The 144,179-nt window shown below is 38.9% G+C and overlaps 1 protein-coding gene across 2 annotated transcripts; it reads left to right on the forward strand.

The window, feature by feature from the left end:
* The first annotated feature begins 7,946 nt into the window (after window positions 1-7,946).
* LOC118811805 (A disintegrin and metalloproteinase with thrombospondin motifs 20) lies at window positions 7,947-101,337 on the forward strand. 2 transcript variants are annotated; one of them, XM_036576299.1, is made up of 38 exons: window positions 7,947-8,082; window positions 9,030-9,388; window positions 17,765-17,927; window positions 31,199-31,452; window positions 32,367-32,450; window positions 32,713-32,837; window positions 33,703-33,743; window positions 37,269-37,374; window positions 41,596-41,742; window positions 45,104-45,245; window positions 46,012-46,116; window positions 58,284-58,429; window positions 58,643-58,824; window positions 59,650-59,786; window positions 59,892-60,009; window positions 63,809-63,904; window positions 65,111-65,277; window positions 65,445-65,574; window positions 65,702-65,828; window positions 66,323-66,533; window positions 67,482-67,646; window positions 67,991-68,155; window positions 70,436-70,555; window positions 70,673-70,780; window positions 73,154-73,318; window positions 73,407-73,670; window positions 74,219-74,380; window positions 76,066-76,242; window positions 89,995-90,162; window positions 92,904-93,077; window positions 94,732-94,902; window positions 95,128-95,337; window positions 95,544-95,673; window positions 96,693-96,882; window positions 97,083-97,216; window positions 99,303-99,394; window positions 99,537-99,641; window positions 99,797-101,337. In XM_036576299.1, the coding sequence occupies exons 1-38, from the start codon at window positions 7,992-7,994 to the stop codon at window positions 99,884-99,886; spliced, it is 5,721 nt and encodes a 1,906-aa protein (XP_036432192.1). In that variant the 5' UTR covers window positions 7,947-7,991; the 3' UTR covers window positions 99,887-101,337. The 2 variants fall into 2 exon arrangements, with proteins under 2 accessions (XP_036432192.1, XP_036432191.1); XM_036576298.1 differs by lacking the exons at window positions 7,947-8,082; window positions 9,030-9,388; window positions 17,765-17,927 and having other exon boundaries at window positions 31,359-31,445.
* The last annotated feature ends 42,842 nt before the right edge of the window (window positions 101,338-144,179 follow it).

A 144,179-nucleotide genomic window follows, 5' to 3' on the forward strand; every position in this document is an offset into this window, starting at 1 on the left:
AGTAAGTCATGGACACCACAGGTATACTCTACACCACCACCTATATGTGCTGAGTCCATTTCACTCATTTTGTTTCAGTTTAGTTCTGCTTCAGTGGCGTTGCAGGCTGGGAGCGCTAGACTGGAGGCTGTCAATCATGTGTGCTCATCAGAATATAAGGACTACACCCAGACAGTTCTCAGATAAGATTTTAAGCTGTGTTTCATTATATTTGTACGTTATTTTATTCAAACTTCGTTGGATTTTTAACATAACACGCAACTTACATACAAACCTTTTCTTGTAAATTTTACACCGTGTTTCTTGGGACTCACCAATACACTGAGTGAGGCTACAGAAGTGGAGTGTGAAATTTCGAAAGGAGTGTTTTGACAGTGTCACTAAAGCTGTCACCAGGTCTTAAGCCTGACAATGCTCCACTCAGAGAGCAGGAAGAAAGCTGACAGCATACTGAAGCCTTGGAATTTGCAGCTTTAAAAGAGGGATAGTGCAGAGCTGGGCTGGAAGCTGAGAGGGCCTTAATCTGGCAAGAAAGAACACATAGGTCTCAGGTGGCCTGGATGCATGGTCTCTTGATCACGCACCATGAGAGGTAGAGCATCTGAGAAGAAGAGGAGAGAGAGGGGAGCATAGGAGGAGATGCGAGAAGAATTAGGCCTTAAAGGAAATGGTCAGTCAACAAAGCTAATGTTGTTAGCAGTGGCATAACTAGGATCTTATGGGCCCTAGTGCAAAAAATGAAAGCCCCCCCCATATGAAAATACCTTTCAGTTAATAAACAAATGACAATGCAATTTTCTTGTTTACTTGCTTTTGTTATGTTTCAAACAAGTTAATGTCCTCAACACAAACAACTTCACCCTCTAGCAAAAAACTGAATCCTTCTGTAAGACATGGGTGTCAGTATTTTTATGAGGGGTCCAAAAAAAATTTTAGGATCAGTCCCTCTGGTGCCATAGGCCCCAAGTAGTGATGGCACTGGTTCATCATACTAACTGGTGGCTGCTAGTTTCTATTCACTATTATGCACTTTAGCAAGTTTTGCCATTCGCTATTCCTTTAAACTCTTGTGTTACTAGCTTATAGTTTTCTCCACTCACGGGACCAACATGATTAATAAACAGCTGTACCATGTTTCAAGTCTAAAACTAATTCCATTAAGGGAATGTAATGAATTAGAGAAAGCAATCCAATCTGGGACCTGATTGTGGAAGTGTACAGTGAGTGATTGATTTTGATGCTTTCTCTGCACTAAGATAATTTAGTGAGACTGCCTCTTAGTGTGCACTCAGCGTTTGCAGTTGTCGTACTTGATCTAGGCCATCAGCATTTCTACTTTAACCTACTATAGGCACTTGAACTTGAGGAATGGCTGGCTTAGCAAGATAAGCAATTAATCAACTTCTGCTGTCATTATAACACAGAGTGTTAATGCTAATCTTAGGCCCATAGCCTTTTTCAGTTATGCTTATGCTTTTTCTCACTGCTTGAAGAAGACCAACTGAGGGGATATTCCTCGTAGAACTTTTATAACTGGAATATTTTCAATGATGTAACATTGTTTTTTGCTCTCACACAGGCTAGCTTTTTCCTCAAACGTTCATGAGATCAGGAGAAACTGTGGGGGAATGTCTACAGAGTGTCCAGTTATCTTTTGTTTATGTTGTACTTCATTAATATGATCAATACAAATTAATAATTTTCTTATACAATGATATGACACATCTCTATAGGAGTTATCAACCATACTCATAGTTATTTTTGCAATAGCTCAAAAATACTAAATCTTAAATGTTTCAGTGGTAGGTAGGGTAAATGCATCAAAACAAAACACCACCTAAATCTGTTTCAAACCGATCCCCTCACTCGCTCATGTTTGGCCATACTGTCCAGTTTGCTGTATTTGCAACATTCAAAGGGAGGGTCCATCGCATTGTGCCCACAGATCTATATATCTCGACTTGTAGATCACTCTAACTGCTGCAGGTCCAAACCCAGTGACCCCTGCTGGGAAGACAGAGGAATCATTTGAACACTGAGGGACGGGCAGCTCAAGCTGTGGGATGGAGAGAGGGTCAGTGTGGTGTGCAGTAAATCCCAGCACTGTCAGTTGAAAGGCTTGCACTGCAGTCCTACTATCATGCTTTTCAGTATGAACGACTGACCACCTCCTTATGGAGGCCCTCTGATGTGAGCGTGGGCATATGGCTACCACTGCTGCTCATGCTCTACGTGTGATACACACTGCTCCAGCTAGGAGAAAAGGAACACTAATTCAATTATGTTTGTCTTCAGGTGGGCGTTAACCTGACCTATGAGTATCTTCATTCTTCTTTATTGTCCACTTTGTCAGTTAGTAACTGTTTATTTTCTTAATTCCAGTGGCTTGAAATGTTATCAGATATGGGTGTTAAAAAAGTTAAAAGTTAAAAATCACAGTTACTGGCAGCAATAACAAACCATGTTGTATTTTTATATGAATTATTTCTCACTCATAGTTCGTTAAAAGAGGTGGTGAAAGTAGGAAAAATTCAATCAATACCACATTTATGTTTGTAAGTGGAAGAGAAGGCATTCTAAGTCAAAGTACAGCACTTTATCCCTGCTCGTGCGAGTCAGTATTTCCTCAGTGGTCAGATATGGCTTTGTCCAGGAAGTTCTGACATGAGAGGGAATGGTGTTTTGAAGTGCTCTGATAGTGTGTCATGATTTGGAGGAGAGACGAAACAGAGACATGAGACAGTGTGAGTCTCTTCTGTAATACAGAATTAAGCCAAGCTGTGGCAACATGAGTTATTATCACTTTAAATCAAACCATACGCTTTCCAAAACACACACAATACACACTTACAGGGAAAGAGGGAGAGCCGATTCTGCAAGACAAATTACTGCTAATTTAAAATTACCGCTAGAATCAAAAACTGCTAAATTTTTAAATAATTAATTCTCAATGTGTAACTAATGTGTGTAATTCACCAAATAAATGCACAGATTGTTGCTGTAATTTGAGTTTAAACCACATGCCATGATATGTAGAACTATTATGTGGAGTCAATAATGAATGCTACATACAAGATTTTCCTGCAGTACAGTATTAGCAAAAAAATACAGCTCCAAAAATGTTCTATGTTTCATAACTATTTAAGAACTCTTTTATATTTTAAAAACAAGCTGTTTGAAGAACCATAAACAACAGGTTTTCCATTTCAAAGGTGAATAAAACTGTGTATCTCCTTTATATTGTGTCAAAATCTTGTTACATATATATCTGCACTCACTAAGCACTTTATTAGGAACATTATACTAATATTACAGAAGGGCCTCCCTTTGCTCTCCAAACAGCTTCAATACTTTGTGGCATGGATTCCACAAGATGTTGGAAACACTTTTCCGAGATTCTGGTCCCTGTTGATATGAATGCATGCATCATGCAATTCCTGCAAATTTTTTAGGTTAACTTTCATGCTGCGAATCTCCTGTTCTACCACATCCCAAAGGTATTCTATTGGATTCAGATCAGGTGACTGGGAAGGCCACGGAAGAACACTGAACTCATTGTCATGATCATGAAACCAGTTTGAGACAACTTTTGCTTCATGACATGGTGCATTATCATGCTGGAAGTAGCCATTAGAAGATGGTAAATTGTGGCCATAAAGGGATGTACATGGTCAGCAACAATGCTCAAATCGTCTGTGGCATTCAAGTGATGATTGACTGGTATTAACAGGTCCAAAGAAAACACTTCCCACACCATTATACCACCTCCACCAGCCTGAACTGTGGACACAAGGCAGGGTCCATGAACTCCTGTAGCTGGCTGCAAATTCTGACCTTACCATCTGTGTGCTTCAGCAGAAACCGAGATTCATCTGACTAGGCTACATTTGTCCTGTCTTCAGCTGTCCAGTTTTAACAAGCCTTTGCCCACTGCAGCCTCAGCTTTCTGTTCCTGACAGAAGTGGAACCCGACGTGGTCTTCTGCTGTTCTGCTGTTGTTCAAGGTTTGAAGTGTGCATTCTGAGATGGCCACCACCACAATTGTACAGAGTGGTTATCTGAGTTACTGTAGCCTTTCTGTCTGCTCGAACTAGTCTGGCCATTCACCACTGACATCTCTCAGGAACAAGGCATTTCCATCCACAGAAATGCCACTCACTGGATGCTTTTTCTTTGTTGTACCATTCTGTGTAAAATTCAGAGACTGTTATGCGTGAAAACCTCAGCTGAGCAGCAGTTATAGAAATACTCAAATCAGCCCGTCTGGCACTAACAATCATGCCATGGTCAAAGTCACTGAGATAACGTTCTTTCCTCATTCTGATGGCTGATGTGAACATTACCTGAAGCTGTTGACCCTGTATCTGCATGATTTTACACACTGCATTACTGCCACATGATTGGACAGATGATTGGATGAGTAAGTAGGATATGTTGGTGTACAAATTATAATGTATACATACAATGCACTTTAAAAGACCTGTAGAGTCATAAAGGCAAACGTGGAGAAGTGAAGTGCTAGAAGTGTGCTCTACTCAGAGTCAGTGTATATTCAGATTCAGATCAGGGCTGTGCAGTGTGTCATGGCTACTGTCTACTTTGACTAAAGTTTGCTAATATCGCTCTATGAAATAAAGCATTAAATAATGTAAAATGTTAAAAAAAGCTGGCATTGCACTGACATAAATGAGAGTGAATGATGTCAGGGCAAACCAGCTAGGCATGGTCCCCCATTATGGTCTTGTTTATGGTCTTGTTCTTATTAACGTAAAGTTTTAATAAATATTTCCTTTTTCAAAGCAATACTTGACTGTTTTTTGGTACTAAATCATGCTTTTTAATTGTAAATACAATGTATGTGATAAACATGTTTCTATTATTCTATTATTAGGCCAGAGTGGTGAATGCAAAAGCTTTACATCTGACCACCCCTGATTATGGGGCCATTTAAGTGTAGTGAACTGTTAAAACCAGCTATAGAAGATAGTCATATTTGGTTCATAATGAACTGTAGAATGAACATTTTCATTTGGGGCTTCATTTCCATCTCCAGTATTGTCATCAGAAAACCTAATTGATATATTTGACCTAAGTAAGTAACTCTTAACTCTAACACCTAAAAGCAGCTCTACAAAATTCTTAAGTGTCCCACTGGAACACTGACCACTTCACTTTCTCCTTGTTTCCCAGAGTCTTGCTGAGGTTCAACTCAAAGTCAAAGGTCAAGAGAGGAGAGGCTGTAGAGTGTTCCATCATATGACAACAAGCAGCTCCACATGTGGAAGTCATAGAGTCTGAACAGCACTGGACAATGACATGTAGAATCTGGTTAACTAAGCTTCTGGCACCTTGCTTTGTAGTGAAAAATTAAGAATGGCATTTAAATAGTCCTCCAATGTCACTAAGCAACAGACTGCAATAAAGCTAAAAGACAAACAGAAATTGAAGATTAATACTGTGTTTTTGTAGCCATTAGGCACTAGAAAGTTCCCTGCAAAGGTTGTGGGAAGGTCTGCGTTATGCTGGTCTGCCTCTGCGTGTATTTTTGATGATCCTTTCAGAAGTTGTCATAAACATTTCCAGACACATATACCAACTTGTAGGAGGAAACCACGACGCTGTTCTCCTCATTAAGAGGAACATCTGGCTGGGATAAAAATCCCCAAGAGCATCTCTGAACATTCTCTTAATGAAACACTCCACACGCTTGGATGAAATTGAATTTACAGCCTCTGTAGGCATCTTACTCATTTATGAAGTCAAAGGGGGGTACTGAATGAGTTTAACATGCTAAATATCTCATCTAACAGTGGCCCGAGGGAACCCAACCTGTAGCAAATAGCTACTTTACAAGAGGTATTGCAATAAAGAACTAGAAAGATACACGTATGTGTATCGTAAACCTGCACACAACCCCTGGCAGTCCTATGCAAAATCTCTCAAAACTCAGCCTCATAGCTTCCTCATACACCTCACAGACTCTTTGTCACAATTTACAGTTTTACCAGTAATGAAATCCAGTTTGGATCATTTTTTCTGCATAGTGAAGTGACCTAGCGGCCTACTGAGTCTGTAAGCATTACTACAAGTTATTCTTTTAGGTATTTATATTCCTTTCATCTCTACTGCATTGTCTGTTAAGAAGAGTTAGCCAGTGGCTATCACATATAGTAACCGTGGCTCTACTTCCACCATGTTTAACTGATAAGGGAGGGAGCTTTGGATTGTTTGAAGTTTTTTTTTTCTTTCACCACCCTTTTACCATCCCTCATCCCTTACCTTTGTATTATTTACTGTGCTGTCTTTTATGTCTGTTATGGAGCTGAAATGTTAATGTGGAGTATTCTGCTGGTAGTTAAAGTCACTAAAGATTGTCCCTGTTGTTCCTCACAGCTTTTGGTGCTTTTGGTATTTTACTGCAGTCTTTTAGACAAAAGAAGTAATTTATAAAATGTTTCAATACTCCAGTTAGCTGATTTTCCTATGCATGGCTCTGTGCTGTGGTTCTGAGTGAATTCAGCTTTTTTTTTAATCAGAATTGCTTAGAATTGTTTACATTGAACTGAGGTGTCACAACAATACTGTCTTTCAGTTTACTTCCCTTCGGCAATAAGTGTGTTGATGACATGCATTACATTCATTCAGAGATGACCAGTGTGGTATTCAGGTGGTCCCATGTTGGCTGGCTGCTAACTCACTAGCCATAGAGGCACTGATGCTAGCTTCAATGGCAGCAAAATGTTTGGTTTAACAATTCTTCTTTTGGAAATGCTCTTTTCTAGTTTGGTAACACGCTCTTCCACACATCATCAGCTGAGATCGTCCACAACTCCTCTTTGGTCTTCTGATGAGAAATGAGTAACAATTCATTCATTCAATTCAGTCTTTCCACCAAACTCTTGGGAAATTGGGCAAGTTTTGCAATTATGCTATGGGATATTTAAAAGTTTTTCAGAGGTATCTCGGGCCTAGTTACAGTTGCTAGGCTATGAAGGACCAACTGGGTGAACCAGTTTTCTACAGCACCACCTTGAGTCAGACCAATGTTGCAGCTCTAGTCAGTAAAGAATACCAAAGACAGAAACTTGCTGACTGTGAGTGAAGCAGCTAATAATGACATTTTCCTGAATTTGAATTTTCTCTAACAGACAACATAACGTCATCATTTTCAGGTACCTTTTAGATTTTGAGACATTTAGACCCCACAGGACCCCCTGTATTTCGCACTTTGGAGATGACGTACACTTTTGAACAACATAAACTGAACGCATCAACCACATCCAGAGGAAGTCACGTTTTAACCGTTTGCTCCACATCCACCTTTGCAACCTCGGTCGAGCCTGCTCAAAAGCTTGACTCTTATGGGAACAGGTGAACGAATTCCTCCTGAGAAACAAGTTAACTAAGTCAGCAAAACGACTCAAAAGGGTGTTATCCTAGTTTCAGGGCAAGGACGATCGTGTGAACGGAGCGCAGAATAAAGCCCAGCAGGCCGAGGTCAGGCTCTTCGTGCTGCTGTGGGACTCCAGCGGAGGTGTGTTCTGAGTCCGGAGCTAAAGCAGCGCTGATCTGAGTGCTGGCGCACTGAGCAGCAGTAGCTGTGCTCCGGTCTCGCTATTGGTCCCGCTGCTCAGGGGCGTTCCTGCAGCTCGAGTCGGTGAGTGAGTGCTCTGAGTTTAAGGGGAAGGGGGGCGGGGGGGCGTCCTATGGATATCGAAGGGAAAAAAAGTCGAGCTGGCAGCGCCGACCCCTCTGCCTAGACGTAGCTTGCATAGGCACCGACTAGCAATGTGTCGGCAGTTAGCAGTAGACTACTAGGGCTCCGCTGGATGTGTGTATGTGTGTGCGGGTGTGAATGCGATGAGGCGGGCGCGCTTGGCGACTTCAGCCGTGCAGAAAGACTCCGCGAGCTGCTGCCGGTGCTCCTGAAAGGGCCGGGAGGAGAAGGAGGAGGAGGTGGAGGGGGGCACAACCGGAGCCGCGAGGACATCATGCGCTTCGCCGTGTGGCTGCTGGGCTTCGTGTGTCACCTCCCGGCGCTCGGCCGAAGCTCACTGCCCTACAGACTGCACCCAAAACAAGGTAGGAGGAGTGTGAAGCTCAGATTGGCTGAAGCAGTGCTGCTGTGCTTTTAGTTTGGGTTTGGGGGGTCCCGATCCCAACAACGTGTTGGTTGCGGTTGGAGAGGAGTAAAAGTATCCCACAGGAGAGAGCATGCACTGTGAAACACAAATCACACAAAAATACGGTTAGAAGTCTGTCAGCAAAGTGTGTAGGCCTACGAATGTGAACTCATATAGGTTATATTTTTACGCGTATGTGTGTACTGAAGCGCAGTGACTGACCATTTGATTCATTCTAAACTTTGCCCTTAGAACACACGTTGGGGGGAAAAGTCTGCAGTTGGGCTCGTATTTGTACACAGAAGTAAATGTGTCAAGTGGTTCACATGAGTAAAACTAGTAATTCTTACCAGCTGTATTAATAACATAAATCATATCCACACTCTTAAAAAAGACTGTTCTTCAATGGTTCCTCTGTAAAAGGAATGGATATATATAAAACCATGAAGACTCACAGAATCAGTTGCATGCTTAAAGGGTCCATTGCATCATGAAATGGTTCTTCAGATTGACGGAGAATGTATTGTATACATATATAAGAACCACAAAGGGTTCTTCCATTGTTACAAGCTTGAAGAACAGAAGAACCCATTTTGGTGCTACATAGAACCCTTTCAGAAAGGTTCTATATAGAACCATAAAGGCTAAAACCCATTTCCATCAATCTGAAGAACCATTTCATGATGCAAAGAACCCCTTTGAGCATGCAGATGGTTCTTAGAGTGTTCATGGTTTTATACAGAACCATTCCCTTTGCTAAAGAACCCTTGAAGAACCATCTTTTATGGTGTTGATTGGACACTGCAGTTCACAGATTATAGGATGAGCGCTCACTTCATCTGTGGTGTGTTTAAAAGCCCAGAGTAAGTCGCTGCTCTGCGCCTGGTGTCTGTGTGTTTCCCACAGAGAGCTTCATCCAGCAGCTCTCGGTCTATGAGATCGTGACCCCTGTGCGGGTCAATGACTTCGGCGAGTCTTTCCCGCGGCAGCTGCACTTCAGGAGGCGGCGGAGCGCGGACGTGGCCGTGGCGGCGCCCTCCTCACGCGCCCACTACCGCCTCGAAGCGTTCGGCCAGCGCTTCCTGTTGAACCTGAGCGCGGACGCAGCCTTCATCGCGCCCTCGTACACCGTGACGCACTTGGGGGCGCGCGGGCGGCGTGAGGCGGCTGACGGGCACGAGCAGGAGCTGCGCCACTGCTTCTTCACCGGCCACGTGAACGGCAAACGCGAGCACCGAGCGGTCTTCAGCCTTTGCACGGGACTGGTGAGTAAAGCGGCCACAGCTCACACACCGGAGAACTGTGTGTGTGTGTGTAATTTTTGGGGGTGGGAGGTCACCAGGATACACGACCTGTGTCCTGTGAGTCTCAACAGGAGAGTGGCAGTGTTCTCACAGCACATTCCCCAGGGTATGATTAACATACAGTGTAGAATGAGTATCAACAGTGTACAATCAAATGGAGAATCAACATCTGCTGTGCTGCATGAACGTATACTGAACTGCAGGGGTAGTAAACTCTGGTGGTTGTCCTGCTCAAACACACCTGATTCAACTCATCAGTTACCTGCCAAGTTTAGGAGGTGTTACGGCAGGTAAATAATTTAGAACGGCAGTAGTCACGTAAGACCAGCTGGACTTGAATGAACACTCTAAGACTATATTCAACACTAGGGATTTTACTGTTTAGGTTTCATACAGATGGTGTGTACATCAGCTGCACTGAGCCACACTGAACTCTTCCAGTAGGTTTCAGTGATAATTTGTCTTGGCTGAGTTCTGTGGTCCTTTGCATGAGGACGAAAGGATATAGGGGTATGATCGAGTAGATACTCAGGTATGAGTAGAGGGAATCAAGTTAGTCATTCCAAGGGTGCCAGTTGGTGATAATGTGAGCCTTCCTGGAAGAATGATATCCTACATAACTCTGAAGTAACAGCTGATAGCATGTGGCCTATTAGAAATGCATACTCTCTTTTCTTGGACACATTCTGCAACACGGAAAAGGCATGTTTCTTGCTTTTCCGTTTGGACCTCATGCATATTATGCAGTTATTTATTTTAAGAATTATTAGTTGGTCACTACTATGAAACTACACTACACTACAATGAAAGTTCTGTAGTTATGAGTATGAAGAACTCAACCCTAAAGACACAAGGTTTAGGGGTTAATCACTGTCTTTATTTTGAGTTTGTATGGGTAAGACACAAGGTAGATACCACTGTATTTAGGGATGACATCCTATAAACTTGTGCATACAAGGATAGGGCTTTTTTCATCGACCTCTTGTTTGTGATACTGGGCTCATGATTCAGTATTCCCATGATATTTTAAAATTTGAATAAAGGAAGAATGATGACTGAATCCATATTGTTGCAAAGCTTACTAATGCGGCTAGAATTGCGAGACAGGAAAAGTGTGGTGTTGACTGGTACTAGTTTGGGGTTTAGACAATGTAACTGTGTAAGATGCAAAAATAAACAGAATGCCTGTTCTCCATGATGCATTGTCTCATCTCCATGTTTCACATTGTCCCAGTTTTGCATCAACATGGGTATGCTGGAACAGTGAAAGCACTAAAATTTGCAGGGAACGGGGGCTCTGGGACCAGGAGTGAAAAACATTTATAGCACAACCATAGTATGCAGTTGTGTTTTTTCTTCTATTTTTATCCTTTTCTTTAAACATTTTGACTAGTCTTATGCCACCAAATTATCTGCATTTAAAACATTGCTGAAGCTAGTCACTTGCTTTCAATTAACTGGCCACTAGCCATCAGCTCTTCGATGATTTGCCTCATGACCTATTGGTATGTGTCCATTTGTTTATTAAATATCTTAGCAAGGTGATCACTCATGCAGGTAAATGGGAGAGGCATTAACTCCTATTGCTGGGGGATGCAAAGTTATAAATGTGTCGTTTCTCAGTACTGCATTAGGGCCCTAGTGACAGCAGGCATTTAGCTCTGATGAACTCATGAGGAAATCAACAGGCCATACATCATTCTGTTTTCTTAGAGGACACTGACACGACCATTATAAACAGTCTCTCATTTAAGCATTCCTATTCTGTTTGAGCATCATGTTGTATTGTGTATTAACATTTTTAACTTTATTGCTTATTTTTGGGAACTAATTTCTTTCTTGACAGTCTTTTTTTACAATGTCTTTATTGGCTTTTTTAGGAATATAATAGAAGGATTTAGAATAATGATTATAAAGACAGATTATCACATAGCAAAAAGAGCTCTGTGTTATTAGGTTAGATTTCCCCATTTGAAGCCCGTTAAGACAACATTTTTGATAATGTAGGCTCTAAATAAAATTGCAGTTCTGGAGATTTAAAAATTGAACGCCTTCAAATTGCATAATTTGAGTTCCAGTTACTCTGTGCATTGTGTTATAATGAATGACCTAATAGAAATGCTCCTATGGTTTTTCCTTCTCCTGTAAAGTTACGTTTTTGAGGATATGAGGTTTTATTCTGACAGCGATCATATTTTCCTAATTCAGAAATGAAATACATATTTTAATCAGATTATTCATTGTGTTACTGGTTGGGCAGTGAGTCCACTGAAACAGAAGCCACCTCCTTTGCTGTAAAAACCAAAGACATAAATCTGACATGAGCCTTCATTGGGTCACTGGCTCAGATATTACATGCCCACTGTTGTGTACAGTGCAAAGAGCTGCACTGTTGGCACTATTTGAAATATGAGGTTTACACATTTGTATCAAACAGCCTGAATTAGCAACTGAGGTTCCCCTAGGTCTGCAGTCTATGTAGTATTCGCCTTTACTATATTAGCTTAGATTGTTTGTGGGAAGCAGTGATAGTACAAAGTACTTTGGAGAGGCTGCATTCAAACATGTCATTTCAGCACTCATTCCTGAACAGCAGCTGGCTTTGCACTTGTGAACACTGCTACTGATACCTGAGGAGTGAAACTGAACACTTTGCTGGACTCACTTAATTTTGGATTTGCACCTAATCAATTGTAAAGATATTTTGGAGGTTTAGCTCAATTTTGGATGTTTTATATCTTTTTAGTTTTTGTCCTTTTGACACTTTTTATTTGTTTTGTTCAGTAATAGTATGAGTCAGTGTAGCAGCTCAACTGCTCAACTCTAACATGTCTACACACATTGAGATCCTCGGGCACGCTGGGCCTATACATCAGCTCAGAAATCGTCCTGTCCTCTCTGGTAATGAAATCTGGTGATAGCAGCAGAGTCTGTGCCTCATTCAAGCCGTAGCTGACAGTCCTTGTCTGCACCTTGACTTAATAACCCCAGAGTACAAGATGATTTCTGATGGCCTCGTGTACAGATGCATACAGCCATTCAGCCAGGGAATACACTGGAACCAGAGCCTCTTCCTCGCCATTCACTCACAGTTTTTACACCATCTAAAGCCCTCTCTGAACCTGCTGAACCTGGTGTAGCCACTGATGAGTGTAGCATCCACATATCATAAGGCACTACTATCAGGTTAGTTTAACAGAAGACATCTGTCCGTAGACAACACACTTTCTCGTGTGGATGCTGACGTAAAAAAAAACAAAAAAAAACAAATCAGGCATAATTTACAATGGGGATGTTGGGGTCCTCACTTCAAGGAGTGGTAAAGACAAAATGAGGCACTTAAACAAAGCATAGTTTGTTAACAGTCACATAGAAATTGCACAGACCTGGCTAAAATGGCATCAAATGGCACTAGGAAAATGCGGAAGAATGAGCGTGTCCAGTTGGTCCACCTTAAGATTAAACTGATACGTTGATGATAGTAGGTTTGCCCATCACACTAAGCTGCAGCTTAGATGTATTTCCTCAGTAGGGTTTGTACAGCTTTATTTTTTAATGCTGGTTAAGGTGAGTTCATGGCGCTGAATCGTTGTTAATGGTGGGCGTCAGTAGAGCCACTACGCTCTGCTGCAGCTCGCGCTCATGACCTCGTTTTAAAATTCAAAATTTAACGGAAACTCAACGGAACCCAATCCAACAGCCATCTTAGCTAGCTAGCATTATCCCATACCGAGGCAGGTTAAAACAGACAGTACTGTCTGCTTTTTTTTTTTTTTTGGACGTTCGAGACGGAGTGGTGATGCCGAGAAAAGTCACATGTAGTAAGAGCCGGTTAGCTAACTAACTATCTGGTAAAGTTAATCTGTTTCACTTGATTTTAACTAACATTAGCACTGCGTTAGCCAATCTAGTGTTAGCGTAAGCTTGTGTCCGGTGTTAAATAGTTTGTAAACCAGCGAGCATGCAGCTTGCTGTCTGTGCTAGGATAGGGTTAGCTTCGGATTCACAAAACCACTGGAATCAGCGCCCCTTCACGAGGGATGTCTGTCCTTTTCTACTGAATCACAGCCACAAAAAGGCGAATTTAAAATATGAGGCGGGAAATCATATAAACATCAGAATAATTTTGCTAATCTTGCTACGTCCCCATTGGAAATATAAAGCTAAAGTCACTTGACTCGCTCTTGGCCTTTGGACCTTTTGCTGACAGTCTTCAAAGTAGAATTGATGGATAGACAGAATCGATTAGAAGCGATGGGAGACATCTGTCACTTTAGATACTATCAGCTATAAAATATTTCTAGCTTTTATTATTTTACCATATATAACTTATTATTTTGTTTTTCCCTGAACTTAAAAACGTTTTTAGCAAAATTAGTCTTTCTACTGTTTTCCTGCATATATTTGTGATCATTAATTATCGTTAATATAACGAATGTACGTTTGCTTTTTTTTCTTTCTGGGTTCGTAGTTTCTGTTTTTTTTCCCTTATTTGCTATCAAATTGCTTGGCAGTCATGGTACAGTGAAAAAATGATTTTAAAAACCATAATATTAATCTTCATATGGCCTATCTTATTATTTTACTCGTTAAAGTGTCACTAGTATGCTAATGTGATTACTGTATAAGTGGAACTTGAGGTGTAAAGAAACTTTGACATTATATTTATATGTGTATGTTTATGTTGGGGAGCCTGCTGTAGGACAGAAGGTAGAGGAGAGTGGGAGAGTTATTTCTTTTTTTTTTTTAATAACCAATTTATTTTATTTAATTTCCAGCTTTTGTATCATAAAATCTTGTATTTTGGATGCTAGTGATATTGTATATATGACATTGTCATTATCAATTATGCAGATGCATTACGATGTTCGTCTCATATACATGTCTTTGTATGTTGTGCAGGCGCCTGTCACGATAGCTAGGTCTGTGTGTAGTTCATGATAGTCTGCCTGTAATCTAACATTTGACTAATTAACATTTGTCTTTTACACTGCCTTTTTGTCCCTTGTGTTCCATTCTGGAGGCAGCTGTGTAACTAGTCACTGCCTTCAGAGGCACCTCTCTTGTTGGACAGCATTTTAACCGAAAAGGAACCTTAGTAGGCATCGCATTTGGGACAGTGCTTCAGAGCCATCATATGTGTCATAAGTTTCACTGCACTGTTCATGTTTCATCTGTTTACTCACAGTTGCTTGTTAGCTTACACTTACCTCCGACTGTAAAGATGGATTGCCTCAGTATAAACGGAAGGCTTCCGAATCTGCAGCAGCTATTTTCCTTGCATTGACACTGTTGTGGACATTTGTATAAGATGAACAGGCTGCTTTAAAGAGTCGTATCTGTCGTGATATACTCGACTCGGCGCCCCGAATACAGATAATCGTGATTACTAGTTTGTGAATTATTTCAATTTATTCACTATTCTCATCTACCTTAATGAACCTGCTTTATTTTTAACACACAAAGGAAAAAAACTACATATAATTTTGGACAAAATGCACTTAGAAGAAAGGATCACACCATCTGTTACGCTGACTAATATGCATTTTATTTTACGCATTCTCATCAGATTTATGAGCTCCTAGTCTGACATTTAGCTGTCAACATTTACCTAACGCTGATGTGACTGGGATAATCACAGCAATACAAGACAAGAAGAGCAGGCAAAAATAAGCATTTGTGGTATTTATTTTAAAAACATTTTATTTCTGAACTTCTACATTGTCCAGTAAGTAAAAGTATTTTTTATTGTTCAGGAAGAACTTCAGTCTGCAGTGCTGTTTCTACAGTGTTTTCCCCAGTGTAGGCTGGTTAAGTGAGCTGTTTTCAGTCGTTAAGCGCAGTTTTCTCCCCGTACCAGCTTCTGTTCCTCAGCTCCTCAGCCAGTGCCTCTCCGCTGCTGTAACGTCAGTCCCTGAGGGCAGAAGAAAATCTCTGAATATAAAATCAAACTGATAAATTATTTACGTATAAAAAGCGCTAGTAAACAGTGAACAGCCAGTTTACACAGCTAGTCCGCTAGCTAAGCTACCTAACGTTAGCTTTACCTAATGAGGTACAAACGCAGCCTGTCGGGTTGCGTTAAACAAGCAAACAGCCAAAAATATACCACAGGAAATTCTAGAGATCTACAAACACAAATGTGTTAAATACTTTACACAAAAACAACAATCAATCAAAAAAGTAAAGACAGAAATCAAGAAATAACTTACATTTATAAACTCCTCGACCGCTTTGTCCTCCGTGTTTATCAGTGTTTACCATGTTGCCTTATGCTGCCTTCCGAATGGGACAGGCTTCGCCTCAGGAGTGCGCAAATGCTGCCTTAAAATGCTGCCTACTTAGACAGCTGCCTCCCGATTGGAACACACCAGTAGTTTTGTGGTTAAAAATATAATTCCATACAATGATGAATGGGATTTTTACTTCCGGAACCAGACTGTTTAGCTGTATAGTTGCTGCTGGGGTGTTTTCTGGGTTAATGAGTTAATTTGAGCCCATATGGTAGAGAAACATGATGCTGTCTATTGAAGCATTTTTTATAGATCAGATTTTTCCACTTACCAAAATAGAATTAGATTTAACTTGACTGTGTGTGTCAGTCACTGTGCTGTCTGTGAGAGACGTGTTTTTACAGCATGTGCACGGGCTGGGTTATGTCATCTTTCCATCCCCAAGGCTGCGTCACAATGTGCTCCCCTGTCAGAATTCCTACCATTACTGTGAGTGGAAAATCCTCAGAGTGATAGTGTTCAAGCCAGCAATATCCTGTTAAAGTGAGCATATGAAATTACAGTGTAAACACCTTTGTGGTAGGATTGAGTGAGCTCATGTTAAAGCATTGCATGATTGCACTTGCCATACTTGCCGTGATTTCACTTTTCCAATGTAGAAAACAAAGATCTATCAATCAAACCACTCAGAACCAGAAGCAGCTGTGAACATTTGCAGATGTAAATTTAATTGATAGTCATGCTACATCATATATTCTTTGTTCCATATCGCTTGTAGGCAAAAAAGCAGGCTCATAAATAAGCTATATAGACATTTTTACAAGTGTCATCCACACATGTTTTGTGACAAAGAAAAATGTGGATTGTAAAGATCAAAACATGCAGGAAGTGGAAGATTACATTTGTTCCAGTGTTTCTCCATGCAGAGGAGAAAACCAGCTTGGTGATGCAATTTAGGACTCACAAAGGCATTGTAGTCCTGGGATTATGTTTAAAATTGAAGCTTGAAACTGTTGAATAGTTTTACACTCAAAGTAGGACCTACATTATAGTCTAGAAAAAGCTGTTGTTTTTATAGAGCAGATATTTGGTGTGAAATGATGCGAAACGCTCATTTTATTAACAGTTGTTTTAGACCTTGCTCTTGCACCAGAAACATGGATCCATTCACATACACACACACACACACACACACAAAAACACAGCACAATCTTTATCTGTCAGGTTGTTGTTTCTTTGAGCAAGTCAAAGATTATTTTATTTTATTATTTCATTTATATTATTTGTTAGGTTTTGTTCCAACAGCGATGAGGTGCTGCAGTAGTGATTTACATGAAACATGCCCTCATATATGTTGATGTAGTCCAATAAAAGAAAGACATTTTCTTATATGACTACATTCATTCTGATGAACTGATCATGGAATGCTCTTTGACATGCATGGGCAGTGTTTGAGGTCATCTGCCGTGATGGTGTGCCTGACCATCAAGTTTTTTTTTTTTCACTTACAACTCAGCTAAGTGAGCAAATTCTGTTTCACTCTATAGTTACTACTCTATTACGTTGTAGTAATATTAAAACTGAATGATTTGTTTTGAATGACATCTGCGCAATTTCATTTCTTTTACATAGGCATGTTTTCAGTGATATTCCAGTAAACTCCTCAACTACAACTGAATATCCTTACAACACTGGAATATTATGTTTGTAATAATGACGTATATATAATGTAAGCCCTGTACTTTGTGTATACACAATCATGTATATACTGTATGCACTGCTGGTAACTCATCTTTTGTCTGAAGTACAAGCAAATTTGTTTACATATCTTTGTATGTTGGATGCACATATCCTCTGTTTTCTTGCATGCTGGCTGTTACACACAATGCTGCTGAAGCAAATTCCTGCTATGCTTTTATATGTATGTATGTACGCACACACACACACACACACACATATATATATATGTATATATACACTTTTTATACTTTTTTTTTACACTTTTTATATTATGTGTTACATGAAACATGTTGAAGTTGAGACTCTTCTAATTATATACACAATGGCATCTAATCTCTGTGCTCTGTTTTCTTTGACCTTGCAGATTGGTACATTTACAACCCACAGTGGAGAATATTTCTTAGAACCTCTGATGAGAGGTGATGGTGAGGAGGATGAGGAGGAACACAGTAAACCTCATTTATTCTACAAACATGAAAGGAAGAAGAGGTCAGCCACAGACCAGTCTGAGCCATGTGCATCTTCAGGTAAGACTGTTTCCTATGGATTCTCTAGCAAGTGAAAACTGACTGATTTATTGTAGCTGTTAAAATATTCACAATAAGGCTGTAAGGCATGTGACGATGTGACACTCTTAGAGTCTTTGCTTATTCCATTGTCATGGTTAATTATGCAGAATGAGTTGACTAATCTCAGATGAACCTATTCATGTTTTAAGATACTGTATAGTTGTGTTTTGATCTGACACTTTCTCAGTTTTGCTTGGTCAGTTGGAGGTAGCATTTGAACAAACTGCGCTTTGCTGATTAGTGTAAGCTCTGGGGGCAGTGTTAGTGAGAAGATTAAAGCCTTTATGGGTTAAGTCATTGAAATTCTTTATTTAATGAAAGAAAATCAGATCCATAAAGCTGTGGACCATGCAAGATTGGTTCTTAAGCATCAGCACCCTGTGGTGTAAATCAATGACGTGCAACAGCCATGAAGAAATAGCGGCCTTGCTCTAATAACCAACCCACCCAAAGCCTCCCATTTAATTAGAATTTTTATGGCTTGGCCCTTATGGTGGTGGAGAGGCCCCCTTCAGAAAAGTGACCCTGCAGAGTTCACTGCAATGAGAGTCTAAAGAATCACTGTTGATACTCCTCGTGGGCGGCCTTTATGTCCCCTGTCATAAATCTTGTATGTGCAGGCTGCTTGATTTGCTTGTTGTCTGAAGTCAGTCATTTGCTAAAGCTGTGGCTATTGTCTGTGCTAGAGCAGAGAGTGGTTTGAATGATCCAAAGGGTCAGACAGATACCACCTTAATATGCTTTCTATTCTCTATCACTCTCTGTGTGGGGCAGACAATCTGGATCGTCTCTGCCAAAGTTTTCAGACATGCTGCCTGAACAGGATCATAGGGGTGGACTTTTTTCATGTGCTGACGCAGGCTTGTCTTTGATGGCATGTATTTGTTCCAAAGTCATGGGTGCTTTGGTATCAACAAAGTTCAACTTTAACATCTTTCCAGGGTTGAAGTTTTCTGAAACCTCAATTTAGTGAAAGCTTAAAGGTAAGTCTAAACTTGTACTTCGCTGGATGTGTGGAAGAATCAGAGTTTGTGGGCAAAGTAATGAAAAAAACAGGACCTGCTGCCAACATCAAAAAGCAACAGATACACAATGCAGGAGGATTAAAAGAGATGAGCATTTGCAGTTCACGGTGTCCCATGTGGTGGATCCAACCACTATCAGATAACAGCAGCCACTGGGCAGATGTGGAGATAAATCCATGCTTTGAAGAACATTTCATGTTCCTGCTGCTTGAGTGACATTGTCAGCATGCAAGCTCTATCACTGTCTAAATGGAAGAATGTATTTAGAGAACAGAATAGAAAGTTGATATCAGGATCAATTTAACATGTCACAAGATGAATACATAAATGAAAAACATGAGGTTGGTAATTAAGAGATTACTGACTTGCATGCATGCCATTTTGACAGCCTTGGGTTTTACTGGTACAAACAGACATGTCTTGAATACAGCTGTTACTGTAAAGTAGTCTGATTTTCTGGGATGTCGCGATCACCTGTAGAAATTCTGCACTTGTCTCTGTGAGTGAATTGCCCTCCGCACCACCCTTCTCCTTGTGCTGGCAGCATGTCTGTGCCAGTGATCTGAGCCAGGCATTTAAGCTTGTGACTCAGACAGCACGCTCGCCGCACGCACACACCCAACCCTGCCAGCGCTGTCTAAATATGGAACTGCTTAGTGCTTTAGTCTTAATTGCTCCACAGGAGAAAATGTTTTTTTTGCAATACTTGGACACAAAAGAGTATATCTGGCAGAAAAAAGACCTGCTTTCAGAAGTTTTTTTGAATGCCTTTTTGTGTAAGTCTAAGGAATGATTTTGCTCAGGTTATGTTCTCTCCACTCTCACATGAAGTACAGGCAGCTGAGCGACCTATGCTAATGTCAGATGTTAACTAATGTCAGATGTTACCACTATTTAAATAACTTTGCATTTCAAATACAATCAGTACATCAAAAAATTAACACTTTACCCATAACAGATGAAAAACTATTCCAGTTCTCCCAAACATAATTATAATAGCACTAAAAATGGCACTCTTGATGACGTAAACCAGTTGGACTGTGTACTCAGCGGGACTTACTGCATTTAAGTAACTTATTAATCTACAAGGATATTTCTGTCTAGCTTGTCTAGTATGAATGGTTTAGGCACCTGAGTTACACCCTGTAGATTCCTCTTGCCTAAGCAATCTTCAGCAGGTTGTAGAGTGAAATAAAAGCGTTCTTTGTGAGGGTCAGTGATCTCATGGCCCATGCCCTCCATTCTTTATGTGCCCCCTGAAAGAGGAGTCTTGTTTTAAATCAGAGTTGCTCACTGTGTCTGATTTCTGAGAGAATGTGAAAAGGAAGGGAAGAAAGCATGGGGAGATAGATAGAAGGAAGGACAGCGATAGAGTGAGATGAGATGGGGGAGTATGTTCAACATGCCAAATATCCTAATTTGTCAGAACTTAGGGGCATGCCAGGTGGCTTAGTTGTTGCTTTGTATTTAGCTTTGGATTTTATAATGTTCTGAGATTTCTGTTCTATAATGTTTAAGGCAAATTAGTAAGAAATGTAAGTCTTAAACAAAAAAATGCAAGGAAAAATAAAAAAGCGTAACATCGACTACACCCTTGAGAAGCTTTTCATATAAAGGCAATTGCATGGAAATGGGACATTTTTTAAAAAGTATATGTATATATGTTGCATGACCAACTTTATTTAAATGATTTTAAATTTAGGTTAACGCTAATTTCAGTGTCTTATAACTTTTTATATGACGTTGTTCATTGCATTGAAGTTAGAAATCGTGTATCGATATAATGAATACATCATTGGCAACATGTGTTTACACATGAGAACTATTTGAAGAGTTCTGCAGTTTATACTTATATATACATATTTATGTTTTAGTACATTTAATGCACCATCACTGTATACAGTACACAATACGATATTACCTAAATTTTGCATTTGACACATGTAGAAAGATACACCGGTCAGCATACCTGTAGTGCAAGAGTTCTGTTCTTTCATCATAGTGTCCTTTTATTGTTCCAGCATCAACAGCCTGTCAGCAGAATCTCTGACATTGCTTATGGATATTGTCATTCTAAGAGTGGTGTTGAGAGACCTGTTCCAATAAGGGCTCATAAAGAGAATGCTTCAGTTTGTCTTGACCTCTCTGTGAGATGGAATTCTTATGCTGTATGTCAGTAATGGACTTTGAAACTGTGATTTATAGCAAAGGTATATGATATGAAAGGTGTATGCCTTGTGTGAACTAAATTATTTGTGTCTGTATACAAAAGAATGTAATTATTGCTTCAAGTACCTTGAAACTCTGGCATTACCTGGCTTGCACAAGTCTTTCTATAACACACCCAATTACATAGTTTTCCGAGTTACTGTATGAAGGTTACCGTGTGTATTTCTGTGGGTGGTTGGTCTTAATGTAAAATTGCACTTTACCCACCTGAATGTATGGTTGTCTTATGAAAGTATAAGAACACTTTTCTGGTTTATGGGTAAAATGTTTTTTGCCCAAGGCTAGGCCGCTGTGTATTTATTGCTACATCCTTGCCTGACCACTGTGTATTGTTTGCTACATCATTATGAACTGTTAAGAAACTAATTCTTTTAAAAAAAAAAAAAAAATCCCATATAAACATGTCTACTATAATTCGGCCTCTAAGCTTCTCTCTCTCCATGGTGTGCTAATGAAACATGCAGGTAGTTATCTGTCTCCTCTGGCTAGCATGCAAATCTCTTTGTTACAACCAAGGGGAAGATTGTCCAAGGCATGAGGGCTGCATGAGATAGGGGTAAATTCTTTTGACTGTGTGGCATGTTTTTGGAGGAGAATGTTATGTGCATATGAAGTTAATGAAGAGTTTTAGACTTCTCTCATACTCAACACACATAACAGGTATGCAGACATTAACTGCTGCATTAGGGAAAAAGCCAAGAGTTACATTATTTTAATTACTTTATTTCACTTTTACAGATATAAGCAGTAGTAAGGTGTTGGTTTGTAGCCTGCTGTGTTTAGCGTTGAGTCGTTAGCAGTTTCTTTGTATCTTTGTCGCGCTGCTTTGGGTCAAAGTGCTATTAAAATATGTAACAGATGTTGTTACTGTGATGTGTGTGATCTGTGGCACACATTATCTAACATTTAGTTGTTACTGAGTGTCTTACAGCTATATGTTCGCACATATGCCTAGTCCTCTTACTGATTGCTGCCTGTGTTGCTGCATTTGTATGTACAAGTAAAGAAAATGTACTCCTCTCTTTCTGCCTCCCTGTGCTCTAAGCAGAGTCTCTGATTGAAACTATTTCAGGACCAGGGTTGGGAGCCACTGACCTAGAGGCAGCGCTGCACTGGTCATGCACATCACACACCACTTGCATTTCACACCTTGTCGTTTTGCCCAGAGCTTAATCAAATTTGATTTTCACAGCGTTTACCATTGACCTCTGAAAGTGCAGCCAATTAGAGAAATGTATTGTTGTGGTTGCATTGCCCCTTTCTGTTTGCTGAGGAGAAGGCCCATCCAGTAATTTCAGTGAAAGGGTAAACACTGGGTAATATATACAGTCACTGAGCACTTGATTAGGAATACCTGTTCACCTACACATTCGTGCAATTATCTAATCAGCCAGTCATGTGGCAACAGTGCCATGCATAAAATCATGCAGATGCAGACCAGCAGCTTTAGGTAGTGTTCACATCAACCATCAGAAAGGGGAAAGATCGTGATCTCAGTGACCTCAGCCGCGGCATGATTGTTGGTTTCACACAGGCTGGTTTGAGTATTTCTGTAACTGCTGATCTCCTGGAATTTTTACTCTCAACAGTTTCTATAGTTTACTCAGAATGGCGCAATAAAGAAAAAACGTACAGTGAGTGGCCTTTGTGTAGAAATGCCTTGTTTCTGAGAGAGGTTCATGGAGAATCGCCAGACTGGTTTGAGCTGAAAGAAAGGCTACAGTAGCTCTAATAACCACTCTTTAAAAATGTGGTGGAAAGCAGAAAAGCAAATCAGAGTGTGCAACATCTCAAACCTTGAGGCAGATGGGCTACAGCAGCAGAAGGCCATGTCAAGTTTGTCTTCTGTTAATCAGGAACAGAAAGCCGAGGCTACAGTGGGCACAGGCTCACCAAAACTGGACAGTTGAAAACTGCCTTGTATCTACAGTCCAGGCTCGTGGACATGATATAATATGTGGGGAATGTTTTTGTTGGGCTCATTAATACCAGTCAGAAAAATTGTGGCCCTACCAAGTATTAGTGTATTGTTCATAATAATGTGCTCGGTGAGTGTATGTCACCTGGTCTGATTACTGTTGCTGTTGTTGTAGTCTAGTGATTATATCTTTTAGATTTCGTAACTGTTAATTTTAGTAATTTTCTTTTCTTTTTGTACTGTGCTTTCAGATTATATTACTGAAACAGTGTTGTTTATTTAAATAATGAATGCTGCTGTTTATTGTCATTTACTGTTATTACTGTTATGATAATGCATGTTCCTAGCATGACTGGAACATTTTGGGTCTTGTTTAGTACCAGTCCAGTTTTTAGGTGTTGGGCTAATCACACAGACCTCCTAGCTCAGTCAGGAGTGACAACTTCAACAGAGACTGCAGGGCCTTGACCTCAATTCGCACTCCCTCTGGTTCACTTTCAGTAGACTTTCTGTGGGAAAGCTTGGCTAGAAGCGCTTGGGGGGTAGCTGCCTTCAGTGGGTTAGTTTCCATGGAAAAATGCCCTTTTACGTTTTCTAGCCACTGGACTGAGTCAGCCTGTTGCAGAGTGTTCCCGAATCCTTTCAAGTGAGAAAAAGCGAGCGCTCATTTGATGGTGACCTCATCCTCTCCTTTTGTTTTGGGGTCACTTGCTGGTTTGCCTGAGAGGATGTGACTATTTGGGCCAAGGCTATTCTTCTGAGGGGGCAGGGCTGTTAGTTCACTGTGTGGGTGGGAGATATCCTTTGATGCTGATCTAGCTTTCTCATTAACTGAAACCCTATTATTGTTGAAGTTAAAAAGAAAATAGATTTTAAAATTGTATAATGAACAAAAATCAACAGGTACCACAGCTGCTTTCTGTTAATTTTCCAACTCATTGACAATCTTTGTGTGGTTCCATGATTTTATAGGGAAATTGTTCCTAATTCAGACATTGCAGAAATCTTGATAATTATTAAGCTATTGAGTGTAGTGTATGAACCTCAAGGGCTTCAGTGGGTCCATTTTGAGACCCTGTCATCTAGAAGACCGTCACAGTGTTTTTTGCTGAAAGTAAAAGGGACTTTTTGTCTCTCTGGGCTGTTGAGTGATTTGAGAGCACATTACTTGAAGAATAGAACATTTTTAATGTTGTAATGTTGGACATTTTGGACAACTACTGCAGTGCATGCCTTAATGAATGTACAGTAGCTTTTAAAATGGTCTGATCCTGCATTAAGTATATCTTTTAATTTAACATGCAGTGTGTTCGCACTAAGGCAGTCATGGTCAGATAGCTTTTTTATTGCTGAAATAGCCATGCCAACACAGAGGCAGACCTTGTGATTTAACAATGTTGTGCTGGCGGATGATGGGGTTCCAAATTCCTGTGACAAATTCCATGTCTATTTTCTCCTGTACACCTAACTTTGTCTGCTGTCTGAGCATTTTGGACTGATATAAAGAATGTCATTGTGACAGATGCAGTCTGCATGGTCAAACCTGACAGGTCCGGCCGGTGAGGTGCCCATATCTGTAACTTATTTGATAAAAGTGTATTGTGTGTAGGTGGTATGGTAGATAGCACTTCAGTGGAAATGGGAATCTGAACCATAAAGAATTTAGCTGCACACAATTAGAAGGTACATGATTAAAAGTGTTGTGGTCACTGACATAATTTTTGAGTGTCACATGTTACAGAAATAAAAGGTGTTAAAGAAAGGGCTACTGACATCAGCCATACTGTTTCAGACTACTCTCATTTTTCTCATGTGACATCACATTCCATCCATATCAGTCTGTGTCGTAGTTTATTTTTAATAGTTTTAATAATAATTTAATGATAACAGTTTGGTAATATTTGATGACCTGTGCAAGTACCTTCACTGCCTATATGTTAAATAGTGATGTGTCTTTTATGCCTCTAGTAGTACTCTCTAATAAGCCGAATTTATAGATGGCATTTAGTTTGGTATGCAATAAATAGGCATGTGCCAATATTAAAAAGTATATATATCATGGTAATTACCCAAGCTTTTTCATGGTTTAGGATTTTATCACATCATTGTATTAAGAAAAAAAATAGCAGTACTGTGTAGGTAGTTATACATGTACAATAAAAAAATAATTAAAAGTAAAGACTTGCTGCTGGTGCTGACTTTTCAAATGTTAAATTGGCATCATTATTTTATAGTTTTATTTTTTATTTTACTTTTTTATAATTTTAAATTAAATAGTCTTTCCTTTAATATTTGCGTTTTATATTTTATATTAACTTATAATTTGTTTTTTTTTTTTTCCCGACTACAACTTGTTTGACTGTATCTTAAAGGCTCCATGATAATGTTACCATGCATATTTAACATCACGGTATAGCGAATTACCGAATACCGGCACTTATTTAGTGATAAATTTGAGGTTAATTCCAAATTATGTCTGTGTCTATGTGCATGTATGTTTGTGTAGAGTTGTCTGCTGCCTCTTCTCCCATATCTTTTTCCTCTTATGTGGGATTTAGTTCAGATTCCTTCACATGTACACAACAAATTCCCTTCAGTATTTTTCTCTGTCTGGTCATATATTGTACTTAATTTCAAATCTGTGGCTTTTCATCTCAACGTTTGCTCTGTCAACCTGAAATCTCTAAACTTTTATAGGTTCCATTATTACAAGGACTTGATTTGAAGGTCCTTGTATTCTTGGCATCACTGAGCTCTTTTAGTGACGTGTTTGCCATAATTTTTTAAAATTAGATTAGGACCAAAATTGCTGGATTACATTGTTGGCTGCTCAAGGCAGAAACACTCTCATCTGAGAGCAGATTGACTTACCAAGATCCTTACATTGACCATAACAAGAGATACTGTACAATTGACATCTGTATGCATTTTGAAGATGATACACTGAATAGAATCGATGATAAAAGAAGTTACTCAGGTACCTGGAGAACAGAATATCAAGCTGTACTCTTGCTTGGTGAGTTGCTTCTTTAAATGTATTATGTTCTGTTTATTTCCAACTGAGTTACAGCAATATGTCCTCAGAACTGAAAATATTTTAAAGTTGTATGAATGTGGATCAAGCACTTTTGATGAGGTTAAGGTTGATCAAGTCAAGTGAAAGTTTATTTATATAGCGCTTTTTACAACAGGTGTTGTCACAAAGCAGCTTTACAGAAAAATCTGGGACCAAGCCCCCATGAGTAAGCCAGTGGAAACAGTGGCAAGGAAAAAATCCCTAAGAACAAAAGAAAGAAACCTTGAGAGGACTCAAAGGGGGAACCCATCCTCCTCTGGTCGACACCGGATAGCAAAACAATAACATAAGAGCAATATGAACAGAGAATAAGGTTTTACCATTAATATAAAATATTAAAAATATAGAGAAAAGAGAGGGAAAAAACAAAAATAGGTATTTAGATTAAACAGTGATAACTGATGACCACTGTAGGAGACCTTTCAGAGTAACAATGAAATTGTGAAAATCAGTCAGTTTTACCAGTGTAACAGTAACTACTGTTAGAAGTCTATCACAGAGACCCGTGAACATCAGTGAGCACTGTTAGAAGTCTGTAATGATTTTAGATGAAGCAGTGTCTATGGTTTCCTCCATTAGAATTCATTAGATTGATTATAATTTTTCAGTATCTTTCATTTACCCTGTTCGTTGGCATTCTGTAAGGGCTTCATGGGCTTATGATGGTGTAATTCTTAAGTAGCATCTTATAGTAGCACCTGTGGGGTGTAACTATATTTTTTGGTTTGATACAATTTTCAATTCTGAGGTCAAGATTCGATTCGATTTTCAATCGTAATATCTTCCCTAAAAATTTCGAGCCCTTCAGAAAAAATTCCAGTAATTTGACTGTGGGTGCATGAATAGCATAAGTCTTGCCCACCTCCCTATCACCTTTGTTTGATAGAATTCCTAGTTTTGAACAGTGACAGTGGTTTCTATGAAAGATGACCAATGAGAGACAGATTGAAAGAGACTGAATGGCGAAAAAGTGAAACAGTTCTAAATTTGAATCATTGGTTTCAGATGTTTTTTTTTTTTTCAATTTTCAATACTGACTTTAAATTGTTACACCCTTAATAGTACCTGGTATCCTGTGTACATGAAACCCATGAGTTTGACCTCAACCCTTCACCATCTGTCACTTTCTCACATTATCTATAGTGTGGTTTTCACAAGAGGTTCCCTCCTTGTAAACAATAGTCCTTCAAGTTTTTGTCATAAATTATGTCAACAAATGTCATGTCATTTACTGGCCTGTTGATTTTATTTTAGTTTAGTTTAAGATCCCCAGGTGTTGTTTGCAGTGACTGTATATCATTTATAGGAAAGGCATGTACTCTCACATTAGCGTGAATAAACAAATGCACAGATGGCTGCATGAACTGGTTAGATGTTCTTGTTTCCTGCTATGCTCATTGTGCTGCTTTCAGTCCAGTACAGTCCAGACAGAAGGTTTAAAATGCTGAAACCCCTAGGTTACCACTTGACTCCCACATATTCACGTAGTTAGTGAATTTCTGAAGAGAACACTTGGCTTGACCACTATCTCTGAGGATATTGACTTTCTGTAGTGCTAAAACTATATGCAGCCGTAAGGCTTATTAGAGTTACATTTAATTACACTTATTATTTTTTTCACATAACCTTTTGTGAGACATGCCATTACTTTGTTAGATCAATTTTTTGTGAAGAAGCTCCATGTCCAAACTATCAGTTTAACATAATATCACTTTTTTTCTATAGGAATTCTCCAGACAGAGCTGGTTTCCATCCACTTATTTTTATGTGTATTTTGACATATTGAATAAAAAATGTCAACAATTAAATAAAATGGTTAAATCTGTAGAAAAGTTTGTAAACTCGCTTGCGATGGATATATATATATATATATATATATATATATATATATATTGCGAATAAAAAAATTGTCCATATTTCTCGGAAGTCTTTTAATGAATGTGAAATAGAGTTGTATTTTCTTGTACAGAGATCTTGGACTCTCTGATGTATCTAAAGTCTAATTTGCAACATTATAATTATTTGCTGAGATTTTTATTGGTCAGCTAGAAGGAAACCTGGCTAATGTGAGTGACAGTGTGAGTGTTACCCCTTAAAAGTCTCTGCTCTGTTTTGTTTCTATGTCTAATCTAATCTCTCTCTTCCTTTCTCTCTCTCTCTCTCTCTCTCTCTTTCTCTTGCTTTTTCTGTCTCTCACCTCTCTTCTTTTCATCTGCACTTTTAAGTAGAAAAATATTTTGATATACTACATGAAGAAGTGCAACATGGATACCAACTCTTCCCTCTTCACAGCTGAAAGAACAACATTCTCTGTGGAGTGGATATTTTGTGTTTCTGTTTGATTAATTACATAGAAGTGTTGTAAGCACACTTCAGGAAACAAGACATCTATCTAAAAGCAGGAAGTTGTTACAATGTTTATACTGCCTGTGGTCATTACTATTTAACCCTGATTTTCAACTCTGCTTTTGCTAGACTTGACCACTGACCAGGCACATCATCTACTATAATCTTATTAGTTCAGTACAGTTGCATTATTCTAGTGATTTTATTAGTACATCCCTACTACTTAATATGTCAAATATAATTTTTATCTTGAGAGTAGTTATACTTTTTTAAACCTGCCACAGGTTCTTAGTCTAATGGTCCAGATTGCAACTGTGCTTTCAGGTGCTCTCTTTTTGCCAAGTTTCATTCTGACAAACACCACGTGTGGCAATATATCAGAATACAATGTAGTGAAAATGCCTATGAGCTGTTCATTTTGTCAACGGCTTACAGAGAAAGTCCACGTTGCTTCCATACATACACACACACATACACACATTATGGCAAGTTGTTTAGTCATTTATTCTTGTTCCTTAGCATAGGTAAAACGAATCTGCTTGAACTAAGCACAAAAAGTAGAAGCTGCATTTAAACATAAGCTAAATAGCTACTACAAAGTGTACAGTAGCATTACTACTTAACTGATCGGTAAATGGGTCATGAGCAAGTGACAACATAAATCTCAACTAGCTAACTTGTTGATGATTTGAGGTCAACTGATTTATTAGTATACATATACTATCCATTTTCCTTATTGAACTAATCACCTTTTTGCTGCCTGAAAACCATTAGCTGACTAACTCACAGAGGTACGTTTGATTGCACATGGCTATGTTTGTTTCTAGACATCCACAGTAAATAGCAAAATGTCTTGCCATGCACACATTAGTTTGGAGAATGAGTGTTGCGTTCTGTGAAATGACAGCTGTATCACATATTGGCCAGAGCTGTTGTTCTTTCTCTTTCAGCTTGGAGAACACATAGTGCATTCTGTGAATTGACAAATATTGTTCCTTTTCTTTCATTAAGGCATTTCTACATGTCATACATAGCAATTTATGAAACATAGTTTGGTTTCGGTTGGCTAAAAGTGATTGTCAGGATAATTTAACAATTGACTAATTCTGGAATGAGTACTTTAACCGAGGCTTCATAAGACACTGAAGTGGAAACTCTTACAAACAAAAGAAGAGGACATGACCAAGCTGACAGTAGATAAACATGCCTAATGTACTTATCGTCCTTTCAGCTTGCCCTCAGGGTAGTTTCCCTTCTCTTTCTCTCTTGCTGTCATTGCTAAAGAATCCACTATGTTCTAATGTCCACATGCTGCTCTTGAGGAAAGGTAAGAAGAAAGAGGAGAGTGAGAGAATGTGATTTAGTAATGAAAGGCAGCACATGAGCCTGGCCAGTTTTCACTGTTAACATCTCACTGTCATGACTTCTGAGCTGACATTCACTGTGCTTTGTGAGTAATAATGTTATGGAGTTGATAATAATTGTTATTGCTTCATGTTTTTTTAAGATCTTTTGTTTTAAGAGAAGGTGGATGCAAAGTGTAAAATAAGTCTAAATGGAGTTCAGTGTAGTGCAACAATAAAACGATGAAGTTTGCATGTCAAGAAATGAAGTGGTTGAAAGTGAACAGTAAAAAAGAAACAGTGAATTTTGGATGTTTGTTGTAATTGCTTAAAGCCCCAGTCAAGATCTCATTTTCATGTTAATGTCAACCTACTCAAAATACTATATGTCATATACTGCAAACAAAAACAAGTATTCAGACACTTTTGTTGTGGTTATTTGATGTACTTACAGTGCATATATACATTTGAAATTTACACAGATGTAAATCCCACTGAACATTTATGGAGGATTTTGAAAATGCAAGTCCTGCAGAAGGGCCCTTAAAACCTTGGGGAACTGAAGATGGTTTGTCAAGATTATGTCAACAAAGCTTTAAAAGGCATTGCAAAAAGTACTTCTTACCGTAGATGTATCAGAGCTGTAAACAACAGCTTTGTAGCAAAGCACTAATATTCATTTGAGGTGTTGTCAAGCTCGTAACAATAGAAGAACCCCTTTGATGCTGTATGGAACCATTTTAAAAAAAGTTCTATATAGAACCACATGCAACACACTCTACATCAATCTGAAGAACCTTTTCACCACGCAAAGAACCATTTAAGAATGCAGATGGGTTTTTGAGTGTTCTTGGTTCTGTACAGAACCATTGTCTTTACTAAAGAACCCTTGAAGAACCATCTTTTTAGGACTGTACATTATCTTCTGTGCTTTGCTGCAAAATTGCAGCTGATGACAGTACTAAATTAACATTTCAAGGTATCCCACTGGTTTTGTGTGTTTGTGCTGATCTAATTAGGAGCTGATCAGAGGCCACAACCAAGTGCTTACATATTAGGACAGAGGCTGGACTAGAAACCTGCAACACAAAACACCATCATGATTAATGTAATAAATACCAGTAAAATACATCCAAACCTAATTAATGAAAATAATACGTTACAATCAGAACTGAACTATGACTGAAAAATAAAAAAACAAGAGCTAATTAATAGAAACTGAGGTTTCAGAAAGAATCAGTGCTCAAATTATCATCCTTGTTTGCTTATGGTTTTTTCATCTTTTTTCACAGATCATGCAAAAAAACACTTTCATTTCCATAGTAATGGAAGCCTTCTAGAAGAGCTCAAGTCAACTTGGCAATCAATGGACGATCACATACCGAGGATGCACCAGTCAAACTCGAAAAGTCGTTCTAGCGGCAGCCGCAGAAAACGGTTCCTGTCATACCCACGCTTTGTGGAGCTGATGGTTACAGCAGATGCCAAGATGGTGCGACACCACGGACGCAACCTTGAGCACTACATTCTAACAATCATGTCAGTAGTAAGTAAAAATATTTTTCAAAACTACTTTTATTGCTTTTTTCTTTTTTGTAGGATGCATCAATGCTGGCTTATTGACATGACTTGGAAAATGATAGTACATTCGGTCAGTTAATCTGTGGGGCGGAGTAAATTGTTATAGTAACTTTGTAGACACACAGCTGATACCTTGCAGTACCTATCGCTGCCTGTCACTGCCCAGCCTTTGTTAGAAGCCCAGTGGTGACAGCAGAGCAGGTAGGCATTGCTCTTGTGCTGTGTCTATCTGAGTGATGGGGGTTTTAGAGTGCCTGTAATGTCATACTGGTGTGTTTTCTGCAGTTCCAGTCTGAGGGTCTGGAACTACCCTAACCAAACAGCAGTTTTCAGTAGCGCCTAAAACTGATGTACTGATTCCCAGTGGGTGTCCTCCTTCCTGCCTCTTGTCCTCCTTTTCCCCCTCCTTTTCTTTCCTTCTCCACACCTCCCTCTCTAGGTGCGCTATTTAACAGTTACTCTGACTGTGGTTTCTCCGTATCTCGTGTACCAGGTTTTTAGTGAATGCATGCATTCAACCAGGAATTGATGAGTGACACAGTGAGATACACACACAAAAAAAATTAACTATGCCTAGAGTCACTGCCACACATTGATATGAAATGTTGGCACCAGTGTTTGTACCTTCATTAAAATCAGTAGTTACGGATTGTTGGAACACTACCTGATTCAGCCATGTGCAGTAGACTACATTTAAAAGTTCCTGAATCTTGTTATAATTACGTTTCAAAATAAGAAACTTATTTACACTGCTGTGTAATGAATGGCCTCAGGCCTTTTGAAGAGTTCATATCTGAGTGTTGACTTGTCTGCAGTCTCTAGTTAAACATGATTCAGCATTGGTTTACCTTTTCCATCTCTGTGTGCCTTTTATTTCAGGTGGCTGCTGTCTACAAAGACCCTAGTGTGGGAAACCTGATCAATATTATGATCGTCAAATTGATTGTTATTCACAATGAGCAGGTTTGTGCTATCTTATTTTTTATGAGCTCTGTATTAAGGATGGGTTTATTATTTAAATCACCTAACACCAATGTGATTATTGCATTACTCGTTTTCTCCATGGACTCTGCATCTCACAATGACATGTTTTTGTCTCAATTATTTGATTAGTGAAGACATACTCGGAGTCTGTATATGTACATTTATTACTGGTCAGTTTTCAAATTATTAATCCTCTTTGGAATAAGGCATTCAATTAAATGCTTTTTCTTCACAATTTTAGGAAGGGCCACATGTGAATTTCTATGCTGCTACAACGCTTCACAACTTCTGTGTATGGCAACAGAGTCAGAATGTTCTGGATGACAGTGATCCCTCCCATCATGACACTGCACTGCTCATCACAAGGTGCCTGTATCTGTACTTAGTTTTCAACTTTTATCTTTCACCTATGATGTTGCTGAATTAGCTTTACCAGAGTAGGTCCTGTAATGTAATTTGTGCGTGATTTGACCGGCCGATTCGTATGGGATAAAGAATCTGTGTAATTTCCTCTGATTATCCCAAATAGCCTGGATCTACACATCATTACATGAACATTCATATATTCACTCTGGAAATATTACTAAGCAGACTTGTAAAAACTACGGACATGTCCCGTTCGTACTGGACTAAAATCACGGATCTTGACATCACCACGCCAGGTAAAATTAATCCAGCTCAAATATGGCTTACAATTCGTTGAACTCGGAGCTCCACAAGTAAAAGTAGTTCTGTTCAGATTAGCCAGTCAAATCACACACAAATTACATTACCTGACCCCCTCTGGTAAAACTAATCCCACTCAAATAGGGCTAAAGAGGGTAATTTCCTCTGGAATTATTACTTAGCAGACTTGTAAAAACTGCAGACATTGCAGATTCTTACTGGATTAAAATGACAGATCTTGTTAATAATCACTCAAATTACAGCACCTCTCCTGGCAAAACTAATCCAGCTTGAATGCGGCTCTTGTTGAGTAGTTACTTATTATTTTTCAACTGTTCATAATACTGGCAATATGGTCTGGTTTTTTTATATCAAATGTGAATTAATATTCAGTTTGAGCAAGTTAATGTTTCATTGGACCTTACAGTAATACAAGGTAAATGGCTTTCAGTGGAGCTGTAACATTACATTTCAGTGAAGTCTATTTCTTCATGTTGCAAAATGCAGTTGATTGTTTTTTTTTCTGAATATTCTACTTCTTTCGCCTGTCTGTGTTTTCATACAGGGAGGATATCTGTCGAGCAAAAGACAAGTGTGACACATTAGGTAAAGGCTCTCTCCTGCTGTCTTCTGCTATCATCAGGGTCCATATTAATGAAGATTTAAAAACTGATCAGAACTCCTAATTTAAGAGGTATGATAAATATGGGCCAAAGTGTAGGAGTGATTTTATAGAGTCAGTTCCTCTTTGGAACACAGAGAATCTGACTCTAAAAGACAAGTGTGTTACTCTGAGATGTTTGAGACACTGGTCTTCAGTAGTCTCGCAGCACTTATCATCTCTCTTGGTATCATGAAACATGATAGAAGTTTGTGAAAATACGTCACTTCACTTAGGGAGTCACTTCAGTCACTTCTCTTATGGAGTTTTCTGTTGCAATAGAAAGTGGCTGAAAATTGAAGGAAGCTGGCATTTAATGCCCAGTTACTCCTGGGTCAATGCTCTCTGGTTGACCCCTTGAGCCTGTCTGTGTGTCTGTTTGTGTGTGTGTGTGTGTTGTCAGCAAAAAAGACTAATTGTGTTAAACAATGGACCAATGAATTCATCTTCTGTAAACTTAAGGTACACTTACTTTATAGCTATACCTAATAGGTTGTATTAGCCTTTATTAGCTTCGTTAATGTGGTTTTGACAAGGGGTCAGGTATTGTCTGGATATTTTTACTATACATTTATTGATTAAACATAAATACTGTTTATGCAAACATTTACAAATAAAGTTAAAACACGTTTAACTTTTTGGCTAGAACTGGATTTTGGTTCATTCACTGCAAGATAAAATGCTATCCACTGGGTTTTGAGTCATTTGCTTGGGTCTGAGCTTAAGATGCTTCAGTACATTTCAGATTGCATCATTAATAAAGACATGTAAACAATTTCCAGTGGCTGCCATACACAGTAGAATGGAACAAAATTCAGAGGCCTTTTTCCCAGGAAATTGTGGGTGAGGGGAGGGACAAAAAATTAATCTGTAGTGATTATTTGGTGTATTTCTCTTTCTTGTCTTTCTTTAATTTTTGATACCCCCCATTTCATGTTTTTTGGGGATAGGCATGGATGTGTTAGGGCTCCTGCATCAACCACATTTGGACATTAAACAATGAATCATTGAGCAGGGCAGACGGCTTGTTTTGGACAGACCTCAGTAATCAGTTCCACTATTCCCCTCAGTCAGGCATCTGTGGCCGTACATGCCTATGCTATCATGTTTTTCAGATTACATGCTTTTATACAAACAGCTTCTTTTCTCTTTATACCTTCCTCATACCATTACTTTTCAGTTCCTCTGTCAGAAAGACTTTGTCCCAGACCTTTTTTTGTATTTTTTAATTAAACTCGTCTTCAGTTGTTGATACTGTTCTTTATGTCTTGTGGTGCACTACATTAGCGAGACGTGGTCTTGTAACAAGAATGTCTGCGGACGGCCATGTGAAATTTTGGGAAATGAGAGTGGGAAAGTAGACTTACTAGGATGGGGACAAACTGAGTTTGACATTTTTAAACCAATCCAATACAGTGACGGCAGAGCTCAAAGTAGAGAAAAGCAGCTGTGCTGCACTCGTGAACATTGTCCAAAAGGCACTAAGCCGGTCATTAGTCCATGCATGTTACAGTAATCATTCTTCATGTTGATTGATGTTGCTAAACTCACAAGTGCAATCTTGCTTCTTAACAGTGTCAAAACCAGAGTATTTTGAGTAGAGTCAAGCATCAGCAATTTCCTGTTTCCACTTAAAGTGATCTGTAATCACACTTCTACTCTGTTACAGGTTTTCTATACATTATTCAAGTCAGATTTTAGTGAATTTATTGAATTTAAAGTTATGCAACTGACTGATTAATAGAGTGTTTTACAGATGTTTCATGCAATTGCATTATGGACCATGAACACATGTAACACGTAGGATGTATTATTATTATTAGGACGTTATTAGGCACTGATAAGATTACTGACGCTCAGACTTTCTAAAAAGCTGCTCCTCGCACCAGGCAAAATCAAATTACTCTGCTCCTACTTTGCACCACTCAAATACTATGTACAGCACAGTTGGTTTGGACACACCTGCTGATTTGGCTGTGTCTCTGATTTATCCTGATTTTAAGCCTCATGATTGCTTGCTTTACTGACATGTCTTTGGTCCTCAGGTTGAGAGACAACAGTAACCCAGACTGTAGATGCAAATTTAGCTCCCTTGTGTATGAAGAATGAAATGACACACAGCTAGCCAAGACACGTCTTAGCAGTCAGTTGTCCATCTTACTTTTGGCTTTACCATGGGAGATATTACTTTTTGACTGCACTTTATGTTGTTTATGTTGTGTAGAAACAGTTTCATTGCTGTGCATTTTCACGTTAAAAGAATGTTATTTCTACATGTATGCTGTCACATAATGAATCATCAACTTTTCAATCACAGGTACCTTCATTTAGGTAGTCATTTTTAGATACAGTATATACGTCCACAGTCATGGTAAGTTATCTATGAATGTGAATTTTACCAGATTGTTTTGTAAAAGCTAAAACAAGGCTCTGGTCTAATAATCATATCTGGAGTCATTGTTGTTTTGCTATGCATTTGGTTTAAATTGCATAATTATATGTAATTATATAATCACGTAGCAAATTAAAATGTAAAATGATTACGTTCAGTTTACTTTCCCTATCAACAGGTTTAAGTATGGATTTCAGAGTTTTTTCATTTTATTTCTTTTTTTTCTTTCTGCAAAACAAGACTATGCACAATGATAGATTTTCATCTAATTCAGATCATTATAAAAGTTAACAAAAATAACAAAACTAAGAAAACCAAGCTTAGAATCTGCACTTTTAGCAGAATTCCTCTGCTTGTTTCACAGAGTTACAGAGAAATAATTGAGCAAAATGTAAGAAGAGGCATTCAAGACATCATACACCATGGAAGATCTAGAAAGGTTAACAGGTGCAATAAGAACTCTGTACAGCATGATAAAAGATTCGTTATACTGACAGCTGAAATTTCACAGCTGGCTAGAGTTACCTTTATTTAATAGCCTTGTCAGTCATACACTTGTAAAATTCCTGTATGTTGGTGGCTTTGTCCGGGATTGCCTTTATCTCCTTGTAGTAGCAGTGTCTAACACCATATGGATGACAGACAGCTTCAGGTGGGGAGAATGAACATGTCAGAGTTTCTAGTATTTGAAGGGCTTTTCTCATATGATGTCATACTGATCTGTAGTCAGCTGTGCTTATAGTGGTCATCTTGGCCTAGTGCCAGATAGCAGATCCAAGAATAAGCCTCATGACACAGTGGCTTACATCAAAATGCAGTTAATGACCTGTAATGAGTTTTTCTCTGTAATGTCAGATGTGTAGGTAAGGGTCAGTTATCCTCTTGTGTTCTATAGATGTATTTAATCAAGCTCTCTGAACCTTCAAACTGAAATATAATTGAACTAAATCTGAACCAAATAGGACTAGAAGTAACATGGGTTGTTATGATTTGTCCACACTTACTGTCATGCTTTCACACTGATTCGTGATTGTACTGATCTAAACTCTGCTACTGTGTGTGTGTCTCTCTGGTGCAGGACTAGCAGAGTTGGGCACAATGTGTGATCCATACCGGAGCTGTTCCATCAGTGAAGAGAATGGACTGAGCTCCGCCTTCACCATTGCCCATGAACTGGGCCATGTGTAAGTTTCGGCCCCCAAATGGGTTCATCTTAATGAAAGTATCCCTGTTGCATTGCACAAAAGCCCTCTTATCCCCCCTTGCAGGGGCACACACAGGTGCAAAGAATATTAAAGCATGTTTAATAACAGGCCGGTCTTAATACCCTCTCTGTACTCTGTGCTCCTTTACCTTTCTGCACCCAACATGGTTTAACCCATATGGCTGTGCACGTTTTTAACCCAAGGGTAGAATGTGAACCACAAATTATTTAACCATTTGCTCAGCAGAGTTCATTTGTTTTTTAAAAAGAATCTACTTTTCTCGTGTAGCGTAAATGTACTCTTCATTCTTTTGATTTAATATGAAAGGATACGTCAGCAATGCTTTTAGATTTCTGTGCAATAAAGTTGTTTTAAGAAATTCAGGAACTGACATGTCTCACTTACAACGGCCAGTGTTTCCCTTAGAATAGACGAAAGGCAGAGTGGTAGGCTCTTGATACTCTAGGTTATGGAGTTTAAATTGTACTGTCAGCTTTATATTATTGCCCTGGGGGGGGGCACTGTGTAAAATGTAAATAAATGTAAATAAAAATAGAATGCAATGATTTGCAAATCTCATAGACCCACAGGGCCATGTCTACCATTGTGTAGCATCCCCTCTTCTTTTAACAACAGTCTGTATGTGTGTGGGAAGTGAGGAGACCAGTTGCTGGAGTTTTGAGAGAGGAATGTTGTCCCATTCTTGTCTGATGTAAGATTCTAGCTGTTCAACAGTTTGTTACTTGTCCCTGCGCTGTGCCAACATAAAATCAGCATGTAATACACTATGTAATATGAAATAATATAATATCATACAGTATAATGTGTTATAATCATGAATATTTTAAATCAACAGGCTGCATTTTGGATCATATGGCAGTGTTTAATGCAGTATTTTTTTGTAGAGCATCATAAGTAGCTTTTCTAGCATTTTGCACATTTGGGGTTTGCAACATTATGTTAGCGTTGCTGTAGCTAGCGGTCATAGCTAGTGGCGTTGTATATTAACTGCAGCTTATCCTGCATTTTAGTATTGAGCTAGAAAATTTTACCATAGAGTTGTGATTCAGTACCACATAATTAACATGTAACAATTCTGTTGTGATGACACTGGCCTCTATTTGTGTCTGTTTTCGCAGCATGCCACTATCACCACATATGTGAATGTATAGTGGGGTGCTTATGAATAAAGCTGTTGTGGACAGATGACCAACTTGTAACATATGACTCAATCACTCAAAAGCTGTTATGCATAATTCTCTGCAGTACCCCCATTCTTGGTTAGTGAATAACTCCAGTGTCAGACTGCGTGTAAGAATGGCAGAAATTCTCCTCCCCCTCAGAGTTGATAGATGGAGCAAATTCCAACAGCTGTAGTGGGCTCTGCATTGAGTCAAACACCAGTGACCCTTACTCTGTCATTTGGTGCCATTTGGGCTTGTTAAAACTGACAGTGGGTTAAAATTGGCAGTGAGTTCAAAAGTACACACAATAGAGTAAAGCACAGATAGTTCTATCAACTGTAAACTAGTGCTGTATGTGATTTATCTGCATCCTTTATTTGGACATACATATTGACATATTTGTCTTTCTTTTAATTTAATCCCACAAATATTAAACAAATTAAAGTTAGCTCAGTTGAAAACCTAATCTAAGCTCTTAATTCTGTCATTCTGCACAACAGGAGTAGTTTTCAACAGGTTGGAAATTACTGATGTGATGTAGAGTGAGAAGCAAAAATATTGAAATTAGTTATTTTTGGTATATATTCATAACATTTGCATTCCAGATCTAAAGAAGAACATGTGACTAAAGCACAGAATGTCAGGTTTTATATCTGTGCATTGTTTTTCATACAACTTAAACCATACTCTTTATTGCAGTTTGTTTTTTTGTCATTGTGTGAACTCATATGAGGACAAATGAATGACAGGTGATTCTGTTTGCTCAGAAGCACATTCCCCTAACTGTGCACATGTAAAAGAGCTGTGAAAGTACTGGGATGGTTTTGGTCATTGGAGTTTGCATTAGGAGTTTCATTTTGTTGTAAAAGGTGCAAAACTGTAGAACTGACTATGATGGTCAAATAGGCAGCTTTGAAGATTAAAGCGGATACCAATCAGAACTTTTACAGAATGAATGGGCATTCTAAAAAACAACAGTATGGAATATTTTAAAAAAGAAAGAAGATACTGGAAGTCTAAGTAATTTGCTGTCTCAGGACGAGCACAGGAGCTGATGACAAGGACATTGTCAGAGCTCTGAAGAAAAAAAAACAGAAAGACCATCCAAAGAATTAAAAGACCATTTACAGAGTGCAGGGGTGAAAGGGGCGAATTCACCATTAGCAGAAGACATGAAGAGAAGGAACACAGAAGCTACACTACAAGATGCAGACTTATCATCAGCACCGAAAACAGAAGGACCAGGCTGGAATTCATGATGAAGTGCAAAGAGGAGCCAGAAGAGTTCTGGAGCAAAGTTTTATGGACAGATGAGGTAAAGCTGAATCTTTATCAAAGTGATGAGAGAGCAAATGCAGAGAAACAATGTTGGACGGAAAACATTGTCCAGAAATGAAAGCTTGACGTTCTATGATTTAGTCTCATACCCATCTTTTGAAGAGAAACCCCATTTTTCCAATATTTTGCTAGAAATCCAGTTAAGACATCCAGTAAAGAGAACTGGATTTAAGCTCAGTAATTGGGTTTTTCAGTGCATGTGTACTCTCAATCTCATTTCTTTTGGTTTTCTCAGTCTGCGCATGTACAAAAACAGCACAGCACTGCTTGACTCACAAAGGCCCGGAGTTCCTCATCATCTGATTACCCAAGTGCATGTAAACTCGTTGAATGGACTTCTAACAAAATCTGCTTTTCTGCAGTTATTGAATTATTAAGTGCATGTTAATGCACCCAGTGTGTCACTTTGATATACCTTTAGTCTGCTAGAGAGCCCGCTGTCTACAGCATGTCAACTGGGATGTCTTGCAGCAGCTTTTGTCATTTTTTGTCATCACTGCCAGATTGCTTCCTGCCTGCATATGGCTTTCACAGAAACATTACACATCACAGAAGAAGTTGGAGTCACTTGGCACAAAATGGTTGTGCGCAACAGTTGAACTGGCAAAAGTAAATTTAAAAAGCCTCTAGAAAGAATCCGAATGATGTTTCTCTCCGTTCATTACTAGGCATTAACGACTTACTCTATGTAGAATTCTGACTGAGTAGTTTCCTATTGTCTTATAATTATGGCTGTCACATGAATTAAATAATCAATTATGATTAATAACGTTATTTTGTGTAGTTGACAATGATTAATTACATTAATCTTAATTGCTCAAATATGACCCTAAAGATCTTTATATTCTCTTCATCAGAATATATTTATTACTTTAAATTATTCATGAACATTTTTAGCATGAGAACGCTGGGTTTGCTTGAACTGAACTTGTAAATTATGTGATTTCCATAGGTTGAACAAAGTTTTCCAATTCCTTTTTGCTTTCGTGTTCGTCTAGGTCATGTATTCTTGGAAGCTTTTGAGAGGAGCTGTAGCTTTCCACCTTGCTGTTGATTTTGTTACTTTGCTTATTCATTTATCCATAGGTCTCCCATGAGTACTGTGCAGTGTTGTCCGCTGAGGGTGCTGGTTATATTGCTTTAAAAGCCATTTAAAAGCTATATTTGAGAAAGTGGGGTAATATCACAGACTTTGTGATACAGCTTGCAAGCACCTGTACTTCAGCCTGGAGCACTATGGATGGTTTAAAGAGTCAAACTAGGAAAATGTCTTAATGAAATCAATGCTGTATAGTGTTAACATGTAATAAACACAACTTTGACAGACAGTGTGTGTGTTTGACCTCACAGCTGGCATCTTAGGTATCTCAGTAAACTCAACACAGCTGGGCATAATCCATCCAGCATCACACTTGTCACGACTGTGTGTGTGTGTGTGTGTGTGTGTGTGTGTGGTATTACAGATGGACTATGTATTTGCTAAAACACTTTCCAAGCATAGAATATTAGCAATGTCATCTCATTCTCTCAAAGTGAGATTGTATTAAATTATAACTGCTAAAATAGTAATATAATTACTCTTATATTTTTTTCTGCACTGTCCTATAGGCAGTTATATTTTCTGCCAATCCTCATCTGCTTTTCATCTAAAGACTTTGTGTCTGTGTGTCTGTTTCAGCTTCAACATGCCTCATGATGACAACCCAAAATGCAGAGAAGCAGGAATGAAGCATCAGTATCATGTCATGGCACCGACCTTGAACTATGACACCAGCCCATGGTCCTGGTCAAAGTGCAGCCGAAAGTACATTACAGAGTTTTTGGAGTAGGTGCCTGCCTTTTTTTCACATTGACAGACAACAGTTTTGCCAAAAGAGAAAAAAGGAAACCAAGCAACACAATAGATTGATATGTAATTATAAGACATGATGACATTACTCATGCACTATAGCTTTAAATGTTTAACAGTCTGTTGCTTCATGATTGCTACAGATTTTTCCTTTTCCTGTCCGTGGTGCTTATAGGTGATCATGATCCTTGATCCACATTACCCTTCTCTGTTTTCCTTTTCCTCTCTTTCTCTCCCTCTATCTCTTCTATTGGACGGAATGACTCTGACATTGGACAAACAGTCATTTAGTCGCTGGCGTGCTTCGTCCTCAGTAGCGGTATCCTGGGGCAACGGTTCATTCAGGGCTTCCAAAGTGGTGCAGCAAGCAGCAAGCCCAGCTGAAGGGCTTCCCTTTAAGATGGGAAATGTCAGTTAAAATTAGATTCCTGCTGGATGCGACCCTTTGATCTGCACTCCAGCACTCTCGCCTGTGGGACCTCCACAAAAGACAGCCTTGTTGATGAGGCCTTGTTCACTGTATAGAAGGCACCGGGCTGGGGATGTAAGGTTACCCAGCCCAGGCGCCCAAGAGTGGACTTTCCAATGTAGGATCCGGCCGGTATGTTTTGGTGGAGGGAAAGAAGAGACTACTACTAAGAAACTGCCATTGAAGCTATTTTGTTACAAAAGCGAGAAAGGAAGGTCTGAACCTTGTGACTGTTCTGTAGTGTACAAGGGGTTAAGGGAGCATGTGGGTGAGTTGATTAAACTCTCGCATATGAAACTGAAAGGGAAATGTCAGCAGTGGGGTGACTGTTTTTCTGCATTGTATTTTTGGGAAAAAATGGATTTGCTTAACAATGGCAGTATTTATAAACACAAAGTATGAAGGAGGCTTTGGAGCATGCATCAGAGAGGTTGCCTGCTGGTGGGAACGATGGAAAGCAAAGTCAACTGCTTCTGTACTCACCCAGAACAACAGTGCACAGCATTGATGACCGCAGCACTTAACAAGCAGCGATGTAGTTAAGTACATCAGTGTTGTGACTGCCCATTCACCTTCAAGAACTCTCTAGTCCCTAAAACTCTACTGTCAGCAGATTATGGAGGAACACAAGCAGGCTGTCTTACATACACACAGACACACTTGAGAAGAGTAGGCCCTGTTCAGCTAAGATTTATGTGTAGAATGAATCATGACAGTTCTACGTGACAGCCAGAGAGACTGCCCCATTCTTTTATTCACTTAGTCTTTTGATCCAAACGAATACCATTCAGAACGCTCAGGGCTTTTTGCCTGTAAGTCCAATCTGCAAAAACTACTTAAACACATAGACAGAAAAATGCCTTCCTTACTTATTGCTACTTGCTAATTAACGTACACATAATAAGCACATAATCATTCTAGCAAAGCATGTAATTTTCCACTGTAATGCTTCTCTTCTGCAGCTGGGAGCAAACATGAAGAATTAAGCAAGCCACACAAACTCATCTGCAGTAATTAATGAGTTGGCTGGTCTGAAGCCTCTCTTATTTTGGACACTATTTTCAGTGTCAGCTCAATTAGCTCTATTTGCCAAACGTTAATCTCCCCCTTTTACACTGCACTACAGATTACTGAGCTCTCAAGGAAAAGCGGACACTGGGCCAAAAATATCTCATACCACATACCAACAGTTCTACTTAGATCCGCACATTAGTGAGTGAGAATGGCTAGTAGTATTGAACTGCGGAACCCAGTCAAGTTTTCATGTACTAGTTTATTTGGACAGACCTGACATTTTCAGAGTTGAATTTCTATGAAACCATCAATGACCTTTTCCTATGTGTGACATACCAAAACACATGGTTTCTACATTGAATCTCATTGTGAATACATTTTGAATTGTGCATGTATATGTCATGTAAAAAACTACAAATTAACCACAACCAATTTTTTAACCACAACCTGTTTCTTTAAACAGAAACTAAAACTAATTGGCAATTGCAAGTCATGTTGCTTAAATAAACTGACTTTCATCCCAGTGATTACCAGGTGTGGGCTTTGTGTACCTGCCAAAGGGCTTTGGCCCGTTTTGTGTTATGATAGACTTTTTGCCTCACACTGTAATAATAGAAAGTCCTATAAAAAACAACACTTTTCCACCATACTGTTTTTAACCCTCCCAGGTTTATTACATAAAAAGCCTTATTATTTAGTAACTGCAGGGACTTCAGTGCAAACTGGCTGAACTATACTTAGGTTATAGAAGTGTGCAGTAAAACTTTGGGCCCGCTGGCAGGCCCTGGCCATGTAAGGGGTCAATAAGAGACTGTTCTTTCGTATACCTGATGTGCTAATAGCAGAGTGCTGAAAGAGCCTCACTATAGGCCATTTCTGTGATTTCTGTGTCCAGAGCAGAGGCACACCTCCATCATAGCTTTGTGCACTCTCCTCTCATTGCTGAATAGATTAATTCCCTAAAGCACACATACGGCACTTACTGCTTTTTTCCTGCCGGAAAACAAAGGTGCCTCTGAGCGCTTGCAGGCCTGAAAGAGCTCCAGTGCAGTGACAGGGGATAAGCTGAGGTAATGAGAAGGCTCGGGGGATCAGCTGGGGCTGGATGAAACAGGTGTTTAGCCCCCCTTACGGCGGACAAATTGCACGAGCAGTGTCAACATGTCTCATAATTACACATCAAGCTCCTATTGTGTTGCTTGGTTTCCTTTTTCTCTGTTGGCAAAGGTAAACAAAGAAGGCAGGAGGAGAGAAGGCTCTTGCAGTGGAAGTTTACTGTATTTTATTGAATGAATCTCTAAGACATTGTAGTAAAAGACCTATTCAGTGTCTAAGACCAGCAGTTGAAAGCGGCACATTGGTGAACATGTTTTAAACAGCTGTTCTTTTGTGACCCTCCCATGTAATTCAAACCATGGGTGTGGTAGGCAAACTATATGTCGCCAGACTGTAGGTTCACTGTTTTGAAACTTCATTTTTGGCAAGTGTGTATGGGGTTCCAAATCCCTCCATTTTGTGTGTTATAAAGACTAAGGTCCAGGGGAGTGTGTCTTTTGTCACACTGAAATGTAGCATGTTATGTGTGAGATGGAGGAGCTCTGAATGAGCCAAGTCATTTTAGTGACATAAACAGGTAAAGAAACAGACCACCCACTGCTAAACTGTTACACTGAAGTGTCTGTTGTAATTGTCAGCACACAAAGTGAGCCAGCACACAAATGTGACAAGTTAGATGTGAATGAACATCTAATAAAAGAGGCACAATTATACTAGTGAGGACAATACTCACTAAAATTGAAGCTAATTGCTATGTTGAATGGGCCTCTTTTCGCTTTCCTGTGTTTTGTCTGCCAGCACTGGTTATGGGGAGTGTTTGATGGATGAACCAGTTGGCAGGACTTACGACCTTCCTGTCAAGCTCCCAGGCCAGCTTTACAATGCTAATCGGCAGTGTGAACTGATGTTTGGACCTGGCTCTAAAGTCTGCCCATTTATGGTAAGGCTAAGCTTCACTTTTGAACATGTGTAGGAATCAGTAATATGGTCAACACAGTAATACAGAAATCAAATAAATTTTTGCAGACAGATGATACCAAGTAGACTTATAGTGTGGGGTATCATCCTGACTATTGCAGGTAAAATGACTAAAACATCATCAGACTTTTACAGATTATTTAGGAAGTAGCCAGGGCTTGAGTGAAGTTCAAAACAGACTATATGGGACTCATATCAACTATCGTAGGTCTCTGCATGTGAGCATTGCTTTATCCAGAGGTTAGGTGGTCCAGTTTGATAAAGAAGGGCTCTTCTTTTTGCTTGTTGTGTTGTGATATGTGCTATCAGTATAATGATCCATTCCTGAGCCTTATAGTCCTGTAACAATGATTTGTCTCAGCTTCTCTATTAGTACTGAAGATTATTTCCAGTATTCAAATAAATATTCATGCACCCACCTAACAGTGTCCAAGTAGGCTGTTTAATTTATTAATGAATGACATGTTTAGTGAACTCCCTAACCGTGTCTTTTGTGGTAACTAGGGCTACACCGCAAATAGTATTTTCAGTGCTAAAAAATTTAAAAGGTCCACAATGACAGAGCCCCGAAAGTCTGAAAGTTGGAAGTAATAGCACCATTCGAATACATTACCCACACACAGCATCAGAGTGAATTTTTTCACACATGAATGTATTTGGAACTATGTATTCCAATAGTGAAAATTCTGACAACTTCTGCTTTTTTGTGTCTGCCATCCATGTTGCAGAAACAGTGCAAGAGACTTTGGTGCACCAGCTCTGAGGGAGATCATAAAGGGTGTCGCACACAGCACATGCCCCTGGCTGATGGAACTGAATGTGGGCATGGCATGGTGAGACTTTTCCTAATATTTAGTTCCTCTATTTTTGTCCTACAGTCAATGGTGCATTGCCTAGAAATGTCAGCACCGCTGACACGGGTAATATGAGCTTTTGTTGGTGCTTGGCCCTAAAACACATTTCATGCTAAGTGAATAAAGACTCATTTTTAGTAGTTTGCTGCATTTGGCTGTAAGCCTTGTGTAGCTTGGATAATGTCTGAGAGTTGTTTCATGTCACAAACATAACAAAGTGAAATGAGCATCTAAAGCTGGTGACCGTGTGAGATTTGCACACTACTACATAGAAAAAGACTTTTTCTTTCAGGTCACAATAGAGAAGACTGAGTAACAGTATTGTATTCTTTGGTCAACTGATGATAAATGTAACAACTAGAGACCTGGTGTAGCTAAATAGGCCTGTCTGTCTTGTACTACTTGTAACATTAGCAGTCTGAACTCACAGCGAGGCTTCTCTGTTGTCTTCCACCTTTGGGATGCTATGCTAATTAGCAGCATTTAGTGCACTGTGACTGGCACTGTGGGAGCAATTGGAGGGTTTGGAAAGAGGAGGGGGCATTGGGCCTTTGAAATGGGATGCCTTGCAGCGCTCTCAGTCAAGTCACCTTGTTCTGAACCCACGACCCCCAAGCCTCTTTAAGATGCGGGTGAGTGGGTCATTGGTCAGGGAGCTCTGGGCTGAGACTGGCTTCTACACAAAAGACCCACATAACTGATTCATGCTCAGGAGAGAGCTGAGGAAAGAAGGGGGTCCCTATTCCCTTTTTCTTATCCATTTACCCACAGGAGGCTTGCAAGGAAACTTCAAAAACACTTTGTGGGTTCTTGTTGGCCAAGTATCACAAGGCAGAGTCACAGTCTTGGTTCGCCTGGCATTACTACACTGCTTGAGTGCGGAATTGTTAACTGGGATGGTTAGTATCTTAATCCAACCAAAACAACCATGACACAGTTGTGGGATTTCAGTGTGCCTGGAAAGCCTTCTCTTGTTCTCATTAACTGCTGGACTGTCATGCACAAGGGAGTTTGCTGAGGAGAACCATTTGTTGTTTGTGCCTGATTTGTTTCTGTGAGGGCCCAAGTCTGTCTGATTAAAACCATAGGAGCATGAAGGAGTTCATCTCAGTGTTAAATGTGTCATCATTTTTCATTAGTGAAATGGGCCTCTGATTTTGTGTTGTGCTATAATTGCGTCTGTTAAAGCTTTCTGATTATTTGACAGGCTGTCCACCACATACCACAGTATAACCAGTCTACAGTCCTTGTGTAAATAAATATAAGTGTGATGGAAGAGCTGTACTTCAAACATAGTTTCTTGATTATTGGGGGGAAAAAAAAATCCCACAATGCTAAAACAACACAGGAACACAAAGGGCCTTCTTTTCTTCTGTTTTTACCCTTCATGGCACCTGCACCTTTGTTTGTGGTGCCGAGGGCTTGGTGTCATCTCCTTGCTGGGCACTTTGAAGTGGAGGGAGTTGAAAGAAAAGGGGCTCTCAGTCTCAGCTCACCTGTCCGTTTAGAGTTCTTTAATGTGGGCGAGTACTCAGGGAGGCTTGTTAAAATCTGCCTCTATTCTTTTGCTTTAGAATGGTACTAAATGTCACTTCCGAGCCTCCAAAATTAAATGGCGGTCAGTTCAGGAGTAATTTTTTTACATTCAGCAGGTACATTTTACACCACAGTACAGATTATTTACCCCATAGACCTGATAGAGGAAAGCACTGTATGCACTATATTGCTGAAGTAATATTTGTCTCCTGGATTCCTCTTTGAGAGGAACAAAAAAAAATAAGCAAAACAAGTCAAGTAGCATGTCCACACACATACAGAGGCTGGTAGAGAGCAGAGAGCTACTGTCATTGCCATTAAACTAGATGTTATTTGTTAATTGCTGTGTCTTATTAAGTAGCTTCAAAGTAAAATTGCCAAACAGTTTTCTTATAACATGTTTTTCTTTCTGTGGTGACTTGGCTGTAGCTGATCTACTGTACTAGTTAAGAGTAACCACATTTTTGTTGGTGCTCTCTCAATACTGGGGACAATTGCTTGGCTCATTTTAGTTCAAACTCTCTCTCCTCTCTCTTTCCCTCCATCACCCTCCCTCCTTCTCACTAGCTGGGCGCTGGAGTGAGTAATGTGGTCACATGACCCTGGCGGTCTGTCTGTCATCTGGTTCAGTGAGCCTTACACTAACGAGGGCATCCCATCACTTGTTGTCTATAAATACTGCCACCACTCTTCTCTTTCCTCCTGCGGCCCTTCAAAAAGCACGGCGCTGGAGAGACGCTCAGCACAGCCAGTCTGTCTACTACTATCTGTGGGGCCAGCAGGCCTACTATCCACACACTCCTTTGAAGAGCTTGCTTGGATTTCACTAGCATGAATGCTTGCTCACTTGGAGGGGGTGGAGAAAAAGCAAAGAGAAGCAAACGTATCAAACTGTGTGTCCACAGTTGCTTTAGAGAGAGCTATGTTTCCCTCATTGGTGTTTTACAAAGAAGCATTGCACAGTGAGATTTAGGCCTCGCAGGCGGTTATTAGCAGAAGACAGAAAAACACCTTACAGACTGAAACTGCCTTACAAACTGAAACAGAATTTGTATTTTTAAATCAGCTCTCAGAACATTTTGTTTTTTTAAAAAAATCTTTTTTTTCTTTGAAAGAGCAAAATGTTTTGCTTTCAAACTAAAGCCCAGTGTACTTGTTTTTGGTAATCTCAAGTTTTTAAAGCAATTATGAAGAACTGTGGGGAGTGATTTAGTGGAGATAAGATTGTAGCCTCAAATAAAAGTGGTTGTAAAAATAAAATGTTTCCTACCTTGTTGCTTTAGCTTTATTTCTAATTTCTCTTGTAGCGTATGCATCTTCCTAATAGTCCCAAGACATTTTACAAGTCGTTTTATATCAAGACACTACAAAAGAGGGCATTGTGCCTCACTCACAATTAAACTCTAGGGAACTCTCCTGCTCCCTGCAACCTGCCCTCGTCTCACACAATTAGAGCGAGATAGTGAAGTCTTCCAAAAGTCTGGTGGAATAGAATTTGCTGGCGGCAGCTGTGCAACTTGGCTGCCGTTGCTGGCAGCTTTTGCAGAGCGCTAGGTCGGTTCTCTGTTCTCTATCTCAATGCTCTGTGCTGTGGATCGATGTCACCTTGCTTGCTAATCTGCCTGCCTTTCTACTGAGACACCCAATAACAGGCCCAAGGATTTGATTTAACAAATGAATTGTTATTTTGGTTGCCATGTTCCTACGCATGCCAGGACCATCTAGTGAGGGGGACTTAAGCGCTCTCTGAGGTTGGGGGCTAGATTAGATTTTCACAAGATTAGACATTCTCCAAGCATTTGAGGCTAGTCTCATGAAGGAAATATAAAAGTCAGTGTGGCATTTTATTTGGGTTTGATGAAGTGTAGACAGGATTCATTGAATCACAGCAGTTTTTAATTGATCACAAGAGGAGTCAGCAGATTTAAGGAACTGCGGATCAGTTAATCTGTCTTGGGGCTTATGCTTAGATAAATGGCCTTTGTCAGTGTTAAAAAAAACATTTCAGCCCTCTGAAAAAAATTACAAAGGACCCATCTTCCTAAGCATGGGACTAGCTGACATCTGTGTTTATATGTATGCATGTGATCCTTAGTTCTCTCAGGATGATGTAGCACCTCTGTACAGGTTCGTGCTGCTGTGCTGGTTGTTTAGGGGCATAGACTGTCATTAGAAGCTAAAATGACTGCTTTGGACACATCAGCTGTTTCATTCACCTACACTACACTACACACAAACACACACACAGTCTCTCTTTTGCCAGTCTTTTGCTTTACTTTAAACTTGAGACCATGTTTCTTTAGGGCTCTGTGAAATCCTTTATATTTTTCCCCAAATTCTGTTTTATTTTTCTTATATTTATGTTTTTAATTCAAGTATGTAAAAACTACAACACAAAATAGTAGAGAATTGGCTCTTTACATTGTATTGAACTTGCTAAATAACATATTCGGCAGCAGTCAGCAGAGCTCATAAATGGTATTTATAATTTAATGAATATGTTTATAATTCTCACATTCACTCAGATTTAGCAGGCGAAAGATTCTCCACAATGGGGCACTATTTTTTGTGTGCGTCTCTAAAAGAGAGGAAACGCACACCAGAAGGATCTCATTAATGCAGGAGTTTTCAGTCACTTTCAGTGTAAAGTCCTTTTTACACCGAGCTCGATTTTTTGTGTGATTTATTTAAACAACAGTAAGTTAATTCGAGCGTGTGTATAACTGATGATAACTTGCACACCAAACATGATGTTTCAGATGGCAAAATGCAGCGTTATTTTATTCGCCCTCTGTTAGATTTTTTGGCTGATGACAGCAATCTGACAGCTGTACTTTACACTACTGGCACTTTTTCAAAAAAGTATACAGATACACTATTTGAAGCTGCCTCTGCAGTACAACTGTTCACTGATACACTACATGGCCAAAAGTATGTGAACAACCCTTCTGATTAGTGAGTTTAGCTATTTCAGCTACATTCATTGCTAAAATTTAAGGCATAAAATCAAGCACACAGCCATGCAATCTCCATACACTAACAGTGGTAGTAGGATAGATTGTACTACTTAGCTCAGTGACTTGAAACATGGCGTCCTAGGATGCCAGCCTTCCAATGAGTCAGTACATCAACTGGTTAATTGTTAGTGCTGTTATTGTAAAGAGGAGACATCTATGAGCAGCAACAGCTCAGCTTGAAAGCAGTAGGCTGCACAAGCTCACAGGACGAGACCACTGAGTGCTGAAGTGCAAAGCGTTGGCTGGACTGGTATAAAACATACCACCAGTGGACACATTCATGCCGGAGAACGCAACCTGTCCAAATACATACTTGTATTTTAGTTAGGTGGAGGAGGAATAATAGGCTGGGGCTGTTTCATGGTTTTGGCGGGGCGCCCCTAAGGAAAAATTTTATGCTACAGCATACAGTCACATAATATGGAATTGTGTGCTTCCAAATTTATGGCAACAGTTTGGCGAGGGCCCTTTACAGACGTACCTCTACTGACATGCAGTATTCAGAAAAAATTACAGCGTCCATAAAAAAATGGTTGGTGTGGGAGAACTTGGTTGGCCTGCACAGAACCCACACCTCAGCACCATACACCACCTTTGGAATGAATTGGAACGCTGACTGTCAGCCAGGCCTTATCACCCAACACCAGTGCTCAACCTCACTAATGTTTTTTTGGATGAACATAAGTAAATCCCTGCAGCCATGTTCCAAAATCTAGTGGAAAATATTCAGAGAGGAGGAGGGGTGTTAATTCCATATAATGCATATGGTTTTGGAATGAGATGTTCAACAAACACATATGGATGAGATGTTTGGGTGTCCATACTTTTAGTGATGTCATATTGGAGACATATTTTCTTGACTAGAAGAATGATATCTCAGGAATGCTAAAGAAAGGCTAAAAAGCACAAGTGACACTGTTTGTTCAGGTTTAATTATACTGGTTAATTGCCATGTTTAACTACATTGCTTCAGATGATGTTGTCTTTTGCACTTGGTCTCGCTTGTGCACTGACATCTTTGCACTGTGTAAGTAAATATGTGCAATATGTTCCGTGTTAGTACTGAAACTCCTGAATTTCCCTCTTGAGATCAGAGATATCTATCTATGCATCTGCTTATCTATTTCTAATAAATGTACCTCTACTGACATGCAGGGTCTAGACGCCATGCATGCCATGGTGTACACAGAAGCACAATTTCTGCAATGAACAGCATTCACTGAAAGGACAACAAACTATTACATATCATCCTGATGGTATAAGCACAAATTACACAGAATGTTTAGTATGTTCTAAAATGCTTTAATTAAGCATCTCAGAAAGCATAGGGCCCTATTTCTAAGCTCTAAGCAAGCATGGCCATATTGTGTAATTTTGTGAATTCAAAAACCACATGCAAAAGTTTGCAACTCAGCCTTTTTTTAAATTCATATCAAAGAAACATCAATTCATATAAATGATGCAAAAGATTACTAATGTATGCAAGGAAGGTATGCATGTAGAGAGAAACTGGTGACAAATGATGTCCAGCCTCTCTGATGTCCAGCCCTTTGTGTGTGTGTGTGTGTGTGTGTGTGAGTGTGTGTGTGTGTGTGTGTGTGTGTGTGTGTGTGTGTGTGTGTGTGTGTGTGTGTGTCTCGGAGGACTGTGCAAATTGAACCCTGCTGTGGCTGTGGTGAACTTCAACCCAGAGCTGTGAGAAAACCAGCATGAAAGCTGATGTCTTATGGAAATGGCCGTGTTAAAATGAAAGAGCGCAAGGTTTTTAAATCAGTTGGCGTGTCCTCTCATTCCTGTGCTGATGTATGGCTTCTTTTGGGGAAAATGACGTGCTGGAAAGGGGCTTCCTTGCAATTACAGGGCGGCTCTAACCATAGAGCACCTCACTAGAGCAGATGCTAGGAGCAAGACTTTTTTCAGTTTTTTTTTTGTTGTTTGTTGCACACATACACATACCACAGTGAAATGTCATTTGAAGTGTGGCAGACAAGTATCATTCATTGTCATAAATCGTATTTTCAGTTAGGTAGATGTACGAAGGTAACCATCTCTGTGGTACTGTTGTGTGTGTGTGTGTGTGGGAGCATGTGTAAAACTCTAATTTGGAACATGTGATATCAACAGCTGAGCTACTTGTTCTCACAAAGCATTGAAATATCTCACCGTCAAGTAAGGCCAAATCTGGTAATTTTGCCAGTATAAAGCAACCTATAGAGGCAGTGTATTCTCTCATTCTTTCTGTTTTTTGGCCCCTCTCTTTTTTCTTTTGCTTTTCTAAGTCACTGTCTGAACACCTTAGTAGTATGCTATTTGGAAATTTAGTGATGGTCCAAAATGCATCTTTAAGAAAAGAAAAAGCACCCCTATACACATGGCCCCAGTTTTTTCTCTTTTTTACCTCTTCTTTTTTCCCTCTGGACTCTTTTTAAGGCCCCCCCCCTTCCCCTCCCGCCTCCGCCTTTTCAGGCTAAATAAAAGCGTTGTAAACATGAAATACCAGCAGGGAAGGGAATGCCTTACAGGCTTAGGCTGGCTTCAGACTGTGGGGCTGTCTGACAGGCTGCTCCCCCTTCAGTCTGACAGCTCTCATGGTCCTCACGAGGAGCTCACTGGTGGTCCTGGGTTATCCACATACGCACTCATACACAATTGGCCACAAATACATACATACACACACACACACTTCAGCTTCAGAGTGCTTGCAATTAAGGGTTCTGCAAATAGAGAAAGGGGTGCTATACATGGGAAAAAGCTGGGTGTGAATAAGAGTGTGATTGTTTTATTTTTACTCTGCTTAAAGTAAATTTATGGAGAGAAACTAGGCTGAGGCTGATTTCTGATGGTAGCTTATTAACTACAATAAACATAAAATGAAACATACAACATGGAGCGGAGGGTAATGCCATGGGAAAAAACCTTAGAAACCCTTTTTTAGGCTGGCCAACTACCAGTGCTTCAAATTGATTCAGGATTGCAATTCTGCATTCTTCTGAAATTCATTCCATGTTGAATTTTAGATACCCCACCTCCCCCCTTAGTGGAGGGATATTGTGTTTAATGCATTCAGTACATGATACAAATAAGTGAATTAAGTATTGAGTAAGATAATTCCCATTAGCCCTGTAAATAATTTTATTAGCCTGTTTTTTCAACCCAAAGCTAACAAATCCTGGACAAGTGACCACACTACCGATACAATGCTCAGTTACCCGTACTCGTAAAATTCACCGATACCAACGTTCCTGTACCTGCTGATGTGACGTAAGCTGATTGCACACTGCTGTGCTGATGAACAAATGACTCAAACTGGCAGGGAAGGAGGCTCTGATCCCACAATTTCTGACACAATTTTCAATCATTCCAACTTAGCAAATTCTCACCAGAAATTAACTGTAATTTTTTCTTATTTTAATTTTTTTTTATGATTAACATTTTTTGTTGATTTTTCTCTTAGATTAATACAAAACCACACATATCAGTATTTGTAACATAACCCCCTTTATCCTCCCCCTTCCCACCCTAGCTGTGTCAGTGCTACATTCATGACCTGGTTTAATCCAGTGCTGTACAAGGCTCTGTATCATTAAAAGAAAGGAAAATAAAATAAATAAATAAATAAATAAATAAATAATACTAATAATAACAAATAAAATAAATATACAAATATAAATATACAAATAAGTGAGCAGACAAACACACAAGTCATAGAAATAGATAAATCAATCAATAAATAAGCAAAACGACAAAATTAATAAAAGTAAAAATGGCAATAACAATAAAGCAGATCACCGCATGTTACTCCTCTTTAAGAGCTCTCTATAAATCTTAAATATTTGTCCCATTTACGGCTGCACACTTCTAAATACCCAAACAATTTAAATGATAGTTTTTCATATGCAGCTTAGCTTGTTTTTAAATACACAATCACATCTGCATCCCCTTAAAACAGAATATATGATATGAATTTAGATCACAGCCTTTTGAAATTTACAATAAGAATTTGCATTATGTGGTTTTATTTAGGATTAGGTTTTCTTGCCACTCTTATGTGTTTATGGATCAGGAATTGTTGAAGGCTAGTGAAAATCTGACTGCTTATGAAGGAATGAAAAATGCAGCCTTGCTCTCTCCTTTTACTGCATTAGAGAAACATTTGCATTTGTTTAGCGCAAGCCTGGAGCGATTAACACCTGCCTGTCGTTTAATGTAAGACTTTTACTCCATCATTGTTTCATCTGAACTGTCTTATCCAAACCTTGTTTCACACATGGCAAACTCTTGTTGGGCCTAAGGCTGCAATCGCCAGGCATTAACAAATACCAGCCTATTCCAATCTCTAATAGGCCAGATAAGCTAGTTTAAAAGGAGCACAACGACTGATAGAAACGTGTACAGGATGGTAGACCAACGTTTGTCTTTGTCTGTGTATGTGTGTGTTTGAGAATTTATGATTAGATTTGTTGTAAAGTTTTAAAAGTTTTAAATTGACTAGTTTAATGGGGGAGTAAAAAGCTTCCAACTGCCAACTTCCAACATGATATGGTCCACATTTGGGTTTGTGTGTGTGTGTATGTAGGAATGTCTTGTTAGAATTGTTGTAAAAAAGTGAAGTTTTGAAACCTTTTTGAATGTGTTGTTTTTAGGGATGCCTTGACACTGATGCTGATATCGGGTGTCGGGCTGATACCTAGGGTTGCCACCTCAGCCCGGTAAAGTTCCTGGACAGTTGATCAAATACACAATCACATCTGCTTCCCCAATACGGGTAGAGATACATAAGCCAACTAAACGGAGTTCGTATATGTCGACTTTATTCTGTTTGACTGAGTAGAATTGTGAGGTATAAATGTTACTTTTTTTAACTGTCTGTAAAATAGCCTATAGAGAGACAATGTTGTCCTACTGTGTACATTTATGCCCGGCCTTTATTTTTTAGCAGTGCACTGGACTAGCAGCGCTGCTCAGGTTCTCAGCCTGTTTGAGGCTGCATCATTTGCATCATTAGTAAAATCTACTGCATCATGCGCATGTTAAAAATAAACAACTATATTTTTTACTTCAAGCCCCCCAGTGTAGAACGAATGATGTCTGTAATTCACACCAGATTGTATAACATTAATCATAGACTTGTTGACGAATATAGAACCCTGTGGACAAGACATGTATTGGAAAGGCAGGTGCCTGCTTCATGACAAAGGCCATTATATCCAGCCGAGGTATGAATGAGCTTGTCATGAAGCACCAGTGACACATTACACCAATAACGGTCGCGATGTCTTAGACTTGTCAATACCAGGTCTTATTTTGTTTTACAGTGTAATTATGTGGTTCCGGTGGAGGAAAAGAGAGAGAGGCAAAATGACAGAGGTATAGAAAAAATAGCAAGAAAGAGTGATAAAGTGATGCAGGGAAAGACAGACAGAGAGACAAAGAGAGAGGAAAGCTGGATGTCGGAGACTGTAATGAGCTCTGTCACTGTGTTATCTGTGCTCTTGGGTTTCCTTATCGGTGTGTGCATGCCACTACCACGCCTGCTTCTGCACTGGTGTGTGTGCCAGCGGTGAGCCTGTGCCGGGGCGAAGCAGCGAGACAGACGCCGGGCTGTCCAGCATTCCTGCTCTGAAAGGAGCCCACCGCCATCGCCACTGCACCACGGGGGGATTTGGTTACAGACCATGAAAAGGCAGCCATGCTCACTGAGACAGGCCTTGCTAGTGCTGCCAATAATTCGCTCTCACTGTTTGCTGGGTATTCGACCCAGAGCAGACCAGTTCGGCTCCAAACCGGACCCTTGCTGTGCTGAGAGTTTATGAGTTCATTACATGCAAATAAGGAGGACTGCAGCACAGTCGCTTTAGCCCAGCATTGAATGTGTGTTTATTAATCCCTTTACCTTAAGACTAGGCCCGCATGAAATGGAACAAGGTGTGATGTGCAGTAAAGCTGTTGAACATTGAGATGACAGTGTGAAATGTGATAAATTACAATTACAAAGAGTTCTAAGTTCAAGAATCTTTTTTTCAAGTTATTTAACTGTATATAACAGTAATGACAATATTCTGCATATCTGACATGCATTGTTCGCACTGCTCCTTAAAAAGAGCATTACTATACTCATTTGAGCAAATAGTAAAAATGACAAAATTACAAAATCTGTAGTGCCTACATACATACATCATCTAAACCGCTTATCCTTCTGGGTCACGGTGAGGTGCTGGAGCCTATCCCAGCTGTCATTGGGCGGAAGGCAGGATACACCCTGGACAGGTTGCCAGCCCATCGCAGGGCATCTGTAGTGCCTAGTGAAAAATAAAAATTCTAGGTTACTTTCAGCACAGCAGCATATTTTGTGTGTTGGAAGGCTGTTACTACAAACAGTCAGCATTTCCTGAAGAGCTTTCTCTATATATGGGAAATTGTTTTTGCTTGTCTTGTTTTCTATGTTTTCACCGTGTTAAGTATCAGCTAAGTAACTCTTCACAAATTGGCTGTTTTCAGATTAAAAATAAGAAGGTGATAAGGGACTTGGTTTTAACACTGGCTGTGAAAATATGCCATTTGAATTTCTGTTTATCTAAAAGACTACACTGTCTTTCTGGGTGTAAATTACAAGCCATGTGATTTTGTGGTCTCATTCTCAGTTTAGTTTAACATAGTAAAGGCAAAATAATGAGTGTCACGCTGCAGAAAAATGGTGCTTTTTTTGCTGCTCAATGTGGCACGTGTGGTGTGGCCTTAGGTGTAAAAATAATTTATATACATAATATATGGATTACTTGCCTAATAATACTTGTGAAAAAACTGCAGAGGCAAACCTCACAAAAATGTATTTTACAAAAGGTATGCATGAATAGACTTACATAGGTCACCTTATAGTTAGACTGTCTGCCAGGTGTCCCCAAGACCTCTGCCACAATTCAAGTATCAATTCATTTTAAGTATCAAACATTGTACAGTTTCAGTAAATTAGCTGTTCTGATACCTTACCAGAGAGAGAGAGAGAGAGAGAATGAGGATGTCCAGATTGTGTAACATCATCAGAGTAGGAATGTAACAGTGATCCTGGCTGAGGTTAGTGCTACAGATGCTAACTCATCTGACGATTTTATCTGTTACAATAAAGTCTGACTGTGCTTTGTGACAAACACAGATGAAAGTCTATGTGTAAGTGGAGAACGCTGGTCTCTGAATCCTTTCACCCAACACCTTCTGCTCTCGCTTACCCTGTGAGGAGCTGAGCGAAGTGCAGGCTTGTTGCTGGCCCAGCACAGACCCAGCAACAACTGGCTCAGCTTTATTCCCACAGCTGGGCCTATACTGGAGCCCTTACACCTGCATAAATAATAGCAGGATTAGCACATGCTGAGTTTTCTTTTCAGATATAGCTTTATGTATAAACACTGGATTGGAGTGGGAAGAAAAAACAGCAGACTCCACTATATGTGCTTTAAATCTGTGAGTGGTGTTGATGGTTATATTTTGACACATTGCATGCATGGCTGGGAATCAAGAAACTGTGACGGGTATTATTTTCAACCACTGTAAGCCTTGTTTTTAACTATTGTGTCTGTGCATGTGTTTATCTGTCCACAGCACTGTAGACATGGTATGTGTGTGAATAAAGAGATGGAGACAAGACCAGTGCATGGTGAGTGGGGACCATGGGGGCCCTACAGTGTGTGTTCCAGGACCTGCGGTGGTGGAACACGGAGCACATCTAGAGACTGTAACAGACCTGAGTAAGTACACACATCTGAGTAAAAAATACAGAGAAAAACCAGTGAAAACCCCTCATAAAAACTAAGCAAAAGCACAATCATTTCTTGGCAATGAACACATAAATAAATGTTTCATCTTAAATCCACACTGTTTTGTGTATTTTTTTTTTTGAAGCAACAGGAATGGGAGTTCTGTTTTATTTCCATATGTGTGTGTATTTGTGTGTGTGATAGGCCAAGGAATGGTGGGCGGTTTTGTGTGGGACGCCGCATGAAGTTCCGTTCCTGTAATACAGAACCATGTCCAAGGGGCTGGAAAGACTTCCGAGAGGAGCAGTGCTCCCAGTTTGATGGCAAACACTTTAACATAAATGGACTGCCTCCCACCGTCCGCTGGGTGCCCAAATACAGTGGCAGTGAGTGTTTCAGCTGTGCAGCACACATAGAGTAACACATCAGTTATAAGAACTTATGAATTAACATTACAATTCCCTAGCAAGCCAGATGAAGGGTCTTATAGTAATCCAGCCTGAGACAAAGGCATGAATTTCTCACTGTCAGCAGTGAAGAGAATGTTACAGACCTTGGAGACATTAAGCAGGTGATAGTAGGATAATCAACAGATCACTAATGCAGTCCTTAAAAGTGAAGACACTGTCAAAAATTATGTCTTTTTTGTCTTTATATACAGCAAAATAAACGACTTTAAATGAACACGTATATTTTTCTCTGAGCCTTATTTCCAGTAATCAAGATCCATCTTATATGTATTTAATTCTAGGAAAGAGACATTCACTGGTTAATCTGAGCATCTGTGCTTACGCTAGATACACTGTAGCTGTGGCGTCTGCATATTGATGAAAGCAAATGTAACGTTTCTTTATTAGTTATACTGGCAAAGGTATACTTGTGCACAGATTATATAATGAAGGGCCCAGAATAGTACTTTGCAGAATGCCACAAGACTCTATGCACTCTTAATATGGATAGACAAAAGGGTAAATGAAAATGGAGGCCATGTAAATATGCACATGCCCACATGTACATGACTCTTTGTCAATCACCCCTTTCCTTGCATGGTTAGAGTCCGCTCTTTGGCAACACATGGCTAGCTGACTTTAGAAAGATGGATTAGACAGATCAAAAGTGAAATGGAAACATGAGAGTAAATGTTGCTTTTTTATTGTGTATGTTTTGAATTTTACTTGTAATGGTATTACAGCACAGGCTTCTATTTGCAGTCTTAATGAAGGATCGATGTAAGCTGTTCTGTCGTGTTGCTGGGACAATGGCCTACTACCAGCTACGAGATCGTGTGGTTGACGGAACTCCGTGTGGACCAGACACTTACGACATCTGTGTGCAAGGCCTGTGCAGGGTACTCAAATACACAGTCACATAGTATACTCCTAAGAGGCTACTACTCTTGTATTTACTGATTCTTTTAACCATAAAACCCATATTTTTGTATGTAATTCTCCAGCAAGCAGGTTGTGATCATGTTTTGAACTCCAAGGCAAGGAATGATAAGTGTGGAGTGTGTGGAGGGGACAACTCGTCATGTAAGACTGTCGCCGGCACCTTCAACAACGCACAATATGGTAAGCTTATGATTCATATATTAAGTCTTTCACCTTAGGCATCAATAATGAAGGTGGGCAGTTTCTTATGTTATCTATGCGGACTTTTACTATATATTTTATTAATGTTATTACATGTAAGTAAGCCATCTCTGTGCAAGTGCCACGCAATGATTAGTCTAAAACCCCTTGAAGGTTAATCTCCAGCTGGTTTGTTGTGTCTTTAAAGCGAGGAGAGTACCGGCAATGCTCTCATTGTTGGAAGAAGTCAAACCCAAAACATCAGCGCAGGCTGGGATGGGTCTGGGGTAAACAAAGTCAGGGCAGCAGGATATTCCTCCTTTCTTTAAACTCCTCTATGTTCTTCTCCCCTAGCACCAAATCAGAAAGCTTCCTTCTCCATTTACAGCCAAACAGAACAGTAAAAAGCTAACAAGAGGCTGGCTGACATTGGCCATGTAAGGTGCCCCCAAAAAAATCACTCAGTATCTTTATGTACAAAGTAGAGGATTCCAAACTATTCCACAGAGTCCTGCTTTTTCCCTAAACATTCCATAAACTCTTCATTGGGCCCCGATTATCTCCACCTCATCTCAGCTCCATGCTGAAGCATAAATATGCATGTAAAGAAAAAAGGGAATGTGTAGAGGTGTAAAAATAAGTACTTACAATGAATGTCTTATAAATGTCAAAGGTATTTTCTTTATCAATCCACTCAGTAACACATATACAAAATTATACCTCAACTTTATGTCATTCTTCTTTTCCTCCTCATATATGATGTAGCAATTTTGGCTTTGTGCACTTGAGCCATTGAAGCATCCAGCTTAATTGCCACCATTAGAAAAAACCTCAACTGTTTTTTAGAATAAAAATGTGTGGTGGTATTCAGGGTTACACTGACTTTGACTCCTGTTAGGTCGGTAAGCAATTATGTTGTCTCTAATTAGACATCTCATTATCCAGGTGAACAGGCGTGATCAGGTACATCAGACACGCAATAGTAGTGTTGTAGTACTCAAGCCCGATCTCTGTCTCAAGACTGGTCTCGTGGCCATAAAGTAGTGGTCTTGGTCTTGTCTTGGTCTTGGGTTAAGGTGGACTCAGAAATTGTTCTCGAGACCAGCCTAGTGCGATGCTTCCGTCTGGAAACTGAATTATCATTGAATATCAACAAAACCAGAATAAACAGAATGAAACAGTCCTTTCTGTGCATCAGGGGTTCACAATCTTTTGCAGCTCATGGCCCACATAAATGACAACAAAAGCTTCCTCTCAAATTGTTTTTTTCTGACTCACATTATGAGAAGTCTAATTTGGCAGCTACGGAGTGCTGGGTATCAGGCTGAAGAGAGGAAAGCTGCATACGGAGCGCCGGCTCATATCAACAGGCTTGGATACATATTCATGATGTTTAGTCTTCAAGTGACAACGTAAATTGTTGATTTACAAAGATTCATTTGATAAGACCTCAGAGCAAAAACAGCAGAGTCTAATGCACTAAGTGACTGAACAGAAGCAGATCAGAGCTCACAGCTCTCCCCGATTAACGTCATAGTGGAAAGTCAAGACAGAGTGATCTTATCAGAATATTGAGAGATTTTGTGTCGTTTTTCAAGCTGGATTACTGGCTGATACTTCTCTGCAGATCAGTGGAAAGGCTCTGGCTAAAGAGGGTGAGTCCTGCTGAGTGTTCTGATATGTGTATAGCCTGTGCATTAGATTATTTTTGAGTTATGAAGCCTAAAAAACATGATATAATGTCATGATGGCAAGAGGATTTTGAAGGTTTTTCGATCTCTCTTTGGCTAGACAGGCTAGGGTCTGAATGCTGTGATTTGTGTATCATGTCTGTAAGATAAACCATTCTGAAGTTATGATGGCTGGAAGGCAGCTATGCATGTTGCCCACAAAAATAGAGTTAACTAAGTATTATTTGTTTGTCGATGTTCACTGGTTCAAAAATTCAAACATTCCCTGAGAGCAGATCAGAATGTTATTATTACCATGTTTTCATTTAATAATAAAAATGGGTGTAGTTTAATTTATGTTGATTTGATTTAAGGTAATGATTCTGAATGAGTTTTAAAGAAGAAAGAAACAGGTAAAAAACCTTTTACCACTGGTTCCAGTAATGCAAAGTTGGACTGAAATTATAATATAATAAAAATGTGTGATGTTTTAGACTATATATATTATTTTTATATTTTATTTATTTTTTATTTTTATATTCTGAAAAAATTTGGACTTGATGTGTCCAGGTCTCGGTCTTGACTTTGCCTCAGCTCTAGCAGTTTTGACTGCAACATTACAGAATAGACCAGGGATGTCAAACTCCAGCCCCGCAGGGCTTCAGCACTGCAGTTGTTTATACTGCACTTTAGTGTTTTCAACTTATCAGCTTTAACAGGGTGTGCTCATGCAGGGTAAACACTAGAACCTGCAGTGCTATGATATTTCTTTGAACATAGGAAGATATCTGCAGCTCTCGTAGGAATTTCAGTGAGCTAAAAGTAAGCACAGGTCAAGTACATTAAACTGTATGTAGATGTTGTTCATAGGATGTTTGGAAAGTGCTTTAGTGACCTAGCAGAATAAAAATCCTGAGAACTTCACAGTAACCCTGCTAGAGATTCTGGTGCTTAATTTCTTTTGCCATTCCATGAGGTCAAGCCCTCCAATACACTCTGTTGTAAGTTGAAACCCTTTAGTATCAATCTGAGGTAGACCACAAGCATCCTGAAGCTTTAACTGGGAGCGTGTTCCCTTTCTGTTGCAGCACCATGTTTGCATTTTGGGGTCAGGCTTTGGTTTCTTTCCATTGTGTGCACAGCCTAAGGTTTCAGTCCTCTGCCTCTGATCTGAGATCAGTGCGCATGGGCTATTGTATGGATGGTCCATAGTTTGCCCTGCTGCCATTAACCATTCACAGATTTGTGCTGAATGTATATGAAAGTCTGTGTGGATGTGATATGTGTGGGTTTTCTTTGTGGGAGAGACAACTGCAGTGGTTTTCTTGTGTCATACTCAACGTACACTTATATGGTCACGCTGTCCACACCATTAAGGCAGGGACATTGATCACTACTTTTGTTGCTGTCTGGAAATGCAGTAGTGAGAAATGAGAATCTAAGTTGATTTTCTATGTAATGATTAGTGTTAACTGAGCTCTACTGAATCCTAAAGCTTTCAAAGATGTGTTGATTGCATTCTACAGTTCAGAGTACATGCACTTGGATGTAAATTTATAGACTTGCTTTACTTAGGCAAAAGTCTGGCACAGTTCTAGCTCAATTAAAAGCATTAACAATGAGGTTGAAAATGAACACGCTCCAGGAATGAGAGGATAGTTAAGGAAAAAGCCATAACCTTTACCAGTGCTGCCCTCTATGGACTTAAATGTCCAGTAACACACTAAATCTCTTCTCTTCTCTTCTCTTCTCTTCTCTTCTCTTCTTTCAAACAAGGTGACCACTTGTAAATTATAAGGCAAACCTAGTGCTGTGGCATAGTTATTTCTACCTTTCTTTTCACTCCTTTTGGTTTTGTGGGTGGGCCTCCAGGAGGGTTATGGGGTTATGTGTGGGAGCAAGGCTTTCTTTTTTCTTTGTTTTCATTCTTTCTTTCTTGCGTTTGATTTTCCATGTGTGACATTTGAAGCCTAAAGGGCACCATCCATTTCCTTTGGACCAGTCTGTGCAACATGGTGAAGCTATTAAATCAAGATGTGATAAAAAAAAAAAAAGTGTCACTGCTGTTGTGTGAGTATGACAAAAAATTATTTTTTCTTCTTTTTTCATGTTTTTTCCCCTTTTCTTAGGTTATAATGTTGTGGTGCGAATTCCAGCTGGTGCAACCAACATTGATATAAAGCAGGTCAGCTACTCGGGAACACCAGAAGATGATAACTACCTCGGTAGGTCTTATCTGAGGAAGCAGCCATTAACGTTTTGCTTAACTCTCATGCAATCCAGTAACAACCACTAGAGCCTTAGAGGGTGGAAGAAAAGTAAATGTAACAAATCAACTTGGGAAGAAGCTAACTTATTTATCCTCATATTTATATATTCTCACATGTCATTTGTTTAACTTTGTGAATAAACTCTGTACAACTGATTGCCAGTGAATAAGAGACTGAGGCTGTGGTTCCGATGAGTGCTAGCTCCTTTCCTCTGAGAACGAAGGGAGGAAATAGAAATCCAGACAGTCTGAGAATTGTGGGGAAAAGGGGTGAAGGGAAAGCAAACGAAGTGTCAGAGAAAGCAAAAGATGAATGAGGGGAGAGAGGGGGTAATTAGAGACAGATGCAGAGAAAGAGTTGATGAAAGAGTGTAATAAGGAGTGAAAGTGCACAAGAGTGTTAAGAAAAGTGCTGCGTTTGCTTAAACTTTTCACACCGTAGTGGGGCAAATTGGCCCCTTTAAAGGGTGATTGGGTGAACAAACAATGGCATGTGAGCTCACGCACACAGTCTCAGAGGACAACCAAAACTCCAAAAGTATGCAACATATTTGCACACACGTAAGTAGATATGGTAAAGCATCTCATTTTCAGAATATTTTAATGTGAAGCATTAATAATGTAAATACATTAATGGCACTAGTGTAGTTTAGAGTTTAAAGAATTATGTGTTAGTGTCTTGAGTATGTGGATATTGCGTTCACAGCTTACCTTTTAAGTACAGTGAAATCAACTGTGATTATGTAGTTATATATGAATACTTGCTCCGTTTTCCTTGTAGAAATCCTACAAGTCATTAACTGTGTTGTGGTAATTAAAGTGCTTGCACTGTTAACTATAGTGATTGCACTTAGAACAATGTTGAAATGGCTGCATTTTATTCATGAGTAAATGTGAATGATTTGCAGAAAATATGTAAGTGCATTTGGTTGCTTTTGATTGATCTGACTCATCTACAGGTGGTTCACAAGCTCTGTTGTTGGGTTAAATTTCCCTGCTTAAAATGTAAGATCACATTGTTGATAGTGTATGTCATTAAAATGGCACTCTTTCAAATTTCAAATTAGATATAAAAATATTTGTATTTGCAGACCTATTCATGATTATTCCTAAACAGGAATATGTTTTCAGTTATATATTTTTAATTATTCTATCTTCACAGCTCTTTCTGACAGTCAGTCCAACTTCCTTCTGAATGGAAACTTGGTGGTGTCCATGTTTAAAAGGGAAATCTCCTTTAAGGGAACAGAGATTGAGTACAGTGGCTCCAACACCACAGTGGAGCGCATCAACTGCACGGAGCGTATAGAGGAGGAACTCATTCTCCAGGCAAGTTTAACAAGGTTAACCATAGAGGGATTCAAAAATGAGATTGTGAGATTCAGATCTTCTTTAAGCTCATCATTATAAGCTGACTGGGTCTAATTTCTGTGTAGCTGCTCTATAAGTTGTCATTTCACTGATGCTGAAATCGTTCTAATGCTTCACTTTCTCAGGTGCTGTGTGTGGGAAACCTCTATAATCCTGATGTGCGTTACTCCTTTAACATCCCGATAGAGGAGCAGCAAGAGCAATTTGTGTGGGACTCGTCCGGCCCCTGGCAAGAATGCAGTCGCATGTGCCAAGGTGACTTTGTCCTTTCAATCTTTATTAATAAACATTTATAATGAGCTAGCTAGAGCAGGTCTCAAAAACAAACAAGACGTCTATACGTTTACAATACGTCTACACTTATACATATGTGCTACTTTAGGAGAGCGACGACGAAAAGCAGTATGTGTACGTAGGAGTGATCACTTGGTGGTGTCAGACCAGAGGTGTGAGCATTTAGCTCGACCTAGGGGAGCTATGGAGTCCTGCAATACAGACTGCGAACTCAGGTATGCACACACACATGCATACAGACTTGCATCAAGTCCTGGGTCTGAATTTTGTGACTGAAACATCACATCAAGCTTGGAAATTCTATTAGTAGTCTGGAAACACATAAATACGGAATCTAAGGTTTAAAGTCTCATGAAGCCCCAAATGCCTGCCAGTTGTTGCAGAACCCAGTGCCTCTAGAGGTGTAATAATACGCTCAGCTCAGTTTGATTTGATTCAGTACAGTGCTCACAGTTTGAAATTCTTACGATATTTTGAACAAAATTTGGATAAAAGTAGAACTGGGAGGTACGAGTGTCTGGGTTGACTAAGTCGACTGTGACTTTTGGTGTTCAAATGTGTTTGCGTTAAATGGCATCATTATTAGGATGCAGCTGATATTGCCCAACTCTATGACGCACATTGTCACATCTTCGCATTGCGATGCATTGTACTACAATGTATTGTTACAACCCTATCTCTCACTCAAACAACTCTCCTTCCTAATCAGGTGGCATGTGGCAGGTAAGAGTGAGTGCTCCACAAAGTGTGGGCCTGGGTATCGTACTGTGGAGGTGCTTTGTATGCGCTACAGCCAGATGAAGAGTGTGAGTGAGAAAGTGGAATCTAGAGCCTGTGCAGATTTGGCCAAACCACAGAGCCGTGAGCCCTGCCATGGAGACTGCCTGTTGAAGAGCTGGCAATACAGCGCCTGGTCTCAGGTTTGATGATTCCAAAACTTGTCTCACTGTTAGATTTCTTTACACTGCTGCTTAGATATAGTTATAGCCATAGTTCAGCGAAAAATTAAATGTGCACAATTTTCCCCTTGGCCCAAATGCAGTCAATCAGCCATGGCATGTATGGTGTCTAAAGTTTGCTTCTTTAGTTTTGCAATAGAGCTGTGGGGCTAATGTAGCTAACAAGTAATTGAAGCTTATACCCCACATACCTGCCTTATTATACCATTGTCTCAAACCACATCAAGTTGTTGAGTAAACACAAATAGACTTCACTTTAAAAAATTCTAGAATACAGTTTAAACTGCACTTGTTCAAAAAAAGCAGTAAATATGCTGCCTTATTTTTAAGCTAAAGTTGCTGTAAGTCTTGAGGTGGTTAAGGTGGTGAAAACTCCTGCTATTACATGGTGTCTTTGGGCTGGGGTTATGTGATGCCACAGCCCTCCATGGCCAGGAGTAAGAGTAAAAAGCACTCACCCCCAGCCTAGGGGCTTTGGACGAGTCCTAAACTGCAGGTTTTAGCAATGAACAAATTGAGGGGAAATATGAAACTGAATAAAGATTGGATAAATAATTTAAGCACTTTCAGCTTACAGTGAGGCAGCATATTTACTGTTTTTTTTAGTTCAACTTAAATTGTGTTTTCTTAGGTGTTAGGAGAACTAACTAAACTGAGTAAACTCAAAAACAAAACAAAACAGTGAAATCAGTTACCATTTAAGTTGACCTAACATTTTTATAGTGTTTAACAGCGTATGTGCAAAGTTGTTAGTTACAGTGCTTTTTGAGCTGATGTAAAGTTGTATTTGTCACAGTGTTTTTGAACGGTGTAAAGTTGTATTTGTCGCAGTAATTTTTGAAAGAGCTGATGTAAAGTTGTGTTTGTGACAGTGTTTTAAATGCTGCTGTAAATTTGTGATTTTTGCAGTGCTCTAGGTCCTGTGGACAAGGCACTCGCATGCGTGACTCCTACTGCATGAATAATCTGGGCCGCAGACTGGTGGAGCGAGAGTGTAGTGAGTTCCAGAGAGTTGTCACAGAACCCTGCAATGACATACCCTGTCCTGACTGGTCAGTTAGCGAGTGGACTGAGGTAAGTTACATATACACTGCCTGTCATAAGTTGCCAGTCAGAAGACACCTTGACTACTTTTGAAATTTGAACATTCTCGCTGTTACTTTTCAGTTACGTAAGAGGAAAAGCCTGCAAAGGCTTTGTTAACATAAAATAGCTGTCTTTAATATGTTAGATTATTGCAAACTGACCAAAAAAACATGCTTATTTGTTTTAAAAACATTTTGAAAAACTAGATATCCCCAAACATTTGACAGGCAGTGCACACATATGCAAGCTGCCACTCAGTCATACACAAACTTACTCTGTCATCTCCAGGACCTTGAGTATATGATTTTGTTTCCTCCCTGCTTTGTCTGTAGTGTATGGTGACATGTGGTAAGGGGGTGAGGCACAGACAAGTATTCTGTGTTTTGGAGGAGAAGCCACTCAGTGATGAGCACTGTGATCCCAACAGCAAACCCTCCAGCATAGGCAGCTGCGTACTTCCAGAATGTGCTTCTTGGCAAGTTGGAGTCTGGAGCGCAGTAAGTGTGTGTCTTTATGTGTGGGTGCTACTGTGATTCACATATTGCTCTTTTAAGGATATGAGGCTGGAAGGGAACTCATTTAGAGGAAGTGGAGTTGAAATGTAAGCAGAGCCTCTCATAACTCAACACAATAATCCCCCCGTAACTGTTCTTTCAGAAACACCAGCACACATACCATCACACTGCCAAAGATACAGCTACCTACATTCTTAGAACATTTACACACTTTTTATTTAAAAGAAGTCTGTATATCCACGTCAAATTTAAACACGCAAGGTCTTTTAACTTTGTAAATATGAACAAAAAAGTATGTATTCATAAGCATGAACAAAGATATGTTTAGAGACCAACCAGCAGTCACTCAAAAAGCAGTAGGAGCAACAATTACAGAGAGAACAATAAGAAATAAACTGTAGCACAGTCATCTCCGTTAATGCACCCCATGCAGAAGTATTTTGGAACAATGTACTCTGGCCAGACGAAGCAGCGATGGAGCTCTTTAGCAATAATTCAGCTTGCCATGAGCAAGAAAGGTTGCATGTACGGTCCCAAGAACACCACATGCACAGTGAAGTACAGAGGTAGGAGCATCATTATATGGGGATGCTTCTCTGCCAGCCATCTTGGGGCATTACATGTCATAGAAGAAAATGAAAGGAGAAATATAGCAGGAAATGTTAGAGAAGAGTTAAATTTCATCAGCCAAAAATGGATGTTTCAACAAGACAGTGAGTGTGCTTACATGCACTCAAGCATCCGATCATAATCGGATTTCTACAGTTTTCCAATTATTCAAATGGTCATGTAAACACCATACTCGGATCTAGAAATCTGATTAAGAAATCCGATAAAGATAATTTTAGCTCAGTAATCAGATTTCTCAGTGCATGTATACTCGGATTTCTTTCACATTTCTCAGTCTGCGCATGCGAGAACAGACCACAGTACCAGAAATGAGCAAGCAACTACGTGCTCGACAAAATTAAGGCTTTAAATATTCTTCATCTTCTAGATGGTGTATGTTCATATTTTCAGGTAAAGTGGCGTGATGTTTTTTTAAAGCTGCTGCATTGAGTTTGAGTTTACATTACATTTACGTCACGTCTTCTTCTCTGAATTTATTGGCTGGAAGCAAGGCAGAAATCCGATTACTGCCTGACTCATGTAGATCTGGAGTTTCACATTATCTGATTACTCAAGTGCATATAAATGCAATGATAGAACACTGACAAAATCTGATTTTCTGCAGCTATCGGATTATTAAGTGCATGTAAACGCACTGAGTGACTCCAGACATACAGCCGAAATAACTCAAGACTAGTGTCAAAAAACAGTGCAGTTGCTTGCATGGCCATTCCAGTCTCTTGACTTAAATCCCATTCAATGGGATTTTGAAATTGTGAGTCCAAAATTTAACCACAATGCTGCAAAAAGCTGTTTACTTTTAACAGTGGTTGCCTCTGAGCTGTAATTGCCAACAATGGCTTTACAATAAAGTGCTAATGTTATTAATTTGTGGTGTGAGTACTTTTTTCCCTGTCATTTTTGTTTTTAAACATGTCTTTGTTTATGCTTATGAATACATGCTTTTTTGTTTATATTAATAAGTACAAAGTCAAAGGACATTGTGTTTGTAAATTTTAAGTGGATGAATGCGATGAAAGTTTATTACAAAACAAAAGCGTTTAACTCCTTATTTCTTATTTTGAGTGTGGAGTTGGGTCCTCTGTGCACGGAAGATGGCCGGTGTGTATATGCTACTAAATGCCTGTGTAATCATAATTTGCAACCCAAATAAACACATCCTGGAGTACTTCCTCTGAGCCTTTTAAACACCGAACACATTTTGAGTCAAGACAGATGGTGGTCAAAACCCAGTGAGAGTATGTGTGTGTGTTGTTTGTGGGGAGGAGTGAGGGTGTCTGGTTTGGGTGAAGTAGGCTGTTATTAGTTATAGGGAATCTGAATGACCTCCAGAGTAAATGCGATGAAGACACTTTTTCCTGATTAAGACAGATTTCTTCTCTGGGCTACGCACTGTTTAACATATTTAAGAACAAAAGCTATTATTTTGTCAATAACCGTATAACAGTATTGGCTTAAGGTGAATGATTTGTTGAGTGGGTCCTATAATTAGTAGTGCTAGTATCATTGTAACCTTTGGAGAGAGCCACACTGATCCGGCAATTCTATATTGATGTTTGTGTTATAATAGTGTTTTGAAAAAAGACCAGTCAAAGTTTAAACTAAATAAATCCTGTATGTATGTGTTTGCAGTGTCCAGTGACTTGTGGGCATGGATACCAAATGCGAGCGGTGAGGTGTGTGTCTGGTGCTTATGGCAAGACCGTAGATGACCGGGAGTGTAACGCTGCTTCAAGACCGCAGGACAGTCAGGTACACTCACACACACATACGCACATAAATGTACACAGGCACAAACACACATATACACAGGGTAGTAAAATGTGTGTGTTTGTCCTTACCTAACTGCTTGTATGTGTATACATGTAGGAGTGTGAGTTGCCAGCCTGTCCTCAAGGATCATCAGTACTCAGCACCCCACGACCTGCAGCAGCTGGACAGCTACTCACCCAGTGGAGATATGGGTCCTGGACTACAGTGAGTAACACACAAACACACACATACATACATGCACAATCTACTTCTATAAGATGAGTGATCTCAGCATGGTAAGTAGGGGTGGGAATCTCTAGGCACCTCACGATTCGATTCGATTACGATTCAGAGGGCTGCGATGCGATTATAAAACGATTATCAATGCATCTCGATGCATCTTTTTTTTCTATATAGCATTTATATTTTCTCACTGTGTGAGCTCAAGGGTCGAGTTCAAGTTTCAAGTTATAGCACAACATGTCAGGACATTTATGCATTGAAATGCTTGTGGTGAGGCTCAGCTAATCACTCTACGGAAAGTAAATAAGTAAAAATAAGAATACAAGAAAAACCAACTGAAATATATTAAATATACACAAAATATACACAAAATATGTACAGAATATAGAGACAATATACATTTTAAAGTGACCAAGTAACTCAGTGTTATTGTTATTTAAAGTGACTTGGTACTTCTAAAGCAAAGTATTTGTAATGATCCATAATGAATTTACTTCCAATATCTTTTTTAATAAAACAAATGGAAGTGATGTGGCAAGTGAACTAGAAGGCTCTCATTCAGTGCTCTTGTTCGGAGCACGAGAAGCTGCTGCTACTCATCTGCGATAAAATGCGCAGTTACGGTGAAATAAGATCCAGTGGTAGTGGATGTCCACGCAGCACATGTTACAGCTATTCTACCCGTTTTCTTTAGTGATTTTATAACTTCGGTTTTGGTCTCGTTGTAGAGAGTTGGGGTATCGCTGTGTCAGTAAAGTATCTTTGAGACGGGTCGTGTGCAGCATAGCGCAAAAGCCCTGTTTCGCAACGGGGGAGAACCGCCGCGCAGACTGCAGGTCACAAAGCAGCGATGCGTTATTCGCATTTATAAGCAGTGCAGTTGGTTTCCTGTTGCGTTAAATCTGCAACGAGAGACTGTCAAACACTAAAAAGTGGCGAAGCTGAAGTCGCTTCTCTTTCGAATTCTCACGTTCCAGCTTAAATGGTGCCGCATTTACATTCGGCGCCTCAGTTAGAATTTAAGGTGGAACAGGTAAATTTGAACAAGAAGCTGGAGAATAAGAAGCGACTTCAGCCTCGTAAAACAGTCGAACGCTGACACATTTAACTGATCAACTTCTGAGGAAGAGTTTTCTGGCGGAGATGGGAGGAAAGCGGCTGTAGGTGAAGCTTAAAGTAGAGCGGAGTAAATCTGCGCTCTCGTTTATATTATTTAGTCTATACTAGGACATTAACACATACTGAGACATACTGGACATTAAATGTTGTGGCTCCCAATTTGATTTTTGTTGAAAGGCAAAATGGCTCTTCTTATCATTTGTGTTGTGACTCCTGACCTAACCTGGCTTTAATGCAGAGGGAGCCGGTCGGATTTCTCACTCATCCAGTAGTGTTTTTGTTGTGTGCCATCACGGACTGTCTGGGCGTTTCACTTACCCACTTCCAAGTTCCGTCAACATTACGTAATAAATTAAATATTTAGAAAATCGATTTTTGACATTTGTGAATTGATTCAGAATCGTTCACGTCCGCATCGCAATGCATCTAAGAATCGATTTTTTCCCGCACCCCTAATGGTAAGTGTCCCTTATATGTTCTTATCATTACTTTCATTAAAACTGATTAACATACACGCACATTCACACACATCCAAACATAGGCACTGGATTTCAGAAAGTATGTCAACACAGGCTCTGCCTGGGCTCTTGTGTCTAGAGAATGTGATTAATGCAAGTGCCCTCCCTCAGAAAAAAGACAGAAACACCATTGCTCTCAGAAGTTGACCGATTCTCCCCTCCCCTTTGTATGTAATACAGTAACGACGATTGTCTCTGATATGACTAACTGATGCTTGAGAGCACTTAGATTGCATTAGCTATTCTGCTGTTAGGCAGTGAGCTTATCTTTAATAGAAGCTGCCCTTTTGCACTGATCTAAGAACAGCTTTTTCCACACCATCCTAAACCCCTGTCGTTCTACAAGAAGCCACAAAACAAATCATACTGCTAAGATGAAGGCTAAAATGTGCTAAAATATATTCTTTTTTTTTTTTCAGAAAAGAAAAATATATAGGGTACTCTTTCGCTTTAGTACGAGAGAACCATAAGCACCTTCCTTTTGAATCTTTGAGCTGTTTTAGAAGTTAACCTGTCGTCAGGTCCAGATTTCCATTCCTTATTAAATAATTCATAGTTACTGGATAATAAGCCTTAATCTCTGAATAAAATGCCTAGGGATAAAAGGGGGCTGTGGAACTTCAAGCATTTTATTAACAATTATGTACATATTTGTGTATGTATGTGTATCTTTATGTTTGTGCCTATCTACATCTTTGTGTGTGTGTGTGTCTTTTAGTGCTCGGTCTCTTGTGGTAAGGGTGAGAGAGCACGTTATGTCAGCTGCAGAGATGCTCAGGGAGGAGTAGCTGATGAATCTTACTGCGCCCATCTACCTCGTCCCCCAGAAACCTTAGTGTGCTTCAGCCCTTGTGGCCACTGGAGAGAGGGAGAGTGGTCACCTGTGAGTATCTGTACTGAATTAATTAATTAATGCAAAGTTAATGAATGAATCAGTGTTAGTCCATTCTTCACTTATTTCTCCTCTCCAGTGCTCCGTGTCATGTGGAGTGGGTCGCTCTACGCGACAAGTGGTGTGTGTGAACTACAACCAGCAAGTGGATGAGTCCTTCTGCCACCCGGATGAGAAGCCTAGCATGGAGCAAGAGTGTGCCGCAGTGCCTTGCCACTCAGTTTACCACCTGTGGCCCAACAACCAGCCCTACTTCCCCTATGACCCTGGAAGCCATCCTGGCCACAGCAGCTGGAATGTCCCCTCTGCTGACAACCAGTGGAGGACTGGGCCCTGGGGATCAGTATGTCCTTCTGTTATTCCTGATGCGTACTCACACAGACACACATTCACACATAGACTACATAGACCATTCCATATATCGTAAATCTTAGTCTTCTGAGCAATGTGTTCCCAAATATCCACACTTTCTAATATATTTCTTAAAAATATATATTATCCATAGGTCTTCTTTGCCTGAGCTTATAGAAGTTACTTACATTTGAAGTTGAAACTTTTTCCTGTTTGTAACTAGGGTTTTCTGAGCTTGATTTGGCTGCAGTTTTATTTTTAAAAACAGAGGGCATAACTTGAAAGCATAATTTCATGCCCAGTTACTTAATAAATACAATTATACACACATTCTAACAATGGTTTAAAAGTAAGTCCCCCAGCGCACAGTGTCATTGGTGACAGCACTGGAAATTTGTGCATGCTTAATACAAGAATTTCATGTCCTCTGTTCAGACAAATCATTCTGCAATAAACTTCTAGACTGAATGGTTCTCGTTGATACGCAGAGTGGTGTTACTTTTGTGTGTTGTATAAATGACGTGTCTACCCCTTTCACAGTGCTCCAGTACATGTGAGGGTGGCTTCCAGAGGAGAGTGGTGGTGTGTCAGGACTCAGAGGGCCGTAGCACCAATTACTGTGATGAGAGAGTCAAACCCAGTGAGTCAAAAAGCTGTGACTCGGGACCCTGTCCGCTTTGGAACTACGGCATCTGGGGAGAGGTGAATAGTTAGGATGACTTCCACTGTACCTTTTTTCTTTTTTGCTGGAAATTATCCTATGGCACACCCCATCAGCTCTCCACATCCTATACAACAATAAACACATGGACAAGGACTTGGTAGGTTCTGAACTTTGAAAATGTGATGTGTGGAACTTGGCATCTTTAAGACCAGCTGTGAATCTCAGCTAAATTGATATAAATGATGCTTGAATCTTCCACACTTAGCCTCATCTGCCTTAAATATGGCTGCGGTTTATTTAATTTTGGTAAAATCAAGGAATTGAATGCTCTCATTGGAAACGTTACATGTAAATAAACAGCACAAATTTTTATCTCAGTCGCATCCTGAGTCTGTCACTATCTAATAAGTGCCTTCTGAGTCCCTGTGAAATGTTTTTTCTATTGCCAGCATCACTCTATATCTCTCTTCAGTGAGCATTTTAAACATGGATTATTCTGGCTGCCATAAAGCCCTAATGTTTCCATCAAAGCAGTAGCTTTCTAATGAAAGCTGGTGAAATTACACACCAATGGTATAGGTTTGCATCTTTAGCACATCAGCATTGTTGCATTTAAGGATGTATTGACACAATTGTTTGCAGAGCGAGCATAAGTACACATTTTTCTGTACTTGCTAATACAGTTTCCAATACCATATTGAATTTCCTTAGAATTAAGCAGTTAGTGTAAATGAGTGCAATGTACCTTAACAGTTAAATCATTGCAGTCTAGCTAATTTTAAATAATGTGCATTAGCTAGCTATGTTATATTAGTTACCTTGGATCAGGTAGCACTGCAGTGGAGAAGAGTGAGTTTTTTTCCTTGTCAGAGAAGTGCTTCTGTACAGCTGTAAGTAAAGTGTGTTTCATAGTTTTGAACCCTGATCTGTCTCTTTCAGCAACAGTCTCTGTAGCTCAGTGACAGCAGGAATCACATGTGAGACTAAGGCATCGAGGAGCTCACTTGTAGAGTTTTACATCTGGAGTCTTTTGTTTGGCTGGTTGAGCTGTAACACTGTGTGATTTTGTTCTTTGGTGACTCACACTGTACGTTTGAATAGTCTATCGTGTTTGAACAAAGCCTGCAATTTATATGCTCTCTCTGTATGAAAATGCTCGGTCCATGCTGTGTGAAACACGCTGTCCGTGAACAATTTCAAATAAAACTGTTCCGTTAATAATAACATGATGCATGCCGACTACTGAGCAAATAGAAACTGAGCGGCGCTGCTAATACTACACACTGAAGCAAAAAGCCAGGCGGTGATGTACATGGTAGGACGATACAGTCTCCCTACAGTGTGTTGTACAAAAAAATCACCATATTAATATTTATACCTTGTAATTCTATTCAGTCAAACAGAGTAAAGTCGGCATATACGGACTTTGATAGGAAATGTCGACCCTTTTTCCTCTGTTTTTCTGTCCTTTGTGTCTCCACCTGTGTTAGGGAAGCAGTTGTGCTTGTGTCTTGAGAAATGGGCTACAATCACCTAGTGTAGGTCTGGTGGGAGTGAACCAAAGTGGAATGTTTAAAGTTGCATTTGTTCCCATTTCTTTCTGGCATTGTTGACACTTCCTGTTTTTTCTCATGTGTTACCTCTGTACTGCTTCCTCTCAATCTCTGTTTGTCCTTCCTTCTAAATCTTTTTTAGTAGTAAATCATCTTTTTTCCTCTTGTAGTGCACTCAGTCATGTGGTGGTGGACAGCGGACACGGCTGGTAGTGTGCCAGCGACCAAACGGTCAGAGACTGAATGAACACAACTGTGACATGCTGGACAAACCTCCTGATGTAGAGCAGTGCAACATGCAACCCTGTCCTGGCAGTGCTTCCTGGCACAGGCAACCATGGAAGCCGGTACGATAGTTATTTCTCATCTTTTGCTCCCCACATTACTCCCTCTCTCATTTATCCTGCCATGTTCTCTCTTTCACTGTGGAATGTCCACCTGAGTTCACTGATGTATTACCACTCTAAGGGAAGTGAGATTATGACTTCTCATGTGTTTGGCTTCCATGAATGTTGAAGCTAAACAGTATATGTACAACAGAGTTTCTACCAGTGTGTAGCCAAAAATCAATACAACTGTGATTAACCATTTTGAGTAAATGTAAAGGCAGTTAAGGCTAAGCACAGGTTAGTGATACTCAAGTACTCAAGTAGTACTCAGTAGTATTCATGTGCTTCAGAAAGGCCATCAAGAAGGACAAAAACAAATTAGGTTTTGGGTTTGGAATTACGTTACAGTTAACCCCAGTATTTCTGTGGCCAAGAAAAAGGAGCTCCAGCATGAGCTTTTGGCTCTAGTAACAGCTTTTGGCCACCCAAGTAGCTCTTACACTGATATGGTGCTGATTAGTGAGAAACAAAAGTGCTGGTCCCCATTGGGAATCATTACAAATATATGCAATTAATCTGCAGGTTCTGAATAAAAGCTGTAAATTAGTTGGACTGTGTTGTCTGACAACACTGAGTCTTGTCTTGGGAGGGTAAAAAATTCAAGTGCTATTTATTGTTTTATGTGATAAAGCGTGATGAGACTATTGTGAGTGATGGTACATCCTGTAATCGAGAACACAAGTGTATATTTGTGTATAAGAGTATAATATTATGTTTATCAAACAGCAACAAATGACTTACTGTATATTGTATTTGTAACTTTGTACAGTACGATTTAATGTTTAATTTAGTAGTTGTAACAGTAATATTTAATATTTTCTCACTGGTGCTCATGGTCAGACCTATTGTTTGTCATCACAAATGACAACATGTACAGAAAAATGCAGTAATGTAATGTTTCTTTGTGATGTAAAAGTAGTGTTTAAAATATTAATTGAACACAAACTGCAACTGCAAGTTTTTCTCTTCGCTTTCGGTGATTATATGTAGCAAAAGTACCTCACCACCAGGAACTTAAGATTTTAATAATTAGGTTATAAGGCACTGGCAGTTGATGTATTTTAGTGAGTAACAATACTGGGGTTCAGTTCCCTGACCGGGCAAGCATGTCACACTATACCGATAGGAGTCCTTCATCAAGACTCTGAATGCTATGATTCTCATCTTAAAATGCACTTATTCTTACAAAAAAAACTAGCGATGCACCAGTCCTGAATTTTTATGGCTGTTTCTGATTCTGATGGTTTACAGCCACAGTGTCAGATTTTCTTAGCCAATATTTATGAGCCTGTTTTTTCCCAAAACCTGTACTGTGTGGGCTGAAGGAACACATGAAACACACAAGCAAATAATGCGAATCAGATAGGATCAGTGCTTAATTTAACATAAGAAGCAACTTACTATTTACCACAATGAGTCATGCATAATTATTCTGCGACATTTTGGTATAGTTGTGGCATGCATCATTCAAATACAGCACAAGTGCACTTACTTGCCTCACGTTATTTAAATGAAATTGAACAATTCCCAATTGAGTGTTGGAGCAAAAATCTGCTAATTCAGATTTTGGCCAATTCTGATCAAGCATCCGAACATGAAACAACTATCCAAGCTGTGTAAGAGGTTACTAATTTCTCTCTAGCATAAAGTAAATACAAGAAATGTTGTGAAAATTGCATTGAAAGAATCACAAGCACTTTGCTGATTGATTATAACTCTCTGTACTATAGAAGATGATTTGGTGCTACTTATTTTTGTCATTCTGATACTTCAGTTTGGCAAGCTTTCCACTTCTTATCATCTTGCTTCCTAGCAAAGCAAAATATAATATTAAAAGACAATGAGTAAATTATCACTGCGAGACATAGATACTTCAAAAGAGTGCTTACAATGCTAAGTTCTGATTAATACTATTTTATTATAAATGTTTAAATAAAGAATATTTTTATGTACAATTAAAAATACCTCAAATGTAAATGTAGTTATATTTTTCAGTCTGATGTTTTAGCTTGTCGCTGTAGTTATCATTTTATGATCAGTGATTAACAGTGCAGCTTAACAGACTTGAGTCAGTTAAGATATTAAGGCCAATAATGTATCTACTGCAGATGCAAGAGAAGCAACCATCCAGCCTGTTAAAAACCTCTTCTTTTTTTTTTGCTTCTACAAAGCTGTGCTATTGAAATAATTTATTCTCCCTGTCTGTCAAACCTGAAATACCTCTGTCGGATCAGATTTGGTTATTTGTTGCTGTTACACTTTTCTTAGGCCATTTTTTTTACCTTTTCTGAAGGATTTATTTCCATTAATTATTTATTTGTTTACTGCAGAACATTGGACACCAGTGTGATGCGTGTTTTGTTGTCATGTTTTGTTAATCATGCAAAACATGATTTCATGATTATTCCTGTTTATGTCTGCATTTTTCATGTGAAGCACTCCTTAACTTTTGTAATTTTCTTGTTCTGTTTTTTTATGTTCTCTTGCAATCTCCAAAAAGTCCAAGATACTTGCATCATTCAAGGATCTCACTTAGGCCACCTGTATCTTGGCGACGCTTGTTTATTTAATTTAGTCTAAAACTCCTGTCTCTCAGAAGAGTTCATGTTGTCAGATCCCTTTGTTCACATGCAATTGTGTGAACATCCACAAATATGTTTACATTTAGTTTTTCATTTATGAAAATATTAAAATTTCATTACTGTTATTTTGTGTTGTTTTTCAATATGTAGCTTTGTTACTTGATGATAAGAACTGCAATAAACAATGTCCTGCACATTCAGTTACCTAATATCAAATTTTTCTAATCTTAAACAAGGTATTATATAATTTGCAGTGCCAAAAATACCATAAACTGCCTTTTTTTTAGTGTTCATGTGTAACACCATGTGGCTTAAATTAAAGCCGAAGTTCCAAATTTACCTGAAGCCATCCTTGGTGAATTTGCTTAATTTGTTTAGAAATGAGATCTGTTAACATAGAGATTTTAGCAAATCCCATCTTTGGAATAGAATTCAAGAAGATTGTCCCTTTAACCATATCACAAATGCTACTTTTGTTAAGAGCTACAATCTGGATGGAATAAATTTAACAGTGTGGAACAGGGTCCATAATGACTAAAATGACTTATACTGCACAGAATACATTTTTGGGCACATGGTATTGCTTAAGATGCACTTTGGTTTCGCTTTTTTATTGTTCTGAAATATCTTAATCAAAAAGCAATGGACAAGTGCTACAACACAAACCTTAATACAAACAAATATGATGCATGCTCCCATTTGCAAAGTAGGAAAAAGTTCGTAATGTTTTTAATCAATTTACTTTGTGGACCCCCCAGACAAAATGTATCAACTGCAAATCAAGCTTTGGTATTAGTTGGTACATCTGGTCATGATTTGGCAAATTAGGCCCTCTGTAATGCGTTTGGACAGAGACTCAACACAGATTGCTTTCACTAGCATAATAGTATACATGAATACTGGAAAGCTCTTTGTATTTAAAAAGTGTAAAAAAGTGTATCACTCTTTAATACAACATAGTCATACCCTAAGAAACATACATAGTGTTAAACTCCAGCTTTCCTCCAAGGACATCCACTTTTTGAAAAATGTGCAAGTTGCGTTTATAGTTATGGAAAAAGGTGTGTGTTAGAAATTAATTATAACTTTAGGTGAAGGGGTGGATTGTGGAAAAAAGATCAAATAGGCTTTGTTCTCAATGATTTTACATTTTACGCTTTGTATATAATAAATGCAAATAGGATAAACAAAAGCCTTCCCTAAAGTAACATAAGAGGTTGCATTTAATTAAGTTTAATAAAGTATGTCAAATACTATATCTGGCAACACACATATCACAAGATATCTAAAACATTTTTATAACTTAATTATGTAAAAAGCAGGAATTATTTATCAGTGACTGATCTAATGTGGACAGTCAACATGTGGACAGTCTGGGACATGAGGAAGAAACTAAGCTTTTGTGTGTAATATTGTATAACAATGTCTTTTATGACAGCGTTTGCTGTAGTAGCACAAAGGTCCCTTGACCTTTCACTTTTCCCACAGTACCAGCTGGACTGGTACAAGTCAGAAGCATGTTGATGTAATTGCAGTTCAATTACATTTCAGTTACATTTCAGCTGACCACTATCACAATAATCATAGAGCTAATATAGAGCTTGTATGTACATAAGTGTATGAAACTTGTATAAAAGGTCTGTGGTATTATTCTAGGAAAACAAAGAAAGATGAGTTTTAGTGAAAGTTCTAAGAAATTGCCCTTTTAAATTGGCATATGTACAATTTAAGACTTACCTTGGAAACAGATCAAGCTTTCATTGCTGTGGTGATTATAGATTATAGTAGATTATTTTAACAACATAGCGTGCCATACTTAGATCTTCACTATTCTCTTGGCATTGGAAAAAAAGGAAAAAAATGCTGGATTTTATTGTCATTTTGACTAATTACACAATCAAGAACTGTTCAAACATTTTCATTCGCAACTCTTAAAGTTACCATATGTATAATATTTGTGTATTAAGTAAGACCATATGCCTGATACAAAGTCTAGTAAAAGAAGGAAACATTCTTTAGTGTGGTTTCTTAAAGTCATGCATACATTTACATAATTTACAACAGAGCACGAAAAATAGAAGTCAATAAATAAATAAATGATGTGAGCAGACATAAACTTGTTTTGCTAGCTGAAATGAAATCCACTAGTTGAGTTGAGTTGAGTTGACACAGAAGATACAGCTGCAATGTGTCATCACAGGACACATTGTGCAGACAGGCTTGTGTTTTCAAATTCTACCAGCATGTCTGATGGTCTGCGGTAAGCACATTATTAATTAAAAAAAGACAACATTAAGCAATTTAAAGAAATCATAACAATGAGCAATAAAAGATCTTAGGCACCTGCAGTACACTGTAAAACCTAATGAGTTCAGTAAACTTAAATGGTTTAAGGAAACTGATTGCCTAAACCATTTAAGTTTAGGTTACTCATATCATTTGACCATGAGTAATTCCCTGAACTGAGTATGAACAACAAGTTTTACTCAAGGTTGCGTTGACCAAGCTTTCATCAAGTACAGCTGAGAAGTCTTAACAAACTAAACTAAACTGCAAGAGGTTGATTCAACTCAGAGATCCCATTTGAATGTCCAAAGTTGTCAAAAGTTACATGAAAAGCTTGAGAAGTCCAAATCATTTGAATGTAAACCCAACCCTGTCTGTACCCACCTGTAAAGTCAACTTAAATAAAAATAGTGAACATAAAACACTTGAATAAAGTTACCTTAATTCAAAATATGCTAACAAATGATTTTACTCAAAATGACTGAGTTACTATCTCAACAATTCATTTTTGAATTGGTTTGAATTTGTCAGATTAAGTTACTCCAACTTCCTGTAGTACTTAAGTTGTGTTAACTTAGGCAAAATACTCTTCAGTCTGTAGGACTTGTGCAAATCAATTGATCTCAACTAACTTTACCTAAGTAACTAAGGATGATACAAGAAGTAGTATGTGTTAATAGATTTGCATTAGTAAGTGTAACGGATGAGTAAAGTAAACCCAAAAAAATTAAGTTATTGCAAGTGTTACATTTTACATTGTAACTAAACCTTAAGTTTCAGACACATGCCTTATAAAGTTGCACTATGATATAAGAAATTTACCTAAGAAACTAACAAACTGTCATAGAAATCATGAATAGCTTTGCTCTCTTCATTTCAATTTTACTCTTTTTAGAAAATCTTAAAGGGTGTGCCTTTGTTGTAGATTGGGCTTATAGTAGGAGACTCAGCCCAGTATTTAGTTTAAAAGAACAGATGACAAAAGCATACTCTATAGCACACCTTTCAGATGAAAAATCCAGATGAGGTTTGGGACATGAATTTTAGGCTGTGTCAGTCAATCTTAATGGAATCAATAATGGAGTTAATCTAATAAATGTCAGTTAATCTGTAATGGAATGCAAATGACCATGCTAACTTGTCTAATACAGTCTAGCCTTTAGTGCTTAGAATATATATATATAATATATATATATATATATATATATATATATATATATATATATATATATATATATATATATATCATCATAGTAACACCATTGGTCAGGCTAATGTAGGTCAGAATGACTTTGTTGTATGTCAGAAAGTGAGGCTTACTTTCTGTGCCATTGAAGCTTGAAGTACAATATGACTAGGGTAAGTGAGACTAGAGCTGGGATATATTTAGCTTAAGCTATGCGTGGCTCATCCTGTGATCAGAAGCAGAACTAATACAAATAAAAATCAGTCTTGACCATCTGACAGTGTGCTGAAACATAAAATCCAGGCTTTGACATTTTGATGTGTCCTTGCTTTGGGCAAGCCACTATCTATTGGCTTGACTACAGGCTAGTGAAATCACCTTTTTAAAAACAGAGAGATAATAACAACAACAACAAAATGATAACAACAACAGTAATAATAATAATAACAACAACAATGATAACAATAATAATAACAACAACAATAACAATAATATCTTTATTTATAGAGCACTTTTCATTCCAGTGGCACCTCAAATTGCTTCACAGACAGGTGATAATGTTTTACAGTAATAGACAAAACAGATCAAGTTAAAAAGAAATAGAATAGGTAGAATTTTAATTGAATGCTAATTTAAAGAATATATTTTCAAATGTTTCTTAAAGCAGACAATACTGCTTTGTTGAAGCTTAAATGAAAAATCTGTTATCAGTCTTAAACATCTCTTTGAATGAGGGTTACAGACATTACTTTTGCTGACTTTCGAAAATCCCCAAAAGAGAGTTATGCCAAACTTGTGAACATTTTATTGAAACTGAAATAACAACACATTTTTAAAATCTGCACTGAAATGAGAAATCTTGTATGCTTGAGGACTTTTGAGAACAGTTTGATTATTGTTAATGGCTTGTTAATTGTTAAGCTACCAGACAGAGTGTGATAGTAAATTAAGTTCTTCTGCATAATTTTTTGGCTTGTCTAATTTAGCCAACAAATGCTTATGTTGCTTCAATGATTTGCCACCTATTATAGCCACCTAGTCATAGTTCTATACTTTCTTAAATGCTAACATGTTGATTGTATACATTTCTGCTTATGTTAATCATTAACACTTACCACCACAGTTACTGTAGTCATTCCTCATGGAATATAACTTCACTCCTGTAATCTCATGCCTCTTAGAAAGTCCAGCTTCTGCCAGAAAGCAAAAGTTTAAAAAAGTGTAAAAAAAAAAAAGGCTGCCGGCCTGTGATTGTTTATATGGTACACTCCTGATCTGGCAGAGAAGTTGAGTTTTTAGATTTTAACTGCATTTGAATTGCATTCTAGGATTTTTTTCAAATCTGACATTGGGTAATGATCATCAAGTCACATATCTTAAGAGATCATTGAGCTACTTTTAACATTTGCAATTGAGTTGACAGCTCCTTTTAAATCTTGTTAACCAGCATTGGAGCAGTTTCCTCAACATCTGTCGTTGTTCCAATTTTGCAAGTTGATTTTACATAACATTGATATTTCAGTTATGTTAAAGTTTCTGGACATTTTTTAAAAAAATGTTTAGGTTTCATTTTAATCAAAATGCCATCCAGGTAATCACTTCCATCACTTTGACTTGTGTTCATTCTGTGGTTAACACACATGCAACAAACTACTGTCAGAAAGTGTTTACTATAGACTAATCTCTTTTACTACCAGGGTTTCAAATTGTCAAATTCATAGAATCCACTTTTTATGGAACAGTGAATTGTTTCACAGTAATAGATCTGCTTTGATTACTATTGGTGTTTATACCTACTTCTTTCCTTCAGTCATGGTCTACATATGCTCCACTGTTACCTGCCAGTCTGGTCTGTTTTTACTTGAGCTGGGTGTAGAGTGACTGGTGCACAGATGGAGAGGAAATTCCAGCGTATCTGTGTCTGAGAGTGCTCGTCAGTGTTACTTATCCAGACCTGTTTCATGCGTAATTAGAGAACATGAGTAACACAGTCTCCAGTGTAGATCAGCTTGTGCATTCTAGGGAAATAAAAATGCTTGGGTCATGCACACAGTGTAGAAGGCCTTTAAATAAAATTAAAAAAAATAAATACCATTTGTTGTATTCTGGGAAAGTACATTGGTGACTTTCTATAGGTATTTTGTAGAGTGTTAACAATAATAAAAATGTTAAGCATTGAAGCTCCAACTCCTTCTTCATAATAATTATTTCAGGTTATTTCAGGCAGTCGTTCATACCTGAATTTCAGCATCGAAGAAAAATTATATGTACCTAAACTCAGTATGCTTTGAAAATCATTCTTTACTTCTAGACCTAATATATCTAGTCACAGTATATTATGTTTAATTTATTACAACTTGTGATGCCATAGTATTCTCAAACAAACAGTCTGTAACTTTCAGTCCAACGTAGCTTGTGCATCATACCTGAGCCATTAAAATTAATTTGGCTTAGTAAGTATAGCATCCTAATGCAGTGGCGCTGAAAAGCACATCCCTGTCATGTGTCCATAAAATGAGACAAAGTAAACAAAGTGTGCTCAGCTTGGTGGAATGTGTTAATGAGTCACATATGGAGCAGGTGTTAGGCTTCAGCAAGCCCTCAGACCAGAACACAAATCTGCCTGCTCTGTATTCAGATAGAAGCTTTCAGGGGGAAAAAAATCCTTTTAGTTTGACAACCTTTGAAGATGCAACTGCACTCAGTCCTCACTAGTTAGAGTGACGTGAGGGCAGCGTTGATTTGTTTCACTCTTGGAACATTCTTGTGTGAATAGAGATGTTGTATGTTGGTACAGCTAATTTGGTTCCTTGTGAGTTTAAAACTAAATATACCAGAAAATGAGTGCCTAACTTTAGGATTGTCTGTCGTGTTTGGCACGTGTCCATAGTTCTAAACAGTGGCCAAAATTTACCATTATGGGCCCCTCTAACTTTTAAATCTGAAGTTGGAAATATGCTCCAGCTGAGTGTTTCAGGATAGGAAATAATGTATCTGTTGTCATCTTTGTGGTGACATATGCCTACAGAGTTTATCTTTGCAGGTGGGTGTGGACTTTCATAGTTGACAGTGTTGAACACATCCAGTGATCTCCCTTTAATGTGTTTTATTTGGTTATCTTGGTTTTCTCAATGGAGAAGCTGTGCAGAGATCTTAAAACACTTTCAGGCTACACTTTCAGTTTCTTACTGAAAGGAGTTACTTCTTTCACAGTTTACTTGTTAAGGAGCAATTCCATTTTTCATCTTAAATGCATTATAAAGTAATTCTTACAGATACATTTTCACATTTTTGTTGATATGTAAGTAGTTTGCTTTCTTTTATCACAAAGCTCACAGTACAGTATCCAGATTTTTAGTGCTAGATACATGAGTCGTCCATTGGAATGAATCTCTGTGACATATTCAGATTCTGATCTGATCACTTTGTGTGTTTATGCGTTGTGTGATCTATGAGGCTCTCCCTGACCCTTTGCTCCGCAAATGCACCATTCTTACCAGCTGCTGCCACGTTGACTGCTCTTAATTTAGCATGGCATTTTGTTCCTCCTGCAAAAGAAGACCTTGATATAGTAACATAGCATGCAGTATATTGCTCTTTTACACATCACTTTTGCAATTACATGCAGTGTACACTTTTGTATGTTTTATATTTAGTCTGTTGTTGGACATGTCCATCTTGTCCAACACATATAATTGCGGCAGTTGGTCTACATAAAACCAATTCACTCATAAAAGGTTAGTTATAGTGTGTTGATTTTGGCCACTGATATCTTGGCCATTGATAGCTTTACTGTTATAGTGTATGCCGTAGTGTAGCCTGGGATTATGTAAATAATTGCTGTGATCTTTAAGAGCTTCTGTCTCTCGTATACATGTCACCAACTCTAGCTATTTCCTCACCATGCAATGTAAGTGGTATCCAACCTCTGCCCTTACTCACTATTGCATATCTTGGTCAAGACTCATACATTTTCCTGAAAATCAACAGCATATATTAATTATCATCACAGTGCAGCCAGGTATACCTGCATACTCCCAGCAGACTGGGAACACCCTGCTCACTTATTGAAAGTGCCCCAAATTCTAATACTGCTCTAGCACAAAGACAGACACAAAGTCCTGCTTATAATTATGTTGTGGCTTTAATTAGACATTGATTTTGTGTAAAACTGTATGGAAAGAATCACTTAACTTGTCTTCCACGTAAGAAATGAACACTTTTTTGGCGTTTAATAAGGGTCAGCACAATGAACAGATGGAAGAACTTTTGAAAGTTAAGCACACCCAGGCTGTAAGCTGTATGTAAAAACTGTACGTATCTAGTGTTCCTTCCCCCAGTTCTTTCTCAGAAACATCGCCAATTCATGCTGTTTTATTTATGCTATGCACTGGGATAAAGCCAAAGTAAAGCCAGACTTTCTTATAAATATTTCCTATTAAACAGAAATTTCACCAGTTTCACAAAAAGTCTGCAGTAATAAATTGTTTAGATGTAGACAAAGTGGTTTACGTAGTGGTTTGACCCATTCGAGAGAAACTTACAGTTAGGATAATTCATTATGGTGGTGACAGGAAGCAGATGTTCAAAGCATTTAAAGCTACCTCACAGAAAATTACTAGCTGGGGATAAAAGTATTGCATGATGCCCGAGACGTTGTTGTGTGATAGTTTTGATATAAAGTTTTGGCCTAAAATATATTTTTAAAATACAGGCATGATGAAGAAGTTCATAAAGGGTGTTGTAAAGGCATTTTTTTCACCACTATTTAACTTCATCAGCATTACATATAAAAACTTGGAAGACATGCGTGGATTCACTGTGGTCATTTTGGATAGCAAAAAAGGGCTATATTGTGTTCATGACCCCTGGTTCCTATCACCACCACTGTAAGAAATCCAGCAGCAAGTTTCTCCACAATGCACTAGTTCACGTCAAACCGCTCTAAATGTCTTTACATCTCAACCATTGAATTGTTGCAGAAATTTTGAAAAATCCACAAAAAAATACACTATATAATAAGTATATAAATAAGTATATTCAACTAATACTAGACTTAAGCTTTTTAGTGATGTGGAATAGACTGTTAGTACTTGGAGAGTTTAGTACTTTGGCAGATACATTTTATTTTGGCATTTGGAGCTGCTAATGAGCTTGTATGAACTGGCTGGTTTACTCATGAGTTTAGCCTCAAGACTTTGATTGCTGTTTTGAAACTATAGTTGCACAGAATACGGTGCATTACTTACAAGTCTGTAAGTGTAAATCATTTGAAATTGTAAAATGAAAATAGGAGCATTGGAAGTAAGAGATTAACTTAAAATGACCATATATCTCTGGAGTCTTCTATTTGAAAAAAATATTATCCAGATTTTTCACCCAAGATCTTCTTAAACTTAGCAACTTTTAATATTGGTTTTAAATGATACACTGATGTGAATTTACTTTATCTTGATAGCAATACCTATTTCTCAGTATTCTTCTTTGCATTTCTGTCCTCTCAGTATTTTGCCAGGCAGAACATTTACTCTTCCTGTTGCTGTTCTGGAAAAGATTAAGCGCTAATAGGCATTTCCTTTTTAATGTGTGAATCTCACCTACCTTTAGGACACTTAGCAGGCTATGCGGTGCAGATTTTCCTTCGCACTCTTCTCCCCTGTCTCCTCTGCCTGTGGAGGTGAAGCCATCCTCTGTTCCAACAATCCATGCCAGCTCTCTGCTCCCAGCTCTGATTACCTAATGTGTAACGGATGAGTTTGATGAGTGAATGAGGGGAGCTCACTGTTTTGCCCCCATGCTCTCCCCGTCACACAGCGAGCACTGCTCCCTCACTACTCTGTATGGCTGTGATTTCTGCCTTTCTTTTCTCTCTCTCTTTCCTCTTCTCATCTTTCACTCTATTACAGCAGTGAGGAGGGGCTTAGCCCCCCCCATCCAACCGATGGACATGTTTGACTCAGTCCTGGTCTATGCCTCTGCTTGAGGAGTAGAGGAGTGCTATCATGGTCTCCTGCTCTTTCTACCTGCATGTTCAAGATCAGGTGGTTAGCACAACACACTTTGATGTTCTCTGTCAGCAAACTCAAGCCCTGTGTTTAACATGCCTCCATAATTACCATGTTTGTGATGGATATGTGTAGTGTTTGTGCATATGTGTGAGAGAGAGACTGACTCAGCCTTCCTGGTGTGCTCTGTTTGAAAAGGGTTTAATGAGTACTTTTGTGGCTCAAGGTCATTTATTGTAACATCAGCTTATTTGCAAAACTCTTCTTTGTGCCTTTTTTTATTTCTCGGAAACATCCAACAATTGAGATGTAAAGCCCTCAGCTTACTTAGACATAATGTTTTGTTATTCTTAACTGTAAGCTAAATATAGGATATTTTGCCGCAGTTGACAATGGAGTGTAGTTTTCTCTGACAACTTCTGGTGTATAGATAGGTGTAGAGATATGAAAATACATGGCATTGCAATTATGTAACAGTCCGAGAACAATCTAAGCATTAAAAACGTTGATTATCTTCTAGGTTGGTAAGTGTTCTCAGTCAATGAGTATAAAGCAATATTTATTTTATTCAGGCCCTATGACAGGGGTTTGCAGGGTTGGAGAATTCACTGTTGTCTAATTGCAATGAACATAGAAAGGGCATTTTCATTTACAGTCTCAGGAAAGAGGCCTGAAGCTTCTCCTTGAGGTTCCTGCGTTGATTCGTTAGATTTTTCTGAGAAACTTGTGTTTTAGTGATGTTTATTGAAACCAGATGATTGTCTGCACTGAGGCCTCTCTCTCGCCTTTGACTTTCCCACATGCACACACTTGTTTGATTTTAAACCATCTATCCACAGCACATAGTAAGTAGATGGTTACCTCTTTTAAGGATGAGTGAGGTAAAAAATAACTTAGTGAAATGAATAAAGAATTACTATTTACACATTCCTAAAGTCTAAAAGCTGCAAGCGCTATATAACTAAGCTATAAGCTGTATATGTGGTTAGCCAGATTGTATCAACTCAAAAGGGGGGAACAGCCAGACCATTGGGGAAAAAATGAAAGATTTATAGTACAGGGAGAGTGGTGTCAGAAAGGTCTGTCCTCACCCATGTTATTTAATGCCCAGTATTTAGACTTTATGTTTTATTTTAGATCCTAAATAGCAGGCGTGTGGTTGGGATAATTTGGAGAGATTAGAGTGCAAAAAACTGGAGCAGGGTGTGACTTCCTTTTCCTTTTCTTGTTATTCCATGTTAGACACTAAGCTGTTTGCAAGTGCATGCTTTCTGTTTACGTTAAGTGATTGTATTCAGGTCTTGAGAACTACGAGTTCTACCTGTGCTTCGATGGCTGTGTTCACATTACAGGGTTAAAATGGCTCACTGACAGTGGTCAGACTGGAATTCATGTGGATTTTTTTTCTTACGTCACACTTTCCTGCGCATGCTCATAATACTGCTGCCGTCATCCAGTACGTGGGTCAGATTTGGCTAACTTGATAAAATGTGCATATGCAGGTCCTTTCAGGACCGTGGTCTGTTCAGTCAAGACGTAATGTTTAGATCTGAGCAAAAAATCAGAATTAAGCCTTGAATTAAGAATTTATTCTTGTAATTAAGACTTGTAAACACAGGCCGTCTGACACCCATGTTTTTCTCATTCACAGTGCTCTGTGACCTGTGGCAAGGGGACCAAGCAGAGAGAACTTGTGTGTGTTTACCACAACCAGACCCAGACGAAGGAAGAGCACTGTGCTCATCTTACCCGTCCCAGGACGCACAAGCTTTGCAGGATGGGACCGTGCCCCAGCTGGAAGACCAACAAGTGGAGAGCGGTGTGTATTTCCATAGTCACCATTAGCTATTTGAATGTCCTACTGGAACACAATTGCACAGTCATTGACCTTTTGCACAGATGCATGACATGGTACTACAGTATTGAATTATCTTCCTGCAGAAAGAAATTGCTATAGCACACAGAAAGCCTCAGTTCTACTTGTTGGTAGGTTTTACTGTGGACGTGCGTGCACCAGATCTCCCCTGGCAGTAGATTTAAATGAGTTGAAATCATTAAAAAAAAAACTAAATAAATAAATAATGAGAAGTCTAAGTATGCATCGCCAGCAAGATGCTCAGTTTGAGAGATTTAACCAAGACACACATGGAACAAGCTTTTCACAATCATTCAAGCCTGGAATCTTTTCGCTTTACATAAACCATGAATGAGACCTCTGCATCATATTCATTTTTTAAAAGCATGTTACTCATCCAGCGCTTACACAAAGCTCTTGTAATTTACTAAATAAATGTTTTGGTAATCAGAATAGATGTAGTACAATTTAGCTGTTCCCTTCATATGCCAGGATACTGTTCCATGAGAAAAATGAAACCGGAAGGCCTCCTGTAAATAATCATCTCTGGTAGTATTTTAGCATTAAGATAAAGATACATTTTTTGTAGAAACATACCACATTCTGCCAGTGTTGAGGAAGTTGGGTGTTAAAGTCAGATTGGTGACTCCACATATTATTACAATTTGTGTGCTAGGTATAAAATTATATTTGCTGCTTGTTTCCTGAAACCTTAAACAATGAGTTATAATCAAATTAGAAAATGTAAAGCAATCTACCTTTTGGCCCACTTTCTGAACGAAGTTCCAAAATCTAAGCAGGGAATCCTCGCGCACAGTTGCACTTGGTCAAAGAGGACTCTGTGTGTGTATGTGTGTTGTGTTTGTGTGGAATGGGGAAAGGAAAAGGTCACAGGCGTGGTGGAGCCAACCGCACACTTCAGATGTCTTGTAGTCTGTAGGGGGTGACACACTTTTGGACTAAACTGTCACGTCAAGGCAGGAAACGCACATGCATACACACAGCTGGCGAGCCACAAACAAAAGACTATCCCAAATTTATCACCAACCACAAGGAATAAACTACTATAACCTCTCTCACGCAATCCATCATGGGATGCTCTGTAGAAAGAAATGATGTGTGCATATGTATGTGGGTGAAGCAAGTGGCGTCGAGGGGAGTTCATTTCTCTTGTTCTGAGAGTTCAACCTGAGGCCAAATATAAACAGAGAAAGCCTCATCTGGAACTAGTTAAAGAAACAGGTTTGAATGTGGAGCAGTTACTGCCGTCCTATTTAAGCTCAAAGTAATACCCACCCTTGGAGAATAGCCGTGAAATCTCATTGGCTGTGCTGAGGCAGGTTCAGAGTGGCTCTCCCAGATCCACTGATGCCATCCCCTACTCCCCGGTGTGGACCCCCATCCCTCTGTCTCTTCCCACTGGGGTCTGGAAGCAATCATCCTCCTCCACATACCACCATAAACCATGAAATCCACAACTAGAGCATAAAGACATGTTTTATATCTTAACATCTATGTCTGTGACAACTTTAGAAACCTCAGAGCCCACCGTTCAGGCCTTTCAGCAGCCTTGCAACTCTCCACAGTCCCCTAGGGGAGCTTTGTTTGGTGGGGGGGATTTAGAGTGGTTAAAACTACAAGAAGAGTGAGGTGCCCTTTTCAGGGTTTGTGTACTCAGAGGGTGCTTCGATGAGGCAATTGAGGAAAGCCTCTACTAGGGGCCAGTAATACAACATGACATTTAAAGATTGACATAATTATCTGTTTGTCATCTCCTGATTATAGACGAACACATCTAAAGTTTGAAAACTGATTTTTTGAGTATAGGATACAGACAGCTAGAACTTTTGAGTAAAGAGAAATGGTAAAAAATAAAAAATATGATTATGAGAACAATAATACTGCAATATCTGTTTTAAGTCTGTCACACCCACACTTTCAGATTACATAGTACTGTGTTGCTCCGAACTCCTCAATCCTCACGATTTTGATTAGACACAGTGCTGGGGTCAAATTTCAGCCCACATCATTTGTGTTGTTTCCAAACCAAAGCCTGCTTTAACTGCAAAGTAAATTGTGACTAAGTGCGTGTATCCATATATATTGGACATGATATGCATGAAAAGAAAAAACACGACATGCAGTTAACAGAGTTAGCAATGCATATAACAAAAGAAACTTCAAAAAGATCAGCTTTCAAAAAAGATAAGATTTCAGCTGATGTTAACATAGGACTTTTGCAGACAATACAAATTAAATGTAACAAAAATATTTGCATCAGCTTTGGGTCTTGCTTAGTGCTGGGACAAATAACTGTGTTATGTAGATAATGAAGACAATATAAGACTATTTTGGATTGAGCATTTAGTACTCATATTACATAAAAGGACAATGGCATTGCATATGACTTTCAAAATCTTATCCCCTCCCCAAGCATAACACTGGATCTACTAAAAATTGATCCTTCTCCTCTTAAGGTAACTAAGAGAAAATGGATATTGAGTGTAACTGTGTCTGTTAAACTGTTCTAAACAACTGTGCCTTTGAAGGGAAAGGGAAAGGATGCACCTCGTCAATTCTCATACTTCAGCCACTTGCAACTGGGAAAGAAAAAATACCATATCACATCATGACATGTCTTTCATGTCAAAGCTAATTTCCATGTTTGTGTGCTGACGTATACACATTGGTATGTGTGTTAACAGTGCTCAGTCAGTTGTGGGGTTGGTGTGCAGACACGCGAGGTGTACTGCAGGTTGAAAGGCAAAGGTCATGTGGGAGAAGAGAAGTGTGATTCCCGTATACGTCCTAGCACCATGCAGCCCTGTCTGGTCCCAGACTGCCATCGCTTTACCTGGTCAGCCAGTGAGTGGACAGAGGTGAGTACTCCCCTTTACTTGTCTTTTTTAATAGTCTTTCATTTCATGTGGTTGCTTCTTTTTCTTCTGGAGTTACGAAGATCTTTCTTGTAACACTGTTGTTGTTGATTTTGATTTTGCCACATCTGCTCAGTTAATTGGAGTGGCCCAGTAACTGCATTCACCAACTAAACTTTGAATGAGTATTCATGTTGTTTTTTTCAAATGGGAGCTTTATTTTCTCATGTGAGTCACAGGCACATCTGGCAGCTGTTCACTCATTTGCACTTACCTTTGATGCATTTATTCCCACAAGACAGTCTTTACCACCTGGGTTCACTGTTATGTATGCGGCATTTGCATGGGTTAGCCGCCTCAGCATGCTCCATGAGTGTTCTTTTATCTCTTCACTCATGGAACTTCAAAGCTATTTCCACATGCCCACACACCAACAAGTACTCAGATGACTCTCAGCCTTCAATTCCTATACCCTTTTGAGTGTTTTGTGTAAGCATTTTGAAGAGTAATTTTATTGTTAGGAATGAGTAGTTACTTGTTAATTAACTCCAGCAAACTGGAGAGCATACCATGTCTGTAAGGGAGAAAGGATTGTTGGAGGTTTTCTCTTAAGTTCCTGCTGAGAGCAATGAACAGTAAAGTGGTTGGGAGAACATGATAGAAACAGTAAACAAGAAAAAGAGAATACAGACGAAAGAAAGAAAAGGATGGAAAAGGGAAGTAGAGAGAAATTAACGAACAAATTAAGCATGTTGATCAGGTAGATTAATAGAGAGAGAGAATATAACCAATAAGAAGAGTAAATGTAAAGGTAGTCCAGCACTCTCCTTCCCCAGCTGAGGGTCTGAATGATAACATCACTGCAGGATGATACATCACAGAGAGAAATCAAAGCGCTGATCTTAATCTGTCCCTCGCTTACACAGAAAAACGTCATGCCACCTTCAAAATACTCCTTTTTCTTCTCATCATCTCTCTTTTATGTCCTCTAAAGTTCAAAACAAAGGCCTGAGGCCCATTTATGGACGAAAACAAAAGCAAGGGCTGCTAGTGAGATGTTGTCATCTCAAGTACTGTGCAAATTCTGTTTCCAAGTTCTTAAAGAGAGAGCAGCATTGTTTTTTTCAAGGGCCTGAAATTATTCTCCACTTTTCAAGTATTTCGTTAGACATTTTGTCTCATGTATAACAGTATTTGATATGATGGATCTTCTTGTTGCCCACTTGACAGCTCCTAAAGAAATATACTTCAGTTAAGAGATGGAGGCTTCTGGGTTAGGAGCAGCACAACACTGCCCCCTCTGGTCACTCTTCTCATTGATTTTACAGCGCCATAATTTTGAGCTCTTGTATGTTCATGTAAAAACAGCCTCCCCAGCAAAAATCATGACCATAATTAGAGAAACCATAATACCGGTCCCAGGTCAGCATAAAAAGGCAACCACTGGCAGTTCTCAAGTAGGCGAACAAAGTAAACTTATAGCCCTTCATAGAGTGATGAAACATTACTGTGAACACTAATGATGATTAGTCAGGTTTCCATTTGATATCAACTCTTTTTTACCTCTAAATATATCTTACAATTTCTCATAATATAGTAATTTCTCATAATCTCAAAAATCAGATTGTCATATGTGTGTGTGTGTATGTGTGTCCAGTGTAATGCTACGTGTGGAAAAGGTATAAGGCATAGAACAGTGCTCTGTATGGATAAGGAGATGACCCCAGTTTTGGACAGCCTGTGCACCCCTTCATCCAGACCTGCCTTGCATCAGCCTTGCCTGAGCACCCCTTGTCAGTACGTCTGGGTAACTGCAGCATGGACACAGGTTACACACCTACATTACTATCATTATTTAATACTTCATTCACTGCAATAAAGGTGCTGTTGTGATGTTTTAGAACAGACATGAGAAATTCACTACTTTTAATGAGCAAGAAAATAGTTACAACCTCCTTCAGGGATATTTGAATGGATTTTAAATGTGCGGTTTATGTGTTTATGATTGCTTGCAGCGTGTAAGTAATAATGAGAATGTCTTTGTATGTTTCAGTGTTCTGTGAGTTGTGGAGTAGGCTACCAGCAAAGGATGGTGTCATGCGCTGCATTGCCCTCTACACCGGATCTGCAGGTGTTTGATGCCCAGTCTTACACGCAGGCCTCACCCACTGAGTGCCCAGAGCCTCCACCACCCCAAACTAAACCATGCCAACTCCCAGAGTGCCCACTACCTGGATACTGGAAAGCTGGGCCATGGAGCAAAGTGTGTGAATTTCTATATGTTTCTATATGTAAAAGGGGTCTAACTAGTCAATGTCTAAACAATAGTGCCTACCAACATTATCCATTATAATAATGTGCGTGCAATTTGAATTTTATATATGAGACTGTCCATGATTATTTATTGATATAGTATGTTATTATCGTATAAAAAAGAAATATATTTTCTTTTTTACATATTTTCATCAGTGTTCTCAGACATGTGGTGCTGGGGTGATGGAGAGGATGGTACAATGTGTCACTGCTAAACATTTGCCTTCTGAAAACTGCCCTCTCTCCAGCAAGCCTGAGTCCCGGGCAGCCTGCAGACAAAGGCAATGTGAGTATTCTTACCTGCTTCAGCACAAAAGTACATCTGAGCAACCCCTACAGTTGAATTCAAGAAGGTACATATTAATTTCCATTGGGCTCAGTGCTAGAATGCAGTCTTTGAGCTCAAAATAAAATATTATACAAGCAGTGTAAAATAGCTATGCATTCACTAGGATTGCTTTTTTGCTTTGAAACCTTTAATTGCTTCTTAAACTTTTGCCCTGTAAAGCTTATCCCAGCCAGAAAGCAGTTTTGGCCTTAATTTTCCAGCACATGGTTCTGCTCTGGTTGGCTTGCCTGTGGCTGTTGTTCATGCACATACAAATATGCTATGTAATGACATTAAATTGGCTGCACTGAGAAACCATCCCATAACTTGATTCTGTTTTGAGGGAGTCAGCTCATTTCTTTAAAATCCAGAGTAGAGACCTCGACTTTCAACCTTGCTCGAAGCTATTTGTCTTTGAAGCGATAAATACCCTGGCCCCTGCCGTCAAGGGGGTCTTCTAAAACCCGTTGGTGTGAAGTTTTTGATTGGTGAGGCCTGGACTTCACGAACGGGGCCTCACGTTTGACCCTAATACAGGGAAGGCCAGCTGCCAAGATTTGCAGGTTCATTCTCTGGTTTCACATGCTTAGACGTGGCTTTGGCACACCGCTAGAGCGTTTTGCTGTATTTTTTTCCTGCCAAGTCAGGCCTGGGCGAAATTACAATGATATGCTTGGGTGACGGGAGAGTTCAATGGGCAAGTATTAATGCCAATCAGGGAATTAAAGAAAACATGCCTCAGTCCACATGGAAATAACAGTATTAAAAGAAAAACAGAAACTAATGGAGAGAGATTAGCTTGTTTATAGTACAGTGAGAACACACACATGCTGTTTCAGATGCAGGCACGTCCACAGTCGTGTGCACTCACATAGTATGTTTCAGTAGAATTATCCTGTGCTGTTAATCAGTGTTGCCTTCAGTTTTTTATTAAGTGCTTTGTTTGCTGAGTATAAGCTGATTTGCTTATGTTTCAGGTGAATTGTTCTCCACGTGCAGGGAGTTGCAGATGAGAGAAGGCATTAGAAAAGATGGAGAACATTACCTCAGAGTTAAATCAAGAATTATCCAGATTTACTGTGCAGAAATGCAGACCAACTTTCCAAAGGAGTATGTAACTCTACGCAGTGGCCAAACTGACAACTACTCAGAGGTGTATGGATACAGGTATCACACACTTTATCGTCTTATTTAAGTTTACATCTTGAAATGTCATGCCTTATGGTTCTGAATTCCTCCATTGCCATCACCAACTACATACAAAGAAACAAATTAATGTACGTCTCCTAAACCTCATAGATTTTCTTTGTCGATTTTGTCTGAGGTTCATTTTTTCATTTTTTCTTTCATGTAATGCACAATACCAGGTTAAACAACCCCTTTGAGTGTCCATTTAATGGCAGCAGGCGCCAGGACTGTGCTTGCAGGAATGACTACCCTGCAGTGGGCTACACAGTCTTTCACAGAGTGAGACTGGACCTCAGCACCATGAGAATAATCAGTGAGTAAGAAGTGAACGATTACCTGATAATTTGTCTCCAGTGAGACCATATGCAGTTGCCATTTAATTAATTATATCTGCTGTATTCATTTAGGTACTAAAATGCTTCTTGATTCTTCAGTAAATATTTTGAATAATTTTGGCACTGTCTTCTAGAAAAACTAAACCATGTGTGTGTGTGTATGCATGTCTGTGCATTAGTGTGAGTGAGAAGACATTTAGGGCTGATTTCCTGGTAACAGATTACATGAAATATTGAACTAAATTGCAAAGCCAGTGGTCAATCATCCCTGAAAATCCTTTAGTCTCAGTTTAATCTGAGCCTGAAAATCAAACCCTCAGTGTCAGCTCACACACCTAGACACACATGTACACAAAATTGTTTAGGGCTATTAATGCGAATTTTGGAAGCAGAACCTGGGACTCCATTTGGAGAGTGGAAAAGAAAGAAATGAGGGAAAAACCAATAATATGCTCAAGATGATATGGAGGTGCTGAGGCAAAAGCTTAGTGTCAAAGTAAAAGAAAGAAGAAGAGCAGAAAATTAAAAGAATGAACACTAAGGCCCAATCCCTTTTCTTATTTTTACCCTTACCCCTTGTTTTCGAGTGTCACCTTGCCCCTCAGAACTGAGTCACAATGGGTAGTGGTTAAAATCTTCCCCTACAAAATGGGACCCTCAAATAAAAAAAACATTACTTCATTAACTGGTTACTACCGGTGCTCTGTAGGCGACTCTGCCAGTCTGCAGTGACAGCAGAGGAGCGGTAAAGTTCAGCAAACTCACTGTCGTGCTTAAGGTTGTAACGCTCGGACAGAAAACCAGACGTGTGCGGATGGTGAGTGCAGGTGGTTTAATATAAACCAAGCGGCCGTAGTCAAAAGGGGAAAAACAGAGATCGTAGTCAAAAAACAGTCCGAAAGTCAAAACACAGATCATACACACAAGCGAAAGTACCAAAGGAATAGGCAATAGGCAAAAACGGAGTCAAATGAAGCAAAAAGGTCAAACACGGTAAACAATCAGAACAGGATGAAAAACGCTCAGTAGTCTCGGAGAAACAATACCTCGCAGTGAGTCTAACTAAAGCCCGGGCTTATCTACTCTAAACTACCTGTCATATGATCATCAACACAGGTGCAAGCAGTCAAAACTCAGGGGATTGTGAGCGCTGATAGGAGCGCCTGTGAGAGTCTGAAGTCACATGAGACTCCATAGTATCCTGGGAAATGGAGTTCTCGTCAGAGTCGGATTCTGAGTGCGGCTGCTCAGTCACATGATCTCCCAGAGAATTCTGGGAGATGATGTCCGTTTCCTCCATAGAGGGAGCCGAATGCATGACAAAGGTAAATTTAGGGCATCATATGCTTTCAAAGAGGGGGATGTGAAAATGATTCATTATCACCCACCCCCAATTCTTTGGTGATACGAAGCTGAAGTAATTTTTTTTTTGCCAGCTTCTCTTTCGAATTTTCCTGTTTCACTTTAAATGGAGCAGCAGTAACATTCTGGCGCTTCAGGCGTCAGCACTGCTGGACTATTTAAGGGGGAGTGGGAAATTTAGCTAGCTAGCTACCGAGACGTTACCATAGTACTAGAGACTGTTATGAAGAAAAGGACCATAATACATTGAAACAACATTAAACTAAGATAAAACAATGGTTATAATTTGTTAACATAGAAAATGCTTGCATTTGTGGGTTTCTTTGGTCATCTTGCCATTTTTTCTTTTTTTCTCATAACACTCTGAAAAACCTCCGTTTGAAGGGCAATGTAGCCCTAACACTTCGCCCTACCCCTCTATATTAACAAAATTGGGACACCCTAACCCTAGACGTGAACGCGCAAAACGGAGGGCTAAGGGCTAAGTGGCAGGGGCAAGGGGTGAAATGGGATTGGGCATAAGAAAGTCCAGGGGCCTGTGATGGAGTGTGCCTCCAGTGTTGTCTGAGCTTTTTATCCTAAAGTCATTTGGCTAAAATGGCCACAGTACGTTATGCTTTCGTGTTGTGTGCTACAGTGTGCTTAATCCAATAAAATGTGTTTTACCCCTCATGTTGTACTGCCCCTAATTGTTTGCTACAGCCACAGATGTGCAGTTCTCTCGGACCCTTCTTGGCCATCCTGTTCCCTTCGCCACTGCTGGAGACTGTTACAGTGCTGCCAGATGCCCTCAGGTATGAATTGGAAGTCTCACACTCAGCCACTGGACGTGAAATTACTCTTTACAGCTAATCTGGGAATAGCTGCTCTGAGCCAAATCAGTGCAACAGTTATAGCAAAATTGCATCTTTTTTAAACACTTCTTTCATCTGTCAGGGTCAGTTCAGCATCAATCTCACTGGAACGGGACTGAAAGTTGCTGAGTCGACTAAATGGGTCTCTCATGGCAACTATGTCGCTGTCAAAGTCCATCGATCAGAGGTAAAGACAGCATCTGAATGTTTTTTCCATGCTAGTGATTAATTGATAGAGATTGATACCATGGTGACATAAGGTGGATCATACGTTCTGATACTCCTTAATTCAGTGAATTAATGTTAAATATGCCTCTTTTGTCTTAACCTTGGTTGGTGCAGGATGGAACAAGAATCTATGGGCGCTGTGGAGGATTCTGTGGAAAGTGTCTGCCTCATCCTCATGCTGGACTCCTTGTTCAAGTCCAGTGAAAAAGGTTCAAATCGAGTGAAGCAGAGTCTGTAAGGTGTCTATCCCTCTAAAAAACTGATCGATGTAAAATATAGACCAAGGCCACTAGTGTCTGATATGGCCATCCATATAAAGAGTGCTGAGGCCTGGATTTTAGCAGTGAATGTCGTGCCCACTGTGCATCCTCCTCCGTCCATCTTTGGCAGCTCCGGTAAATGATCAGGAAAAAACGAGCCACAGTTCAAGTTTCCCTCCAATAAACACCAGCTCACTGGATCCAGGCAAACCCTCACCTCAGTCTTCAAGCGCTAATGACTACCAAATGTGTGTGTACTGAGTCAGAAACTGGAGATACAGACTCTTAGTTCCACAGAGATAATGTCTGGGTCTTTCGTCCTGTTATAGCAGAGGTGCATCCCATACCACACAAGTATTCAGATTGTTTTTGCCCAGGGAAAACATAGCATAAATGTAGTCAAGTCAGCTTCCAAATGAACTGATTGAAGTATCTATTTAAGACAAGGGAAAGCTCTCAGAAGCTTTCAGAAAAGGAAGTGTTTGTCATTTTATTAAGTCTGGACGTTATTTTCTTTTGCTGATCATATTAGTGTGATATAAAGGACTGACTGTTTTTTATTATTATAAATGTTCTCGCTGAAGTTAGCAATCTTTAGGACAATAACAGTATATCCTTCAAAAGGGATTATTTGATGACCGTGGAAATGTTTTGTTCTATGGCTTAGCCAGAAGTAAAAAAAAGAGGTAGCTACTGAAAGACCCTCCCCTCTCTAGATGAATATCACTGTGAGAGGGGTGTGAGGTTAGATATAATCTAATAGCTTTGTTTCATTAAACATGTTCTCAATGAGGAAGGGGAAAGAACCTGACGACAGCAAATAGCTTGATGTGCAAATGTACATAACAGAAACTGTTTGTATTGCTTGTGAATGTCTGTGACTTGCAAATCATTCTCTCACTCATTTGGGCCCACTTTCCTAAAAGTATCATTGTGTTGAGATCACCTTAACTACCTAGCATGTCTATTACAAGTAATAACAGTGCTTCTGGGACATTCTGAGCAGAGCACTGCAAGTCACTGTGAAGAAAAACCTACTGAGGAGTAAAAGTCACTGTAAATCAAATCTATCACTGTAATGCCTATAATAGAAAAGTGAATGATTATCAGCCAAGCGAAATCAGCGAAGAAGACAAGACCACAATTATGGTCATACTGTTCATACAGATCATTTTTTTCTGATGAATACTTGCCACCCCAGTGATGTGTTAGTGTGAAAACACTTATACAATCAAAATGTAATTTTTTCAATTAGTCAAGTAGTTAAGTTAGCCCGGTCATGTGTATTCTAGATCCAGATTGGTTCCTTAACTTGTAATATAATAACAGTCTGACCCTACCTCTTACAAACATGGCTATTCATAATATGTATTTTATTATATTTTAAACTATTTATGTTTGACATTATTTATTCTGTAATGATGTATGTAGATATGTGCATTGTTGTTTCACTATGACTACTACCAATTGCAAACCATTATATTTCTCTGTATCTCTCAGAAATGGTATTACATTTTTTAAGTGTTAGTAACTATTAACTTTGTAAAGGATTATGACATAACGGTGCTTTTTACTACTGAAATTACCTCTAAATTAGGAAGGAAGGTCCTGGACATCTGGAGGTTCGTATAATCAATAGGTACTCCATGTGTTACTGGTGCAAACTATAAGTTTTGAAATGTTTAGCGATTAACAAAATTGGAATTGAGCTTCAACCAAAGTTGTCTTTTGTATGTCATTTCAGCTCATTTTGGTTTCAGAGAACAGTAGAACCAATGTTGTGGAAATCTGTGAGCAGCTAACAATGTTTGGTTATTGTTGTTTTGATAGGCAACTGAACTATGAGGTCTGTATCAGAAATAAAAGGATTACTTGACGCACTATGTGCCATGAAATGTGTACAAATATAGACATCATTTTTTATATAAATACAGGTATATTAACAATTTAAGTTTTGTAACATGTTAAATATAATTATTTTTAATATGTATACTTGAAGTTCAGAAAACTGTGTTTTGATTATGAGTGTAGGTTTCTGTGGTGAAATAAATGATGATGATTCATTGGCCACATATTACCCAAAGATGATTTACAGAGGCCTATTTACCTGTATGTGTTCAGTATATAGAGTGTTATATTGAATTCATGATTGTTGGTGCTTTGCTCAGTAGTAGTGAAGGACGTCTGATCAGTTCTGTAGGTCATGCCACTGTACTAACTCTGATTTGAAAAGAATAATAAAAATAAATGACACTTTTATGGAAGGTGGTGTTGTCACTATTCATCATGCAGCCAAAATACTGCACAATTAGTAAGAAAGTAAAGAACAATTTAAGCTGACTGTTTCAGAATTGCCTGCAAAATATTTGCTTTTGTATGGTAGCTTCAGTTCTGCAGCTTTTCAGTCTAGACCACAATGCAGCCCACAGTGCACAGGAATGTGACTGCATAGTATCAATTACAAAAGCTGACACTGGGCTGTCTAAATAATGGTACCTCGCCCTATTGTTGTGGCAGCACGAAAGAATGAGATCATTCTTTCATTACAAGTAATGTAATGGTCAAGGTCTTTGTTAACAAAGTCAAAGCAGCACTGTCAGTTGAAGTAAGGCAGTTATGCCCAATGAAGTCAGTTATACCACGAGTCGTCTTGATGTAGTGTCGAAACATATTTTTATGATGATGTAACTTAGATCAAAGCAGTATGTCCCTAGTATAGCTGTGCTATTAGAGTCAAGGCATCAGTCGAGTCAACAGCCAACTTTCTTTATTGTTCCACTTACATGGAGCAAACAGACCAAAGAGTAAAAGTACGTTGTTGCAACATTGCTTTTAAAAACCATTTGGCTCTTGTCCATAGGTCCACCCTCCATTTGTGGCTGAGCATCCACCCAAGATTTGGCAGCAGTTCTGGATGACTTAATAATAGTTCAGGCTTCTCTAATAATGAGACTTTGCATGGGCCATATTATAAGGTATTGCCCCATGGGGAATACTGGCTGCTCAATGGCTGACTTTATTGGCTCGAACGAGACATGTTTTAAATTAGTCTGGCACTGCATCACTCTAACATGGTAATCTTTAGGGACCAGTTTTATTGTGTTGTTGTTTTTCCATATGTTTAATGAAAGGAAACTTTCAATTTACCATTAACAGAGTAATTATCAACAGAAAACACATGAATCTGAATTGTTTTTACACACATTGAAACCTCATTCACAACATCAAGTTGTCTTTGTGCTTTGCACTGTGTTCTTTTCTCTGGACATGAACATGAGCTTCATCAGAGTTAGAGCCTACATTTATTAACATCTCTGTGCCTAAAAAAGTTTTTGCTGGACTAACAAACCTGTTGTATCTCTGGTCTAACCTATTGGTAACTAGCAAAGATACTTTCTCTGGATAGACAAAGCACTTTTTGTAAGTCGCTCTGGATAAGAGCATCTGCTAAATGCTGTAAATGTAAATGTAAATGGTTTAAAAGATGCATCTTTTCCTGTTACTGACTTTTAAGTTAAACAGTTAACAGTCAGTAAATTGTAACAGTACAGTCAGTCATATGTATGTCATTCTATCATTGCAGTAAATTACATTTCTGTAAGTAAGAATCTTTTAAAAACCTGGATATTTACTATTTTACTTGTGCAGTGTGCACAGTGACTTCAACAGCAGAGCCCCCTCTATAGTTAAACTAAAAAAGTGTCAAATTGTTATTTGACCAGGCCATTGATATTAACAAATGGTGTAAAGAGCTGTTCTTTTTTGGATCAAATACTGTATGAGAAATCTATTCTATTTTTTGGTCAATACTGCTCTCTACTGCAAATATAAGGACACTTCATCCACACTGAGTCATTTTCCTTGACCATGCTGGCCAGCAGATGGAGACATAATGTACAGTAATGTGGTCTAACACTGTACCATGTTGTCTTGATATCTCTTACATTCATTTTTATGCCAAGGGCACCCTCATAATAATACACATGTACCAATTAACTATTTACATATATAAACATGTAGCATAGTTTATAACTGGTCAGACATTTAAGATATGTAGGCCTACTGCACTCGTTCTGTTTCTAACTTAAAGGAATTGTTCACTGAAAAAAAAAACACTTTTCCCCAAATACTGTTGATCAGCAAAGACATGTTTTATGGAAAATTGTGTAAACTGAAGTCTGTAACATTTGCCAAAACAAAACTGAGAGATAAAATAAAACTTTTTATGACTTTATGCATAAGTTGGCCATTTTCATTGAATGCCAATGCCAAAGCCAAGCCTGCAGTGGTGAACTGTGACTTTCAGACTTGGGCCTTCAGTTCGGGCTATAAATGTCAAAACAGTTTAATAATGCTCCGTATGTTAGCATTAAGCTAACGCTGCTGCGCATGAACATTTTTGGTTGTTCAGCATTAAAGACATTTGAAGCTTGTAAAATACATTAACATTTTTGACCTCATGTAGCAGGTTTACTGCACTCTTTCAGTGAAGACCTCTGACTTTTGAGCCTCCACTGCTGTTTTCCATTTCTAATATCTGACGGAAGCTTCACTAGACTACCACTTGTATTCATGGCCAGTGGCGTATTGAGAAGGCCTAGCGTAACGTTTTCTCACTAAATTCGTGGTTGGTTGATAGTTAAAGCAGAGCGCACAATACATTTTGCTTGATTTTCCAGTCACAGAGATTTTTTTGAGAATTAATGACAAACCACCTAACTCACTGAGAAATTGCTGATTAATTTGATTTCCTAGCGTACGAGCTGCCTCACACGCCCCAGTATTTTCAAGCATGTTCAAAGTTCTCTGCATTGAGCACTTCTGTGAAAAGTAATAGATTATCCTGATTATATAATTTTCTATTTCAAGATTTTAACCTCTTTGTTTCAAACGAAAACATAACAATGAACTATTGATACTTCTACAATTCTTGCAGATTTGAATCGAACAAATGGATTTTATTACAAAAAATGCACAAAATAATTATTACAAACATGTGTTCTTTAGCTTCCAGAAATCATTAGGCCTACTCTAAAAGCCTAGGAAAGGCCCTGCAGGTTTCCTTCTGATTGCCTTAAAGTAACTAGTTCAGTCGCACATTAGTTTGCATGCCTGTGTGTAAAACATAATTTTCTGCTCTTTCCAGTGCTCACTATGTTGCATCACATGATGCAGTGTTCAGAGGGCCGCTCATAAGTAACACCATGCTGTAGAATAGAATCCCCAAGCACGCTTGCAGGTTTCACCTCCAACCCAAACCTACCACAACTCATTCAGCTAATCAAGTACAGTCATTAGCTGGGTCAGGTGTGGAGGTTTAGGGTTAGAGCTGAACTATACAGTGCAGTAACAAAGGTATGTGTTAACAGTGGTCACAGTCTGTGTGCACGGCTTGTGGTGTGTGTTACATGTCTGAAACTCCATCTGAGACAGCTGCAGGTGACACATGCCTGTTCCAGCACAGAGCCTGTGCACACTCCACATGCCACTGTGTGGTGATATCAGAGCTGACTGGGTTGTTGAGAAGAATTGTTACTAACCTCAAAGCCCACTGAATGTTCTAGAGGACATCACATGTTTCACACATGCGAGTTGTGCTGAAGATGACTGATGTTCTTTACTGTTCTTGGGACATTTTCAGTGTTTCTATAGGTGTTTAAATTTGATGTTCTGGAAAAAAGGGAACAATTCCAAGCTGATTTGTTGGTTGCGATGAGTTAGTGTGAGGACTGGGGATGTGGATCATGTGACCAGCTCTACTCGAACATACATGATTTATCGGTCATGCGGGAGACCGAGCATGATTTGGATTTTTAAAACATGTGCCCAGCTATCCATCTTCCAACTTTCCAGCGATGAGTGCAGCCCAGTGCTATGGAACACGCTGTATAGGTCAATTCCTTTTGGACCATATGCAGTTTGAATTATTCTGTGTATGATATTAGGACCATCTGTGGGCCTTCAGAACTACATGGTCTTCGAAAGGTGGACAGCAACGATCACTGCAGTGAATGTCTAAGAAGAATATTTTACACACAAAAGCTGGTGTACGATTTCCTCTGTCTCTTTTATGTCTTTTGAATACTTGTTTTAATTTTGTGTTGATCAAGTTCAAACATAAATCAAAAAAATTAATTTGGTTACAAACTGCTATTAAGATTAAATACAACATACATTAATATACTTAGGTCCACCGAGTTATTTTCAGAATGAGCTTGTTTCAAATGTTCATTCAAAAGTTCATTGCAAAGGAACTCTGGAGAAAAGTTTAAAGGTTTGACTCACTGGATTTAAACTTTTCAGAAAACATTCAGAAAATGACCGAACTCATAAATTAAAGCTTAAAAATAAAGTCCAGTGTATTATGCATGCCGCCAGAAGTGACGCAGAGTGTCTGGGAGGGCTCAGAGGGGGCTGATAGAGTCATAAGGGTCTTTCCAGACACAAATAAAGACTCATTATTTTTGATGGCTCAACACTCCAGTGGAATGGGCCTATCTGAAGCCTTCAGCTGGGTGTTTTGGACGACGTGACTGGCGCATGCTAAAGCTTGTGTGAGCAAGATGATGTCTTTGTGTTACCAGGGTTAACAAGAGCCGCATGGACGCACTCTGTGTGTGTCAGGCGCAGTTAACCACAAACCCTGCACCCGAGTGATGACGTTTTCCTGTCTGAGTAATCCTGACTGCTGGTCCAGAATCGATTGTGGATTCTTCTCCTGTCTTGGTGCTGTTTGTTCTCTTATACCTAATGTTACTTGAGAGTGTGCTTCAAGTTTGTATTTGTACATAATAATACCTACATAGGGACTTCATAACATGTTCATAAGCATTGAATAGAGCATTTATAAAGCATTTGGTAACAATTAAGATGTAAATGATATTGTATCGCCCAATGTCCATGACATTGGCTTTAAACTAAGGTGACAGACATTTGCTCCATTTATAAAAGGTTTGATTTTGATGCCAGCAACATGTTTCCAAAAAGTTGAGACAGGTGCATGTTTATCACTTTGTTGCATCACATCTGCTTTTACCAACACCCTGCAAACATTTGGGAACTGAGGAGACCAATTGCTGTAGTTTTGAAAGATTTTTTTTTAAATATTTAAAATATTTGTTTTTAAATATTTCCCATTCTAGCTTGATATAGGATTTCAGCTGCTCAACAGTTCAGGGTCTCCTTTCTCATGTTTTTTTATTTCATGATCCGCCAAATGTTTTCAGTGTTGTGTTAAAGTATTGCTTTAGAGATACATTATTAAGTGTTTATGTATTTGTCAGAAAGTCTCCATGTATGTATCCTTCAAATAAAGTGTTACTGTATGATGCATGTTGTGTTATAATTTATTAGCAGTACATCAAAAGTAAATGAATAGTTCAGTTGGCACCACATGTACTTCTCTCTAAATATGTTTTGACATGCTAATATATGAAAAAATAAACTAAAAAATAACTTCTCTCCAAGGATGTCTTAATATTCTCATAGTACACCTGGATACACTTATAATATCCTTGAATGAACAGAGATTCTTGGTTTGTTTTTTCCCTGCTAAAATACTGGAGTTATAACAGAACTCCTCAGACATGTAAAGGTGTAGCCATTACTGAGGGGAGACTATGTCAGTATGACTTACAGTGTGAAACATGTACAGAGAGACACACTGGCCTGGCTCTGCACTCCTGCCAGTGCTGATGAAAGCATTCATGGCCTTTCAAGTCAGACGACTAACATATCTCACGCCTGACAGGCTGCCACAGACCGTCTGGGCAGAGCTCCAAAAAGTGTCGCTGCTCAAAGATCACCTGCAACAGGCGCTGAGGAGTTTCACAGCCTGTTACCTCCAAGCCGTTAAACTATCACCATGAGTGAAGATTTCCGAAGCACAGGGTACATCATACATATCATACAACCTCAGTATGTGTTACTGACTGAGAAATAGTCTGAAATGTTCTCTTTATCTAATGAGGAAACTTTAGATTTATAATCATATTAATTGCTTCTGCAGATGATGTTACAACACTTGCATTTTGTTCTTCCACTGCACACTGCTGTAGTGCACCACTGCTGCAGCATGACCAGCAGGGGGCACTATTGCTACAATGACCCGAATGGGCTGCTTGTGAATTTTTCTTTTGACAGACTTTAAAGAAATCTTGAAATCTTTTTAACAAAGCCCGAGGACAAATATGGACATACGGGAAACATATGAAAACATGAAGAGTGTAAACCATATGGAACCTGAGTAGATGTATTGCTAGCTCTGGTTCTGACAAGGGGAACTCTCATGATTAAAGGAATAGTTTCCTGAAAAATCTAATGAAATTTCCCCCTTACCCCGAACATAGTCAATCAGCCAGTCTATGTTACTGAAAAGAATATTGGGTGACATAGATTTTCATTGCTTTTTAGATACATTAGTATCATAATTCCAGTACAAAACTAAAGCAGTACATTTTGGATACCAAACATATCTTTGCAGATGTATTGCTTTTGGGGAAACGATTTTAAGGAGAACCATCTCCCACTCTACTATATGAATCTGAAATGGTGAACTAATTAACATGTAGTACACAATGCATCCCTGCACATGCCTAATGCAGCTTAGGCATTTGCCTAAAAAGTTAATTTGTCTTTGTTAGAGTTTGGAAAAATCTATTGCATTGGATAACCAGGGCTGATACTCAGAGCCACCAGGGTGGTCCTAGTGGTGCTTACCACCTTACATAGCTCACTGAAAATGGCTCTTTGACTGCATTGGTGGTTTCTGAAAGTTATCCTCTGCTGCTGATCCCAGATCAACTGATCTCATTCTCTTTAGTTAAAGCTGCACCATGTAGGTTTTGGGGATTTGGAGACCTCTCTGGTAGAAATGTGTAATTGCACACAACGTGTTGAAGAACACTTTGTAACACTGGTTGTGCGACAGACCCCTTTCTTCCTGGATGAATCTTATGATTGTGAGTGTCAGTCAAACCTGGAGTCTTCAGAGGATGTAAGTGAATTATCTATTATTGTCATCATATCTCCATCAGTATAATAAGCCTGTGCATGTAACGTTAATACATAAAGACACATGATGTGGTCCAAAAAACCCCCACAAAATCCAACCTGACACATCTGATTTATAATTTATTATTTCAGGATTTACAGGGTGACTCTAAGCAGCTCACACACATATCATATTTTAGCATGTTTTTTTCCCCCACAGTCAGTAATGCTACTTTTTCATTTAAAAAACAATACATAGTGCTGCTTTAAAGACTGTATTGGGTGTGTTAGCTGTGCCAGGATCAGTAACAGACTCATAAGAAATGAAACATGTCCATTTTTGGTGTAAATTATGTCTTTTTCTGGTGTATACACATAACAAGCCTCAAACACTCAAAACAAGGCTTTGATCACTTTCTGCTTTGACCTAGTTTTATATGGGTAATAAGAAAGGGTGGGAGTGGATTTTGGGAAAATGCTTCTCCCACTTTCACTCTTTCAATGTTCTTTTAATGACTTTCATGCATTGTGTAGGCTATAAAAAGTAGCAACTTGATTTGAGGATATCATAAATTGGCCCAAAAGTAATCTGTAAATAATCTTTTCCTTGTTATGAAGCACTTGTGAATCTTATGGGGATCTCATTAATATTCTTTGTTTCAAGCCTTTGACATTTCTACTTGCACTTTATCATAAATGGAAACAGCAGTGGGGCTGCTAACCACCTGGCCAACACCTTTATTTAGCTTCAGAGTTTATTTCTTCTCTCAAATTCACTTTATTCCATTATGCTGGCCTCCTCTCAAAAAGTAACCCAACTTTAAAAGCTTAACAGTTGCAAAACTGCAGATCTCATTTCCTGGGCCTCACACGGCACTCTGCGCTAACACTTTCATTGAGACTCTTTTCCTCAGTACCACTGCCATGCCATACGGCTCAGGAATTTGAAGCACTAGACAAGTCCAGCTGTATTTTGACAGCATAATTGGCATGGTGCTTTGTTCTTGCCATTGGCCATGTTAACCAAGGTGCCAGCCATGGATCCTGAGAGAAAGGCCTGTTCAGATGAAAGAGGCTAATGAAGGTTCAGTCAGAGCCCCGTAGCTCAGACAGAATGAATCATCAGGTGGCTCACATACTTTAATTGTGACTTACTTACAGCCATCAAAGTCAATGTGAAAGATAAAAATGACTAAAAGACGAATCGGAAGAAGAGTGTCCATCTGTCACTGGTAACAGAGAGAAAATCCATTAAGTCTTGCTAAGTCAAGCTTGTAGAAATGTGTGTTTATAACAAGTTTTGACAAAGACCATAATTTTAGACACACATGGACACACACAAACCCATCCTGCTGTTTGGGAGTCCACACTGATCCGAGGAAATGAGAGTTCCTTAAAGATGAAAGCTTCTGCTTATCCTCTATCCATTTCAGCACATCACCAACATAATGACTCCTTACAGGATCTGATAAAGCCGTGGAATCACTTTGAGAACCCATTGGGGACCAGCCGCAGAATGAGCATACGCGCCTGGATATATGGGATGTAGCAGACTGGATGACATAATGACTGTTTTATCTGATGAAGGATTAAGAAGTGCTTTATCTAAAATATGAAGGGTGAAGAAATGAGCTCTGGCCCTTTGCTAAAGCCCACACCCACACAGAAGAAGACTCTTTTGCATGTTTTTGCGTTTAAAACCATAAAATATGTGTGTATAAAGAGGAGTTTCTAAGGACGAAAACATTCCATCTTTCATATAGTCGCTGTCGCAACAAAATCTCATATGTCCAAAATGGTAACTTTACCAGAGAAGGAAAAATGTTCTTAAACGTGAATGGAAGTCAATGGTACATGATTATTTCCCAAGCAATTTTAGAGTATGTGTAGTGGTCCATTCATCATGAGATTTTAACACAGTGCAAAGGTCAGCCGTAGCTTTCAAATTCTGTTAAAAATTACAAAAATGAAGATACAAGGTTTTGTTTAGACAGACACGATGTACATGTACAATAATGAGATATCATTAATTACATCATTAATTAGAAATAACTGACCTATCCTGCATGTCGTGCTGTTGTAACAAAAGTTTATATCTCAAAAATGATGGCTTTACAGAAGGAAAAATGGTCTTAACTTTAACATACCTTAATGTCACAAGATTTAATTTCAAGCCATTTTGGACCAATTCTGGTCCATTTCATTGTGAAGTATTCACACAATATAAAGAAGCAAAAACAAAAGCGCACCTTAACATATTTAGTTTTTTGGGTGATACATGTATTTGAACAGGATTAATAATATTTTACACAAGTAACATGTTCATCTCAATGACAAATGAACATGTAAACTTTATTTCCAGCATCTACTGTTTGTTAGCTGAAAGCAGCAAGTGATACAACTAATACAACTTCAGTACAATTCTATGCTGGGCGAGACAAGCCTTCAATCTGAATCTGAATTGTAAAAATATCTACAAATGTTAAGTGTAAAGATGATGTATCTAACACTGGCCAATTCATTTTTTGAGATACAGTAAGCTTTTGATGAATCTGTGCAAATTAACTTCCGAAAACTGGTTTGATTTCATATGTGAGGGACATGGACTTCCCTCATTAGTCTCACTGGGAGGCTTAGTTGTAACACCATGTAACAACCAACAACAGTTGTAACATTAACTAACCCCATCATGTGGAGGCTGTACTTCAGCCTGACCAGCTCTCATTGTGAGTTGTGTATATGCTTTAGAATGATGCTGTATTACAGCCGCTAAGAGAGTGATTAAAATTATATAGGACTGAATTCTATGACTCAGTAATCAAAAACAGGTATAGTGAAAAAGTTACTTTTATGGCACAGAAACAGTCTTCAGGTTAAATAATAAGACATATCCATCTGACTGCTGTCCAAATTCACATATGATGTTGATATGGGAATCTGAGAAAATGGAAAAAAAAGCACTGAACTTGAACCTGTTTAACTACAGAATAAAAAGTCCATGTTGCATTTTACCCTGTGTTAGGGTGTGCCCTGCTCTATGCTATTAGTAACAGTAATAATGATTTTAAAAATCATATCATAATCATAATAATACATTTTGCACCTCTCTCAAACCCAAGGCTGCTTCACAGATCAACAGCAGACAAAACACAAATGTAATACATACATATGGAAAATGCATACCTACATCAGGAAGAGGAAGGAACCAAAAGTGCTAAGGGAGCAGGAGGAAAAGAGAAAGGTTTTAAGAGATTTGAAAGACAGGAATAAAGAGATCATTTGGGAGCAACAACAGTGAAGAATGTGCTGGATAGTGGAATACCGAGCAGAGTCGACAGATTTTAGGGTCCGAAGATTTGAGTGGAGGGATATGTGGGTGGAGTAATTCTTTCAAGTACAGAGGGCTGAGACCACCTGTAATAAGGAGTATTTTATATCAAATGTGATGGCAAATGATTAACCTGTGAAGTCTACCGAGTGATGTTCTGATTGTTTGTGTGATGACCTTAACAGCTCAGTGAGTAAAGTATATATATATTGTGATTCCTCAGAGCAGTTAAACATCTTCAAGTCTCTAAGTGTTTCCCCTCTCCATTCTCTTAGCTCCATGGTGATTTCCTAACACAGACTGTGCATATTATCTGCTGGTACAAGAGAGACTGCAAAGACCCTATGGCCACACAGGGAGAGATCCCATCAGCATGTTGATGTTTTCGTCCGATAGCCGTCTCATAGCCATAGCAAATCTGTGTCCCGTCCCTCAGTGACAAACCCCTTACACCTCTCTCATCTTCCCCTATTGTCACCAAACCACTGCTGATACGCTGCTGTGCCTCTCTGAATGTTCCTGCACAATGAACTCCTGACTGGTTTCTTTTTCAAAAGACATGAGCGTTTAGTCTCCAACAAAAGCCCAAAAACTATCGAAATTATCTCCCATGGGGGTTCTTCAAAAGCTATTAGGCCTATTAGGAGAACAATCTTAAACGGTCTGTGCGGCAAAAAGCCAAAGCTAAGGGCAGTTCACGAAAAGGAGCGGCGCAGAGATAAAATATAGGGCACAGAGCTTGGCTGTGTAGATGCTAATTTTGCGCTGGCACGCATGTTCCTATCAGCGTGGAATGTTGGGTAAACGTTTGATCTCCTGGTGGAGAATGTTTATTACAGCATGGGCTGGAATTTATCCTGAATGATTTACATCAGGTGCAAGCCTACAAATAGAGCATTTTAATGCCGGTGCTTTTATTAAAGAGCAGGGAGGCTGTAGAAAATGATAGCTCTGTACATTTGTTTACTGGGTCTTTGTGATAAGCTCTGCCGGAGGTGTGTTTATTCAGGGTTTTTTTTCCTTTCCCATAACGGGAATTTTACCTGGAATTTTGGGTCGACAGTGCAAATTATAGCGCCTACAGTTGTGCACCTGGAGTGCAATGGATTGTGGGATCAGAAAGAAAAACTCATCACGTCTTACAGTTTACATCTGGCAGATCCTGGAACATTAACAGCCTGAGTTTGTGCGAATGTGTGTGTGTTTGTGGTGCGTGTGGAAGTGGAGGTGGAGTTTTGCATTTTCTGCTGACACTTGCTTGTTTTAACTGGATCTGCTTTGTTTCACTGATGTTGGATTGCTTCATTGCAACGCACGAATGATCAGCTAGCGATCAACAAATGAACTTTGCTGATTACTGTCAAATGCATTGATAAATATGAGCCCTTGATCTGAATCTCTATTGTTTTCAGGCTGTACTGGAAGCAAAGCTGGAAGAGTGCAACCCACCCCCCCCAGAGAAGCAAAGCCAGATTTACCCTGGCATGCATGACGAGGGAAAGAAAGAGAAGAGCCCCAACAACAGGAAAGTTCATTTCTGACTGCTCCACTCACTGAGAAAACAGCCTTAGGGCTAACTTAACGTTTTTCCTGGCTACAGGAGAGATATTGTTGGGGTGAGGCAAATTGTCCATTAAGTGTTCTTTAAGCCAGGCTTTTGGGCCAAAATACACGTCGTCATGCAGAACTCATTTGGAGAAGATCAGCTTACTGAAATAAAGATGGCGGGTCTCTGGAGGACAACACACAGGGTGGCACTGGCGCATCCTACACTGTCAAGAAAAAACAGAACTGTACAGGCACATTTTTCCCCAGAAGGTTCCAGGGAATAAAACATTTATTTGTATCTGTGTTGTCATTATACAGTTTGTTTTCTGTTTAGTATTGGAAATAAAAAATGGTTCACAAAAAAGCCCTCAAGAATACAGCAAGATACCTTAAATGAGTACATTTATGCATAAACTTTTGCAAATAAAATAAAAGATCTAGATTAAAGACAGTGAGTCAACACAACTATGCAAATATGGTCGCTAACTAAGGCTACTGAAGAGATAAGGGTACCACCCCAGTCACAGCATTTGGACCCTGAAAGGTGCAGTTTTATCTGACCGTGTACCAACGACACATTTTGAAAGATGATCAATAACATTGTCATTGACTGTGACTATGGAGTTCATTTCAAAGATCATTTGCTCGAGTTCTGTTTTTTTTTTCTAAAAAGGCCTTCTTGAGGAATCAGTCAGTTTGAGATCAATGCTAAAGTGCAATATTTCACTTCACACATCAGTTTACTCATCTTCACTTGAGGCCACTGCATCACAAACGTGTTTGTTCTCCCACATAAAGCAGCACCCTCTACTTGATCTGGCTTTGACAAAGCGCTCTTTGTTTACTCAACCTCTGTCTTTTTCGTGGGGGCCAAACTTGCTCTCCGAGCAGCTGTGAAGGGATTAAAATTAAATTATGGGAATATTTGTTTTCTGCACTGTCAATAGGGTCGGCACATTGATTCCATCCATCCTTTCTTCCTCTCCAACCTCTGATTTTAATTTCCTGGACACACGATATGGCATCAAAGTGCTTTATGCATGCATTCCTCCCAACAAGGCCTTGCCAGACTTTGAGCTGTACCACCATTGGACGGATGGTGCTCTCTAGTTAAGGAGAGCTACAACGGCACCGTCACAGAGATCAGATGCTTTAGGCCTTTAGCCAACAGTTTCTCACTTTCAGCTATGTTAATTTCCATTCTCCTTCACAATTGTTACAGATGTCGAAGGGTCTTGTGAGAAAACCTCTAAACTACATTATGCTTTACATAAATTAAAAGTTGACTTGGTTATACTCTTTGAATAGTTCTTACAAAAGTGTTTAAGACTCAAGATGCAAAGATTTCTCATAACAGCAACTATAGTCAAATTATTCATTTATAGTCAATTGTAATTTATATGCATGTGAATAAATACCATTCCACAATCAACAAACGCAACCTTTTTCAGACCTGAAATGAGTTTCTTTGATCTTCCTGTTCTCCAGCTGTAGCTGCACTTGAACATTCTGCCTTTAGTATTCAAACAGCACTTAAAGACAGGAAGCAGGGTGAGGCCATTACGTTCGAGCCCAGCCTGGAATGTGAGTTTCCATGAATCAATTTTTCTCAGGGCTCTCCCACTTTCATCTGCAGGCGCTGCTCTGGGCCTCCCCAAAAGCATGAATTATCTGTTAAATGTGAAAGAAAAATGTTTGTATCCATGTCATAGAGGGGATGGAGCCATGGTTGTCATGGATTTGATAGGGTCTGGGATGCAGCAGGGTTTTGTTCTGCCATGTCTGAGCTGCCAGGTCTCCACGCTTGCTCCTGCAGATTGAATGAGACCCTGGGAGCAGCAGGAGTTGATGTGCAGAGGAAAGGAGGAAAAGGCAATCCTATTATAAACAACAGCATTGCCTTCCAAACGTACACTAACAATCAGAAAATCAACACTGATTGTGACAAGAGATACAGTTTTGGAAATACTGTTTCATTTTTTATTCCTGATAGAACGGTGTTTACTGATAAGCTGCCATTATGTGATGAAACTTTCACACAACTAGTTACATGAAGGAATTCAAAAATAATCAAAGTGGCAAATGCAGCACATTCAGTTATTCCACTAGTAGCTTAGAAGCTAATATTTTCCATATATCTTGTTGTTGTTCTGCATAGATAAAATCGTCTCTGATGAGGGACTCAGGTCTGGTCCATATGTTAAAGCCTGTTTTGATGTTCATTGCAAGCTTCAAATGTCCATGTTTAGCATGAACTTTACACTAATATAGTATTTTTTCTATTTTTTTACAAAGCTTTGTGGCCCAGCTCTAATAGTCACTGTTATTTTGTTTGTATTCACTAGTGGGAATTTTTGATGATTCCTGACTTTCCAATTTGGAGCTGTGTCAACAAAAAGCAGTGGTAGCTGCAGATAGTGGTACTGCAAACTGGGTGTATTTCAGCATATTAGCCACACATGAGCACTACAGGCTAAAAAATTTTTATGTCTTCTTCTCATCCACATACGAAAAAAAAAATGGATGAGTGATGACCATGCATTGCTTCCCACAGGATAAAAACATTACTCATCTAATGTGCATTACTCATTACTTTGCTCTTTATTTTGTTGCAGTAACTCAAAATGAAGTTACTCAAAGTAAACAAAAACCTCCAAAGAGGAGCATAAATTCCAAGAGACCATCATCTGGTTTATTTCTGTGTTGATTGATATCAATCACAGATACATACCAGTGTTTTAACTACTGTTTAATTGTTTTCTTGAAACTTTTTGAACAAACATAATGAAAACAGTTGCTGCGTTGGAGTATTAAACAAGATTCAAATGAGTTGGCACTGCGTTACATTAAGCAACACACATGAAATTTTGTTTCACTTTAGTTTAAAGCTACTAAAATGATCTAAAATTTCACCACATAAAGACAGACATTGAATGGTGTATGATTTTGAATATGTTTACCAGCAAATGAGTGAACACTGGACTGTTTTAGCACTATCCAAAAACAGGTAATTGGACCAATTGCAACAGTGAACCTATGTATCAGGATATTTCAAAAACCCACATTGCAAATCACAGAGCAGACAAAAGAAACAATAACTTTTAAAAGGCATTAGTCATTCAGATTGTTGTATAAGATGTGTGATCTGTTTATATATCACTATACAATCATTTGTGAAGCCATTACAATTTACATGTTACCGACAACAGCAGATAAAACAAAGCACAGCTGAAAGATTGTTCATACAACTCAGGTCAGTGGCTGAGTTATGAAGGCAAACACAGCTAATGCTCAATGATTATGCTAGATGATGCATTTATGCTGTGTGAGAAAGATTACGGAGGCAGCGTTTTCCATTGAGTTGGCAGCTCAAGAATGCTGGAGTCTGCTATTCTCTTTCAAATAGTCCTGGCAAACATGGAGCATTCTAACAACTGATTCCTGATTTTTGATTATATATTACTTTCACAACAGTCTGATGGATAGAGCTATTAGTGCAAAACAGCCATTAACATTAGAGATCATGAGCAAAATCAAACCAGAATGAGGTGGTTTGAGTTCAAAATATGTGCCCAGGGTTTTTACTGCATGTAAAGCCTGCTAGGCCTTTGGCACCCCCTGCGCTCAACAGGGCCAACAGAATGAAAGAAAGAATTAAGCCAAAATGCCAGTGCAATACTTAAGATAATGGAGAGTTAAGGATTAAAATAATGAAAACAACCTTTAACGGGAAAGTGGTTGATAAATATTTTGATAGTGTAATTTGCTATTTTAAACTTTGTCTTAGATTCAGCTCCAACTGCAGATTGGCAAGATGAACACATATACATATAAACAGATATTTCACCAATGGAGAAATTAACTAGCTAGGGCGAATAATTTCACCATGACCGAGAGAAGATCCTAAAAAAATTGCTAAGCCCAAGCATATAAATATTGTGCATTTGGATGGTGTACCAACTGCAAGAGCAATTCATCAAGATAAGCAATCATTATCTCAAGTCTTCACAAGTGCAGACTCCCAGCTCCTTACGTTTATCTGATCTTTGAATTAAGCTTTTCAAAAAAAATACCAACTGAAACAACAGCTATGTTATGACACTTAGACCAACACCTGGAAGCACATTCTAAACACTCTATAAAGACTATACAGTCTAGACTCATTTTCTGACCATATCCCCTCCAGATTCAGCTTGATGGTTAAGGGGTGGAGGCTTCCTAAGTGACATGGCATGTTTCCAAGAAAATCTGTGGCCTTACAAGACAAACCGATGGCTTTGTTCCATGAGCAGAGAGAGGAGCTTTACTCATAAATCCCTCTGTCCCAGACTGGAAATTCAGCCCGGCATAGAGAAGCAGAGCAGAGCAGGAACCCCACAAAAGATGACATTAGCTTTGTACGTTTTAGCGCGATGACGCTCAGGGGTGCTCCATTATGCGCCTGTCACAGAGAGTTAGACGAGACACCAGGCACTTTCATCTCCGGCTTAACGTTCACCCGGCGCTGATAATAGATTGTTGCCCACACTAATCCATTCTCCCTATTGATTTTTGCCTTTAATAACTTCTTGCAAGTAAGCAAAATTTGATAAGAGCAAGAATGCTGACATCCAAGGGACTGAGACAATGCACTCTGCTCAACCAAGATAATCTGCCCGAGGTATTTTTCACAAGTTGATGTAATCATCAAATATACTGTCCTGCAAATCCAGATATTTTTGAATCCACTTCAGAGATGTATAGGACAGCAATAACATGACCAGTAGCCGAGTCATGGTTTATGTACTTTATTTTCACAGATGTTTTACTAAATGAAGGTTATGCAGCCCAGCTGTCAGATTTGCGATAGATTCTATTACAAGTCTACAAAGCCTATTAAGCTGAAAACACACCATGACGGGGTCTTTTACGTCCATCTACAACTCGAATAATAGCATTGCTGTTTAGCCCATAGCAGGTACACACACAATTTTATAGATGTTTTCTCCTGATTTAGCACATTTATATTACATTTCACTGATCAATGGTTTTGTATGCTATTCGCAGGCCTTAGATGTTGCTCATCTCTCTGGGAATAAAATTAGATAGTATCTATTAGATAAATATGGACTGCTCAGAGACCAGCATGGTGGGTGTAAATGTTTGACAATACTTCACTGAGGTCAGATATGAAGAAGATAAAACTATGTCTGCAGGAAACAGTATCCCTTCGCAACGAGGACAATACTCGCTGGTCCCCTGCTTCATGGTGATCAGAGATTATAGCCCATCTATTGCACAATTTGTGTTTGTCATCCCTAAGTTACAGTTGGTAATGGTATATCTGCATGATAGACCTCATAGAATGCCCAGTTAGGGTAGGTACAAGATTGCTGTTTCTAAGTGGATGATGAGTGTAGGAGCAGTGATTTCAAATAAACCAACAGCAGGGGTTAAACTCAAGAGAAGTTCATCTGAGTGGCTAAGTTAAGGTTATCGTCATGACAGAGCTGGTGGTCCTGGCAATGGTGGGACTTAGCTACAAGCATAGTATCCAGGAAGTTGCTGGCACATGGTCTTGGATCTCTTCTCTGGACATCAAAAACTCCCACCTGCAGATGGTGATGAGCAGACGCCCTGCTGGCTAGGGTTTCACAGGAACAGTGAGGGCTGAAATCTTCAGACAGACTGTAGAGCAGTTGTCACCAACCTTCATCTAACATGCTGTCCCCCTTACCTAGCACTAATGCATCTGATCCAGCCAATCATTCAGCTCTGAAGAAGTTACTTAGCTGGAGCAGGTGTGGCAGATAGAACTAGGCTCCACATAAATCTGTAGATCTCCAGAACGGGGGTTGGTGACTACTGCTGTAGAAGTGTAAAACCAAGGGATTCTGGGTATATTCAGCCCTGAAAAAAAATGCTCTGGTTGCCCTGCCCTACAGTTGCTTCAGAGGACTGGCTTCTGGTTTAGCCTCTCCACCAGGCTGAGGATGGTGACCTGAGGTAAGACATTAACCCTCAACCTTCCCATAAAAGCCCACCACACCTGAGAGAAGAGCTGGGTTCAAGGTCAGTAATAGTATTTTGATGGAGGTCAAAGACATGCTGAAACAGGAACTCTGCCATATGGGCTGAAAACCAAGCACAGGCACTAGGAAACAGGTTTTTGAGAATCAGTCTAGACCACCAAGTCTTAAAAAGTTGGGATGGCATGGAAAATGCAAACAAAAAAGAAAGAAATTTCTAAAATTTGCTTTGACTTGTATTTAATTGCAATCAGTATGAACACAAGATATTTAGTGTTTTGTCTGGTCATTTGATTTGTAAATATACATCTTATGCTTCCATTCAGAGCTGCAGCACATTCCAAAAACGTTTGGATGCAATATAACTAAACAAAATCAATATCATAAAGCAATATAACTAAATGGACTAAGGACTACTTTGGCAAGCCATTGTCAAGTACTGCAATACATATTTACATTCACAAATGCCAGTTAAAACTTTAGGGTGACAAAAGGAAGTCTTAGATTACGTTAGAGGCATCTGGGATCTACCATTACACAGTGGAAATGAGTATTGTGGTCAGACAAATCAGTATTTCATATAATTTTTTAGAAGAAATAGATGCTGTGTGCTCTGGACCAAAGGCAAAAGGACCATCCAGACTGTTACCAGCAACAAGTCCAAAAGCCAGAGTCTGTCATAGTGTGTCAGTACCCTTTGCAAAGGTAACATACATATCTGTGATGGCGACATTAATGCCGAAAGATTTTGGAGCAATGTGTTGTCTATGACATCTTTTGTCGGGTTGCTCATGCATATTTCAACAGGACAAAGCAAACTACATTCTGCACACATTACAAAGGCATGACTGCAGAAGAAGAGGGTGTGAGTGCTGGATTGGCCTTCCTCCTGTCCCGAACTTTCCTGGACCCTGTACACCTTAAAACTTATTTGCAGAAAGAATGGGACAAAATTACAGTGAAACGTTTCATCACTTGGTGTCTTCAGTCCCTAAATGTCTTTTACATGTTGTGAAAAGGAATGGCAACATTATGAAGTGGTAAATACTTTACTGTCCAAACCTTTTTGAAATATGTTGCAAGAATCGAAATTGAAACAAGAGTTTATTTAAAAAAAACAATAAAATTCATGAGATAAAACATCAAATAATGTGCTGTTGTATTGTGTTCAATGTGATACAGGTCAAAAATAATATACAAATAACTGTTTTTGAGTTTTAATTTAATTTAACATTTCATCCCAACTTTTTCTGATTTGGGTTGTATATGGGACCAACCAAGCTTGATCAGACAGAGTTCAGGCATCAACTCAGTGTTCTTTGATTGATGGGCGATAATAAAGAATACCCACTTTACTTGATGAGGAGTGAGGCACTTATTGGATAGATCCCAGGTTATACGACATATAAATATAATGACCAAATCAGGGTATTCACTCCTTCTAATGGCCATCATATGCATGTTTCCAGCATTACTTCTTGTGACACTTCACAAATCACATAATACAGTTCACTAGCAATTCCTAGTGCTGTGGTCTCAGGAGCAGACCCTGGCACATTTGCAAGTTTGCAACAAGAAGAAGGAACATGGGTAATATACACTACAAATAAACTACTAACAGATGCTAATGTTAGGATGAAGTGGGTCTGGGTGGAGCAGCTGACAGAAATCACACGTGTCTATTAGAAAAACACCACATAACATTAATATAGATATGGCCTGTACAGTTAAAAGGGCGTTCTCCCAGTGTTAAGTGCTCCAAAGAGACAGAAGGATTTCTCATCTTAAATCACTGCACTGCTCTAATTCATTATACCCAACACAATAAGGAGCATAAGGAACAGTAACATATTCCATTCTGCAATACATCATGCAGCTACATTACACAATGAAATTCACATGAGATCCAAGCAGCTACACTTTATCATTTCAGTCCTAATCACAAACATCGAGCTGTTTGCCAGCAGGGTTAACTGTCTGTGAACACATTTCTAGACAGTCCTACAGGAAAAAGAGAGAGAACAATCCAAATCTCCATATAAAGGCAAAGCAAAAGACTTTCTTTCTGTATAGTATTTTTTATGATTATTGCAGTTGTTTCTTAATCTGCTCCTTTTTTGGATTAGATCCAAAGCACTGATTGCATTTGAAATCCACTATTTGAACTTCAACATTTGAAGTTATTGGTATATATACAGTATATACATCTGAGTGTAACAGTTTTGGTGGTCTACCAGGTCTTTTACGGTTGTTAGGGGTCCCAGTTTTTTTTTTTAATTCCAGCTTTCCCCTTCATTATGCAAATTGATTATCTTATATCTACTCAGAAATATCTCCTGAAAATTGAATAACTGGAAATTAAATAAATGAAGGGTGGTCTCTGACTTTTGTGCAGTACTATAGTATCTCAGAAGTACATGTAACTCTTACACCAACTTAAGTTTGGAAACAAAGTATTTTTCAAATTATCACTACTATGAAGCATTATCTTTTCAGATGGAAAGACTTTTAGCCTTCAGAAACACCTGTTTCTGTACACTCAGTGAATTTGTTAGCCCTGAGCAGTTCTAGGAATTCAGAATGTGAGCTATTTAAATAGCAGTATGAGACAGCTGTGCTCAATGAACTCCCCATCAAAAAGCACAGTAAAAATTATATGTTGAGAAGTCACCTCAGAGAGAAAGGTCTGAGTTCATGTGTGCACATAAGAATGATTATGTGTGAATGTGTGTGGATGTGTTCATGTAGGTTCAGAGGGGCAGAACCGTCAGCAGAACTGTGTAGGCTTATTTATGGCTGACAGTCAGCTCTGCTTCAGTGCCTGTTACTTACACATTACTTTTCTGCTAGTGCTGCAGCATCACCTACTTGCTCTGCATTCTTTCCAAGCCTAGATCTGTAGCCATCCCACCCCGAAAAATCATTTATTTCTAACAACCATTATTATAATCACATTCTCTTTTAGCATAAATGTAAAGATTCAGAAATGTACCTCATACAAACACTGCTTTGACCTCTTGCTCAATGTTTTGCAGTCATTTAATCCCAGTCAGTGGCTTTGATATCAGTAGGCCTTTCTGTTGTTAATCCCACTTAACAGGCATTCTGCTGATACACGACACTCAAAAGAAATTGCTTAGCCAGTGAAAAAGTGACATGTATAGCATAGTTTTCATTCATTCGATGAAAGAATACAGCATGGTCTGGAACAGCTTCCCTTCCAGCTTCTATTACTGCCACCTGCATGCATTTCATTCTAAAAATACAGCTCACATAACTAATAGGTCACATTAGTTCTAACTTTCTTATGCTTTAGTGCTAGCTGAGAATTGTGATTGCATCCTATCTAGAGTTAACAAAGTGGGTTCTGGGCTCTGACGAATTCCCAGGAATTTAACAAGGCAGATAAAGTTAGTTAGCTTAGCTGTGTCAGTGTCCACTCATGTTATCAGTTTATTTGAGACAGTGGAATACAGCTGACTAGGTTTTTCTAGCCAGCATGCTTTGCAGTGTTTTGGTGGCAAGACTGTGAGGTATTAGTGCTGAGGGTCGACCCCCCAAAAAACAGAATGTGATATATTCTGCTGTCACTGTCTAGACTGTCTGTATGAAAAATGCATGTTTCCACAACCCTCATCAATAGTCCAGCTGTATTTTTCCTCACACAAAGTAAAAAACTAAGAAAATATTAGTGACTAAAAATGACAAACAACATTGCCAGTGCCAAAACATCTACCCACCTTGAAGAGTTGACAGAGGACAGTCAGGTACAGTTTAGCCAGCTCTAATCAGCTAAATTAAATTAGCTGGCGTTAGCTCTCCAGATGTTCTTGCTAAGGTCAAATATAAATAATATTGTACTCTTTATTTTTGCCAGATATCATTCTCAATGTCTCGTTTTTTTGTAATCAAGATTGCTGTGTGGAATGGACTGCACTGATTCCCGTCACTTGGAATCGGAATCAGAGTTGACTCCAAGATTTCTGGGATTGAACAGCCCTATGAGGTATACTGAGCTGCAGGACTGTATAGATAGTATTTGTAAAACCCACTAAAAGGGTCCTGCAGCCATATTGCTGAAATCGTCGATGTCAGCTGTGGCTTCCAAATCAAGATATCAAGAAAAAGTCAGTTTGATTGAAGGTGTAGATTCACACCAAATCAATAAGTCATCTTTCGTAAAAGTGAGTGATAGCTGTATTTCTACGTTTTATGGGGATAATCAGTGCTTTTAAATTTTATTTTAAATACCTCATGTGTCTAACAGGTACATCCAAAATCTCCACTAGGTAAAATAAACAAAGATAAAGAATATAAAGTTTGTTTCCCTGAAAAAGTGCAATAAACTACACCATCACTGTACCTGTGTCAGGAGGAAAGAGTTTCTAGTTATTGAAAATATACTTAACCCTCGGGGGTCCACAAACTTGCCAGCGTGTCAAATTCAATGTTTCTTTCTACGTTTCTCTATCTTTATAACAATACAGCGCAGAAATACAATTCAAATGTGTCCTGAGTCTGTAGAATCTGTCCTTTCAATTCCATCTCATTGCGAGAGCATATGTGACTCACATTCGGAGTTATGAGGCTGTCAAGAGGGGCTGAGATACATGTCTACATTTTGTGTGAAACTGACCAATGGACACTCAGTAAATCACTAAGGACTGACCCATCACATTGGAAACCCTTAATTCTTTATTCAATCAACATTAGAGACACACGTAAAATGGCAGGCAAAGACTTCACAACCGCTGAAGTTGCTGCAGTGGTTTTTGTATTTTAATATGAAACATAGGGGTATTATGTCACATACTTTAATGGAGAATTTAAGAAGATATGCAACATTTCAGAAAATGCCCTCAGACCAGAGGGTTAATCAGCGTTGACCTGATGATAACTTGAGTTATGTGAGCCCTGTTAACGTTCAGGTATTCTCTCACCTGCATTTAAGCAAAAGAGTTTTAGACATGAATGGTTTGATTGTTAAAATCAATCATTAATCAATGTCTAGTGTCAGTTGTAAACAATTCTCCATACTTGAAAATGATCAAAATGGGCAAAACTACAGAATTCATCCTTCAACTAACTGCCTACATCTGACAGACTGATGAGAGCAGACTTTGGTGTAGGAAGATGGCTGAACGTTTTTCCTGTTTATTCTTGCTTTATTCTCCAAAGATTTCTCCTTTGCTGGCTCAGCTCTTCAGCTTCTTTCCTTTCACAACGTCGGACAGCTGGGATGCTCTAAAAGCTTGCATGTTTTTTTTTTAACCACAGGACACACCATGGCTTTATTTTATCTGTCAGGGTGCTTTATCAACTAACGGTGTACAAACAGTTAGGGTTAGCGTTAGGATGACAAGTGTGACATCAGTCAAAAAATATCTGTTTGTTTGTTGGGTTTCAAAACAGTGAACTTCAACTTATTAGTACCTGAAAATAAAATGAAATGAGCTTGTTTATGTTTTTGACAAACACTTGCTTACTAATTAGTCACTATCTTAATCATTTCAATCATTTTATAGTTGTAAGAAATATATGAAAATGACCATAAATCACATTTACTGCTCAGGACCACAACCCTTTCAACAGTGGGAGATGGCCTGATGTTGTGGAAGGAGGGGTTTTGCCCCACAGATGGAGGGGTTTTGGCTCTGGGACAGTTTAATCCCTGATCCGCTCCCTGTCACTGGGCTTTAGAGTGGGCCATCGTTTCTCACCTCCCTGTTGCTGGGGGTGTCCTGATTTGCCCCAGAGTGATGTCATCATTCCAGCTTGTCTGTGTCTGTCTATGTATGGGAGTAGCGAGTGAGAGATGGAAGATTACTAAGCCGCTAACACAGCAGAGCATACTTTCACCTCCGCTGTCTGTATACACAACACACTCCAGTCGTACCAGGGCTTAGAGTTTCCTGGTAACGGAACTGTTCATTACATGGTACATAACTGAAACTACTCGTGAATGAGCAGATGGTATTTCTGAAAAACCTGACTTTTATCTGTGTTTGTCTGATGTTATTTGATTATTTGGTAACACTTTACTTAAACTCTGATGCATAACACTGACATAACCACATCATGGAAGAAGTCATATGCTGTCATGGCAGATGATGTTTAGTGATACAACGGTGTCATGTTACCATTACTGTTAATTGTCATAAAATGTCATTGTCATAGTATTCAATGTCATGATGTTTAACTAGAGTAGACTTTAGTTAGGACATCTATCATTCTGTCATAGCAATCACCAGCAATAGTAAAACGACGATTATATTACTGAATCAAATCTGTTATGATGATTCATGACATGTTTATGGCATAGTTATGTCAACATGTTGTAGCAATGTTCAAGTAAGTTCTATTCTGCTAGCAAACTTATTTCTGGGTAGTAACCAAGATGTCAGCAATTGCACGTGTTAAAATTAGGGCTATCAAATAATTTAAATAATTAATTGCTGTTAATCACATTAATTTGTGTAGTTACTTGTAGATTAATCCCATTTGTTTCATTCACTTTAATTTTACTCTTTAAAAAGCATTGTTTTTAAAGCTATATTGGTGGATATAAGAGAAATTCCACTTAATCACAGTGTATTTCTACTTGAACCGTAACATAAACTCATGTGGACACGAAAATAGGTTGAACGCCTGTAAAGTTGAATGACACAGCCTGGGCATGAAGGACTGGGTTCGCGACAACTGCTTGGATCTCACCGAGTAAGCTCCAGAGTTCTTTATTGAAGTGCAAATATATAAACAATATATAAACACATATAAACATATTAATTCCACAGCTAACCTTCAGCAGTCACTGTCTTCCAGGTTTTCACAGCAGCCTTGGAATGAATTATGTCTGATGGCTGTGAGGCCAGACAGACTGTACACTAGTTCCCTACACAAGTTCAACCTCCAAAGAATAACAAAAGAGCCCCCTTGCACTCATTAAAAGAGGCTAAATACTGTAAGCCCCACCCTCAATAGAGTCTATACCATTTTAGCTGTGGTATAAATATATGTACAGCTTTAGAGAACTCCCCCTTTATAGACATTGATACAATATTTCCAGAAAACATTGTTGCGGGTAAACACTTTCAGCTAGCCTTAATTAACATTTATTTCTAATGTCTTTTTTTTACAGGTTCTTTGTTGGTGATTGGTATTGGCAATCCCCCACCAAAGGTCACTGTCGATCCTCATGGCCCTTAGAAGAGGATGAACACAACAGTGCACCCAGGTAAGGGTACATGTCACACAACATACATGTAGAATATCTTAAGGTCTTTAGGTGTGGTGCATTAAATAAATAGTTCTGGTGATGAGGCAGATTTCTACTGTCATTGTCACAACACAGTTTCCAGTTTTTATCACCAACATCCAGTGAGAGCAATGGTGGCTACATGTACCATGTCTTGCTCATAAGTGATACTTCAGACTCATTGTACTTCAGTGATAAAGAAATTTACGGCACGGCAGTAGCTGGAAACAGCTTTTAACAAGAGAGACATCAATACAACTCAGCAATTAAAACCTGTATTTGAACAAGAGGACTACAGTCGCAGAGTCACAGCAACAGCACGCAAACAAATAGAACAATGTGTCAATGCCTTACAGAATTACAGAATGACTGGCATTCAACATTTATAGCTTTTTTTGACAACACTATTCAAAATATATATTAATGAAATGTAACTTTGGGATGTTTGCACACATAAAATGGTGCAGTGTTGATAATGGAGTTATAAAAGAACAATATACAATAGCTCAGGTGAGACAAAACACTTGCCCTTATTTAGGACAGTATATCAGATTCTCTGGTGTCTGTGGAATGTTGTAGCTAGATGGCCTACTTTTCTCTTCTCTAGTGGGAGAACAGAAAGTGTTTATGAGCTTTGTGAGTGAGATGGAGCTCTAGCTTCAGTGCTGCATCTATGAGCCACTGCCCAAATCCATGAGACTGTGTGTGTGTGTATGTGTGTGTTGGTAGGTGGGGATTAGTTTGGTATCTCCCAGCACACTTTGTGCGACTCTGCAGGGGTTCAGTGGCTCGGTCTCCTCTCCCAGCAGCCCCCGGTGGCTTGACTCCAAAATGCACACCAACCACAGGAAATAACAGTCTGCTTTTCCAGTTGTTTTCCACCCTGCTCTGCTCACCCTGCTTTCCTGAGTACAGATGATACATCTGTGTCTTCTGTCTGTGCAACTGTGTGTTTGCCTTCCTCAGTCACAGTCAGACAGGCAGGATTGTGAGTCATAACATAAACTCATAGTCACCACTCGGGCTCTCAAAACTACTTGATTAAACACATTAACTGATTTCAGAATAAGTGAGTAAAATGTATCTTCTCTGTGAATTCATTAGTTGGCAATCTGATGATAATGCATATTCTTAATTATCTACTGGTATCTCTTACAGGGAGAAATAGAGCCTCATTTATATGCCTTTTTGTCACATAGTGTCCATATATTTTTAGTTAGGAAGTTACCAATAAATTTACATATTTTTTTTAAATATGTAAATATTACCATTTGAAACTATTGCATATAATTACATAGACATATATCCAAATATGTACATATATTGTATGTATCAGTATGTATTTTGAATAAATATTCAACAACACATTTAAATATATTTAGCATATATATTTAGCAAATATATTTTACATATACGCAGTATATGTAATATGAACAAATATATGTACATATATTAGTCCATATTAAAACTTTACACCACATACACATTCAAAAAAAAACACATTCAAATGTATTCAAAACAAATCTTTTAAAACATCACATGTATTTTTATTGTTTGGCTCTAATAACTCCTCAAAATAATTGGTAGATTACTTGATTACAAATAAAATTTGTACTGGCAGCTGTAGTCATCAGACCATGTAAATCTAGACCTAGTGACCATCTGATACTGTAATACATTTCAATAATAATAATATGTTTCATAAGAATATGGGTAACACTTTATTATAACTATTTATTTTATTATATGGTCCACTGTAGATGGTTTGTGGATTCTCAGTATATCTTTAAGTAACATTCAACTAAATATCTATTAAATGCAACTGAACTTGAAGTACAGTGTGAAAGTTTGAATTAAATCTACCCCTAACCCTAACCCTAATCCTAACCCTAACCTCAATGCAAAAACAACACATACTCCTAAACCTAACCATAATTGTATTGATAATCAATTAAGTATCACCAAAAAGACTGTTAATGACCATCCAAATAAAGTGTGACCAGAATATGTTTATAACAGTACTGCATTTGTATTTTGAAGCAGGCCTTCATCTGCCATGAGTTCACCATTGTTAAATTAGCACCTACAGTGTTAACCTGAATTTATGTTTCACTGACCTGCACATGCTCCCTTTCACCCTTTCAGATCTCTTTTGAACTTGACCTTAACCGAGGCTCCCCCGACTTTTCTGTTTCTCATCCCTAGTTGCTATCATGCTTCTATTTCTCTGGAGATTCTCTCTTTCCAGCTGTTTTGCTTTTCGAGGCATACCAGCTATCTGCTGTCTCTGCTTGCTTTGAAGTGGGCTTGCCTTTAGGGGCATCCCTCTACAGTGAGAGACTCGCAAAATCTTATCTTCCATCAGGCACTTCTGAATTAAATCTCCAACAAATGGGAAGGATCCTTCCTCTCTGCATCGATGCCAGGAGGCCAGCTGCTTTTTTTGTTCTTTTTAGTGACTAATAAAAGAAGAGAGTCATGTTTTGACTCTCTACTGACAGACAGCTCAGAGAGAGAGTGCTGATCTGGGTTCAGTTTTTCCACAATCCAAACTGATTATGTTCACAATGCTGAACCATCTGAACTGATCCAGAAACAGCATTCCTAAATTTTAATCCCCAATTTTAATGTTATTGTGGGCAAAGTTATCGCCTGCAATAACAAACACATGTTGTAATTCATTATTTCTTACTCACTTAAACAAACAGAGAAATTCAATGGAAATTCAGGATTCTGATCTTACAATAGTTACCACATTCAGACATAGAAGAGGAGATATTTTATTACGACTTGAAGTTGCTGAAAACATCTTGAAAGAAGAAAGAAAAAAACATTCTGTACATTTTGTGTTGGTCATTTGTTGTTGGCCACGTTACTACAGAATGTAAATCAAATGTAAAAGTAATTATATATAATTACACATAAATAACTATGTAATCAATCACATACTGACAAGAACAGCAAAATGACAATAATAACTCTAAACTTATATGGGTTAAACCTACTCTGAAAGCATAACTGTAACCACACATGCACAATGACTCATAACCTTCATCAACAAAAGAAAACTCAAGGTCCTAAGAAACATACAATCTGGGAAGAGTCTGTCATGGAAGAGATCTTCACACTGACTGCCACGATGAATAAGCAAACACTTGTTTCTGAAGCTTCTCGAGCTATTATGTCATTGACCACTTGCCTGAGGGTCATACTGTGGTCCCTGCCCTCCTCTCCTGAGTAATGTATCCGTAATCTCTTCCAGATGAGCACTGAAACCCATCCCAGTGAGCTTTTCTCTTCTATTTTTATGGAGAATATAACTGCTTTCCCTTAACGGTAAGCATTGGACTGAATACCTATGCTGTGCTTTTACCTGGTCTGCATCAGTCTGTAACAGCAGCCAGAGTTTAATTCTTCTAATACTACTTTAAAATGGCATTAGTCCATTGTTTATTACAACTGACATACAACATACAGGACGTTTATACTCCAGCAGAGTGGACGCAGATCCGAGTAACGGCTGTGTGGAGCTGTTGTAAATTTAGGCTAGGTTTTCACTGAGCTGACAGTGTATACATTTGAACGTAGTACTGCGGTAATTTTACTTACAGAATCCATCATGCTTAAATATATAAACAGGACTTTCTGTTACAGTTAAATGTCGTCAAACTAATTTATGACTATATGAGAGCATATAATGACATGTTTAAGTTTAATCCTTAGTTCTAGCACTTTTATTTGTCTTGAAACTGAATAAATCCTTTCCCTGTATGTTTTAAGGGGTGTTTAACTATTGAATGCATCTAATTCTGACTTTAAAGAACCGCTTGCCATTTCTCACCTAAAAATAACTTCTGCTTACAAAACATCATATAAATGTTGAATGTTTTCTATTACTATTTTATTATAGACAGTTAAAAAGTAATGCATTTTATGGCAGAATACGTCATGTGAATCTAAAGGACAGCTGTAGGATGTATTGGCCTTATGTCTTTTTTGTGACACCAGTTTAAAAGCTAGTTGATATTCACTTCTACACTATTAAAAAAGAGGGTTCTTCAAGGGTTCTTTAGTAAAGATAATGGTTCTATATGCAACCTTGAACACCCAAAGAACCACATCATGCTTCAATGGTTCTTTGCACAGTGAAATGGTTCTTCACATTCATGGAGAATGTGTTGTAAATTTCACCAAACAGGGTTTTTCTATTGTTACAAGCTTGAAATTGTAACAAAAGAAGAACCCTTTTTTGGTGCTTTATAGAACAATTTTCAAGAGGTTCTATATAGAACAATATACCATATACATTCTCCTTCAATCTGAAGAACAGTTTCATCATGCAAAGGTCTTAACTGAAGAACCCTTGAAGAACCTTCTTTTTTAAGAATGTATGTTTTTCTTGAAGACTTTTCTTGAAAATCATTGTGTTTAGATGCATTGAGAACTCAGACTCTCCATCATGAGCTCATATGAGGACTGACTTCACTTTCCACTTTTTATAGTGGTAGCAAAATAAACAGTGCTATTTATGAGTCTGAGAGAAGCAACATCAACTACAATCCTCTATTCCAGTCTAGCAACTTAAGAGTTGTCACATGAAGGTTCACTGTGTTAAAATACATTGAAATATCTTCATGGTTCTCAAAATAACTTACAGAAACTGCAATATCCTGGGAAGTTGTTTGAGCTGCAAAATTTCCACTGGCTGCTTCTGATGGTATGCACTGGTTTGTTAATGCTAAAATGTACATTCTACATAGTGCTATTTGGCACGGAACTGAGATGCTATCAACTGGCCTCTAAAACAAAGTACAGGAAGATCCTGAGCCAAGATTTCCCAAACTGCGTGCATACATCACATGCCTGAGTTTTACCTAGCACTTGGAAACATGTGCTAAAGAGTCTCATTCCTTAAATAGTTGTGGTCTTTGTAGCTGTTCAGAAAGCATCTCATTGTAAAGTCTGGGTCACACGAGAGGCAGTCTCTTAGGTTGTTTTATAGACTACATCAAACCTCACAACAGGATTAATTATGAGTACACTTTCAAAGATGCCCAAAAGGGTTCCTTTGGGGCAATAGAAGAACCACTTTGGATCCCTAAAGAACCTTGACTGGCATGATTCTTATGAGAGCCTTTGTTGTAAAAGAGATGTTTGAATGTGAAAACCTTTTAACTCGTAGAACCCAAGGATAATTTTGTTCAATTACAATTACAGATGCAAAGTATTTACATAAGACAGTCACACATGCCATGTGTTATTTTCAGGAGACCCCAGCTTAATCAGAAATATCATTATTTGTCAAAAATTTTGATATCTTCATGAATTTGGCCATTCTTTGATCACAAATGTCTTTTCAGAAATTGTTATACTAGAGTGTCTAAGAGCTGAAAAATGCAATAATTTGAATGACGGTTCATTCTGTGGCTGAAAAAAAAAATATATTTTTTTTGTGTAAAAATAATTTTTTTCTCAAGGCCATGTTTTTATTGATTTTCTCTCCTCTTGGATTTATGCTGCATCCTAAAACACTTACAGACAACAAGACAGTGTTCTAAAGATTAAAATCTTAACCCCTTACTACACACGTCTATAACCTAATAATAGCTCAACCTGTTTGCATTCAAGTCTCTGTAGTTACTGAATTGCAAGCCTTAGTATGTAATAAGCCTGTGAGTTTAAGTGGTTAAAGGACCTTCACATAATGCAAAAGTTCCATTCCAATTAAATGTTTATCCTAGAGCCAAACATACAAACCAAGAACTTTTAATTTTCCTTTTAGACTCTTTGGAAGAGTATGAGTGTATTGCTTAAGACATGGTGACCAATCCATCAAATGTCTGCTGGTCTTTTCGCTGCGATGTTGTGTAGAAGACAGGGGAGCTTAAGCATCTGCCCTCGACCTTTTTACATAATATGATCATAAAACCATCACGGTGCTAAATGTTTATCTGAGAAAACAATGGCTGAAATCAAGCCTTATCCACCTCATTTAACGTCACCAAGGAACTATGAACTATTCCAATGAGACATAAAAATTTAATTCCTCACTCACAAAGTGGAAAACTGGCATTACACCATCTCAGCTGGTCCTCTGTCACTAACAATAATGATTTTGGAGACAAAACTGCTGCAATGCAGGAATGAAGAATAGTTATGGTTTTGATCAAAAACACTGGACCTCACTATATCACAGTTTTACACAATAAATGTTTTCCAACATACTGTCATCACTTTGCTGTCTCCATGTGATTAGTACATGTGTAACTTCTATCCAAATCCTAAGAATTTATTGCAGAGCTTATTCTGCATCATTTCTGAACTAATAATGATTATGGGGTGTGTGGGAAAGCCCATAAAATACCCTCTTTTACAACTACCTGGACTGAATCTCTGCATCATGAATCAAGGCAGCATGGAAAGTCATGATTACAATGAAATCACGTCCAAACTGTGTAATTACAAAAAGTTTATAGTCTGCCAAGAGCTAACAACCAATCCAAGCAGATGGACTGTAGCTGAATCCAGAACTGCTATTACAAATAAAATCACTGAAACATGTCTGTGAAGAGAAATTAATAAATAATGTATTTGCATTCCTTTGTTAAGCTGTTACTCAGCGGGCAAAGAGAATTCACAGACTCACCGCTTATCTAATCTCAGCTGACCAGAGGAGTATGAAAATCTACAGTCAGCAAATATCAGTGTTGTTAGGGTTGGTACCACAACAAAGAAGCAGGTTTCACTTTATTGATAGACTAAGAAATGAAAAACAGGACATGATGTCCTGTGAGCTGTAATAATGTTGTTTATGGATTGTAAATTGTGAACTGGGCCCTTAAGTTGTTCCACATTCTCTGAGTACCAGTACAGAGCGCAGTATACTCTTAAAAACATGGTTTTTCAAGAGCTCTTTAGTAAACACATGGTCTTTATATAGAACCATAAAGACTCAAAGAACCATTTGGATACTTAAGTGGTTCTTTGCATGGTGAAATCGTTCTTCAGATTGTTGGTTCTGTATATCACCTTTTTGACAACGGTTCTTCTAATGTTACAATGTCACGCTTGTAACCATAGAAGAAGAAACGTTGATGATGGTTCATGCAGTTCTGAAGGTTCTAAATGTTTCTTGCTTTTTATTTTTCCCTAAAGGTCCATTAGAACATGTATGTGGTTTATGTGGTTTCACATGATAATTTTCCACCCTCTAATTATGCATTAGAATTAAACAGGCTGTTTTTGATACAGTGTGCTCTGTTCTGATTGGCTGTCCTGTTTTGTGCCTCATTTAAAAAGTAGTCTGGGCTGAAACACTACTTATAACATCAGTGTGAATGGGCAGAGCTAAACTGCTGTGTATATAAATGCATTGTTTTTTCATGACATCACAAAAACTATAAATTTAAAACCGGCTGTTTTGACAGCTTAGTTTCTATATGGACTGTATGAACTGGGGAATGTTTTGAAACTTCAGCAGTGTTTACATGTTACATCAGACCCTTTTATGTTTTCCACAGTATGGGTCCTTTGACATTACTGGATGCTTTATTTATTGATTTTATGAATTAACATGGTCAAACTATATTCAGAATTAACATTAGAACTGATGAGAAGATGACATGAAAATACACTGACATTATGGTGAATGCTTCAGCTAAGTGACTCTATATATTTGCATGGTCTATGAGCACTTACAGTGAAGACAGAGGCATGTTTAGTATGGTAAGTGAATGAACTAAACCAGAGAGCAGTACAATCCTGCAAACTTGGCCTTGAAGCGAGATTTCCATTACTGTTAAAATACTACAGCACCCTGAACAAAAACAGACACGCACAATCTGCAGAATAAACAAACTATGCACATTTCGTTGAAACCACAGAGGAAATATCTGCTAAGCTTTCTCACTCTCTGAGAGTGGCTGAGCATCTTAAAGTAATCACAAGCAGTGAAAAAGTGATGCAGGATGTGAAGAAGGGAAATCAGTTACACATTCAAACTGTAGCCTGGCTTCCCAAAGGTGCATGCAAAACTCAACTCAACATTACATTTTTACCTTTATGCCTTTGATGTTCATGACTATGGTTATTTAATTGTTAAAGACAAGATTTATTGACAAAACAGTTGCCAGCCTTGCTGGCCTACTTAGTCTCTGTCGTTAAAATCCATACAGTAATTTTGAGTTTTCCAACATACACTTCAGCAGGAATGAGAAAAATCATGTGTGTCTTGATCTTTGAATATCTTGGGTAAACCAAGACTAGTTTATTGCTTTTTTGAGATAAAACAGAGATGGTATTCCTGTATTTTGAGAAAGAATCATATGACAGCCAAACCATCATATTAAATACTGCAACAGCTTGCAGTAAAGCTGATTCTAAGGTGTCAAAATCCCAAAACTTCATAGACCACGTTCCAGCTTTTACACTCTGCTCCTTTTTTGTGTTGCTGCCTTATTTATGCCCCTGAGTGTTCTGTCTTCCCAAACTAGAAAATTTTGTCAGCATCACTCCATAAAACCCCACTCGTTCTGGTCCATACTCCGGTCCACATCTTCAAACTGCACTAATTATTTCTACGTCATCTGGTGGGAAAAACAAAAGAGGCCTCCTCTGATCCACTGCCAGCTTTTTGCTCGCTTGTTTATTTGCTTGTTACCTGCTTGATTAATCTTTGACTGTTTGGCCTCTGCTTTATTTTAACTTCATGATTTAGCCTAGCCCCTTTAAACCTGTTTGTCTTTGTATTTTGTGCATAGTCTCTTTTTGTCTACTTTTGTAAAAAGCTTCATCAGGTTTAGGGTTTGGCTGCCATTTTGTTTGGATTTTGGGTTTTGGTGTTTTGTCTGTGTTTTGTGTTGGCCAGGGTGTTAGGTAAGCTGTTTGTCTTTTGTTTATTATTTTGTTTGGTTGAGGGTAGTTAGTGTTTCTCTTGGAATTAGTGTGGGTTTGGTTTGTTGTTTTGGCCTTTGCCAAACCAGAATTCTGAAAGGTGTTTGCACTGTACATCTGTATAATTACATTTGGATTACTAATTATTAATTACATTACATTTGCTGTTAAGAACCTTTGGCCCTTTTTCTTATTAATACACACTGCACACACATTCACAAAGCATACATTCTGCACCACACCACTCTTTTACCCTAGACCAGGGTCATAACATAGCGTAGAGCATTAGGAAATCACCATTTTGCAAGATCTGCCGTGCTGTCATCGGTCTTGTTCTGTTGTTGTATTTTTATTGACCTCTCTGCAGACATCGTCACAGTCAATCCCAAGATCCTTCTGTCTGTCATATACAACTTTGGAATCTCTGGCTCTGTGTGACAGTGTTGTGAGTCCATTTGGGGTGCACTAATTAAATGACATAGCTTCTGTGGAACTCTCCACTGGTGTCCCACAAGGTTCAATGCATGGGCCTCTTCTTTTTTTCTCTCTATACTCAAGTGCAGCTATGCTGATGACAATCTACTCATTCTCTTCTTCCTAACAACTGACACTTAGGCCTCTATTCTCACCTTAGCATGTCCGGTTGATATCTTAGTTGATGGCAGCCTGTTACCGTAAGATAGACAGAACTGCTATACATTCCTAGAATTACACGTCCCTGTCATGATCTTGTGGTCATCTGAAAATGCATAAAGCCTTTGTGTAGTCCTGGATGGCCAATTATCATTGTCTGCTCTTGTTCCAAACCTGACTCGTCATGAAGATTAACCCCTCAACATCATCTATTGGATTCTACCCTTTCTCTCTAGGGAGGCTATCCTTGCAAAGTGCCTTGCCATCTTGAGACTGAACTAGTGCTACTCTCTCCTGGTTGGATGTTCTGTGCATAGCACAAGTTCTTGCAACTGGTACAAACCTACAAAGCCAAAAATGGAGCCGCCAACCGTTAACTGATGGTAATGGACAAATACTTTAGGCCTTTCAAGCCCTTAAGTATGACTTAGCTTGACCCACCATCCTACAGGAGGAATGAATCAAGGCTTTTCTCAATAATGGTGCCTATATGATGGAATAAATTTTTGTTGCACAGCAGGGTACCTTACTGTCTACAGACTGAAGACTGTCTTTGAAATGCACTTAAATGAAGACTAATCTTAGATTTAGTTTTATTTATATTTAAAAGAAAACCTCTGCATATCTTTCCATCTAGCTAGAAGCTTTGACTCCTGTTCCTGGGAGCTGGGAGGATTCAAGCTTATTCGCACTAGCATAAGGATTCCTCTCTAAGTAGACAACAAAGCACTTTTGTGGCTTTGGATAAGAGCAAGAAACACATTTACAATAGATGAAAATGTTTATGTGGCACATACTTTTCTGTAGAGCATTTCAGTCAGAAGTATTTGTAAATTAGGTTGTAAATCTGTATATAAAAACCATTCTTTTACAGAGATCAGACTAGTTTTCTAGAGTGAAGAATGTTTGCTATGTTACCAGTGTAGTGGTGTGGATGGAGTTTTCACAAGCTCCTGCCTCATCCCACTGGAATTGCCTTCTACTGTGTTTCTCTAGTGTTGGATAAAACGTCATGAGAATAGCTTAGGAGAGGCGTTTTCTCATGTCCGTCTCATCCTTACGCCTGAATTTATATGGCATTTTAAAGAAGACCCTTCACACGTGTTGTGGAACTATCATCAACTACTGCAGCAGTTTCAGTTCTGTATGAAATGGAATGTCTCTAATAACTTGTTCTCTGTTCGTTATTAAATATTTGCAAGCGCTCTAATGTAATCCAGTATACTAGCTTTCACATCATCGTAATTAAATGAAACATCTAGTATTAAATTACACTTTTGGCTCTATCCCTCTGTAAATCCATGTTTGGGTCAAAAAAAGGTCAGAAATGTGCCATTACCCCTCTTTGCTCACATCACCATGTTCACTCCATATGAGGCCGTGGCTCCAGGTAACCCTGGGTCAGGGATTACTATCGGATATTAGGTCACCTCATTCTAAAATCTCCCTTCTGTCAGCTGTGTTTATGAAACCTGAGTCATGAGCCTTATAATATAATGTCTGCTGCTAAATACACAGCTTATTGTTCAGAAGATCTATGCAGCCTTTCTATGTTTTAATTGCATTTATAATTTGATTAAAAGCATGAATAAAAGTATGTTCTTAATGGATTATTATAATACAGAGGACATCAGTGAACTCTGTGTAGTCTCGTCAATCTCGTCATCAGCTGTGCTATGTGAGCTATGTGTTCATTCCATGCAAACCATGTAAGCTCCAGTCAGTGCTTTTTCCACAATTAGTTCTACAAGTTGTTTGTGTTTGGTTTTTCATGTTTATTGTTCAAATCACCAATAAGCAGTACTTTGCCAGTTAAACCCCTCAAAATTCCAGGTTTATTACACATTAAGGCCTATTATTCAGTAACTACAGGGACTTCAATGCAAAACTGTCTGAGCTATTCTGAGGTTATAGAAGTGTGTAATAAAACTTTGGGCCTGCCAGTGGGCCCTGACCATTTAAGGTGTTACGCTGAGTTTAGCTGATTTTCTAAAGCAGCTTTAACTATGTGAAATGTGAATGTGGAATTATTTTAGTCTTGTTGTAATATAGTGCTTTTATAGCTTAATACCCCTTAAAAAGCTTTTAAATTTATGAAATCACAGGATATGCAGTAAAAATTGTTAAAGTTGTCAGGCTAAAACATTGGTAATAATACATAATAAATAAGCAATATTTCGCTGCTGTCCAAAACATATATATGAAACCTGACACCTGCTGAGTGCAGAAAGATCTTAGCTGGAATTTTGAGCTGTGCACCTACACATTTGATCATACTGGGTCAAAGCACACTCGTCGTATTTCCATTCCAAAGATATCCACACTGGGCTCCAACGAGTCACAACTTATGAGTGTCTGGTCATGAGACATGCATGATGGTGACCTCACCTGACCCTCACCCCTGTCAGATGTAAACATTACCACACAATCTACAAAGTTCTTATCTATGGCCATCCATACATTCCTATTTTCAGGTACCATGACCCTTCACTAACCCCGGAGGCCCTGTCTGTAACTCAAGCCAGCCCTGACTGAATGAACCGCATGGACCTTCAAAGAACGCAAAAAGGGCAAAGGTGAGGCTCCTGATTTCACACACTAATTTTGAGTGTTGTTGGCTGATTAGACAAGGATGCATTCAGGCAGGAACACTGACTGACAACCTACTAGAACCGAGGAGGTTCACTCTAAATAGAGAGCCTACCTTTAAAAATTATGGGGTTGTTTGATTGTATGGTGAAGGCTACATAGTAGTGATTAATACAAAGCATTTTAACTTAAAAGTCACAGATTTAAAAATAAAAGTGTCCTAGTTTCAGTCAGTAATTTTATTTATTTTAGTAAAGGATAATGTGCCATCGCTCTGTTGAAAGGCCTAATGAGATGCTATTTCTGTACCAAAGTCACTGACTCATCAGAGTATCCAACCCTGGCGCCCTCTTGGTGGAGAGGAATGTGCCTCGGGAGAGGTCAGAAAATAGCTTAACAAGAATATGCAAAGTCCTGCTATGAGATAAAATCTGGATCAAGGAGCCAATCTAGACTTTGCTTTACAATGTGCTACCCAGAGTTAAAACCCTCTCACCCGGACACACCCTCTACACTTCCTGCTGGCCAGCTACTCTCCCTGGAGACCGTGGACCAGGCTGATCGCCTCAGACTGGCTCAGACAATTACAGCAAAGAGGAACCACCAGGCAGCTACCAGCCTAATGAGCCTTCTTCAAAGTCATTCTAACCTTGCAACACCATAATCCTCTCAGCAATAAACAGTCTCCGAAGACACGAAAGTCAGTGTGCTGGTGTCGCCTGCAGCTTAAAGGGGCTCCACAGTGATAGAACTGGGGCCAGCTGAGGATCCCTGTACAGATGTGTCACAGTCACTTTTGCCAAGGCACTCTTAACCCTTGTGTGTCTACTTTATATGTCTAGTGTACAAGCTGTGTGTGCACAATAGGATGTTTGTGTCAGTGATGGGCGTGATGGGTGCAACTGAACTCTAATCAGAAGAGGTATCTGGAACTCATGTAATGGGTTAGTTTATAGTGAGTTTATAGAGTAGTTATAGTACAGTATTATAGTTAGATTACAGTGAGTAATTATAAAGGTTACTAAATGATGTCTTAATATTAAAGGACACTCCAGCAGTTTTAAAACCAAACCTCTATCTACCACATCCATATCATGCTGTTGATTACCACAGACAAATATGCTGAGGTATTTCCATGTGCTTGGAAAAGAACAGTAAAGCCTTTTTTTGAAAACACACTAATATTAGAAGTCAATGGGAAGCTACTGACTTCTGTGAATAAACATTTATACAAGCTTTTACTGCATTTTTGCACTTTCATGAATTCCTCAGTTAAAATGTGAATTAAAGGGCTCCCGAGTGGCGCAACCGTCTAAGCGTTGGCCCTACCATCAGGAGATCGCGAGTTCGATCCCAGGTGATGCTACAGCCATCCGTAGCCGGGAGTCCGAGAGAGCACAATTGGCCTCGCCCTCTCTGGGTGGGTGGGTGGGATGGCTGCCCTTCTCCCCCCATCACTCACTCAGCGCGATGCTAGTCAGCGCAGGCGTCTGTTAGCTGACGTAACAGATCTGGCGGTTGGCGCTTTCCTCCGAGCGCCTTCGGCTGTCTAATGACGTTGCGTGAGCGGCAGCTCGAAAAGAAAGCGGTGGCTCGGAGGAAGCCTGTGTTAGCCTTCAGCCTCCTAGCGTTGATAGCATCGTGTGATTGGGGGAGTCCTAACTAGCGGAGTGGAATTGGAGACGACTAAATCGGGGTAAAAAAAAATTTAATTAAACTGTAAATCTGTACAATTCATTACTTCAGAGATTGGATGAGTTTTCCAAAAGGAAGAAATTGTGGTACTACACAATTGCACTTAATAATTTAATAACTGCAGATCCAATCAATGCGCTTATATGCACTTCAGTAAAGAGATAATGGGGAAACTCCAGGTCTACATGAGTCAGGCAGTAATCAGATTTCTGATTTGTAACCGGCCTATGAACTTACAGAAGACGTGATGTACCCGCTATCTGTTTTCACATATACGCAGACTGAGAAATCTGAAAGAAATCAGAGTAAGAGTACACATGGTCTGAGAAATCTGATTACTGAGCTGAAATCCCTTTATCAGATTTCTTAATTGGATTTTTAGACCTTACTCCGATCTAAGAAATCAGAGTATGCTGTTTACATGACCGTTTGAATAATCAGATAACTGCAGATTATGATCAGCTTATTGAGTAAACACACTCAGTGTGGTGGCCTGGCCTGAGTTTTCACATGCTCTTACTAGATTATGCATGGGTGCTACAATGTTTAAATGTTGAATACAACTTTATAAGAATGTTAGTTAAGTTGGATAAAAAGACATAATAATGTTTGTTTACAGAATTCTGGAAAAATAAGGGAGAAAACAGTTTCCCAAACTGGGGTTCAACAATGAACCATGCAATCAGGCATTCTCAGGAAACACTGAGAATCCTGCTGTAGATTCAGTATAAATAAACACCCTGCCTTTAAGAAGTACAGAGTGTCTTGATTGTGTGGTGAAAGCTATAAAATGGAGATGCATACAAAGCATGCAGTCCCCAAATTAAAAAGTGTCCTAGTTTTACTTTGTAATTTTATTTTAGCATAGAATAATGTACCCATGCTCAGTTGAAAAGTTTTATGCGATACTATTTCTCCACCACACTTGCTGACCCATCAGAGTACAGGTTGCAATCCAACTTCTGCACCCTCTTGGTGGAGAGGAACGGTAAAATTATTAAAAAATTACTGTTCAATACTGACCGTAAGGTATAGATGTGTCAGATAGAGGACAGAGATGCAGGAACTTTCCTTAAATAACTGAATGATTAGTATAGAGTTCAAAAGTTTCAGTTCAACACAGCGTGTTTTAGATATTTTCAGTATGCAGAGAGATAAGAGAACGTGATGATTTACAGTATGACGAAGACATTAAACATTGGGATGATGAAGCTACTTGTGCTTGTGAACTTTGGGTGGTTGATTATTTCACACACATGCATGCATCTGATGAATGTCTGCTGGGAAAATGAATACATGGATAAGCATGTTTTAGTGACAATGCTGAAGATGTGCAAACGTGAATCATGATCATACACAGTCTACCTTAAACCAGAAGACATGAAATCAGCTGGAACAAATGTAGAAGAATATGAAATTCACAAAATCAAACACATTGCAGGAACATGAAATAGCTCCATGTGATATGAGTGAACAGACCTGTGCAAACTCAGTAGAAGAATGTACAGTATGACAGTGTTTTCTGTGAATAAGACTCAGAACAGACACTCCTGTTTCCACTTACAGGACATACCAGAATCCACTTACCTTAAGCCAATAAACTCACTGATCCTGTAGAAATGCAGCAAAAGTGCAGTCAATCAGTGTATTTTACTATCACAGAGAGAGATCATGTTAATAGCTCTCCTATTTCCCCTAAAAGTATGCACAGTATGAAATAAAGCAAGAAAGAACTACGTGATTTTGGCAACTTTTTTCATGACCAAAAGCCCTTTAGAAATCAGCCATAAATGACATCATCTTGGTGGTATATTATGAACACTGGGGCGTTTTTGAACATCATCCAGACTACTGATAGATGCTAATGCTTTAGAGAATATTCTTCACATTGAGTTTAAACAGTGCTGCAAAACAGCCATGAACTAAAAGTTATTCGTTTTTCATGAGAGATTTCTAAGGAGATATAATCCAATTGCAAAAAGATGGAAAAACTTTAAAAACTGGAGTTCAAAAAATGATGAAAAGATCCAGAGAAAATGGCACTCATAACAACTGGTAGACCACCATCAGATAAACAGAACTTAAATCTTTCATCCTTGGGAGAGAGGAGAAAATCTAGCTCCACTCTTACTTCAGATCTGAAAAAATCCACAGCTGTTTCTGTTCTGCTCCTTCCACTGTGAGAAGAACAACTCAACACTGTGAGCCTGAAAGGATGTGTAGCTGTTAAGAAGCTCTTAATGAGAAAAGGAAACAAACAAAAATAAAGAAAATCTGCAAACCAAAACAAACGAAAGCTGCTGTTGTTCTCAGAAAAGTGGACTAACCACCCCAGAGTCCAGACCACAACATCACTGAATGCGTTTTGAATTATTTGGATCATAAGAAGCAGAAAATACAACCAACTTCTAAGACTGAACTTTGGAGGTGTGGAAAAATATCCCTGCAGATTTCTTTGAAAAACGTAAAGCAAGTCTCATGAAATGAATGGAAGCTGTAATAAAGACAAAGAGTGGACAATAAATACTGAAAAGGTTGCTGTTGTGTTTAGTTGTTGTGTAATTGCTCTTAAATATGTTTTCTCCTTTTTTTCTGAAAGATAAATAACTAACACTTAATTCGCCAACTTGACTTGAAATGAAATAAATGAAGTGTGGGCTCTGACTTGCATGTTTTTCACAGCAAATACAAATCTTTGGAGCTACTAAATTAGTTCTTAGGAATTATGTGCCATCAGATGAAATAATGAGGTAATATATTGCAGATGTCTTGCTGTGCAAGTTTATCAGGAGTATATGATAACCCATGTCAAAACTGGCCATCCATCATCACCACTCCCAGTGAGATATACAGTATATTCCATTACATGCTTTGACACTGGGGCACACCAGAACAAGATACAGTCATATGAGACATTCTCAAGGCTATACAGTCTATGTACAGGAAGATTTTGACTTTGATTTGTGATTAGGTGGCATTGAGTTTCTAGTATATATTATTCTTTGAGTAAAACAGTCAGCGTAAGCATTTTTCAAATCTGTCATTCAGTAGAAATGTATTTAGGATCACTTTCTTTATGAATATGATACATCAGAGGGAAACTTGAGATACAACAAAGAAAACAGCACTGGAAATAGGCATGTATCTGTGTCATTGACACATCAGACATCAGCAAACTGAACTGATAAAACAAAGCATCCGTTTAGATATTTGGTACACATACACAGCCATTTCTGCCATTATATAACTCATGTGGGCTGAGAATGCAGCCTTAGTAACTGCAGATCTATATTTATCT

This window comes from Colossoma macropomum, unplaced genomic scaffold (genome assembly GCF_904425465.1).
Source record: "Colossoma macropomum unplaced genomic scaffold, Colossoma_macropomum, whole genome shotgun sequence".
Lineage (NCBI taxonomy): Eukaryota > Metazoa > Chordata > Actinopteri > Characiformes > Serrasalmidae > Colossoma > Colossoma macropomum.

Bases quoted from the DNA above. Each gene is read 5' to 3' on its own strand.
- LOC118811805 (XM_036576299.1), top strand. From the start codon at position 7,992: ATGCGCTTCGCCGTGTGGCTGCTGGGCTTCGTGTGTCACCTCCCGGCG. The intron at 65,575-65,701 runs GTGACTTTGTCC...GTGCTACTTTAG, and splicing joins ATGCAGTCGCATGTGCCAAG to GAGAGCGACGACGAAAAGCA. The intron at 68,156-70,435 runs GTAAGTGTGTGT...ATGTGTTTGCAG, and splicing joins AAGTTGGAGTCTGGAGCGCA to TGTCCAGTGACTTGTGGGCA.